This window comes from Mixophyes fleayi, chromosome 1, assembly GCF_038048845.1.
Source record: "Mixophyes fleayi isolate aMixFle1 chromosome 1, aMixFle1.hap1, whole genome shotgun sequence".
NCBI classification, from domain to species: domain Eukaryota; kingdom Metazoa; phylum Chordata; class Amphibia; order Anura; family Limnodynastidae; genus Mixophyes; species Mixophyes fleayi.
The window spans coordinates 308369968-308514146 of NC_134402.1; the positions used below are offsets into that span (position 1 = coordinate 308369968).

The window sequence follows — 144179 nt, forward strand, 5'->3', positions numbered from 1 at the left end:
CAGAAACACTGGCATGTCCTACTTTCCGATAAAGATCTGGAATGCGAGCTGGACAAACATATCTCATTTAGCTGGAGAAGGTCAAGGAGTTTGAAGGACATTCTAGTCCACAGCCACCTACAAAAAAACAAATTTACCCATAGCAGACCAAAGGGCTTTTTTAAGTGCGGCACCTGTAATTTCTGTCAGTACGCCATCCCTACTAAGTCCTATATGGACAAACTTAATAAAATCTGGCATATTGATGAATTCCTCAATTGCAACTCGGTAGGTATTATTTACTGCCTCTCTTGTCCCTGTCCCAAGCTGTATATTGGGATGACTACTCGAACCCTCAAAAAAAGAGTGTCCGAACATGTCTATAATATAAAAAATGGGATTAGAGATCAGGGGAATTTCAAAACTATTACTACAGTGGCCAAGCACTTTATGACCCATCATGACTGTAATCCAAAATATTTAAAGGTGTTTGCAATGGAAATGGTCTCCCTGGGAATTCGGGGAGGAGATATCCAAAAGGAACTCCTGAAAAAAGAAACCAAAAAGATCTTTTTGATGGGAACTATGGTACCGAATGGTCTTAATGACTATAATAGCTATAAGTCATTCTTATGACTCTCCTTATAATTATACCTCCTTATTTTATTACAATTGTATCTATTTTTTTCCCCTCTCTGATACCCAACCTGTTTAATTAACATATATATATATATTATATTATAAACATCATATAAGTTAGGCTATTGGATTCACAAGAATATACTGTACAATTTGTATTAGTACAGAACCAATGTCTATATAAACAATTCTCTATTTATTCATTCTGAATGGGAATTAGTTCTCATTTACTTTTTTCTCCCATATACCTCTCAGCAATAGTTTAAATAGTGTATTAAATTTATGTCAGCAGCGGAGTTTACATCTGCATGACAATTCCACTATTAATGTTCTTAAATTGCTCTTTCCGTACGGACATAGACTATACAACATGTAGTTTATGCATGATTGGTCAGAATAGATGTCAATCATGACTTATCCTGACATTGAATATCCTATTGGCCATGTTGCTCACGTGATGTGACACACCTACTTGGAAACACTATATAAGAGCTGTCAATCGTCTCCCCGCTGACAGCCTTGAAAAAGCAGCCCAGCGAAACGCGCGTTGGCGTTTCAGGGCTCCATTACTGCGCTCCTGTCTTTTGATCTCCTATCCTCCTGATCGCTCCCCAGTTTATACAGGCAGGGACTCTTCACTTACTCCCGCGATCAGCAAGAATAGGTTCCACTCGCTACCTGTCATTTATTGTTACCAGCGACTTTCTATTGTGGGACCATTACTAATTTTAGTGGATTATCTTTAGTCGCCAATTGCATGTTGGTTTTATATTACTTAGATCAGCATTGCCTTATCAATTTTGATTAGCGCTATATCCATTCAGGCAATATAGTGTTCTATTATATCGCTATACAGGAGCTGCACAATACTAATCTATGGGCATATATTAGCATGCTTATTAGATAGTCATAGCTTATTACAGCTCACTGCTATCTATATCAGTGCAAACAGTTTCGGAGTCCTTGCAATACAGATTGCATTTTATATTTTGTATCACTGTGTGTTATATGTTTGATTTTATTTCGCTTACAAGTTCTACCCCTTTTTAATGCATACCAATAAAATTCAATATTTTTTATTTTCTAATTGGAGTGCCCCATCCACACAGCTTTCTTCTTTTTGTTCATAACCTGCAGTATTTTTATTATATAAGCCTTATTGTTTTGAGTTTGGAGCAAAATACCTTTTGGGGGAGGAAATAGATGCTAATCCCTTCAGATCTCCCCTCTGGAATGGTGTATGGAGATAGAGGACCTGACTCATCAAGGCACGTATCTACCGATTTTGAGCATATTGTACACAAAATCACTTTGCTTAGCCCCAGAACCGGCAGATATGGCCGAAGAGAAACAGAGAGATATGGCTGTGTACTCAAACAACGTCCGTGCGAAAGTGAGCGTAAGGGGCACTTCCCACAGCATATGAATTTGCGAGTGAACTGGGTGGGGAAGGGGCACGATGCCATATTCGGTGCAGACTAGGGGCGTGCCAAACTCGAGCGCACGCAACCACAGCTCTATGGCCGTGAAAGTAACTAGTCTTTCTGCCAAATCACTTCCACCAGTTCTGGCGCTGGTCTAAGCCCCGATCAGTAATGATAACAGTCTCATATGCATGCTGGAAGAGTTTGCAATCACGAAAAATGTACAATGTCATTTTATGTTCAGTAGACATTAACAACATTCTAAAATTACATTTCAAGGGGGGAATATTTTCTATCATTAATGACTTTTTTAATATACCATGTGACATTAATTCAATGTTTGCGCTCTTTTTAGAATTTTTAATCCACATGTTTCCACATGTTTCAGTTTCGGTACATTCTTTCTGTCGTTTTTTTTGTTGGGGTGTATATTTACCCAAGGATTGCAACATTTGCAATATTTTTTTATTCTCAGTTATTTTTAAAAAGATTTTTTTCTCCTCAAACAGATCTATAATGTAGCAATTTTATTTGCATACATTATAAATTACAGACACATTGTTGGTCAACTACATGAAGGATCTGTCATCTGCAAATCACTATGTAATTCAAATAAAATAGATGATGAAAAATCATACCCTAAGAACACACCTGAAAAGTCAACTCAAGCATCCCTATTTATAACAAGCAGTGCTTAGCGTACCCTAATGCAAGTAAGACGATTTTATGTGAAGTGGGCGGCTTGCAACCGAATTCAATCAGCCACGTATCTTGAGATTCATTCCTTGTTGAATTCAGGGGTACACAACTCACACAGACGCACGTAGAAGACGTGACACAAGTTGCGCTTAGAATATGTGCCCAGAGTGCGCAACTAAGAGAGAGGGAGACATCTGGGATATAATGCGCTAAAAAGAGGGACACGTTAAATACCAGTATTATGCTTCAGTCCCCATTAGATATAAAGTGACTCTTTTATAGGTTTTCCATTATAATTTTTGTGCTTTCATCATATACTATACCAGTGGTTCCCAAACTGTGCGCCTAGGCTCCCTGGGGTGCCTTGGAGATCTTACAGGGGTGCTTCGGCCAGGTCCAATGGTAAGCAAGGCGGGGGACTACTTGGTAATTATTTTGGCTTAGGTTTGCCTTGAAAAAAAAAATTGAAGACCCTAAGGGTGCCTTGAAATGAAAAAGTTTGGAATCCACTGTACTATACAATATACAGCTTCATTTGCAGATACTTAGGGGTACATTTACTAAACTGGTGGTTTGGAAAAGTGGAGACGTATAGCAACCAATCAGAATCTGGTTATCATTTATTTAGTGCATTCTACAAACGACAGCTAGAATCTGATTGGTTGCTATAGGCAAAATCTCCACTTTTTCAAACCCACAGTTTAGTAAATATACCCCTTAATCTCTGTGTTTGTATCCACTGTGAATTAAATACTGTTACTGCAGTGTTTTCATAATAAAAGATCTTTCAATTATTAATCACTCTACCACTGAGCTTTCTCTGGAGTATAGACCAGACTACAGGGGTGAAGCTTGTACAATTAATAATAATGCACTGCAATGCTTCATGCATAAGTGTAACCATACACATCAAGCAGAATGAATGGCCTTAGTTTTGTATGTGATTATTACGTTTCTCACCTAGATGGATCAGAGAAGGACAAGCTCAGCAATGGGATGATTCACTTAGACATCAACCTTCCTAGTATTCCTGCTTTTCCTGGAAGTCCTATTGTTTCATTGATAAAAGACAATTACAGCAAGATAAGATTAAGATCCAATGTTGTTTGGGCAAAGAGGGGATTTGCCCCAATACCCTTGTGTCCTAAGCTGTCAATTTATCGGCATATCTGGTCTTGGTCTAAGCACAAAATTATAAGATATGTATCCAATATGCCCACCAGAATTGGACAGGTCCAGAATCTTAGCACTCAAGGCAACCAGCTAATGCGGGCTTTATTATGTGCAGCAGCGGATGAGAGCACACACTCAGGGCTGCCTTAACAACATTAGAGGCCCCTGGGCAAAGCAGTGCACTGGGGCTACACCTACACAACCACTCACCCACTGATGTACAATTAGTATGTGTACGTTGTTTTCTTAAGGGTAAGATATGTATTTGCAACAGCAATATCGCATGTACAAATAACAGCTGATACTGATGTTATTAGTCCACCTAAACGTTTTAATAAAGAGTGTTTGAAGGTTATAAATAAATCTCCCGGAATAACATGCTAAAAAGTTGGCAAGCCTATGGGGCCCCTATGCTCATGGGGCCCTCGGGCAACTGCCCAGCATGCCCATGCATTAAGATAGCCCTGCTTAGAGGCCCATGTGCCTCTTCACATGCCATCAGATCTGACATGCCCCTTACTTGCCCACACAGAGGAAGGAGGAAGAGCACACTATACTCTTTCCTCCTTCCCTGATTATATTGTCTGTGACACTGTGAGCTCCCTGCATTGTTCAGAAGAGGTCACAAGACATGGCTGCTCTCGGTCTTTGGAGCAGCTTAATGTTTTCCAATCTGCCCCTGCCGGTGCCTGGGCGACTATACTTTGTTGATGCCAGGGGCTACATTTCAAAGCTCAAAGAGCCACATGTGGCTCTAGATCCACAGGTTGGCCCCCACCTCACCAGTGCATACTTACCAACTATGTAGAGCTTCTATCTGGGAGCTATAAAGGCTTAAAGCTGAACAGGATACAGTTCCAGTATGCAAGTAAATGGTTTGATGGGAGTACTCACAAACACACAAAGACATCCACACTTTCACAGTTAAACAATAATTAGCTAAATATATATTTTTAAGCTGCAGTCATTGCAGTACTAGAGCTCCTCTGGGTGTAACCTGTGTTACATAACAGATGTATAGGTTACAGAAGATATAGGTGTTATAGACAGACTGTAACAAACAACTGAACAGTCCCCTGTGAGATACAGCCACATTTGAAGTAATTCTCCACAGATTATCTGTAATTTATGCTAGGTACTATAGATGTCCACCTTGAAACTGGGCAATGGCCCAGATGTCTTCAAATGAGCAAAGGTGTGGTGCAAGAGTAATAGATGTATAGAGTACCTATCTGCCCCTAAGATAGTGTAGATCTACAGAACACAGGTACCAGTTGCCAATCTCCGCACACACGACGGCCCAGCCATGAGGTTCCCTCTCACAGCTTAGGTGATACGAATGAAATGGTACCTAACAACGTGCACAAACTGTATCATGTACAGCTGCATATAGCAGTTACTGAACCATGTAGTTCCACAGCTGGCTGACTGATGGATGATAGTCAGTTTGCATTTTACTCTTTCCCATCTGTGTCTTTAATTAAATATCCTAGATTTTCACTGAATGTCCCCTTTTTATTCTTTGGTGCAAGGATAACACTTAATACTGTAGTCCGAGGTCAGTCTTCATGTCGGCCACTATTATCTTGCTTGAATGAAATGTTGTGACTGCGTTCTCACGTATATGGTTTAAATGAAGCAGTCCCTCTTTATATTTCTTATGGCTGCACACATCTGACAGGAAAGTAATGTCTTTAGTCAGTTTTGGTGCTTCACTGCACTCAATTCCTTGCAGAGTCTGTGTGACTGCTTTGGTACTCACACAGCCCCTCTTTTTCTGAGGTTTTCTTCTCATTCACACCTTCTATGAAGTATTCTTCCACGCTCCCCCTCTCCAATAGCAGGCATTCCTTTTTTTTCTAAGGTAAACCCCTCTCCCCTCTCTCTCTGACAGTTGGCAAGGCTGCCCTTGGTCTCCTCCCCCCTTCACTCTAAGAATGCCATGTACTTCAGATGGCACCACTAGTTCCTACTTAAAATCAATGCAGCGCCAGGGTTATATTTAAATTTCAACAGAGCTGCAGTTTAACTCAGTCATTCGTATGTGAACATTGTTTAATCTTGTAATTTTTCTAGGCGACATCTGAAGATTCACCTTCCACCTCAAACAGCAGTTGCAGACAGAAAATGGATGGTCATATATTCAAACCTGGTAAGGAAAACATCCAAGGAATTGTAGGAAAGAAAACAATTTGTTTGAAGCCATATAATAATCACTGGGTGTCATTGGTGCAGGCAGCGGATTCTGTATTCCCCCAAGTTCAGAGACAGAAGAGGATTTTGAGATAGCCTACACCTCACAAACAGTGCTGCTGGAGACCAGTACTTCCTCATCAAGTAGTGAGTAAAGAATATTTCTGGGATCTCACCTCTGATCTACGTCACAATGCCTTCACTTCTTTACACTGGGATGGGATGCGGAATACTAATCGTTCCATGAGGGGTCGACTAGGGAATCCCCTTGTATTTGACCACAAAATCTCTGCCAATAATTTGGCTCATATACCGGAATATTGAAATACATTGGAGATTTTTTATTACAGGGTGACGGGATGGTAATTGGGTATGATCAAACGGTTTAAATCAGTAATGGATAAGGTGAGGTAAATTCAGCATGAACAACACAATGACAGGAACAATGAAAATTGTCACTCATTTCTATTTTTGGCGTCACTCATGGTCATCGCACACACTCTGACTAACAAAAGACAATACAGTTATTGCTTATTATAAATTTGTGATATGCTAGCATATGCCCCTCTCTCTCTCTCTCTCTCTCCCTCTATATATATATATATATATATATATATATATCACTATTTATATCAAAGTCTATCGTTGGTGCACTAGATGGTGACCCGGGTCACCTATATGATGTATATTATGGTTGAGTTGCTTTCTGATTCTATATGCTGTCTAGCAGCTACATGAAATGACAAATGCCTCCCTAGAATGCCTCTTTGCGGATAGGGGGCAAAATGAGGATAGAGAGTGTCACGAATGCCCAGCCTGTCTCAGATACTGCAATATGAACAGCTGGGCGAGACTAGAGTCACCTTAGTCACTTACCAATGAATACACCTTTTCAGCCACCACAAAGGATTTACTATGGCGTCCTTACATTCACCAAAACCACTTATTAATGTTTCACACTTAAATCACATACACATGTACCTGTAGCATGAGCCTTACTTGGCTTTGTAAGTTCACAAAGAATCACGGAGTATATGCTAGATTCAATTTATTTTAATCCGAAAAATATTTCCAAGGCTTAATTACAAAACAGCTAATAACAAGACATACAAGATAAGCTGCACAAATAAGTTTCAGAAAAATAATAGGAAATAAAACCAGAATCACTAACTTACTAGTTAAGAAATGGCAAATGAGGAGTACACAATGAGAAGATAGCACATTTCTGACCTAGACATAGGTCCCCTCAAAGAAAATGAACACTGTAATGTCTACAGCAGAATATTTTAAACCCTTCTCACATGGCTCTTCACCTTAGGAATTACATTTTCAGTTACGTCAGATTGATTCCCAAAATGACACAGCGCTTTCAAAGTAAATTATCTGACACTAAGATATATGCTGGCACCTCAGAGGATCTCTCACATCTGCTCTGCTTGAGTGGCTAGATGGTTTACTACTTTGGGGCTTTAAACTACTCCAATATGCTTATCTATCCTGGGGCCTGGCTAATTTCAAAAGACTCTTGAACAAGTAACTTAGGTCAGTCAGCAAAGCATACTTTGAGAGGTTACATAAAAAATTCACATTGTCATACATGAATTCAACAGAAAATAACAATCAGTCATTGGATATACTACATAATCGTTACAGAGAGTGTATTACTTTATAAATGTGAGATAGGATCCCTCCAGATCGGTGGTCATCGTTCTAATGATTACCACAATTCCAACACCAAGGAGACCTACAAATAAAATCTGAATTTAGCAAAGACAGATTTCAATATAAACAGACTTACCTAAAACCGACGCTGCAGATCTCCGATTGGACCACCATTGTGACAGCAACTTATTCCGAATGGACAGCTCTTAGGCAGTACAGTTTGACGTCATTGCGACCTCTATGAATGTTAATTTAAAGAGGCAATGTTGGGACCCCGCAGGATAAGTGTTTAAAGATTTAGCCCGACTTTGCCGCTTTAAATTAACAGTCATACAGGTTGCGAGTCAGTACTTTATTTTCAATTAGCTAATAAGACTGCTCTTGCCACTCTAATCATGTAAAATCACAAGCCTCAACTAGAGTTAAACTTATTTATTTCCCATTATTGCATGTTTTTCTAGTGGTCCTTTTTTTCAAGAACTCAAGTCTATTTTAAGACCATTACAGTATTGCACCAGAATTTTGTTAAAAGGAGAGGGGAAATACTCCATCAGTGGGTTTCAAACCTGTCTTGCTATTTCCAGCACTTATTTTACAAATCCCCTCTCAAGGCCACAGTTATTACATGTATTACTTATTGTTAAACCTGTGACAATTTGTGCTGGAGCTATGAGGATGGGCTGTAAAACCACTGATCTACCATAATCGCATTCAGTTTATACTCATTCCCTCCTCCAGCTGACATTGCTGTTGAATATAGCTCTGAAGAGCAGTGTGTGGGCTGTGGGGCCTGTTCGGAGACCACCTCAAATTCCAGCACTGAATGGGAAAGTAGCAATAGTGATTCTCAGTCGATTGAAAGAAAGAGAGACTACGCGAAGAGCTCTTCCATAAAGATACTACCACATCACCACCAGGTATGGGTTACTTTCCAGAAACAACTATCCATTTGATTTTTTCTGGTATATTATTAAACCTTATTTGTCATGAAGAAAAATATGGAAGAGGCTCCATCAAGACATGCCATGCCCTGGATCATAGAAGGGTCCCTCCACTGGAGCCACCATTACCTCTACGCCATTGCTTAAAGATTTAAGTCCTCCAACTGACTATTAGATATTAAAACATTGTTAACTAAATAATTCAGTAATTAAATATGTGGGATACAGAGGTCATCTGGACTTAATTAATATGTGGTCACTATGGAAGTCTATGGAAGATAATTTTATGAAGTTTGTGGGTATTTTTTGTTGGAAGATACCCACAGGTGGAATTCTCCTCTAATACCGGCAACTCATGAAATACACATGCTGTATGTATGCAATGCTATACCGGCATGTGTTTGGCATCTGAAGTAACAGCCCTGCAGCATGTGTATTTAATATGTGGTCATTATTAAATGTCTTTTCTGGCAAACTCACTGAATATAGACTATTCAACACTGAGTAATTACACTCATTTTGCTAGGACCTGTCTACATCAGCAGAACCATCCACTCACATCATTGTAGTGGTTAAAATACACCTAGAAATATGCTGAAAGTTACAAAAGGCATCAAATTGCAAGTGCAGGCCACCAGCCCCACCATTAGCTCACACTAAACAGGGAATACCTCCATTACTGTTCCTTCTCCACCCTTCTCAATCTCATCTAAATACGGTGCATGTGACCCTGGCACTGGAACAGTAATGGTGGGCTTCTCTGTCATTCTTACTTTTCCTCTCTCCTTGCTCCTTTCTATTCTCTTTGTGTCTTCTTTCTCTCTCACCTCTGCACCGATAGACCTAAGTGTCCACACCGTCGTCAGTGATTCCAACCGGTAAGTAGTGCCCTGACAGCCAAAACTTGTAGTTAGAGGTGGGTTGGATACTGATCTCCTCCAATCCAGTAGTAATTATGGAGGTTGCATCATGAGCTAGAGATAGTCAGTTAGATTTGAGAATTGATTTAAAACACAGCCATCCTAGATGCCCCACTCTCTGGACGACTGAAAATTTTATTTTACTAGAGCTTGTATCTGCAGGCAGACAATTTTTCTCTTTCTGTATTTGATATGGGATTTGATATGGGACAATTTGCTTTGCTATACAATATTTCTATAGTCTCTGCAAGGAGTGCTGCTCTCAGCAGTTGATTAAGGTCTCTCCAACTAGGGTTGTAGAACCCAAATATAGCTTCCATTTCCTCCACCCACTGCTCTAGTTCTTCAAGCCCTTTAAGTATGTATATAAGTTCCGTTGCTGACCATGGCACATAACCTGTTTGAGGCCGTTTGCCTCAAACTTGGGGAAATGTTTTAATTTCTCCAATGTTATTAAATATTTTCCATACTGGTGAGAAGTTGATATTTTGAGGGAACGAGAAAGCCTCTAGGGTCTGGTCTGTACATCTCCTCTGGTGGGGAGGTGAACAAAGGTAGATTTCGGTACCAATGCAGAGAATTTAAGAAATCTGATGTTGTTGTGTGGTAGATAAGGTATATACAATTGTGGATGAAACATGTACTTGTAAATGTTGTGTTAAAATGTGTGCAACACTGGATGATGAGTCTTATCCTCCTCTCCAACCTCTACATAATAGGATAGAGGAGTGGTGGAAGTAAGTCCATGTAGCCCTCATTAGACGGACTATGTGTTTTATCCTTTAATATTAAATATATATAGGGGTTATAAATCATGTATGACATACAGTTTGTAGAGATTGTGGGAGTGTAATGGCATGTTTTTCTTCATGTTTTTTATGGTTGTAGTGTTAGTGGCTTCCTTAAGCCACTCTGCATGTTATAATTGTTCACTATTCAATCCAAAGCCATGTGCTCCATAAAGACTTTCACATTTCTCTTAATTAAAGGTATCTTCTCTATGATGGGTGTCTTTATAGTGTTACTTATTATCAAGAATTCTACAACAATCAGCAGTTTTTGGCAGCAAGTGAAGTTCCCCAAATAATTATAAAGTGCACCTACATACAGTGAGAATGCAACCTCTAAGCACCAGTGCTTGTAATTATTTGTTCGTAAATTGTCTTAGTGATGTCACAGTCTCCTCATGTATGAATGGACTACAATAGAGAATGGCTACCTACAATGTGTAGATGTCAGCTGCACTTTATGGTGATTAATCTCAAACTCCCACACTTTATATTATATATAAAGAGGTGAGCACAACTTTAAGTTTACTGAAAACCCCCTTGGATAACATGCATGCTTTTTTGTAATACACATTATTTAAACCATTATGCAATTTACTGAGTTACTCCTCATGATATATGAGACAATTGGTCGGAACTGATTAAAAGAGATTGAATTTGACCTTGCAGGGTGTGTGTGTGTGTGTGTGTGTGTGTGTGTATAATATAATACACACACACACACACACACACACACACACACACACACACACATACATATACTTGTAGAGACATTGACCTGTTTACACACCAACACTGTGGGGTCCTCAACTGTAGTGGAGACACAAAATGAAGCCTCCACAAACCTGATTAAGCTAGTCAGTGCAGTAAAACTTGCTAATATACCTAGGATCAAAAATCTGGCATGTCCAACCGAGTCACTTTTTTTAGACAAAAAGTGTGTGGATCCCCCACTGGCTGTCAATGGAACTGCAGGTTCATTCACACATTTCATTATGCATCCTCTCCCATGTCATAGAAATTCTGGTGTCTACAGTGCACCGGAAGAAAAGCAGCTTTCCCTTCTTTTTACACATAACGGAATCAGAGACTATCACAGCCTTCTCCTGCCGAAACGTAAGGTAGGAACAATATGGTATGACACAACCCTGCGGTCAAAATATGAATATTCTCAATGGTGTTGGTGGTGGCTCCTATTATAGCCTGAAGGGCAGTAGAGACCCTTCAGAGGATAGTGGTTCAGCGACAGCAGTGTGATGTACCATTGTCAGGAAGCAGAAAAAGAACAGAGACTTCTTCTAGACATGATTCTCTACCTGACGGCAGCCTTGATTTAAACACAGGCCATAAAATCTGATGCAGTGTCCATTCAGACACTTTCCTAAAAAAACTCCAGACCAATCTGTGTGTGTCGGCATATTCAAGACTTCCTCTCTGGTCTTGAAGGATGGTCATGGCTTGCAAACTATTTCAAGCATTGTTGAAGGCTGAGTTATCATGAAGGGCTGCACGGTTATAGTGGAAAATGCACCCAACGTCATAAGATCTGAGACAAGATGGAAACGAGCTGATCTCATTGGCTGCCTTATAAACTCTGAAGGGGTCGAAACAGAACATGCATCAATTCTTTCCAAGATGCTGTCAACCACCATTTATTGCAGAGAAATTTTCTCCAGGAAGATGTTGCCCTAGTGTTTCCAAGCATGAGAAACTCAGCCAGCACTTCAGAAGGATTGAAATCTGAAGAAAACATGGAAGGAATGTTCCAATCCTGCTAACACCACTAATGCAAAGTGCAATAGAACTTCTTGCAAAGAAGCATGAGTAATGTGGAGTGGCCTCTGAAAAGGTCTACCTTGACAAGAGCAGCTGCTTTGTCACATTTCAAAGGCTCTGACTGCATTTGCATCTTTGCTCAGGAATGCTTTTTTGACAGATTTAACAGCTCCCTGCAATGCATTTAAACTTGAACTTCGGGGAAAGAATAAAACCATTACCCAATTAGTTACTTCCTAAAGTGATTTCAAATCAAAATGGGAATTTCTAAAATCACAGCTTATAAATGTTTAGAAAATGCCCTAATTTAGAAAAATATGTAGAAAACCATAATTATCAAACTATTTGTTGATGCTGACACTGAAGACATTTCTACATATGAATCCATCACTTTTAGAGGAAGAAATATTAAAGCTGCAATGTGATATTCCTATGAAAGCAAGAGTTTCTGATTAAAAAAAATCTGGAATTTAGTCCATGAAGAACATTACCCAGGCTTGAGATCAATAGCTCTTTGTTTGACAGATTTTTTTTAGATCAATCCACCTTTGTGTTCGTCCAGATGAAAATGTTTTAATCGAGATACAAAGCCTTCTCACCGATGAACATTTAAAATATGGCCTTCACTTGTTGCTCAAGTAATTTTGAACTGTCTTTCAGTAAGTTAGCTATTGCAATGTCAAAGCAACACAATAGGAAGGCACGTGAAAAACACCTTTATAGTTATGATAAAATGTAGTTTTTATGTTATTTTACATTTCAATGTGTAGTTGACCTAATAAACATTACATTATGTAATTATTTCCGGTCTTTGGAATAGAACGCTGAATCCATATGTCTGGCCACTACTGACTTAAACCTATACTTTCTCCATACGATTTGCATACGTTTTTTTAGGATATCCCAAGTCTTAAGGCACCAGATAGGACATGGTGAATTAGGGTTAGACATAAATCATACTAAACAAGTCACAAAAATACTAGAGAAGAGTCTGCTAAATGCCTAAGGACCATGAAGCTTTGTTTGCGCAATACACTAATATAAACTGTCAGTGTGCACAGAAAGACTTGTAATCTTGAAAATGTAGAACCCTCTTGCAAAAAGGCTAAAGGACTAGGCTAAGTAAGCCAACTGAACATGAACCTGCTTATACAATAATTAAAAAGACAACATGAACAAAAACCTCCTCATTTCCAAGACAGCACAGGCCATCCACAGGAAAGCATAATTAGAAAACAAACAATATAGGGATGGGTGGGGGTGGAAAGGACCCATTTACTCAGTTGAAACTGCCCAATTGGAGTACAGATCAGGCCAGGATTGCACAGGAAGCAGTTTGGTTAGGCCATACTTGCCAACTCTCCCGGAATGTCCGGGAGACTCCCGTGACAAAAATGATGCTGCCGTGGGGGCGGGGCCAAAATGACACAATTCCCTGTGCCCCGCCCCCTGACCGGGATCTCCGGAATTTGTCTTCTCAAAGGTTGGCAAGTATGGGTTAGGCTTCCATACATTTACAGTTTAGACAAGCAAACACCTCATATATTACACTCACACTGCTGAAAGGTATAATCCAATATATTCGTTCTACACAGGGCAGAAAATAAAAACTTTTCAATATCCTAGTTCCCGGTCCTGTGCTCCTAGTGGTGGGACAAAATCCTTTAGAATGAGGTTCTGGCTTTAACACGAGTTTTGTCCTCCCTGTAGCACTGGTGATTCAAGCATTTACAATGACACCAGAGCTGTCGAATTTCTTTTTAAGATGCATCACTAAACAGAAGTTCATTCTATGGTGTCAGGAATTTGTACATTTTCAATTGAGGATATATTTGGACTTTTATGAAACCGTTACAAACCAAAAAGTATGAGGGAACTGTAGGTTTAGAATTGGATAGAAGGAAAATTAACATATGCAAATTCAAGAAATGTTTGGCACAAGTGACTGTTGCTTTATATGTAATGTTATTCTCCAAATACAGCAGACTAGAGGCACAATCATTTCCCCCCCCAAATTATTTAACAGTGGTAATAAAATACCTAGATTGACTGGTTGTCTTACAGGGGGTAGTAATAAAACATGTTTGTCTTGTTCATTCAGGGAACTGTGGAAAACATCAGCTTCACTTACAAGTATATAAACAGCAGCAAAGAAGTGATACAGGCTGCACATAACCTCAGGTGGGGAGACATATTGTGGCTTCTAAATTCATTGGTCCTACAAGGTACTATTATACACTAAGAAAAAAAAGCAGCTTACCACTAATAAGATGTTGTACATCCATGATCTGAAATGTTTTGTATAATAGATATTTGTAAATGTAAGTGTTCCATAATGTGGTCACTAGATGGATTTTTGTATGCATGTAGATGTCCTATATTACACCAATCTATGGCAGTATCCACTTACTTCCAAAGTTTGTTTTTATTCATAAAATATTCACAGAACAAAGAAATTTAAGGTACACCTTAAACTTGGAAAAGAAGGAGAAGGGATAGGCACCTGATAGTGTAGTATGGTTAAAACACATTAATTCCACCAAGTTAAAGTTATATATGTGTACCAGATGGATATAGGTGTAGGCACCTATCAGCAGATCAATCTTGCAGGTCCAGTCTGATGCACTCATGGATATATGTTGTCATCTCATGGAAAAGAAGGAAACCGCACAATAGTGTAGTATAGTATAACCAATGTGGATCCCACCACCACACAGCACACTTCACTTGGGTTTATGTGTACCAAACATATAATAAAACAGGCTTATCTGTATTTTTCAAAACTTGCTGGATCATCATTGGTGTCCCCCTGGCACTTGCAAACAGAGCAAAAGAGGCCACATATAGTGTAGTATATTCTTAAAAACTACACTTTAATAACACAATAAGATTGCACTCACATTATAGCACATAAAATAAGCTTATCTGCATGTAAGGTGATACACCATAGGTGTTCCTTTCCAACAGTGATATCACAATAAAAAGGGGTCCCACAATCTGTCCAAAAACCAGGATACAGATGGTAAACAGTCCGCATAGAGTTCTCAACGCGTTTCTCTTTTAAACAAGACTTTTTCAGGAGATATGTAAGTATATAATCAGAGATCATTCTTATAGTGTGCAGCGCCATCTTGCGCATGCACACTCGAAATCTGACACTTATTGCGCATGCATCGGATCGCAGGAGATACGAGGGTGTTTGTCATCATATATCCTTGCATCTCTCAGCATACATGCATAACTTGCGTATAATCGTGTGAGTTCACATTACAATAAAAACTCACATAGCTTCCACACAACCGAAAATCCTCTAGCTGCCATTTTACTTATTGGCAAACACTGTATAGATAAACAGATATGGACAAGTCAATAGAACTTAAAAACATATTAATCGTGCGGCTTTGCTAAACCATATAACATGCTTGCAACTAATATTTTAACACAAATATACACATATACAAATACATATATTCAATAGACACAATTATAAATATAAAATATCTAAAAGTACATACATATCAAATAAAATATTACCATTCATAAAAAAGGGGAATTATATACATCGTCTAAAATATACCATTCATAAAAAAGAGATTGTCATGCATAAAATAGAAATTGTCAATCATAAAATAAAATAAAAAATCTTTTATAAAAAAGGGGCAATTTCATAGCCTTCATTCAGCCCCCATGGGACTAAAGTGCCAAGTTCAAAAATCCAATACATCTCCCTTTGTGCCAACTTTTTTTTGGAGATCTCCACCCCTTGTGCCTAAAGTGAAGTTTTCAATTGCCTTGAACGTAATCTGTTTGGAGTCCGAGTTATGCTTCCGAAACAATGTTTAGATACTGTATAACTTTCCACCTTGTGTTTAATATTCCTGATGTGTTCCTGAATTCGGAGTTTTAACACTCACTTAGTTTTACCCACATACTTCAGGCCACATACACATACCAGTAGATATACCACTGAGGTAGTTGTACAGTTCAAGAAACCCTTAGGGCTAGATTTACTAAGCTGCGGGTTTGAAAAAGTGGGGATGTTGCCTATGGCAACCAATCAGATGCTAGCTGTCATTTTGTAGAAGGTACTAAATAAATGAAAGCTAGAATCTGATAGGTTGCTATAGGCAACATCCCCACTTTTTCAAACCCGCAGCTTAGTAAATCTAGCCCTTAGTCTCAAATTTTTTACTCCCATCATGATTGTAGATGGTCTTCCTAGCTGGGTTCGCATATTGGCACATATTACGGTGGCCACATCTAACAAAACCTTAAACATCCAAGAAAGTAGTACTAGTTTCTCTCATCACTCAGCAGGCTAGGAGCTAAGGTATCCTTGAGATTACAATTTTTCTGAAAAAGCACAACAGGTTTTTCAGGTAGAATACTTGTCAGAATAGGGTCTATCTTTAGGATGTCCCAATGCTTAGATATAACTGCTCTAATCTTATTATCTTCACAGTTGAACTGGGTGATAAAGACAGTTTCTTCTCTTTTACTTTCTTTAATAGAATATTTAACTAAATCCTCTCTATCTGTATTTCCTATTTTTTCAATGGCACCTTCAATTAATCTATTGGGATTAATCTCTGTCCCTAAATCTATTCGAGTATAGTGTCAGCTGTTCCTGACAGTGTTCATTCTCACTACAATTGTATTTAATGCGAGAAAACTGTCAGACTGGAATATTATTTTTCCATTTCTTCATTTGGCTACTTGTAAAGTACAAATAATTATTAGCATCTATCGTTTTGACATTGTTCCTTGTAGATACTACATCTCCTGTACCAATCAATACCAAATCAAGATATTCAACTTGTTGATAACTAGATGTTGCTGTGAATTTTAGACTAAACTCATTATTATCTATATACAGCAGAAATTGTTGCCATGAGTTAGCATCACCCCTCCATACCATCAATATTTCATCTATATATCTCTTATATATGAAGATATTCTCTGAAAACTTATTCTGATCCAATACATATTTTTGTTCCCAGTGTCCCATTAACAACTTTGCAAAACTGGGTGTGAATATAGTACCCATAGCAATAGTAACCCACAAATAATCAGATGTCCATTAAATAAATGTAGCGCCCTAGTCGTATCTTTTAAATAAGAAGTCAAACCTACCACATACTTCCTAAGAAATACATCCACATATTTGGAGAGATGTGAGGTGAGGGACTCAATCCCAACTATAATTGGTCTACCGGGGGGGTTAGTAAGATTTTTATGTATTTTAGGTAAAAAATAGAAAATTAGAATGGTAGGATTAATTACCATTAGGTACTGATATTCATCTTTTGAAATAATATTCCTATACAGACCTCTCAACAGCATTTCCCTCAACAAAGAAACATATTCATTCGTTGGATCCCCACGTAGTACAATATAGGAGGATTTATCACCTAAAAGTCTTTTGCCTTCTTGGACATGGTCTGCTCTATTGAGGAGTGTGACTGGATCACTTATAAATAACTTATTTGTGGCTGGGTCATGTAGAAATGTATTTCAATCAGAGGTGCAGGCACCAATGTATAATTAGAAATGCACTTATCATGTTATATTGGGATGTGTTTTGTATTGAAGTGTCATTGTTTGGGTTTGTAACTTCGCTAGAGGAAATGCATTATTTCTTAAGGTATATATCTGATACAATAAGCCTTGGTTGATGAAGGCTTTTGTGTATTTTGGCAGAGAAATGACTTGTTTGCGATTGTGTAATGTTCTTTGGGAACTCTCAAGTGGAAGAAATGTGTATTCTACAACTATCTGAAGAAAGTAACCATGTTAATCCCATGTTAATTAGACCTTTTGATGTGTGAGGGTTCAGCACCTGAAGGCACAGGAAGGTTTAATTAGACTACTGTTAGATTTCCTGTGCCCAAAATAAGATGCAGGAAATCACAGCAAGTTTTAGGATATCACAGATAAGTGTAAATATTGTTAGCTTTGCATTGCATGTAAATCCATGTTTTGGTAAACAAATTGCATCCTGATACTAAAAATAGCTCAGACCTCAGTGGGCTGGCTTACCCTGTGAGGTTGTGTTCAAATCTGTATAAAAAGCACCGTCTTGTATTGAAAATTGTTCAAGTTCCATCTGACCTGCTCCCCGGTACCTTTTAACCAGGGTGAGCAAATAAACACCACCTGCTTCAAAAACCTGCTTGGAAACTTCTCTATCCCTGTGACCTACAGATTAGACCCAAAATCTAATCTGTTCCCAACTGTTTCTGAGGTTTGGACCCAGAATCCAGTACCACTGCTGTCCGCTACCCAGCAGCTCTGGCCAGAGTGATAGGTCAGTGGGGGAATCCATCCACAGCAACCCTGATCCATAGGAAGAGGTCAGGAGTATCAGCCCAGGTACACTCGCAGCGTCAGTTATTCAGAAGAAACACTGTTCTGGATTCCGGTAAAGGAGTCCAGTGGTGTCAGCATTTGTAAACCCCCCCTACTGCAGTGACAGGGCGCATTTGGGATATAGAAAAGGAACGGTAGCAAAGTAAGCCCAGCCGGTTCCCAGCAACAACAGACAGGGTGGCATATACGGTCAATCCTGTCACAAGCAGCATTACACTGCCATCTTTTTCCGCCTGTTTTATAACTACATTTTTATTGTCTCGAAGGTTAAGAGCCTGTGCTTCTAGGTTTGTTAAATTCTAATTAGAATGAGTTCTATAATCCTGTTGACAAAGATCCTGAGTGACTAATTCTTGGAAAATGTCAAGATAACTACTTTTTGATTCAAGAGGGTAAAATTTCGAGAGTAGTTTTAAACCAGATTTCAAACTATTTTTATAAATAGATATTACAGCTTGATCTCTCCTAGCAAAATGCTGTTTCAAAGTGAGTTTACTCATTTTTCAATATCAATATAAACTTGAAATTTGTTCGGTTCTGTTGCATTTGCAAATGACAAACCTTTACTAAGTACAGACACTTCTGGTTTAGATAGAACATGACTTGGTTGAATATACCATTGCTTCTTAGTAGATTGTTATTCACAGGTGTCTCCTCTTGTAGGACCTTAGCGCTCCCACGTGTGGGTCTCGATTTCTACAAGACAACGTTGTAGAGGGGAAGCTACTCTTATCTTCTCTCTGATAGTGTGTTTTCAGTGTAGTAATTTTTTGCAGGGTACGAGGCCTGGGGATAAGAAAAAATCCTCACTGTCGCTACAATTCCTTCTAGTGTCGAAAACCTGTTTTTGATCATAGGTTCAAAACATACTTGACTTTCTCGTATGGAATTAAGTGACTTAAATTGTCTTTTTGGTAGTTTCCCATGAGCTACTAGGCAGAGTAGTCCTCTTGGGGTATAATTTGGTCGGTATTTCTTATTAGTGGTGGATCGTGACCATATTTTAACCTTTTTATGTTCATAGTCCCTTTTATCACGATTATATTTCCTTTCCTTAACCTTTAAGTGAGGAGAGAAACCAAACCTGTACTACTTTCTTGGATATTCAAGGTTTCGTTAGATGTAGTCACCGTACTATGTGCCAATATGCGAATCCAGCTAGGAAGACCTTCTACAATCATGATGGGAGTAAGACATTTTAGATGAAGGATTTAATGAACTGTACAACTACCTCAGTGATATATCTACTGGTATGTGTCCTGAAATATGTGGGTAAAACTAAGCGAGTTTTAAAACTCTGTATTCAGGAATATAAAAACACAAGGTGGAGAGTTAAACGTAATCTGTTTGGGTTCCGAGTTATGATTCTGAAAAAAATGTTTAGATACTGTATATGGCAATTAAACACGTCACTTTAGGCCAGAGGGGTGGAGAGCACCAAAAAAAGTGAACTTGGCACTTTAGCACCAAGGGGACTGAATGAAGGCTATGAAACTGCCCCTTTTTTTTTTTTAGAAAAGAAATTAAAATTTTATGTATGACAATCTTTTTTTTCACGAATGGTATATTTTAGACAATGTATATAATTCCCCTTTTTTATGAATGGTAATATTTTATTTGACTTGTATGTACTTTTACATATTTTATGCATGTGTATATTTGTTAGAAGATGCTTGCAACTAATATTATGTTTTAGCAAAGCTGCCCGATTAATATATTTAAGTTCTATTGACTTGCCCATATCTGTTTATCTATACAGTGTTTGCCAATTAAGCAAAATGGCGGCTAGATTTCCAGTTGTGTGGAACCTATGTGAGTTTTTATTGTAATGTGAACTCACACGATTATACGCGAGTTGTGCATGTACGCCGAGATGCAATGATATATGATGACAAACACCCTCGCATCGTCTGTGATCCGACGCATGCGCATTAAGTGTCAGATTTGAGTGTGCATGCACAAGATGGCGCTGCACACTATAAGAACAATCTCTGATTATATACTTGCATATCTCAAGCCTTGTTTAAAAGACAAAACGCGTTGAGAACTCTATGTCCAAAATCCTGGATACAGATGGTAAACAGATTGCAGATTGGTGGACCGCTTTTTATGGTGATATCGCTGTTGGAAAGGAATACCTCTGGTGTATCACCTTACATGCACATGTGTCAGGGGGCACCAATGATGATACCGACATTTCCGAACTTACCACCCGGCTTTTGGGAGTGAGGCGGCCACCCGTACATGTGGAGTGTATTTTCTGCATAGTAATCCTGATGGACTTTTAACTGGATAATTAAGTAAGCGCCAATATGTGTCCGTTTTGATTAATTGTACACCTTAAACTACTTACTTGTAATGGGATATATTTTACCTATTAAAAAAGGTCACTTATTTCACAAGACCCCCCCCTCAAACAAAAACCAGGTACAGCATATCTACTATAAGCCCTAATGAACCACGGGGGAGAGAGAGGTGATAGTGTAACATGAACTACAGGCGCATGTCCCTATATTTATCATACACATTAACATTTATTGGTCAGGATGCAGTTTCTGCCAATTAGCAGGTGTTCTTTCCCCACATAAACATGATCACACTTTACTAGGCATGAGACCTGACAGTTTTCATTCAACATTGCAATTGATTAATACATTCCCTGTCATTTTGTTGAGCAGTTTATGTCTTTGCCCCCTCTCACAGGTACCCAGCTGAAACCCATGAGTGGGCAGTTGAATATCTCCTCACACCATGCCCAGCAAAGCGGAAGAGAGAATGACTGGACCTCTTCATTGTAAGCTCCTGCATTACTTGGCAGCACCAGTTGGGCATGACAGACAAAGGGGGTTGCTCTAACTGTAAAGCACTATGACATATGCTGGCAGATTATAAATAAAACAATATACTAAATTTTTGGGGTGCAATTGTTATTTTTTTCGAGTACTTGCAGAGAATATGCAACATCCAGTGGGAAGAAAGGAATAGCATTTATTGCATATTTACATTTTTTAAATCATGTTTTCTAGGCAAGTGTTTACAGTACAAAAACTCAATGCTTAAGCACAGTATTTCTCAGCAAATCCAAACTGCTGCTATTTTAAATGTACTCAATGTATTGAAGCATTACTTTCCCCCAAATTCATCATCCACACATTTCCCAAATTAGCTTTTTCCATACAAAATAAAAATATACATTGAAAAGTCCTGTATCTAGCAGCTCAGACATGGAAATGACTACATAATAGTTGCATATAAAATGAAAAGAATTGCCCTTTGTATTTTTTTACCCACATATGAATTTCCAGATGCAGGACTTTTCCTGTAATATTTTGGTTGCATTTCTGGCAAACAGGTGAATATGTTTTTACTTAAAAAAACAAAACCAAAACAAAAAAATCCCTGCACCTTCCAGCCCCACAAATTAACATAAAAAAATCTTAAACCATACTTTGTGTCATGTGCAATATAAAACAGTGCAAATTAATGTTTAGTTTCCCTACATTTTACTGACACCCAAGACCTGCACAACCTATTTTTCATTACTTTATAGAGTGAACAACATTTTGCAATCAGTTACTCCTTATAATATATATTCAGATGTTATATTTGATATAGTCCAGATTGTATTAAAAACTAACTGGTCTATATAAAGCACATGAACTTTCATTTTGGTTGTAACATACAAGCTCACTTATATAATTCAATAGTGTTTTAGCAGAGATGTGGATTAGTGAATGAATAGGCCATTCAGTACATCAGTCACTCCAGTAATGCTTCTTGTATGATGGAGAAATAATTCATCACTTCATAGAAACTAAATTTTCATTAACATGTTAACTTATTCCCAATCCAACAATACAATTGTGATCAGTTTTTCTTGGTATATTGGTACATAATATGGATCATATTTGCATTTAAAAGCAAGAATGTATATTGTTGGAAATACATCCCAGGATATTGTTTTTCTTTCAGGCTTTAGACTTTTTAGCAAACCAATAGTAGAACGTACATCTCTACTTTATTGGGCATGTCTTGGTAAGTTCAGTTGTCATCTCACATGATCTGTATAGCATACAAACGGTAGGTCTAGTTGTGCAGCAATGTATATAAACCAACTACTTTACAGGGTATACAGAGTCCCAGTCAGTCAAGACATCAAAGATATAAAACTAATGCAGAATTTTATTTTCCAATAATACACTTCATTTATAATAAAAAATAAAACACCAAGTAAATAAAAAAAAAAAAAAAAATTATATATATATATATATTATATATATAATCTTTTTCCCCCCTGTTGGGTAGATGCAACTTCTGGTGAAAAAAAAAAAGTAACCATTTTTCTGCCATTTTGACAGGTGAAAGGTTAATGGAGGGAGGGGACTCATTGCACAAACTATTCAGGAGCGTCCAATGATGAGCAGGCCACTATCTGAATTATAATCCAGAAAACTGTGGCGTTAAAATTAAAGAATTCAGAAAACGGAAGAGGAATGAAGAAAACATATTTAAAGTCCAAAAGGATGGGATCTTGACAACAGGGAGAGAGCGTCATTAATCCTTTAGAAGGAAGTGAGAACTCCTTGCCTGAGTTTATTTTATTTTAAACAATTTACTTGTGAAAGGGCCTGATGAGCATTGCTTCTCTAATCACTTGCAGAGTTATGAACCTTTATCACCTCCTGTGTTGGAAAGGGGCATAGCAGCTAAGTGGCCAGTCAGGGAAAGGTCAACGCCGTCCTCCCCTATCTCTCACTGGTGTACTCCTGCTGCGGCTCCTACTGTGTCTTTTGGGGTCCCTACGTTCTCTCTCACGCGGGTGTTCTCTGCTGTGCTCTCTCCTTTTCTCTCTCTCAGCTTCACGCGTTCGGTCTCTGTTTCTTTCAACCTCCTTTTCCCTTTCCTTAGCTCTCTCTTTTCTTTCTTCCTCCTCTTGCTCTTCCTGCTCCTTGCGCCGTTTCTCTCGTTCTTTTGCTCGCTCCTCCCTGTCTGCGACCTTTTTTACAATCTGCAGGAGGATCACATTGTAATCTTTGCTTAATATTTATGAACGCATTTGCCATTACTCCCCACCTAAGGTTCACCAGAAAGGCGCTTTTCATACCTGGTCATCTGTAAGGGGCAGCCAGTATATACAAGGTGCAGCTTTGGTTTTGTGGAACAAATCATCCAGGAGTTTAGCTGGAGGTTCCTCCTGTACTTTCTCTGTAATTGGCAGATGAAACAACATTAAGGAAAAGGCTAGATGAAGGCACGGAAGACCAGTACATACAAGGATGTGTGAGAAGATGAGGAGGGAAAAATGATATAGACATACAATCAATGAGGTTTAGGAAACGAGTCAAGATACAGGAATAGCCAGAGTAAGGAAAACATCTACAGCAGGGAGACCGAAGAACATAAATACCTTTCTTTTCATTCTTTTTTTCTTTGGACTTTGCATGCTCTTTACGCCGCCTATCCCTGGACCGTGACCTGGGTCCCTCACGAATTTTATCTCTATCCCATTCTCGTTCAGACCTAGTGCGTTCCCTTCTCTCCATTTCACGTTCCCTCTCTGCCCACTGTTCTCGTACGCCTCGTTCATGTTCCCTGTGTTCACTGCGTAAAGGAGCGATGTGTGGGTGAGAATGTGGGTGGGGAGGCTCCTCTGGCTTAGGTTCCGGTGGACGTTCTGCAAGAAGACCTCTGTGGAAGTCAAGCTAAAAAGAGAAGGAAAAAAGTTCAATGCAATTACCCATACAACGTGGAGAAAACAGCAACAAATGGAAAAGGGACAGGCAAGATCTAAAGGGTTTACCTCATCTTGCTCTGCAAAGTCTGCAGATAGGAATTTTGGGTTGGACTGAGGCCATTTCACTCCATGCAGAGAATTCCGGGTAGAAACAGCTTCTTCTAATGTAGAATACTATGTGTAGCAAGAGAAAGAAAATTAGAAGGGGAAAACCCCCCACAAAAAAGGTAATAAGTTGAGACACTGAGGAACATATACCAACAAATGCTAAAATTAAATTTTGGAAAATGAGACCATACAAATTAAAGACAGCCCATAAATTAACTACAGTGAATTATTGCAAAATAGTAATTTTCTGAAAAGCAAAATTAAAGAGTAAAATTTCTTTAATAACTATACTGAAAATCACTGCAAGCCTCTAAGGCTCCAGTCTTAATTGCCAAAGTGTTTGCAATTACATGCTTATTGATGGAGATAGGTTAGTTAGAAAAAATAAGTGTTTGGAGAGGGATGAAATAAGGAAAAAAGAAAGGGAGGGGAGTAATAGAAGGGTATTTTACTAGTTACAGTTGAATCTCTTTCTCAGAGGCTGTAGTGAGTCACAAATGGTGGTAGGGTAGAAGGAACAGAGTAGAATAGACAGTGAAAACCTGGATGGATTGGTCTGGGCCTCACTACAGTCTTGGAGAAAGGGATTTAACATTAAAAACAAGATAGGATGTCCAAGGTCACCATGATGGGAAGATAACATTTGTAACAGTAAACAGCAGCATGGAGAAACCTAACCAAAGATCCTCAGAACATTCAATTTGTAAAACTTGGAAACAATCTATTCAGCGTCTTACACTATTTGCCCATATGGCACTGGTACCTACCACAAAACAGGCCTGCCAGAGTCCTGTACTGATTTGGTACCTTCTAAAATAGAGGGGGTACCATATCCCTTGCTAAAGTCCTCAACAAATACAAATAATAATAATCCATGCAACAGAAGTCATGGGCATGTAGAACCCAAATATAAAATAACATACCAAATGAATGAAGAACTACTTTTGAGAAGGTGAGCACACAAGCACAGCATAACCAAGTCCTGGTTGATGGAAAAAGGTGTTCCAATATGGACCACTTTTTGTAAAAGCACTAAGATATTGAAGCAGCATCAGATGGTGCTAAATATACAAGACAGGAAAAACCTAGACCAACAGAGCCAGACCGTTTTTCCAGCCTCCTCTGTAGCAAAAGAAGCAAACACGAGCCATGAGAACTCTCAGATCAGGTAAGACTTCCGAACCCTATTAATAGACATGTGGAAAAGATCCCATAGCATGGTTTGAATAAAACATTGTTTGAGAAACAGGATCAGCAAGGTTCTGCCACTGGAGAGGATTCCCACAATTCCACACTTCCCTAGGAAAAAAAAAGTGTAAGGGGACACCTAAATGCCAGTAGGTAAAAAAGTGTTTTCTGGATCAGTCAATAACCCCAAACTAACTCCCTGTCAGGGAGAAAAGCTAAGCAACAGGATCACTTTCTAAAAAGTGAGTGCACCGATTGGTCTCTGACTTTGAAGTCTAGAATGTCCAGCACTGACAGACCTGCTTTAATGTGACAGTTACAGGGATGGAATGCTGAATTTCCCAGAGCTTCTACCATTAGCCAGTGTCTGCTATGTGTGCAAGGTCAGATTGGTCCTCTATCTTTCGATCAAGCGGAGTATCCAGGAAGCACCTCTATAGACCCATCGCACGTATGATACGCTCCATGGCGGTCGATGAACACACTGCAATGAGTGCAGTCTCCATTCTGACCTCCCTACCTTAACAACCCCCTTCCCACCTTAAGACAAAGAAAAAGGAAAATCAGTGTATGTAAGGGCAGCAGAGGAGGTGCATAGGGTTAAAAGGGAGGAGTGGAAGTTTTTTTCCCCAGTGCACTGCCTTCCAGGAGAAAAGATAAAACACCATGTTCCATAAAAAATTCATAGTATCTGTTTTTATTCCATAGTCGTTATTGTTTTATGTTGAATCATAAAAGTGAAATAAAAACAAAAATTCCTGCTAAACACTGCAAGTGCCCACATTTCTTAAGACATTGTGTAGGATCAGCAATGGGCAACCTCATACACTTCAGGGTCCACACGGTGCGGCCTCTAACCCTCAAAATGAATTTAAATCAAAGAAAGAGACCTATCTGTAGTAGGATATCAGCCGGCAATTTAAACAAGTGTTACAAGCTATAACAAACAAACGTGGCGACAAAGCCAGAAGGAGCTGGTGGCCGCAAATGAAAGCTTGGAGGGCCGCCTGTTGCCCACTACTAGTGCAGATACACAGACTGTTTCCCAGGACATTTAGCTAGGAAATAACTAATTTCAGTCAAACCATAATCCACAGCTAAACTTGTTACTTTTGATGTACTGAAATACTTACAGCATACCTATGTATATCTGCCCAAACAGTAGGACGCAGGAGATTTTCTTCTCTTTTGAATGTTTAGTAAATAATTTAATAAATTCAAATAAGTAATCGGTATCTATCTAAATACCTCCACTGGCTGACCACTTTTGTTGCAAAAAACAGCAAAGAGATAAGGCTGAAAGTGCTAGTCGTGTAGTTGTATGGGGTTCAAACCCTAAATCCCTGTGATAGACCTATATCAACTTAATATAAAAGCAACTATCCATTACAACCATTACATAGGTTAGAAGGGATAAAAGATGGGGGGGGGGGGGGGAGGTGGATGAAGGGAATTATTTATCAAAAAGCACAAAAATCATTTAGTCAGATAAATTTCAACTCAAGAAAGACTGGTTTCTAAAATTGTCACGTCACAATTCACCTGTTACTTTCACCAAACAAACAAAACAAAAAAAGTTATAGGAGTAGAAGAGATTGTAAATAAGCCAAGAATAAACAGTAATCTTACCGTGACATAACAATGGGATTTAATCTTATCTATCCAAAAGTTTTCTTCCACTATAGTACCAGTGCGTGACAGTAACTCCTTCAGCTGTCCCAAGGTGAAAGGTCGGACCTGTGGCAGAAAAACATCTAAAACTTGAGACTAATAACTCAACAAAATGGAAAATAAAATCAAGTCAATGGTTCAAACACAGCACCAAATATACACCATCTACAGTATTGAAGTGAGATTTACAGAGCTCCCTTCTGGCCATTTCATATATAAAACAAAACAAACAAAAAACGCATCTTCACAACAAAAGTTACAGCTAAAATGTTACATGTAATCTTGGTATGTGATATGCTGTATATAGAACACTTTTCCATGCACATAACTATTTCAGTCTGCAGTTGGTATCAAACAGAAAAGATCTATAAACTCACCAGGTTGCAGATGTGTACTATACAGCTGGGTTTTCTTCGAGGGGGGGAGGGTTGCTGAGATGCAGTGCGCACTGGGTCATCAATTGTAATGGAAACACCAGTCTTTTGTTGACTAACTGATCGCCTCAATAGTGTATCCCCTAACGTAACTGCCGGAGAGAAAGGTGAAGTGTTAGAAATGCAATAAGCCAAACGGATGACAATACCATATAGCCTTCTATACACTTCTAGTTACTTACCTCTGACCTCCGCTTGTGCTGGGCTTTCTGATAAAGGCTTTTTTACTTCTTGCTCACTTGGAGGTGGTGCCTCTGTCTCCACAGAAGCAAGATCTGTGGGAGCAGTAGTTTCTTCAGACTGCTTATCGTCTTCCTCCTCCTCCTCATCTTCCTCCTCCTCTTGCCCATTTTCTTGAACCTCAGCAGGCACTACCTGTAATGCAGGAATAGCACAATATGAAGCTCATGGGTCTGATGGAACCTTAGAGGCAGAATGTAACACGATTTTCCGAGATTTGCACAAACCATAAATACCTGTGTGACTGTTCTGCATATTTTCAGCCCTTTATCATGGGAGTTGTCCTCTCCATTACGTTCACCATCATCTTCAGAAATATGTGCGTCTTCAGCATGAAGATCCACCACTGCCTCCTGCTTGATTTCTTTGATCTCGGGGATCAGACTCTGAGGGAAGGATTGTAAGTTATTATTCCATACAAACAGATCTACATCTATCACAGGTGTTAATCGTAAAATCCTGTGCAATAAGACATGGAGAATAGGCGTGACTAAACACCATTACTATGATCAATACATTGAGGGTAGTATATAATAGCGATGCACATAATAGATACAAAATTACACAGATTCTGACAAACACAAAAGTAAGAGGACTATGAGACAGCTGCAAATTGATATATTGAAGATTTGATCCTAAGCAATCCATGTCCTTTCCAGATTAAAAACAAAATGTTTTAGGTTTGCATTATGAGCAGACAAACCAATATAAAATCATACCTTCAAGGACTCTGTAGAGATACTAATTGAGGGTTTTTTCTGAGTGGTTGCAGTGCTGGACCCCCAGCGCCTGCGTCGTGCGGGATGAGCTCCCTCGTTGTCACTGTTTGTGGTAGAAGCTGGGACAGGCTGACTGGAACATTTTGTAGCCGCTTGCAGGAAAGACAATATGAACATTACAAACCCCAATAATTAATTAGATCAATGGTTTTGAACACTGTAGTTGTGCTCTTTACCTCAAGAGTGGTTTCCAGATTTTCTTGGTGCAACTGCTTAAAATGACCTGTAAAGTATGCATTACAGAAGACCACTGGGAACGGTTTACAAACCACTTTAACCTTTACCTTCTGTGGCTCAAATCGATGCACCATTATTTCAGTGTTTTACATTATAAAACTCAAAGCAGATGAAAACAAATGCTTAAATATAACATCTCCGACATATGTCCAGAACAGAGCGCATTATCTTCCCCTCCTGCCAGAGTTACCACCTCCCCTCAAATCTCCCTTACTTTCAATAACACCACAATTTCCTCAGTCTCTCAAGCCTCCTACCTTGGTGTCACACTTGACTCCACCCTCTGCTTTATTCCTCACATGCAGATTCTCTCCCAGTCCTGTCAACTCCACCTTAAAAACATTGCCAGAATATGCCCTTTTCTTACTCAACATGCTTTCAGAACTCTTATCCATTCTCTCATCTCCTGTCTTGACTATTACAACCCCCTGCTATCTGGCATTCCTGACACCCATATAGTCACACTTCAATCCATCCTAAATGCTGCAAGACTGATCTTCCTGTCTCACCGCTCCACATCTGCTGCACCACTCTGCAAATTCCCTACACTGGCTCCATGTGTGCTCCAGAATCAAATTCAAAATTACTCACCCTTACCTACAAAGCCTTTAACAACACTACCCCTGCATACATCTCAAATCAAAATACTCTCCATCCAGCCCTCATATCTACCTCTGACCTGAGCTTTGTCTCGTCTCTGGTAACCACCTCTCACTGCCGCCTACAAGAATTCTCCCGTGCTGCTCCACACTTATGGAATTCCCTACCACTCAAGACTTTTCCACAGGCTTCAAATCTTTAGATGCTCTTTGAAAACCCATGTCTTTTTAGAGGTGACCTTAACCCCGATAACACTATTCAAAATAATGCACAGTGTCAACTGCCCCAATCTCCACTTTGCCACATTTGATTCTCTTATTTCAGCTGTGCCCTCTTCCACATAGAATGTAAGCTCTCTAATGAGCATGGTCCATCATACACTTTGTTTTCACATCTGCAATTAGTTTGTCTTTGCATATCCCTGTTTTATGCATGTACTGTTTTCAATACTGTACGGAGCACTGTGGCGGCTTACAAATCTACGGTAATAATTATATGTCTTCGTTAGATGAGAAATTTGCTATTGTTTGTGGCTTAGAAGTCATATATATGCCTTGCACACAGGACATCGCAAGAATCCCCGTTTCCATAATTCTATTAGAATTCCATACAGAGAACAGCAGCAACCACCTGCAAACCAGTGATACCAGAAATGAAAACTTTTAACGCTAAACTTCATGCGAGGGGAATCTATGCGTGCGAGTGATAAATTGCTTCCAAATACAGATTTACCAGTTAGTCTTACCATACTACCCCTTACTGACTAGGGCTTGCCAAAATGATCTCTCTCCAAGTGGGAGACACGACTATTTACTGACCACAGAGAAGATTCTATGCCAAGATATATTTTTTATTGCAAAAGAATGATATGTAAATAGTGGATTAAGTCTTTCATACTGTGCTGCTATTGGGGCAGTTTACTTTTAGATCCAAGTAGCAACTTGTATGTGGGACTGACTCATGGAAACCTTGCGACACCTATTACAGCGTATTAAAATGATGAAGGTTTAGTGTCACATAGATAAATAAAAAAACATGCCTCTATGTGGAAAGGCAGATAAAGGTGTTGAAAAAGCTAATGGCTCTTCTAAACAGACTTACAAGAAATCTATAGTCAGAAACCCTATTAAGAGCAAGACACATAATTTATCCCACCCAAAGACTGGTAGTAAAGCAGATGACCCGTACTTACATATAACAGAGATCTTCCTCTTGAAAGTTCTTGGTGGTGTTGTACTCTAAGGAAGAGGACAAAGGGTAGAGACAAAGGAAGAAAGGGATGGAGGCAATACGGCACCCCAGGGAGAAAGAGAACTTGTTAGACAATTACAAATTAATAATAATTGAGAATAAATTATAAGCAAAAAGGGTGAGGGGGGGAAAAAAAAGCAGAAAAAGTAAACAAAACCTGCAGGTATAACAAGACAAAACCCTCCACGCTTCTGGTGAAAAACAGCAGTTTACAGAGCACAAGTGGGATGGCGTTAAGTCAGCTGCTATGTTATTTAGGTAGGACAATAAATTTAGACTTAATAGTTTCCTGCCCAACTTAGGTGACCCTGTGAAAGTGAAAATCATTCATTGAACCATTCAACTGCAGAAGAAAAAAAAAAACCCCCACCACTTTAAAAAAAAAAATAAAAAAAAAAATCACATTGTGGGATATCATGTCAAAATACTGCAGGGGCTAAGACATGAGTGATTTTTTCCTGTATTTATTATGTAAAAAGTTGTGCAATTTCAATACAATATGTATACAAATAAGTTCAATGCATGGATCAAGTGAAAAACTAGTTCTCATTCAAGTGATGAAGACTTTATCCAATTTAAATGGTGAAAAAAATTATTCTTACAATTATTTTGGTTAAAGGCACCTCAGAAAATGTAAAACTAAAGTATTGATAAGCCCAGCAGATAGTCTTACGAGCTGACAGTTAAAGGGGATTTTCCACCCTTAGATGGTTCGAATTTATTGACTCGTGTGCTCTGCTGCTGCTTTTACTGAATACAATGTTCCTTCTTTCTAGCTTCCTACTTTTTGGCCGGCTATTTATTATTAAGGATCAAGCAAACAATAGAAGCATAACAATTATTTTATTCTTTTCTTCTGTCAAATAAATTTGTAAAACCGCATGATGCCAAGACCAGAGGTAGTTTACTCCTCTATGTCCAAGTCATTTTCATGGTTCTGCATTACATTGGTTTCATCTGGAATTTGGATTTCTCTATCTTGCACAGGTTATATTTTTTAAGAGATATATAGGGGATGTAAAATACCAGGGGGAAAAAAAACAAATCCCACACACAAAAAAAAATGCTTTCAAAGTGTTTCAAAGATACTTTTAAATGCATTTGTCCAATAGGGTATTTGGAGCTGGACATTTAGGATTTAGAGAAACTTACAGAATCTTTAAGTACGTACAAATGTAGTAATTACTACAGAGCTGTCAGTATGGATTTCATAGCAAACGCCTTGAATGGAATAGCCAATTCAGCTATCCCAAGCTGGGACCGAGGCTTGACAACCTTGTTAGGTAAATACCTAACAGTGAGATTTCCAGTTACAATGCGGAAGTACATCCATGCTGTTGCACTGTACAGCGTTCACATTTCAATAGTCCGTAAAGAATGAGGGGTCAGATAAGTTATGACAATTATGTGTTAACATGAAAGTATTATGGGTTTACCCCCACAATCCACATAAAAGCACAACAACCAAACATTAAAAGGGCCACTAAACCAAAAACAGTAGTCTTTATATAAATGAGCCGCTAACTTTTTTTTTTTTTTTTAAATATATACACAACAGATCCACGAACAATGATTGTGGAGAAGATAATTTCATACAGGATTCCTCCCAGTAATTTTACTAAATAAGCTGCAGTCACCTCTTCCAGAAACTGCCTGATCATTTTCACTCGCTCTTATTGTGTTGTGCAAATATTTACACTGATTCAATTGTCACAATGCCCTGTATGTACTGCTTACTTTGTACAGTGTTAATTAAAATTGATATAGTAAATAACAATTCACAGCAAATGTACATAGCACAAGAGATTTAATAAGGTACATATCTGTGGTAAAACCATAGCAGCCAACTATATATTAGCTTCCATCGCTTTGCTTGCACTAGACAGTGCAGATTTGCATTTCTGAGAATTATTATTAACCAACACACAGAGGCAGATTCAATTCAGCACGCGACGCCGCTGAACATCGCCTTGATGTTACGATGCACATATTGCCGGCTATTACAGTAAGAAATCTACGCTCATTTTTATCAGCACCTCTATGGGACATGAGGGAAAATGAGTAAAACATTTGTTTAAAGTCAGATGCGATGTGTCCTCACGCTGATTCAATATGCCAGTGTCAAAAAAAATAAAAAATCTAATCAAATGGCAAGACATGGAAAATTTTACATATTTGTGCAGTTTTTAGCAGCTCTTTGATAGAAGGCAACTTATATTTAGGTTTAGTCATCCTTAGCAAAAAAACAGATATCATGTTTTGTGGTTTTTTTTTTTAACCTGCCTAGACTCACATTAAAATTAAACCCTATAATTCCATCTTACACAATACCAATATCTATTGTAACATTTACGGTGGCCAATTTCAGTCTATCTTTGGAAACACTTTGTTTTTACCCGATACTTCAGTGACCAGGTTGTGGACTTGTATTCACTTTTGGTTATCAAACATGGTTGTCACATCAGGGAGAAAGAAAGACTGAAATAACTAGTCTGTCCAGGAGAAATATCCATAGAAGTTTTTGCAAGCACTCACTTAGTGCTGCCAAGTCACCAGCCCTGATCATATTTTAAAACCATGATTCTTGTGTACACATGCTGGCCCCACACATGGTAGTTTGTTTGACCAATACAGCCCATAATTCAGATCTGCAGAGGTGACCAAAGATTAACAAAGAATGGGTGACAGAAGCAGCTAGCCAGAGGACCCTATTATAATGTGTGTATCTCCAAACACTTTTGCAGTTGCACTACACTGACAAGCAGTTATCTCTTTCCAATTCTGTCTTCCAAATGGATGGCGAAAAATTGATAGTCAGATGTCCAGGTATCTGGCTAAATCTTAACTTATCATCTTAGGGATTGTCACATGGGTATTTTAAACATTAGTGGTTTTCCCAGATAGAAAATCACAAGTGTTCATAAGTGCTCAAATGCTTACATGACAGGTTCAATTTGGCACAAGGTGACGCGATGCTTCTCCGAAACAGTTCACAGAGACACATGGTGTCAGTTTTTATAAAAATTTCCTCTCATTTTTCGTCACATCCCATAGAAGAGCACAAAATTATTATTTTTTTAAAAAAAAGAGCAGAGATTCCTTACCAGAATAGCCGGCAATATGCACATCTGAACATCGAGCCAATGTTTACTGGTACCTCACACCAACTGAATTTGCCCCATTGAGGTGAAAATGGAAGGCTCCTCCACTTCTCGTGGTAGGAATTAAGCTCTGCATATTACACGCAGCATCTTCAGAGCTTAATTGACTGTGCAACAGGAGAAAAGCATTCACCCTTCACTTCAATCTGTCGCTATTAAAGTGATTGAACATTATGAACAATAGCTGTTTACTTGTTAAAAGAAAACAAGAGCGTTCAAATTGATCACCATCTTGAACTTTCAAAACAATGTAAATTCAAGAACTATATTTTTCATTGTGCCACCTAAAGGTAAGTTAAGAATATGACTGGTGCACCAATGTATGAAATAAGATACGATTAACCCATCCCTTCAAATGCCCTGTAGAATGCTGCTTTTCATTTAGCAAATCAACCAAAACCAAGAGGTCTTAAGAAATGTAATTTGGTCTAATATAAAATAAAAAAAGAAATAAAAGGAAAAAGGGAGGAAAAACAAAACAAAAACTGAAGACTAAGGAGAGAAATTGAAATAGATAAAAAGAAACCAACGATTAATCAGAGGAGTGATGAACTGTCCTGGTACCCCGTGTGTCTCTCCCACGTGGCTCAGGAGTGGCCAGCCGGTGCCCCTCCGCTTATTTTGCAATTGGTTTGTCGTGTGTTTTTGGAGGGTGAGATGGGAAGTGGTGAGCGGTGAGGAGGGTGGGTGAGAGTGGGGCCTAACCCCATTAAATCCACGGCAAAGATGCCTTTAAGAGTCTGTTTTGTTAAAAGTTCAAAAGGAGCTGGGATTTGCCAAGACCCTTCATCAGTCAAGAGTCCCCCCTTACAGATTTAGTGTTGCTGACAGATGCAATGCATGAGCTGTGTGACTTTAGACACAAACCTCAGGTCTGCTGGATATCAGGGTCACAAATATTAATTCCAGTCATGAATAGCACTGATGATTCCACATGGCTTCAACAGTTCCAAAGTTCAGAGTAAATTTAGTTTGCTTTAAAATGTCAAGTTTGTGGAAATAACTTGGAGACCTCAGCCAAAGTTGCTCTTCTATAAAACGAGACACTTCTGTGAATGTAAACTGTCTGTAATGATACTGTAAAAGTCTTTAATGTCCAGTTGGGGGGACCTCTTGCATTTAGAAACAGCGTAAGAATAGGATTTTGCAGTAATACAACAATATCTTCTGATCTTGTAGGCTGTAAGCGGGCCATACAGATATAACACATCAGCTTTGATTTAGTCGATTTGAAACATGAGTCCATTAAACACCTTATGAGTAGTGATCTTTGATGTTAGCAATGCAGATGTTTCTTTTGGAACAAAAACAGTAAAAGCAATCATGGTGCAATTTCTCATTTCATGATCTGGAGGTGATGCAGAGAAGTCCTGTTTTTGATGAACAGCCAGCAGGGCTCATGAAAATGAATACTTCATAAGAATAGTTTTTATGCCTCAAAGGAGTGTTATTCACTTTCATTTGACAAAGTTCCACTTTGGGATTCATGTTGGCTGGGGAACTGTTGAGATGAATAGGAGGCTCACCCAGCCCTCCTTTCTTTATGCTCAAAGCAGCGTCTGTTCGGCACCCTCTGGGCTGCCTGGGTAAAGCTGGGCTCTGACTGGGTGTTGCTGTGCCTGGAAGTCCAGCAGGGTTTTGGTGGAAGCGCTGGGGCGATGGGAGAGGTGTCTTTACGGAGGAAGGAACGGCACACACACTTATACAGGCTTCGCTGGTGGACAAGGGAGGTGGGAGAGAGCAGGGAGCACCTTAAAACACTATCTCCCCCCTCCCATTGAAAACCCCAAACTTTGGGACCACTCTTCACAGATACCCATCAACCCACCCCTTCCTGAAGAGAATCATTTAACGTTAATCTGCTCACAAGAAGCTGAATTCATCACAGGGCCTTGATTGGCACAATTTAGGGCCATGTTTACATGTTTGATGTGTATGTTCCCAGTTCCCAAAATGTTGGTGACTAATAACTCTTCCCCTACAGCAACCGTATATCATGTCTTGGACCTCACACCCCATATCCATGTATACTTAGTTTTATATGGGCACATTTCTAAGGAAGACAAATGTATATAACCATTTCTGTGGCAGTTGTAAAAGTTAAATAATAAAAACAGCTGCACTATGGAGATGCATGGGGTGGGAGATCCCATACATGTGCTCCCCTCCCGCGTTATCCATTGTTGGGCCCCTGGAGATCAGACTGTGGTGGAGATCATCGCTTACCTCTTTCTTCTCATCCACCTCACAGCTCTCTTCCTGGGGTTGGGGTGGTGTAGTCTCTTGGACCTCACCCTCTGTTTGACTTTCAACTGCTTCCATTACAGTGTCCTCTCTCTCCGGTGCACTGCAACATATACAGGACTGTTAATTACATGGCAGTTTTAAGTCATTATAAGCACATTTAAATACTCCATAACTCTGCAAGTTTATAATAATATATATATATATATATATATATATATATATATATATATAGAACACAAGAAATATGATTTGCAATTGTATATAAACATTCATTCTGGGTCATTATGAATCTGACTAGAGAATCATACACTAAAAAAAAAAATCCACTAAAAACACAGGAAAAGGAAGACACCACAGGACAAATTTCATTAAAGCCTGACAAGAAACACCAAAATAACTTTGTCTGCAGATAAAACATAGCCAATTGCTGTATATTACAACCTGGAATAGTGTTGTTGCCAACTTCAAAGTATTAGTTTACAGGAAAGGCCAGACATTAAGCCTTTTCATCAATATAGGATTCTCTATAGTGTATAGGTCCCAAATTCAGGGTGATCTCAACCTAATAACAGGTGATACGCTCAATCAGCTCATTTTCAGATGGGTGCCTGTTTCCCATTTCCACACATTAGACGGTAACTGTCCCTCTCCCACCACAGCACACGCAGCACGGTAGTCCATTACCATTAGTAAACTTCACCCACTCTGTCAGCACGTATACGGCGTGCCTACACGTATCCTCATCCCTCCCATTTACTGAGGAGCACCGATAATACCATTACCAGGGCTCCCTGTACATCCAGCCGTCCTGACACACACACATACTGCGGCAACGGCACATCCAGCCCCCCTCCTGCTCGTCACATGGCTAACAAAGGACATCTCTCCCCCATCCTCCACAGACACAGGGAGGCTACGGGCCCGCACGGAATCCCCTTACCAGTCTTTGTTTTCTGATAACATTTCCCTGGCAGCCGGCTGAAAGGAAAGGGGGAGGGGAAGGGAGGTGGGCGGAAAGGAGGCTCTGGAGGTCGAATAGAGTGGGGTGACGAGGGTGGGAACCCGGGGATTGGGGAGAAGAGAGAAGGAAAGAAGGAAGCCGATATGATGTGATCGCAGCAGCGGGGCTTTGGCCTGGTCTCCTCTCTGAAATGCAAATGGTTGCTCAGTGTCCGGCAGGGGAGCCACACTCAAACATGCTCTGCAGCCATCTTGATGATTACCCAGCAGCCCCGCGTACAGGGAGGAGTGATGGGCGGAGGAGGAAGGCTCCCAGGGGCAGGAGATGGGGTGGGGGGAGGAAGAGGCGCTCAGGTTACCGCACATTCACATGTTAATCACACATATCTGCCACTCTCCTATGACAGAATTATATTATTATCTTCTTTAATCACATACATGAACTGTAATGGCTACATAAAGTCTTAAGTAATTTTATTATCTATTGCTCTCAGCACAACGTTTGCACCATTCAGCATTACTTTTTTTTTTTTCCTTACCATTCCCAGTAGCAATTTTGGTTGGTCAAATTCACCAACCCCCTACCATATGCAAGTTTAAAGGCATAGCTACACTTAATAAAAAAAATAAAAATCTTATTTCTGTAGATTTGATTGGAAATGGGGGAAAATGGTATATAAGTGACCCTCTATTGTTATGCTTGGTGGGCCATGTTTACTACAAAAGCCCCCTTCATTGTGGTTCAATTGCTCAGCCAATCCCGTGCAATGTGGCCTACATGCATGTACTAATTGTTTACGTGACCCAGTTATGTAGAGCAGCCCAATTGCAAATTGTGGGTACCATTAGGGTATGTATATGCAAGCCGTTGTACATACATCACTGGTAAATGTTATTCATTATGAGCTTAATTTAGAGTTGGAGCAAAACCCCCAAAACCAAAAAGCCCAGCACTATTGCTCCAGGACAAATTATGTTGCAATATAAAGGGTGCAAATGTATTTTATTTTTTGCATACAGGGAAACCACTTGCTGCTTTTGCATGTGGTGCACAACTACTGGACAGCTTTGTTTTTACACTGCAATATAGATTTGGGCTAGGACATGTCCTCTCCTAACGCTAAGGAGCATATTCAATTAGCTTTTTGGTCCATGGCTGCATGTGTAAAGTGACAATGCGGTATCGCAACATTGTAGATCTCCTTTCTCAACCCTATGGGGAACGCACGGAAATCCGCAATGTTGCGGTATCGGAATTTGTGCAGCCGCGCGTAATCTCTGACCTGAAAGCTAACTTAATGTGCCCCTAAAGCAATAGACACATTTTAAATTTCCCTCCCCTACAGTGGTTTTGAAAATGTACAAATTTGTTTTTTTTAAATTTGTCTCGCTTTGTTCCCAACTCTAAATGAAGCCCTTTGTGTTGACAGTTTTGCTTCTTAAATCATGTGATGTGACTTTGTTTCCATGGCAATTGTATGACATCACAAACTGAAAATAATAGCAGTTTGAATCCAAACAGTAAGAAAAAATTAACAAAACAATTTTAGTTTCAACACATGAAGCCCGGAGAATAACAGATAGTGAGAATTGTATCTTGTATAAAGAAAAAGAAAAAAATATACTGTGCAGTTTTCTAATAATTAAACAGTGACATTTCCATCTAAAGCTGGGTACACACTACACTGTTTTCATCCAATAATCGGCTCAAACAGCCAACATACGACCGCTCGTTTAAAAGTCGGGTCAGTGTGTGCAGTGACACGATGGTCGAAAGTCTGCCCAAATGGACGATTGTCGCCTCATTTGGTTGGTCGTACAGTTTAATATTTTTGGTCCAATCTCATTTCCGCTGTGTAGTGTGTATAAACTTCCGACCGATCCACAACAGTGAGTACGAAATTACAGTCATTGCTCACGACAACATGGCTGTAAAAAGTCGCTAAAGGGACGTCCGCTCTTCCCTTTATCGTCCTAAACAAGGCTAGTGTATATGTATGCAGTCCATGGACCGAATGATCGGATCATCGATCGCATGTAAAAATCGCTCTGCATAAAAAGTTGGTCGAAATTTCTGTAGTGTGTACCCAGCTTAACTACATCTACCCAATATTGCAAAACATATTTTATCCAGGACTGCTCACTTTTAAAAGAAAAATGCACACATTTAGCCCACCCATTTGCTGGCAAGCAAAAGCTGATCAATACCATGTCACCATCTCAGAATTGTTGTTTTTCACCCCCCACCCTTCCCAAAAAATAGAATGTTTATTTTATTTATCACCCTATAATAAAATAAATAGCTCAAATTATATACATGCAATTTCTGGAGTCCTTAATTAGTCTACTGCAAAGGAACTGAAAGCAGAAGCAAGCCTTGGAGAAAATGCTGGGTAGGAGTGAAATACCAGAAATCATCTTAGGGGGAAGTACTGTCAAAAGTGAGGGGACATCAAAGAGGTCCCGAGTTGAGCATGTGTACCTCCCTGTATACCTCCAAAGGCATGAGTGCATTATTGGTGGTCCATAAGTGTGTAAACACCCCTTTAATTTTTTTAAAAAAAATTAGAGTTGACTTCAACATGGCCATCATACTAGCCCCATACCCTAAAAAGTTTTCCACCACACTCAGATCATATATGTAGACACTGGCTTAATATTTCCATTTTAAAAGGGGTTTTCCACACATGGACCACCCTGTATTTAAGAGTCTTGTACAGATTAGGATGTGGACCTAGTACAGCACAGAGTACAGCTTACGATTTTAGTTCCATCAGCCATCCTTCCTTTGCCCCCTGTGATTCTTTTAGGGTAGATTTATTAACATTTCTAAAAGGACAAGTGAAGGTATTGCCCATTGCAAACAATCAGATTCTAGTTATCATTTATCTCGTAATTAGATTAAATCATAGCTAGAATTTGATTGTTAGCTATGGGCGATATCTATACTTTTAATTTTTTATGTTTTAGTAAATTACTGTTTGGGAGTAAAACCTTTTTTTTTTTTTTTTAAAAAAAAATAATCAATTCAATTAAATGGAGTAGATGTTAGGAATATATCTGAGAATCAAAGCTCTTTATACATGCCCCAAAGAAAAGTCCATTTGAACGTACACTTAGGGGTAGATTTACTAAACTGCGGGGTTGAAAGAGTGGAGATGTTGCCTATAGCAACCGATCAGATTCTAGCTGTCATTTTGTAGAATGCATTAAATAAATGAAAGCTTGAATCTGATTGGTTGCTATAGGCAACATCTCCACTTTTTCAAACCCGCAGTTTAGTAAATATACCCCTTAGGAAGCTGTAAAGTCCTAGCTAGGGTCAATTGAAGCAAGGGCATAGCAGGGACAAGTTTAGCAGGACTATGCAAATACTACATCGTGGACATATGTGGCTGTGTTTCAGGAAGCACGCCCCTAGGATAATAAATAGAATTTAGAGCCTGAGGTGTACTGCCAGCAAGTGACTGTTTCAGAGACCACTGCAATAGATTTCAAACATTTTCTGTGAATCTGTGAGCTGGTGTTTCTGCTATTACACTGTCTTTAAGAACAGGAGCTCAGTCATGGTCCATAGACATAGCTTACAGACCAGGTTGTAAATTATAAATAGGGCAGCTCTAGACCTGTAGTGGTCTGGTCAGCACTAATAGCCATTGGTAAGAGCCTTGTGTAGAGCCACAATACAGTAAAAAAAAAAATACATTAACTGTATTCTTGTAATTCTATGGTGTGGTTAAGTTATCATAGTTATTACTGCAATAAGGTATTTCATTATATACAAACCTTCATATGCAATATAAAGTGCACGCTCTCAAATTTGTGTTTTTACAAATCAAAACATAATTAACAATCATCTAATCCACCAAGTCCTAAACTTTGTTCAATCTAATCTCATGTGACAAATAACTCACACCAGATTTGAATGCATCATTATTTATTGAACAAAAAAGAAGCTGTGTGTGAAGAAGGTAAACCCTTACTGTTTCCCTATCAATACAGAAAGTGACTTGAGATAAGTGATTGTCACTGTTTGATCATCAGGAGTTGCTGCCACCTCTCTATAAAAGCAGAACCTTTGGCAGTTTTGTCTGGAACATTATTTATTACCTTTCAGATTTTTCTTAACACCATGTCAAGGAGAAAGGACATCTGCAGTGCTCTCAGATGCAATTGTTGTTGCACATTAGTCTTGACATTTCCAAACAATTTGAAGTTCACTATTCTACAGTGAAAGGTTATTTAAAAAAAAAAATATGGAGAATACTGAAGACAGTTGCCAAACTACCCAGGAGTTGGCACTAGTAAAACTGTATGGCTGAAAAGAAAATATATGTTTTGCAATGGCCACGTCATATACTGTATGATGTAAGAAACAAACTTATGCAGTCAACGTTACTCCAAGTTACAGATGCTAAATGTGGTTTTTATATCCACTGAAACTCTGTACGAAAGAGTTCTTGTTAGCTCACTTTTTGCTGAATAAATAATGACAAAGTAAAATCAGTTTGGTCTTATTTGTCACTTGAAATTAGATTTATCTCATTTTAGGACTTGGACTACATTGTTAATTATGTCTTGATATAAAAGAACACTTGAAAGAGGGAATATATAAGCCTGCCTTGTCAAGAGGTTGAAGAGCATTGTTGGACTGTGGCAGACATTAGGGAAATTACCTCAGTTCTGCTGAGGCAAACATTTTTTTCATACAAGCAGCATGTTGTCCCTTAATCAATATGCTCTCAGCAGGAGTGAGTATAGCCAATGCAGACTGAAAGATGTCAAGGGGATCTGATGGTTCAGTGAAGCATTAGAACATAGGTAATTGATATTTTGCATTTATGTTTAAGTATTAAAACTTCACTAAAACAGCAAAGGTGGCATTTTAGAAGGGTGCCCCATATTCTTGTCAGGTTTTCAGTATTGTCCTGAGTGGGGTCAACTGTGTAAAGGAAGTGGACAAAACTTTTCATGTGCAAGTATGCACTTTTTCAGGAATATGTTTGCACTAAACATAACATGTGTACACCAAGAAGTTTGCTCATAAAAGTTGCACTATTTTCTTCTACATTTGGTTACATGCATTGAAGCACCAGTGTGAGCTACATCATCCACCTGAACTATCCAATCATAATACAAACTACGTAACTATGGTAATTAATGCACACCTGTGGCCGAATGGAGGTAGCCATTTTGTGGCTTGAACCAATATTCATGAAATACTTCAAGAATGTCATTAGTTTCTTAATTATTGAGTAGGGTGCATGCTTATGAATAGTGATAAAGAACTATTTGTATGTGCATCAAGGGGGACATCTGACAAAAATTGCCATTTCATATACAGAATATTTTGGGTCCTAACCGCTCCGTACATGATCGAGATGCCCACTTTCCTACAAGACAGCATGCAAGCCCTAATCCAAATACCATCTATATATACCCCCATATGTATAATAGGTCACAATATACAGAGAATGTTTCAAATCCTTGTAAATAAAGCAGATTTAATATAAAAAGATGTGACCCTTTGGTTTGTGCTTTGTGACCCCCAAATGCTAGAACATTGCTCCTAAATGTTTTGCATGCTAACAAAAACACTAGCATATTAGCTTTTAAAAGAAAAAAAAAAAAAAAAAAAGAAAAAGAAATGCAAGTTCATGTATCTTAAAGCATTATCGCAACTCTGTGGAACATGGGGCAAGCTGTTAGCTGAAAAACACTTTCTGCAGACGGGCTTTTAACTGAAGGGTTTGTTGATGTTTTTGAGTGTATAGAACAAAATTAAAATAGTGCAACTATTATGAGCAAACTTCTTGGTTTACACATGTTATGTTTAGTGCAAACAGATTCCTGAAAAAGTGCGTACTTGCACATGAAAAGTTTTGTCCATTTCCTTTACACAGTTGACACCGATCAGGACAATACTCAAAACCTAACAAGAATATGGGGCACCCTTCTAAAATGCCACCTTTGCAGTCATACAAAAAGTGTAGTTTAATTTAATTGTTCCACTTTATCTTCAACTACTTAAAAAAGTAGCACAAGAGCTATGCTAGTGAGTTCAAACATGTATGTTGTGTGGGTGAAAGGGGGGTGGTAAAGACAAAGGACAGCATACTTCTGGCTCCCTGAAGATACAGAACCTTCACCTATACCCCGTTCAGACTGCCTCAAAAACCCGAGTTATTGCCAGGGGAAGCCCCAATGACCGGGGTCGAGGCTGAGTGTTAACGGGTGCCCTGCTAATTCCCGGGTCGGATGACCTGGGAATTAGACCCGGGTCTTTTGGGGGGTTATTTCCGGGTCCGAGCTGGGTAGCCTCCAGTCTGAATGGTGAGACCTGGGTTTTTCAACCCGGGTCTCAACGAAACCCATTGAAAACATAAAAACAAAACAAAAAAAACAACTTACATCAAAAGAGGAGCCAATCAAAGCTCCTCTTTTGATGTTCAGTGTGAACCCGGTCTACCCAGTAATTTGCTGGGGTGGAAGGTTCTGTCTGCAATATCCTGGGTTCATATACCTAGGATATTGCTGAGGGGGCAATGTGAAAGAGGTATATGTTAGATACATTCTGCATTCAGGTTTTGTTACGCACCTTTAATAAAGCAAAAAATAAAATAAAAAATAAAAAGTACACACAAGTGTACAATATATATTATGTATTTTTATGTTGTATTTAGAGTTCAATGAAACAGTTTATATTTTAATACGATTATGTGCTGTCATGTTGTGGCACTATTTTAAAACCGAGCAGTGCAACAGTGGCCAAATTAGAGCCTCATAACAGAATATTTTCATAACACAATACTTCCAAACACAGCAGCTCAGCCACTGGGCTGCTACTGTTTTACTGAACTCTGCAGACCTCTTATGTGCATTTAAGAATTTTGGATATAACGCTGCTGTGGGTCATGTCCTAAACGACTGCTCGGTTAACCTATGGTTCAGTAGGCAGTTACAACTTTATTGGCTATTCTACCGAGACAAGTATTCAATGTTGCTCCCTCCAGTCTTGTGATTGACCAATATGGACTAAACTTGTTACTGTTGACATCTCCAATAGCCACCACAAGCACTATGTGTGTGCTGTCTTTTCCCAGCCGAGCCAACTGAATTAGTGCAGCTCTCTGGGATTCGGCCAGCTAACTGCTGGAAAGGAGGGACGTCCAAACACATGATAATTTAAAAAGTGCAAAATACATACAATGGAACATCTCAGCTCTATGAGATGTTTTAGGTTATAAAGCATGTAAAAATCTGTATTCACCTTTCCCTTAAATACCTGCAACAACCCCCTAGTCTCAATTGTCACTTACCGTACACCGATTGCTCTGTCTTCAGCAACCCATTTATAGATATTTTTTTAAGCAGACTTCGTGCATGAACAGTGATTTTATAGAGCGGTTTGAGAATAGGCCAACTACCCACATCTGGTCTTATCTTTTCCAATTTCCCAATTTTAGCTATAAAGAATTAAAAATAAATTTTGAAGCTGAAAACTTACCAATACCATAGGGTCTCACAATAACATGCCCCCCATATTTGCTTTAGTAGCACTGACCTAGTTGAACTGTGGATAGCGTATATACAAATTTGATGGTAGCTGCTATATTTCAATTTATAGGGAGAGTATGATGCACGTGCAATTTCTAGGGAGAGTATGATGTATGTACACAGTGTAATTACAACATTCAAATCAGGTTTGCCTGGAGTAAAATAAACTTCATTTTTACTTAGCTGTGCAATGTGCACAAATATGGCCTAACCAACAGCATTGGGTCCTCTCCCTGAGCCAACAGAATGGGGAAGAGTAGGCGCAAACAATGCTGTGTTCTATTTTTAACACATACAATGACGATTTCCCAGAACCTCCTTCTGTCCAATTATTATCTGTTTTAGAAATTAACACACAGCTGTTTATTTTTCATATCCCCAGAACTGCTGATGTCCACAGAAGGTCCGATGCAGTGCCAACAGGTGAGAGTACTGTCAAGTTGTAGGGGAGCCCAGATTTCTGCTAGCTGGGGGAACAAGGCTGGTGACATATTCTTTAACAGGTAACACAGTTGCTTCGAAATGGCCACAAGGCAAAATTAAGTGCCAACATGGGCAGCCATTTGAGTGTATGCAATGCAGTAAGATTTCACATCACATGCGTGGTGCAATTTAAAAAAAAACAATTTGATACTGCATCACTAGTAATTATCCATTGAATTAATCATTTCCTTCACTGTTCATTTGGGCCCAAAACAACCAGCAACACATTATCAACATATGGTCAGAATAGATTAGATGTTGCTTAAGACTATTCTGCCACTGTCCATGATTGTGCCAGTATGTGCATTCACTGGCAGGCTGCAGTGACCAGAACCATTCAGATCCGGTCATCCAGTGCTCAGGCTGAATGATCAGATCTGCCAGTGTGCAATGAGCTGTACATTTAAAGGGTAAGTAGAAGGTAGATTTAATCTATGTAAACTTAACTTTTCATGGTATTGACCAGGTTTTCAGTGCCATAGACTTCATAGCTTGCTAATGTTTACTCAGATCATACCTATAACTTTTGTGTTCCTTGGCTTGTCCAGTAAATATTTTAACTGGTAATGTTATTTACAACTCTCCAACTGCAAAGAAAGCTCACCGGATAGTGACTATCTGTTATTTACTGAGCAATACCTTTGCAACCCACTTTTGGGTAATAGAATTGAAATGTCACACAAAGATGCCACTCAGACAGCAGCTTCTAGCATTGCTGTGTGTGTAGAATTTGACATTAGTACATTCTTTAGCAGAATATGTAGCTGTATTGTGGTGCTGGTAGATTGTTGTAATCTGTGGCTGCATTGTGTGGTGTGATTGTTCTTGAGAGTAGATTTGTGTTATAAAAATGAACTCTCTTATGGTAGAGGAGTTTGAATTTGCTAAATGAAGATTGTCCCATCTTCAAAATCTTTCAGTAGAAACAGAAATAACTGTTTCAGTGTCTGAATAGCAACGCCATGAATAAATCTATTAGCATCTTGTATGTGAGTCTATACTATTTTCCCATATATTTATGAGCATTATAATCATATTGCGTACTGTGTGCAATGAATTATCCAACACCTAAACTAAGTAGTGTGGCATTATTAAGTTATGTGTATGAACTTTTATCAGGTAGCAAAAGTCTTACTTATATTTAACGTGTGACACGTGTCTGCACCATGTTGTGAATACAAACAGATCCTTTATGCTTCTCATCACCTTTCTGCCACTTACACATTGTTGTCTCCTGGGCTCTGCTCCTCTTCCACCTCCTCTTCCCCGGGGACCGGACTTTTTGGGTCCTGAACCTCGGCCTGTGGCTCTAATCTTATTCTCTTACTCTGTTCCTGACAGCAGAGAAGAAAATGGGAAAAGTGGTAGGGGTGAGGATAAAGTATTAGAATGGACACAAATGGCAATAAGTACAAGTGAGAAGATTGAGAGGGAGAATTGAGACATAGGATGAGAAGAGAGGAGGGGGAAGAAATAAAAAATATATACAGGTCATTATTTTGTACATACACCAACTTATACAAATCTTTCTATAACTATGTGGGTATGTATTATGTAAGAATAAACATTCATAACAATTACAGACAAGAAAAAACAGAATGTGACAATACAGCTCACTCACTTGCTCTTCTGTGTCATCAGATGTTTTACACGGCCTTCGCCGTTCTTCACAGTCTAAAATGGAAGCACTTTGCTGTGGTATTAGTATATCTTGCTGTAGATGCACTAACTGTGGTGGTGGTGGTGGTGGTGGTGGAGGAGGTGGAGAGGTACTTGGCAGGGGCTGTGATACTCCCAGGTGTGATGGTATGACTTCAGCAGGCAAGATTTCTGGGTATGCCTTCTGGGGAGAACCCATAATACACAATGTATCCTTGAGGATAAAAGAAGTAAGCAGAAATATTCAGAAGCATCACCACTATCATTAAGTTAAGTACCTCACCTATTCTTACTAAATAGAATGAGATTATACAAATGTAGTTTTAGTGTGGCCTCAGCACTCTTTAGTACATTTAAAGCAGTCCTAAGAAAACTTTACTTGCCATACTTGAGAATGACTGTACAGTTTAGGCAACTCAACAAGCACAGTTACTTCTTGTGCTGACTGCTTTACCTCTAGTGAACTCTAGCAGCTGTATGGGGATAAATGGGAAATCTTATAGGACTATAGAAGTGCCATTATTTCAGATTACTAGAAGTGATATAATGATTCACATAGAAGTCAGTAATCACGCAGTATCTATAATAGAAATACCAAAATCAACTTTTTGGAATCATGGCCTGATAGCAGGGATGGTCTCAAGTAATTGGTGGCACAGTATGATGACATTTGAGTTTCCTCTCCTAACACAAATGTCATCATAAAATGGAATTCAACCACCTCCCCCCTCCCCCAAACAAATTGCATACATTATCTTGCCTACAATTAGTAAAGCAGGATAAACTGGAAAAGAATTGGCCATATGGTGTTCAGCCAAAGTGTCCATATCACTTTCTGGACCACATGGGGCTTGTTAGTGGAGTCAGAAGATGACCACACGTACAGACGGATAGCATTTAACTTCCAACTGGATGTATGAGCATGCTCGATAATCTTAATGATTAAATCCTAAATATTATTAGTCATAGTTTTCATTTTGATGTGAGGCACAGCTATACAGGGCAATTGACAAAGACATGTACATTTAAGTCTTAATATTTAGATTGAACAAATACAAAGTCTGAATAAACAATAGGTAGTACATTTGAATAGAAAACTTATAAAAGAAAAGGTCCCAGTTTCAAATTTTGCATGATCCCTCACCTTATCACTGTGACAAGATGAAGACCTTGACCTTGAAGACTGTGACATATGATCCCGTCTTTCTGGTGAAGAGGATTTAGAATGTGAGCTATGTCTGGAGTGGGATGACTTTTCTGTAGAAGAGCGCGATGAACGAGAAGAGGAAGACGATGAGGAGGAGGAAGAAGAGGATGAGGAGGAAGAAGAGGAGGAGGAAGAAGAAGAGGTCCTCCTTCGTCGGGAGTCAACCACAGCCACCTTTTCTATGTCTTCGGCCACTACAGGTAGCTCCACTTCTCTTACACAGTCTTTATCTTCACTAGGCAGCAATCTATCTGTACTATGATGTACAGGAGACAACTCAATTGGAAATGATGCATCAGGATGCTCTTTAACTTGTTCATCTTCCATTTGTGATTCTATCTTCTCTGGTGTATCCATAATTTCCTGGCTTTGGGAGTTGCTATTCCCAGGTGGCACAATCTGGCCTGTTGCAATGGTTATGTCCATAAGGCATTCTGACTCGGGAAGAGTTTTCTCTGCCGATAAAGCAAGTATATCTGAAGTCTGTACTTCTCCTTTAATGGTTTGTGAAGTTGCAATAGCAGTATTTATTGTTTCATGTTCAGGAGAACATGTTTGCAAAACAGACTTATTAGCTGCCTCTTCTTGTGATGGGTAGTCTGATGCGGATGTAAATTTTATTATTCTGGTTTCTTCCACATTAAGTTTAAGAGGATGTACAGAGATATTTTCTTCTGGTTTCTCTTCCTTAACAGTGTCTTCATAATCCCCAGAAGCTTCTTCTTTCTCCTTTAATTCATAAACTTCCTGTGGGACAAATGGAACATTCTCTTCTGTCATCTCCACACTAGTAGACTGCTGAGCATCTGTGGATATCTCTGAAGCTGGTACATAATTTTCCTCTGGACCAACAGTAAGGTCTTTACATTCTCTTGACGTTGGTTCCAAATCTTCAAGGACAATCGCTTCATCAATTTTTGTTATAACATCAGCTTCAGCTGTATCTATTACTACAGGTTCTTCCTCTGTACTTTCTTGCATAGCAACAGGTGCTGGGGATACTGTATGGTTTTCTATGTCCAAGTTAGTAGGAAAATCTTTTGTAACTGCTGTAACCTCATTCATTTCTTGGTCAACAGGGTTGCCTTCCTCTGGTGTCTCAAATTCAAGGTCGCTCTGATTTTTGACAGTTGTCTCATGAGTTAGCTGATCACCAGAAATACTATCCTTTTGAGCCTCTAGTTCAGAAGCAGTATTGGACAATTCTGTCGTGCTTGATGAAAATATTGAAACTGCAGGAACAATTGAAGGAGTTTCAGCCTCTGTCATTGCACCAGTATCTTCCTGTATTGTTACTGCTGTCAACTCTACAGATGTCAATATGCTAGAAGTTTCCTGTAAATTAACAATAGCCTGTGAAATTTCATGTACCGCCTGAGGATTTTCTTCTTCATTATTTGATGATACAGACAAAGGCGCTAAAGGAGTAGCTTCTGGTTTGTCAGATATTTCTGTCAAAATTGAATGAGACTCATCTTTTAATGCGGATGACGTAAATTCTTCAACTATACATGTTACCTCAGATGGCTTCGGTGATTCCTCCACTGGAGCGCATGGAGACATTTCTGGGGATATTTCAGAAACCACAGCTTCTGGTGGTACAAATTTGGCAGATTCCTGTACTTCCATTATATTTTCAGATACATTCAAAATTTCTTCAGCAATTCTTGGGGCTACATCTACTTGCATCAATTCTGCCATTTCCTTTATCATGGGCATTTCTTCCTTAAGAGGACTCCGTTTAACTAAAACATGTTCCTCCACTTCTGCTGGGCCAGAACAACACACATTTTCTCTCAGAGAATCATTAGGGACAATTTCAATGCTTGTGGCTGACTCTCCTTCGGTTATCTCTAAAACAGATACACAGGGATCATCTAACTTTGTTTTTTCAATAGGCTCTTCTTCTAGTCTTACCGCGGTTACATTTTTGGTATCCTTCACTTTAACTGGATCAGATAGTTCTGCCTCTGTTTGTTCAACAGGTTTTAGGTCTTGGTTTTTCAATTCAGATATTACCAACACACTTTTCTCCAAATTAAGTGGCTCATTGAACACCTCTGGTGCTTGTGATGTATTAGGAATATCCACATTTTCTGAAGTTTTTATAATTTCTGATTGGTCCTGGTGTGAAGTGGATTTTCTAACCCTAAGCTTTCTTGTATTAGTTAAGCTTGGAACACTAACTGGGGAAACCACTTCTGGTTTCTCAGATTCATTTGGACCACTAACACACACTGTTGAACTCACATCTGATTTCTCTGTATCTACCTTCTCTGAGACAGACATAGACTTAACATTTGATCTTCCCACTTCAGGACAGCTTGACAAGGACAGGCTACTTTCTTTAATGTTGGCATGAGGTTCTGGGTCTTGCTTCTGTAATATGGACATAGCTTTAACACCCCTAGAGGAGGACTTTTCCACTATATGCAGACTCTGTTCACCCACAGATATTTTTCCTTCTGATTTTGTGCGAATTGGTGGCTTCATTAGAAATAGTGATGACCTCACTTTGACATCTTTTGTGGTAGGGCGTTCAGTGACAATCACGGATGCACTCTCAGTCTCTTCTTGCATTTGTGAATCTTGTAGTTTGGTCTTTGTTTTTTCAGTTTCTTGGGGATGGTGAGGAGTTTGTTGGATCACACAAGGTGATACTGGAGGCTGGTGTGATGCTGGATCTGAAGCACTCTCAGTCCGCTCTCGAGTCCCACGCCCCCATTTCTGAGGAGATTTGTGACTCTTAGAGCTCTCTTTGTTGAGCAGTCTTATGGAACTTGCTTTCTCAGTCACTGGAGACACCTGCTTTTCAGAAACCTGGTGGTGGATGCCTTCCAGAGACAGCATCGGTGGAACACGCTCTTCTGATATCTCCTCTGCCTCAAGAGATGATATTTTGGAGACAGTTTCTGATAACTCAGGTGGAGAAGGTGAGCGCTTGACTTTCGGTGACTTTTTGTGCTGTTGAGCAGCAATGGTCCTTGAGGACCTCCTTCTTTTTGGCGTTTCTCCCTCATCTTTCTCAGTTGTCAATTCCTTTTCTTCTTCCATTTCTTCCTCCTCTTCCTCACCCGCCTCTTCTGCTTCTTCCCTCGTAGCAGGTGCATCTCCTTTAGATTTACGCACACGGGTGGATGCCCTACGTGTCTCCTGCTCCTGCACTGGTTGTGTAATTACAGCTGGCTTTGAGGGTTTGACCTACAAAAGGAAAGCATATAAAATTGAGCCTGCAACAATATAAATTACTTCATATGTGATGTAGATGTATATCAGTTACCTGTTTGACCCGAGATGACCTTCTCTCCCTCTTTCTCGGAAGCTCTTCTTCAGAATCATCTGGATCTTCCAAAACTGAATGACTTTTTTCTGTTACAAAAAAAGATGCAATCTTTAATTATCCAAATCCACAAAAAAGATGTTTTTATTAACATAATTTTAAAAGCAGTACTGCTTGGTACATAATTATGAGGACAATATAGCACTGCCTTAATCATCTAATCTATCCTTCCAAAGCAGGCAGGCTTGTACTAAGCAAATTGCTGACCAGGGTTACTGTGAGCTTTAACAGAACTATTAAAGTCTGTAGCTGAAATTGGGGGGAAATTATGATTTTAATTAAAAACTATGATAAACCGGTATGTAATCACACGAAATGCAAGACATTTTCCAGAAAAAAAACATACAAAACATTTACCAGAGTCTTTCCTCACATTGCCCCTTGGCATTTCCCAAATTGTTACTTGCTTTTCACAGTAACTCTACAAATGAGGCTATGTCTATGCGCATGACATTATCACCAAAACAACAATTTTTTTCGTTTCATTCAGATTCAGAAATTTCTAGATAAATGTTAACAGGACAATCTTACATTACCTACATCAAAAGAGAAATTTCAACCCCTACAGGCCCACATGCGTTTCAGCCCATGAATCCCAGACTATTTTGAGGTTAAATGGTATTTCCAATTGGTAGTAGATTGGGATAAATATATTTTTACACAGTTTGACCTCACAAATATATTGCCACATTTAGGGGGGTATTCAATTGTTCGGCTTGACGGACGAAAAACTTGCGCTCAAACTATTACCGTTAATACGGTAAAATTGCGCTTAAAAACCGTTCATACGGTAATTTACTCGCTGAATTTCAGCTCGCAGCTCAAGGAGCTGCGAGCTGAAATTCAGCAAGTAATTACCGTATTAACGGTAATAGTTTTAGAGCGCGAGTTTTTCGGCCGTCAAGCCAAACAATTGAATACCCCCCTTATTCTTTAAATTGTAAACTATTTACTTTCTTACAGATTACACTTACATTTATAAATGGTGTGTGTGTTTTGCTTTTACTTTACTTTTTATCAGTTTTTGTTTTTTAGCATAACTAAATGATGAAACTTTTTTATTTTTCACTTTTTAAGGAATCTGCCAGGGGCAGTGCCATCTAATGTTATGTTAAAGAATGTTATCATCTGCTTTAATAAAAGGGGCAGATTAATCTAACGGCTGGGGAAATACAAGTTATAGTTTTCAGCCATTACAAGGAAAGCAGCTGTCAGCTTTTATCTCCCTAGTGCAAACTAGACAAATGAAAGCAAATGTGTAAATTTTTACTATGGATTTAGTGCAGGGCAATGTTAATAAATAACCCTTTGTGACTTTTTAAATGGCAGTAGTGCCTAAAAGAATTATGGGATTTTTTAATTAGAGCAGCAGCTCAAAACAATATGTCATTTTAAAAGTAAGCAGATAGTAAACACAGCGAGGACATTTATGAATGTGAAAGAAAAGAAGGGTAAAACATGTATTAATTGGTGAATTACATAACCATGACAACTGGATTGTCAAACAACTACAGTTATTGCATAAAGTTTATAGATGCTCCTTGATGTGCGCGTCACTATACATGGGAGTAGGGAATGAATACATACTTGAAGTGCGTTTTCCCATTTCTATTTCTGGCATCTTTAAAACAGAACAGACAATGTCAGGGTTCAGATTTTCATCCTCTGACTCTGTTGAAGATTCTGTGAAGCAAAGACACTATATCCAGATATGCCAAACAGGTGTACAGTTCCTATCTGAATTAACAACTATGCTTACAGTTAGGAATTTAATCAGTTCGAAGACCTAGGTTACGCAAAATCTTGGGAGTTGATACAATCACACTCACAACTGCAGCAATAAAAGGTAAACTAAATTCAGTAACATTAATGCAGGTTTATTAGAGTGGAATGGTCACTATATATAACAACATTTTGTAATGTATTATATGAACATTACCTGTGTATCAAACTATTGATTTGTCCCTAAAATGCCTACAATTGTTAGTTAACATATGAGGACTACCAGCAAAGAATAAAAAGAACAAATTAATCTGACCCAATATTTATTTAAACTAAACCCCATGCCATTTTAGTTTTGGCTACAATTAAAAACAAGTTGGATGTACTTTTTTCATGTAGAGCAGTAATAGTATGGCCCTCGAACATTCAAAAGAGCCACACAGAGACGCAAACTAAGCAAGCTGTTGGGAGGAGGGAACTGGGGCCCACAGCTCACTAGTTCCCTGTGCAGCGGGCGACCCCCATTATCTCCATGGGCCCCGATGCACCACACCTGCTGTACCATTGGTAACTCCGACACAGGTCACACATTACCCTTAATCTCAGAAAGAAGTTAAAACACTACATTTAATCAAAGAGACACCTATCTGTAATAACATATCAGCAGACAGTTTAAACAAGTGCTACAAGTTATAACAAACAAATCTGACAATGAAGAGGAATGAGCTGGGGACCGCAGGTGAAAGCTCAGAGGGCCACCTGTTGCCCATCACAGATGTAGAGTCTGATTTGAAATCACAATCTTTCTTCCTGAAACAGTGTGACCGGAGCTTCACATGACTACTCAGTGCTGTTATATCATATGTATGGACTAGCTACTAGCTGGACTTCAAGCCTGCGGGCATATGGAAATCCAGAGCTGGCTGAACAGAATGCATACCACCCTCTTGCTGTTAACCCTGTAATTGGCTACAAGTTGTTTCAGTGTAAAAAATGAAGAAAGAATAGAATAGGCAAACTGACCAAATACAGCATATTTACAATACGTTGTTTTATTTTTAAAACATTTTATCTTATTAAACTACAAGTGTGGTTTTATATGGGGACGACAGGCTCTACACCAGATAAGTACATTATCATGTATCATTAATGCTGAATAAAACATGCAATGGCTTAACAATTATGAAAAGAAAAAAAATAAACAGTTATCTGGAAAGGGATCATTTAATAGCTAACTTAAAGCAAAAATATTGCAAACTATCAGTACTTTCTATCAGTGGGAACATATTTTAAAGGGCTGCAAAACTTAAGGAAAAAAAAAAGTAGATCCAATATAAAAATAAACCACAGATTAGTAGCATTTATTTTTAATTCCTTTTATTTATTTTAGGTGGACACTCCTCAAACACCACCGATCTACTTTTATACTGTGCAGCATATGTCACATGAAAAGCGGTTGTAACATATAGGACCACTACACCCAAAAATGTGTAATTTTCATATACAGTATAAGCAATGGAATAATAAAATTCAATGTTCTGTGATAACCCGATATCCCACTGCAGCGCAGTTAAAAAGTAAAATATTACCTTCCTGCTACACTAGAGACAGTTGAACAATTGGGAACCCCTTTGAGTTGGGACTGGATACAGGTCAAAAAGACTGATTTGCTGCAACATCACTGGCCCCTCCCATGTGTATGAATTAACCAATCCACACTTTTGCCAAACACGTTTGTGTAGCTGTCAGTCACTGTCTGCCTGCTATGTTAGAGAAGCACATCCCTCATAAAACAGCAACCTGCTGCAGAAGAGTGAGAAAAACCATAGCAAAGATAGTTCTGTATAAACACTCCAGGGGTAAATACATCAATCTGCAGTATTGTAAAATCACAGATTTTTGTCAGGATTTCAAACAGCAATTTAACTACAGGCATGTGGGGTTGGTAAATATATGCCGGGGTTTGCCTTTAATTAAATTGCCGTTTTAAATCCCGCCAGCAAGAATCACCAATTTTACAACACTGTAGGTTAATACATTTACCACTAGGTATTTAATGTATATCATTCACCTCAGTAATACACCAACTTTTATATATATATCCTTTCAAATAGAGGCTTTATATCCACTTTAACATGCCTCAATCTATTCATAAAGGCGACAATTGAAGACAATATGGCTAGAAGCATTTTAGAACTTTGTTCTCATGTGTGATAACATATTGAAACTGCTCTCAAAATTTTGGAAGCATAGTGGTCAATGATGCGATGTCCATAAAATCAGCAGTGCTGCCATCATTCTCTTGCACTCTTCTCTGAACGGTGTTAAGCATTGCTGTTCATATGAACAGCACCCGCATTTTGGCACAGAGATAAATAATTGTTGTTTCTGCAAAATTCAAAACGGGGAGTATGGAGTGTTTTAAAATGCTTTTAGCATGCTCATCTTAATGTGCCGTCCAGGTATGAGAACTGCAATTTCACATTCCGGCATGGCCCTTTCAGAATCTTAGCAAATTATACCTTCAGTTTCTTGTGCCTCTCGTGCTTCTCTTTGTAGTCTTTGCCGCAGCAGCTCCTGCTGTTTCTCAAGGTACTGCTTTATAAAGCTGTTTTGTCCCATTTCCTCTCCCATCTGCAGAGCAAAATTATAAAAATATGAATTAATGCTTAGGACACTTGAAGAAGAACATTTGTATACAGAAGAAAGCATGTGAAGTGGATGCTCTGAGGGCCATTTGTGACTCCTTACTTTTTTATTTAAACACATTGGCCTTTCCTTTGACTTTCAGAGCCCATATCAAGGCACAAGGACTTCTTAACACTTTCTGATATGTTGGGTATTAACTACTATACTAACCCTCTTTCAAATGAGGGTGCCCCTGACTCTCTAGGTGCCATGATGCATGCATCATGGCACCTAGAGAGTCAGGGGCACTGCAATACACCTCCCCATCCTCGGTTTCATAATGGTTTCTGTAGAGTCTTTCCTCTTTAAAATTATAGTGCCCCTGATTTTTTGGAAGTCAGGGTGGGGGAGATCTGTGTCCTTCTCTCCCATTGTGGACTTCTTATTATAGTTCGGTGATCACCAGATAACAACTATTAATGACACTATTAAGACAATATCATTAAGCCCCTTCCCTCCCCACCTCTGTCAACCACCACCAACAAATCACGTTGAGAAGCAAACAAGGAACATTTCAACTATCATTTTCTAGTCCCATTCATCCTTTGCACTGAAGGGAATAAAAGCCACAAAAATAAAAGCTTATAAAAAGGCAAACGATATTATGATGAAAGATAGACACATGGAATAAAGAAATACACAATGGAACAGAAAGTAATACCTACAATCACATAGACATACAGGTTTGTACTGAATATTTTGGTAGAATAATCCTTTAAACACTGTCTATATACAAGTAAGTCATACATATACCTACAAGAAATTTGCTGTGCATAAAAAGAGAATATTCCCTGGAAATCACAGCTTATCTAAAAATATAGTATAAGCCCCTGAGGCCTTTATTTACTTATATACATATTTTATAATTATGAAAGTTGCATGTAGTGGTATATAATATATACCACTACATGCAACTTTCATAATATATATACTGTATCTTATTATCCAAGTGTCACTTCACGTGTCCACAAACACACTACTGCACTTAGCAACTTGTATAGATGCTGCCTCGCATTTACAGCCGCAATGAACCCAGACTATCACCATCACTTTAAAAATGTTGTCTGTAATGAATAGCTGAAGTGATAGCCAATTAGATGCATCTTAAGTATGCAGCTTTTCCCAAAGTCTGTTGTAAAATGGGAATTTAAAGCTTATCATTCCATACATGTTAATGATATTACAAAAAGCTTTTCAGGAGTACATGGACATGCTCCAGCTAGTAAATGGGGATTTAACGCTCTCACTAAAACTCAAAAACATTTGTTAACTTGCATAGAAGATGGCTCCTCTCAAAGCCTTTATGCAGACATTTGAAAATGTGAATACAAAATAAACTATGCAGGCATAACATTTATGTAACATTGTTTATATACGGTTTGTTCAAGTATCTGTTTAATGTGTAGCCAACAAGTTTACTTTAAGATATTTCATAGGTATGTAACGTTATTAACTTCTTCACTACAAGCTACTATCCTGTTATCACTCATTTTCTACTCCCTGTGACATTCTTTTATAGCAGTGGTCAGGGAACAGGGGTAAATTACCCCAAATGGGGTAAAAATTTAATTCCTGGGGGTAATGCTGCTGATTCACATGCTATCCGTTGGATTGTTGACCCCTTTAAATGTGAAATTGCTGTTGTACCAGAAGAGCCTCAAGGGTTGGCAGAGGTACTTCTTGAGCTTCGATGCAATAATGAAGCACGTATTGCATTTAAAAACAAAGCAGATCTGTCATATTTTTGGATGTCTACAGCTGCAAAGGCATTCAAAATAGCAAATGAGGAGGCAGTCAAAAAGTTACTGCCTTTTGCTACAACCTACCTTTGAGAACAAGGATTTTCCACTCTAACGAACATGAAAACAAAGCAGAGAAATCGATTGGACGCTGAAGACTGTATCCAAATTGCTCCGACATCAAAATGCCCCAAAATTGATGCTCTCGTATCAAAAATGAAGCAACATCATTTCTCCAAAACCTGAAGTTTTGAAGTTAAAGCTTTCAAAGAAATTTTGAATAGATTAAATAAAATTTTGAATTCCAATAATTAATAATATATGATTTCCTTCCTTTCAAATCAAGGGGGTAACGTCGGCGTATCTAAATATATTTGGGGGGTAAAAGGTAAAAAAGTTCCCCGACTCTTGTTTTATAGGGTAAGAATTACAAAATGCTACTATTAAATATATCATACAGTGTTCACATAGCTCTGTACAATATGAGAAAAATAAGATTTTGTACTTTAGTTGAATCCTTTTCTCCCCCTCCATTGAAGGACACTGTGTTATTAAGTATAGTATAGGAGCGAGGGATCTCCTAATTTCAACATTTTAGCTGGTGAATGCAGCAAAGCATCGAACACCAGATTTAGATCCCATGGAGCCAAGAAAAACGTAAGGTTGATGAATATGTAGATCCCCCTGTAAGAATATCTTATCAACTAGCAATGACCCCAGTCTTCTCTGAAAAAAATACAGAAAAAGCGAAAACCTGAACCTTCAAAGAACTACTGTTAATTTGGCATCCAGTCTATCCTGTAAAAACATAAGGAGCCTGAGTGTTTGAGAAGAAGAGGAAGCCCCCTTCGTCTCACACCAGGCAATATAAAGCCTCCACACTCAAAGCCAGCTGCTGTAAACAGAGGTACTAAAACGGGCCCTGACTTAACAAGTTTGGCCTGAGAGAGAGAGACACCATGACTGACGAGCCGACATGGTGAGAATCTTCGCGGTTAATTTGGAGCCACCAGGATGACCCGAACCCCCTTTCTAGTCACCCTCATCAGGATCCTCTGAAGCAGTGTCACCGGGGGAAATATGTAGATTAGATGGAAATGCTGCAGCAAAATGTTCTGTGATGACTAGAGCGCAGAACACTGCTAGCAATGCTAACACATTTGTTGGATCTGTGATTCCTGCGGAGTCCAAAGATCCTGAAGCTGAACCTGATGGGTGACAGCTGTTCTGACCACCTCTCTACCACCTTATTAACCCATTCAGAGGCAAAAATGGGTTGCAGAGAGGCCACTGCAGCCACAAACAATAGATCTAAGCATGCTCTTAACATTACGGTCAGCGCCATTTTTAATGTTCGCAGCAATGGGAATCGGAATTGTGTCTGACTTGGACAACCTTGCTACAGACGCATCCACCTTGGGAGGAACTTCCCACCCAATCGTTTCCTCCACCGGAAGAAGGTAATAGTTCTGCAGCTTACAGGACACCTGGAACTTACAGTCTGGTGTGGTCCAAGCCTCCCACAGCAAATCCTTTAGCTGTCAAGAAGAAGGAAAAAAAGAGACACTCTTCTTTGCTTTCCTATTAAATAACAAGGTTTCTGCATGATCTGAAACCTCTGAGCATTGGATGTCCAATCGCACTGCCTGAATCAGATCATCCACGCCTTGTCGGCTATAAGGATCCTCTTAAAAGTATGAAGTATCCTCATCCGAACCGTCAACTACCTGGTCCCTGACTTGTGAGAACCCGTTAGAATCTGACCCAAACTCACGATGGGGAACCAAACCTCTACGTTTAATGAGAGGCAGGAGGCGCAGCAGAATCCAACATTCTTTCTAAGGAAGAGGAAACTCTGACCAACCCCTGCACAAAAGTTGCCAGACTTCTTACCCAAAGCGGCACCTCCTGGGATGTTACACAGGCCTCTGGCTGGGCGCAAATCTGCCAGAAACTACCCCTGAACCTGAAGGAATCCAAGAAGGACTTCTCATGAGAATGGGTCAGCTGAGCAACCTCAGCAATAACACTGGCTAAGAATTTAGCCCAGGATGTTCTGCTACATCGGTACCCGAGCCTTCAGGCACACTCAGCACTGGAACCTCAGGCTGGCAGGCTGCGCACCTGACTGTCCCAGAGGCATTATTTAACATGGCATGTACAACAAGTAAAATCTTTACAGAAGTCATTTTTACAGCTTTATCTCTGGAAGAACTCTATTATTAGACATTGCCAGACCACCCCTTCCACCAAATTAATGCCGAGCAGGACCTTACTGTCATAGTAACCCCTACCTGACCTGGCCCTAGGCCAACTAATGAACTGTCATATCAGTCACCATTTTTTTAATTTATTTTTTAAAGCCATGAAAAACACATTTTAAAAACGAATACAATTCCTAGCTTGGAGCTACACCGTGGCGTTGACCTAAATTCTGCTTCCCAGCCTAAGCTGTGCAACAATGAGTGCCTGCAGGCAACAGTGATGCATAGTGGAGGTTACTTGCAAGTTTGGGGCTGCATTTCAGCAAATGGGGCTGGGGACTTGGTCAGAATTAATGGTGTCATCAATGCTGAGAAATACAAGCATGTAATTATCCATCATGCAATACCAACAAGAAGGCGTCCGATTGGCTCAAAGTTTATTCTGCAGCAGCACAGGGACCCCAAACATACAGCCAAGGTAATCAAGAACCATCTTCAGCGTAACGAGGAGCAGGGAGTCCTGGAAGTGATGATATGACTCCCACAGAGCCCTGATCTCAACATTCTCGAGTCTGTCTGGGATTACATGAAGAGACAGAAGGATTTGGGCAAGCCTACATACACAGATCTGTGGTTAGTTCTCAAAGATGTTTGGAACAACTTTCCTGCCGAGTACCTTTAAAATCTGTGTGCAAGTGTACCTAGAAAAATTGATGCATTGATGCTGTTTTGAAGGCAAAGGGCGGTCACACCAAATATTTATTTTATTTAGACTTCTCTTCTGTCAATTCACTTTGCTCATTGATAAAAATAAACTATTAAAACACTGCTTTTTTTGACAGCATTCTTGTTTTGCAGCATTTTTTTCCACACCTGCCTAAAACGTTTGCACAGTACTGTGTGTATATATAATAGATATATACATACTCACACATACATACACTTACACAGGTGCGACATCTTTGAAAAAGTTAGCTCATTGCTAACGAAACTCGTTAGGGTCAGGATCCCCCTACATCTGGATCGTTATTTGAAGGAGAATACATCTCCATTAGCTCCAAGGAGACCATTCCGTGTTTATTTGAAGATTCGGGACTAGTACACTGACTCAGTGTGTACGCCGAACTGCCTTAATATATGAGGCAGTTTTACAACGGGACATCACTCCTCGGCACACTGGAACTCCGGCACCTGAGTATACTTATCCTGATATCTGCTGATATACACCACCTATATCCATCAGCGGTGGTTTGTCATCTGTCCCCTCGAGACATTGATTTCAAGTGATGAGATGTTAACACTTCCGTGCTTTTACAAGAATTTTGATCGATCATCGTGGTACTATTTAAGAGCCACATTAAGGAAAATCTATACATCACGTTCCGGATTACGCTAGATCCTATTACGGATCGGTGTTCATGCACCCTCGCGCTGCAGCTGCACTTGATAACTGGGTGAGATCTCTCCTGCTACTACCTGTTGATCACAAGGACTTGGTCCATATACATTGTTTTTATGATATTGTGTACTGGCCAGACACTTTTTATTACTTATTATTACCATCTCATTAGATAGGTGTTTATTGTAATATCATATCGGGTATTAACCCGTTATACCATTTGTATGATACACATGTGAGCTCGGCTATTGAATATATTTTATATAATAAATAAATATTTTTATATCCTCTTTGGACGCACCCTGTTTATTATTGTGGTTCTATATACATTTTTGGAGATTGGCAATCTCATACAGGGCATGCGACAAGAAGATATGTGAAGTTATGTATGATACATTTTATATAATACATTGAGGTGACATATACGGTTGTAGCATAGTAAGCCAATCTGTCTTTTAGTCACAAATAATGAGCTGCATGTTGTGGCCAATAATTGAATACATAAATAGGAAAACTAGAAGTTCACCAGTCTAATAATCATTTGGAACCAACAATATCTAAAGACTTTACTGTTCACTTTTGATTAAAGCTTACACACACACATAATGAAATTAAATGAAATTAATTGAATCATGAGTCATACGTCAGGTACCCGTACAAAGCCTCAGTTTTACTAGGTCTATAAAAAAACAGAAGAGAAAACCTTTTGTCAGACTACTGATGTCATTAGATTAAACAAAAAAATAAGTACATTATCTCTTGGCACCAGAAACATCAACTTTCCAGGAATAGTTAGGAAAGTGGTTCTAGGGAAAAAAGGAAATGCATGGGCCACAGTTGGAGAACTACTGTGGGAGTTGGGTCTTTGAGTCCCCGAGTCTCCAAATCAATTATTAGATAGTGCCTCTGGACCAATATGCTATTTGGAAAGATTGCCAGTGCACTTAGTGACACAAATAGAAACAAACTGAAATTTGCCAACCATCATTTTGACAGAAACCACTTGTTAGGGTCAAAGGAGACCATTTAAGGGTTGGTAAATGACTTCAAGATCCCCATCAATGTTTGTTCCCATACACATTCAAAACGATAGGAACATGTTTTGTGTTTTTATCAGTACCATAGTAGTAGTACCAAGTACAAGAAACAGGGGATCTTGTATTCGGACAGCCACATGTAGTCTTCCCATTTTTTGCTCAGTGTTGTTTTTTTTTATACTGCTTTTTTGTTCGTTTTTATCAAGGCTGCGGATAATTCTGAATGAAGGGACAAGTTAGTTACTATTAGCTAAGTTACCAAACCTGATAGAAGACAAAAAGATGAAAACATACAATACCATAAAGGTATACAGACCTGTGAGTTGGGTTGGAACCCAGTATGGGGAGTAGAATGTTTCTGGAGGTTTTCCAACATCAGAGCCTGAGAAATTAATTTGAAAGAGCATTAGAGCATAGTACAATATGCATGCCACATGCCAATCCAGCATACTAGAAATGCTTTATGTAACCAACTTCAGTTACTGAGATTATCCTTAGCTTTAGATAACAATCACACAAAGATTATATATATATATATATATATATATATATATATATATATATATATATATATATATATATATATATATATATATATAGATTTTTTTTTTTTTTTTTTTTTTAAATAAATCAACTTTAAATTATTTATTGGTATAGTCAAACATCATTGCACAACACGTTGCTGACTATGTAACCAAGCAGGTTGGGTACCTCACACTGATGATGGAAACACAGATACCCTGACATGGTCAACCCGAAGGTGTAATTACCGACAGAGTGGTAATAGTGACAGCTTGAAAAAGAGACATCAAACTATTCAGACGAATGAAGATCCCAGCAGCCTACAATGACGTCACTTTGAAGGTCCCCACTATGATTCAAACTGCTAATTTAAGGAGGTGCAGGCTGCACAATGTTCTAGCCTTTGTAAAGAACACTGTACAGCCGACGCCTCCTTAAATGAGCAGCTTAACAGCACAAATCATAGTGTAATATGCACTAGTAGTACAACATCCAATACAATAAAATTGTGAATTCCATTAACTTTACATATCAACACAGTGTCCTTTCCAAGTGATGTGTAAATTTTTCTTCTTGGAAAAGACATAAAATTTCCTCCTTTTCTTCCAGTGTTACATTTAGAAAAACAAACAAAAAGATCATCGTGCAAACTATAAACCTAAAATACTGCAAAACTTTATCTTGTTTCAAATGTGGTCTAATTATATTATGGATTCATATATGTTCTTATCCTAAAGATGTGATATCAATCTCCTTCTTTCTTCTGTTCTAGAGGTTAAATCTTATAGGAGTCATTCACTTGTAAGTAAACTAAAAAAAAAAACAAAAAAAACTCTTGTATTTTCTTTCAATTCTCACTCCACTGATTAAATATATCATTCAAAGGAAGGAGGAGAACCTCACTGCAGATGTAATTTAATTATATAATGGACTCATATGTTCCTATCCAATAAATATATCAGTCTCCTACTGGGGGGTTAAGTTAAACCTTGTAGGAGTCATTAATTTGTAAACATAAACGGAGAGCACTCATATTTATTTTCAATCCACATGTTAAATATTGTTCAGAAGAATAATGCAATTCTCATAAAAACAGGTTGTCTTTATTTTCCCCAATAATAAATATATATATATATATATATATATATATCTAATATATATCTAATATATATAAGCCTAGTCTATAATATAAAAGCCTAGTGGCGTGTGTTAGTCTGTGTGTGTGTGAAAAAAACCCCCAAGCTGCAGCGCCACCTGCTGGGCGGAGTTATACACTGACCTACTAAATTCTTAGTGTATGTGGGAAAAAAAAACTCAGAAAGGGCTGAAATTTGGTATACTAAGATGTTTTTAATTTGTTAATTTAATTTGTTAATTGTTAAAAGTGTTTATAAAGATTTTAAAAAATATATATATATATTTCTTAAAGGAGAAGTGACAGTTGGGAGTGGTTGGTGGTTGCCGGGGGTGACAGTTGGGAGTGGTTGGTGGTTGCCGGGGGTGACAGTGGGGAGTGGTTGGTGGTTGCCGGGGGTGACAGTGGGGAGTGGTTGGTGGTTGCCGAGGTTGACAGAGCGAGAGGAGTGTGATACTCAGGACCGCTGAAAGAGATCCCTGTGTCTGGATAGACATCTGGATAGTAGTGGCGATGGAAATGAAGGATGAGGTGATGGAGAAGAATGATGAGGTGGTGACATGTGGACAAAACCACGTTAAAAAAGGGCGCTTACGTCGGGAAGTAACGCTCTTCCCCTGAGGAGGCCTGGGCTATGGCCCAAATGCATGACAAGAACCTTTTTAACACCTTAAGTAGCTTGATTTGACTAGAATGCATGAGTATCATGCACGGGTTAACTTGTATATATAAAAAAAATATTCCAGTATCCAAATCTTAACTTTTCTCCAATCACTATGAGGGTGGACTCTTACCCGGTTTAGCACATTACAGAATAGGGGACCTAATACCTCTGGAAACTGCTCCTAAAGCCCTACAGGACTGTGAGGTTAAGTGGCCGACACCTGCTAATGCCATCCCGCAGTGATCGCACTCCTGACATGCAGGTAATATTTGTTTTATTGGATGTAAACCTAAAAGGTGTATAAGTGCTGCAATTGGGGATAGCGCAGGTGAATCTAAAACATTTTTGTTACATATTGAACTGCATCAAGGTCAGGCTTATCTATGTTGTAGGAAGTTGAGTGTGGAGCGCAGAAAAATATACATGGGTATGGTCAATGACTACAAGGTTCAAAAGGGGAAAAGTTGATACAAAAGTTAACATCTGTGCTATTTGTATGAGCATGCCTTTTGGAAACTTTGACAATTCAACTAAATAGAAAAACATTAACATATTAAAAAAAATACAAAGAATAGTTGAGCGTATTGTGTTTGAAAACAGCCATACAAATGCACTACACTGTAATTATTAGGGATGTGCACCGGCCACTTTTGGTGTCTCGTGTTTTGGGTTCGGATTTGTTTCGCAAAACACCTGTCGAAAGGTTTTGGTTCGGATTTAAGGTTTTGGATTCGGATTTATTTTGAAAAAAGCATAAAAAGTTCCAAAATCAAGTTTTTGGGCTTATTTTCACTCCTACGCTATTATTAACCTCAATAACAATCATTTCCACTAATTTCCAGTCTATTCTGAACACCCTCACAATATTGTTTTTAGTCCAAAACGTTTCACCGAGGTAGCTTTCTGGACTGCATAGTGGAGTGGTCCCGGTACCCAATTTGGTACCGGGGCCACAATATATCACCCTCAACTGGTCTCAATTCCACCAAAAAAGTATCTGGACTGCGTAGTGGAGTGGTCCCCACAATATAATAAAAAATCCCTCAACTGGTCTGAATTCCACCAAACAAGTATCTGGACTGCGTAGTGGAGTGGCCCCGGTACCCAATTTGGTACCGGGGCCACAATATAATAATAAAACCCTCAACTGGTCTGAATTCCAGTGCACAGATGGCGGACACCGGATGGATGTCTAAAACCAACATAGCAGTTAAGGGCGCAGTTCCTCTTTTTTGTGACTGCACAAACAATTAACGTAGTAATAGAAATGACAGTTTTGTTTTTTTTTAAATAGAGAAAGAAAGAAGGTAGTATTAGAAATGGCAGTTATTCGAATCCCCAGGAGAGTCTAAGTGGGGTGAGCCAGAGAGAGATTATTTCCCTCAGTTTCTCTAACAGGTTGTCAGTGTTGTGCCTCTTCTTAAAACCTGTGATACATAACTACACACACTCGGCAAAGCTTTTACAAATTATCTGCGGCACAGGAGAGTACCACTGGACTGTACTTTAATAGCAGTATCTATTATTTTTGGGTACAGCAACAGTGAATGATCGTAGTTAGACTTTTAAACAGCAGTACAAGCTAGGGGGCATATTCAATTAGCTTTTTGATTCGCGGTAACGCACGTTGCCGCGAAAAGTGCGCGTTCTTGCGGGTATTACGGTACCGCATTAACGCGGATTTTCGTTCGCAACCCTATGGGCTGCGAACGAAAATCCACGTTATTGCGGTACCGTGTATTACGTTTCGCGGCTGTTCCGGCGCGTTACCGCGAATCCAAAAGCTAATTGAATATGCCCCTAGATTTTTTAAAATTTTGTAATATTTTTTCCAATTATTTTTGGAAAAATTTTTATTATTTTTTTTTTTAAATTAATTTTTTATAATGTTTTTTATAAATTTAAATTTGTTTTTTTAGAACTTTTGGATAACTTGGAAATAACAATGCCCTTAGCAGAACAGACCACAGGACACAGGAAATACAGAAAGAAAGAAGGTAGCAATAGAAATGGCAGTTCCTCTTTTTTGGAACTGCACAAACAGTGATGAAAATGAAGGTGTAGCTGGTGGCATGTCACGGTCCTCTTCAGAGAACAATCTCCTGACCAGCAGGTCTTTGCACCGCTGTAGACTTGTGTCCGCCGGAAACAGAGACACAACATACGCTTTAAACCGAGGATCGAGAACGGTGGCCAGAATGTATTCCTCTGACTTTAAAAGACTGACCACCCTCGGATCCTGGCAAAGCGTACGAAGGGCTTCATCCACAAGAGCTACATGCTTGGTGGAATCGCAATGGTGTACCAGCTCCTCCCTCACTTTCTCCAGCTGCTTCTGCAAAAGCCTGATCAGGGGAATCACCTGACTCAAGCTGGCAGTGTCGGAACTGACTTCTCGTGTGGCAAGTTCAAATGGCTGCAGAACCTTGCACAACACGGAAATCATTCTCCAGTGCGCTTGACTCAGGCGTATCCCCACTTTTTTTCCTATGTCGTAGGTGGCTGTGTAGGCTTGAATGGCCTTTTGATGCTCCTCCATTCTCTGCAGCATATAGAGGGTGGAGTTCTAGCACGTCACCACCTCTAGTTAATTTAGATTGCAAGGCTTGTAAATACTTTGAAGATAAAAAAAAGCAGGCTGCACAGACTGTGGAGCTAGAAAGTGAAATTAAATGGACCACGTTACTTTGGTGGCTATCTATGCCCCCCCCCCCCCCCGCCCTACACTTGTAGTTGAATATAAAAAAAAAAGCAGCCTGCATAGACTGTAGAACTAGAAATTCAAATATACAAAGAAATGGACAAAGACAGTTTGGTATCTGTCTGCATCAGATCCCCTCTCCACTAGGAGTAAAATAGAAAACTATTCAGCCGTTATATAATCTAGAATATAAATAGAAATTGAGAAAGGCAATTTGGTATCTGTCTGCATCATAATCATCAACATCCTCCTCAGCGCCAGCTACATCAATATCCTCCTCCCGGTGTACAACATTCACACCTTCATTAGCCAAATCTGTAACTGGACTGTGGGTGATCCTTCCAGCATATGCAGAGGGCGTGCTGCAAATGGTGGAAGGAGCCACCTCTTCCCGTACAGTGATGGGAAGGTCAGGCTTCGCAACCACCAACACCCTTGGACTCGCCTTGGGGATTTGTGATAATTTCTCTTTAGAAGGCAGGGTTGTTTGCTGTGTTGTTGCTGACAGCATAACTCTCTTAAATTTTTTGTAGGGGGGGAGGGCTTAGTTCCTTGGGTGAAGCTGAACCACTAGTCATGAACACGGGCCAGGGCCTAATCCGTTCCTTGCCACTGCGTGTCGTAAATGGCATATTGGCAACTTTACGTTTCTCCTTAGATGATTTTAAGTTTCTCTTTTTGCTACTTTTACTGAACTTGGGCTTTTTGGATTTTACATGCCCTGTACTAGGAGATTGGGCATCGGGGCTTGCCAGACAACGTTGATGGCATTTCATCGTCTATGTCATGACTAGTGGCAGCAGCTTCAGCATTAGGAGGAAGTGGGTCTTGATCTTTCCCTACTTTATCCTCCAAATTTTTGTTCTGCATTATATGTAGCACAAGAGAGTGTACCCTAAAGCCACACATACTCGGCAAAGCCTTTAAAAATTATATGCGGCACAGGAGAGTACCACTGGACTGGAGTTATACAGCAGTACCACTGGACTTATACTGCAGAATCAGTGAAATTTGTAATATGGCAGTAACAACAATGGACTTATACTGCAGAATGAGTGAACTTTGTAATATTGCAGTACCACTGGACTTATACTGCAAAATCAGTGAACTTTGTAATATTGCAGTACCAACTTATACTGCAGGATTGTTTTGGGATATTTTTTTTTTTATTTTTTTTATAATTACTTTTTTTGTAATTTTTTTTATAACTTTTTTTGAAATTTTTTATAATTTGGGAATAATGGGGAAATAACAATGCCCTTAGAAGGACAGAGCACAGGACACAGCACCACTGGACTGAGCAGAACACAGAGCACAGCACAGAACTGAACAGCACGAGATATAGCAGGACAGAGGACCACCTAACACACCCTCCCTCTACCCTGATCAATGCCCGAGTGAAGATGGCGGCGACTAGCGGGGAATTTATAGGATCAGAGTATCGCGAGAACAGACAGCGGGATTATGACTCAGAGCCTCGGTTTCAGTTTTGCAATTGGCGGGAATACCCGGATCTGTCTCGGATCCGGCTCAGATCGGCAACGTTCGGGTGGGCTCGGATTTCAGAAATCCGAGTGCGCTCATCTCTAGTAATTATGGATTTGTTCACACCTTCACATGAATAAATATGTTCTATTTATGATGTGTCTGTCTTCCTGTTATTATATGCTCAAAATCTATTAATACTGGATGAAATGCGGATAGTTGTGATTAAGTCCTCACAGTCAACCCGAAGACATCCGTTAGCACTTGAGGATCATTCGTGACCCTCTTGATAAAGATTACTCTTCCTGTTTAATATCAAAGTACTAGCATGATACATTTCCAGTATGCCCGTATTGTGAGAGATGCCTTATATCAAACATTATTATTGACATTTATTTATAATGTATGCGCCAGCATACTACATAGTGCTTTGCAATTTTGGAAGAACACAGTAATAAAACACTGGGTACCAACAGGCATACAAAGCGGTAAGAGGGCCCTACTCATATGCTTACAATGTATAGGGAAATAGGGCTTTAATATATGAGGTTAAGTGACACTTACTGCATATTGATACCATTAACTTGCAGTTTAGATTGCATTAATATGGTGTAGGTGTAATGGTCCCTTTAATATCCTGTAAAAGCTTCTCTGTAATGTTCACCATGCCCTTTCCCCACCTTTAGTGACCATGGGACACATGTGTAAGGCTATAAAGCTATCATATTGCCCATCACTGGGGATAGAATGTGTTAAATGCTGTATGTTTGTAGCTACTTCACATAACAGTAATCCTGTATTTGTGGTGAAACATCAAGGTTACTGTGTAGGAGTACTTGAGTAGCAGCCTATTAAACATTTGAGATCATCATCTAAGGAATGCCTCAGCGTACTGTCCCAAGCTATAGATGTCTACAGGCTGCATAATAACCATTAAGTTACTTACAAGTCTGCACTGGGAAATATGGTACTAACACATGAAAAAGAATGCACTTTTTAGACATGTTTTAGTAATATGTGAAAACTCTGTCGCAGCAATGAATCATATTCTGATAATTGTAGAAGCCCAAGTGATTTTGTAGTTGTGATAAAAGCCCTTAGCTTTATGAAACCCGCGCCTAATGCTCCTGAATTGTGTTTCATGCATTCGAGAAAAAACAAACAAAATGCTATTCTGTAATAAAATATATAGAGCCCATTTAAGTCTTAATAGTTATATTGTGCAAGTGTGCTAAATAAAGTACGTTTCTCCATACTTCTTAAATCGCATACGGCCCATTTGTCTAACCAGAAAAGTACTGTACACAAGTCTAAAGCTGGCATTTTTTTCAAGCAAGTTTACAAATATTCTCTATATTACCAGGCATTGGGCTAGCTTTGAAACTAAACCTGGTCAATATCAACTGGCCAATCATGTGTGGCCAGCTTAAAAAAATCACCAATATAAAAGTATGTTTTTGCAGTAAATGTCTCATGCAATGTGAATGTGGCAGATAAGTGTGGATCTATGGGTAGAATCTTGTATTAAGATATTTAGACATCATGCAATCAAGTCTAAAATATAAATGAGAACATAAAAAGCACAATGATAAAGTATATATCGATATTAGATATACAGGGCCTGAGTCATTAAGGAGAGCAAAGCATATAAAAGGAGAAACTCTGCACTTGGGCAAAACCATGTTGAAATGGAGGGGAAGGTCAATTTAAAATGTGGCTACAAATTTGTAGTTGGGATAGGGCATGTTCTAGACCAGTGGTGGGCAAAATCAGTCCTCAAGGGCTACCAACAGTTCATGTTTTTAGGATTTCTTTAATCATGCACAGCTGAGTTAATCTATTTGGCTGGGTCAGTAATTATCCGAGCTGTTTCTACAGACAGAGATCCTAAAAACATGAACTGTTGGTAGCCCTTGAGGACTGAGTTTGCCCACCACTTTCCGAGACCAACTTTAAATTTCAGTGCAAAAATAAAGCTATCAAGCATTTGTGTACTACATGAAAAAACAGCCAGTTTTTAACTTATGTGCAAAATAATAAACTAATTTGCACCCCTTGCATTGTAGCATGGTTTGTCCCGGAGTACATTTACTCCTTTTTTATGCTTTGCTCTCCTTAATGACTCAGGCCCACAGTGTGTATATTTTTTTCCCATTTGGCTGCCAACAATGTTACCTTGAGTATAGATAGGTCTCTCCAACTCAACAATAAAAAATGAAATAGTCAACTCTTCATTTTAACAACTTGGGTGTATTAATGTTATTTCATATACAAGAGCATTTCATGTATACATTTCAGTAATGTTTCTATTACCACTTATGACAAGTGAAATGTTCATTGAATGCGAATGGCAGTAGTGTAGACACAATGCAGAGCAGATATGAGTACCACTTACAGAACTTATCAACATTTCTCTCCAATCTTCTTTTAAACCTTTTGAATTAACGGCTATTAGTGATTGGCTGCATGTTTATGTTGTGATGCTACGAATATTCCACAGGTGATCACATCATAATAAAAACACCTACAAAAGGCTAAATTCCCTTAAAATATGACAACTAAACAATTAAATGACAGACAGTTAAATGACCGACAGTCAGGGCAGCATGGTGGCTAAGTGGTTAGCACTTCTGCCTCACAGCGCTGGGGTCATGAGTTCAATTCCCGACCATGGCCTTATCTGTGTGGAGTTTGTATGTTCTCCCCATGTTTGTGTGGGTTTCCTCCGGGTGCTCCGCTTTCCTCCCACACTCCAAAAACATACTAGTAGATTAATTGGCTGCTATCAAAATTGACCCTAGTCTGTGTCTGTGTGTCTGTGTGTGTATGTTAGGGAATTTTGACTGTAAGCTCCAGTGGGGCAGGGACCGATGTGAATGAGTTCTCTGTACAGCGCTGCGGAATCAGTGGCGCTATATAAATATATGGTGATGATGATGAGTTATTAGATGTAAATGCATCAACATGGAATAAAACTTCAAAACAGTAAACATTTCTTAAAATGCTATGCTGGTATTTATTCATATAGCTAACAAATAGGTGACAAGAAGTCAATGTGGTTTCAATGTGTTTTTTCTATATTTTTCTAATGAAAATAAATGTGTGTCCTTTAATCTAGCTCATCAAAATCAATGCTTCAAGAATCAAGTTCTCTCAACTGTTCATTTTTCCTGTGTTACATATTTTCTTCTTGAAAATGTAACATGCTGGTCTTCTCAGTAATGCAACAGTATTCAGTTTTAAGGCAAGGAAACAAACCAAACATTTTTTGGCCTCAAAACAGAAACCCTTGGCTGTCACTGACAATAAAGTCCACCACTTTTAATTAACGTTTAGAAACATCCATATCGGGATGCAAACCATAGGCCAAAAGGGGTCAACCATTCTGTTCTGCACAACGATTTGCTTTGACTCCTTACTCAGAGCAAACAAATGTAATGTAAAGAAAGGAGAGAAGACCTTTGAGGAATTGCAGTCTCATAGTTAACACACATAATCTGTTATATGTATATAATAGCAGTGTTCTCTCCAGCACCTATTTCCTGGGTGATCCATCCGGCTGTTTTTATTTGCCACCCGGCTCTTGGAACACAACAGAGTCCTATTATATTATTATTATCATTTATTTGTTAGGCGCCACAAGGTATCCGCAGCGCCGCACAAAGTACTAACAGTAGACTATACAGGGTGAAACCATATAGAGCAATGAACAAAAAGTACCAATACTTCAGAAACTCCGGCTAGTCATATGCAGTAAAGACAGAGCGGAAGAACAGGTATAGAGACAGGAGAGGAGGGGGCCCTGCTCATACGAGCTTACATCCTAAGGGAGTGTAAACAGACCAGACACAAGAGGAGCCAGTTGAGGCAAGAGGAGAGAAGGGAGGACGAGCAAAGGGAGGAGATGGGGGTTAAGTAGATGGTTGGTAGGCTTTGAGGAAGAGGTGAATTTTGAGTGCACGTTTGAAGGAGCGCAGAGTAGGAGAGAGACGGATGGAACGAGGGAGCTCGTTCCAGAGAAGGGGGGCTGCACGGGAAAAGTCTTGGATTCTGGAGTGGGAAGAGGCCGCATTGAATATAGAGCGGAGGGGGGAGAGACGGGAGTGGGGGAGGAGGTTACAATAATCAAGGCGGGAGATGAGTGCGTGGATGATAGTTTTGGTGGCATCCTGAGAGCGAAAAGAAAGGATGCGGGCGATGCTGCGTAGTTGGAAGCGACAGGCTTGGGCAAGGGAATGAATGTGGGGGGCAAAAGAGAGAGAGGAGTCAAGGGTGACACCCAGGCAGCGAAGTTGGGTGACAGAGGAGATGGTGGTGTTGTTGACGATAATAGAGAGGTCATCGTGGGATGGGAGTCTGGGCGGAGGAAAGACAATAAGTTCAGTTTTAGTGATATTGATTTTGAGAAAGCGCTCGGACATCCAGGAGGAGATGGCGGAGAGGCAGTCGGATACCCCAGCGAGGAGGGTAGAGGAAAGATCAGGGCTAGATTTACTAAACGGCGGGTTTGAAAAAGTGGAGATGTTGCCTATGGCAACCAATCAGATTCTAGCTTTCATTTATTTAGTGCATTCTACAAAATGACAGCTAGAATCTGATTGGTTGCCATAGGCAACATCTCCACTTTTTCAAACCCGCAGTTTAGTAAATAGACCCCAGAGTTGAATGTCGTCAGCATAAAGGTGATACTGAAGACCGCAGGAGGAGATGAGAGCAACAAAGGAGGAAGTGTAGAGCGAAAAGAGTAGAGGGCCAAGAACAGAGCCCTGCGGGACTCCTACGGCGAGAGGGTAGGGGGAGGAGGAAGAACCAGATGTGGATACAGAGAAGGAGCGATTAGCGAGGTATGAGGCGAACCAGGCATGGACAGAACCAGAGAGGCCGAGAGAGAGAAGAGTTTGCAGCAGGAGGGGGTGGTCCACGGTGTCAAAGGCTGCAGGGGGGTCAAGGAGGATGAGTACGGAGAAGTGAACCATGGATTTGGCTGATAGGAGATCATTAGTAACCTTGGCCAGGGCAGTTTCGGTAGAATGGAGGGGGCGGTAGCCAGATTGGAGAGGGTCAAGGAGGGAATTGTCCGCGAGGTGCCTGGTTAGGCGGCTGCAGACAATCCGCTCAAGTAATTTGGAGGCATAGGGGAGAAGAGAGATAGGGCGATAATTAGCAAGAGAGGTGGGGTCAAGATTGGGTTTATTGAGGATAGGAGAGATAAGAGCGTGTTTAAAAGAGGAGGGTACTACACCAGAGGAGAGTGATAGGTTGAAAAGGTGTGCTAGGTAAGAGCAGGCCGTTGGAGAGAGAGAGCGAAGGATGTGGGGGGGGATGGGATCGAGAGGGTGGAGAGGAAAGAATAAGGGAGCGAACTTCCTCACAGGTTGCAGGGCTGAAGGAGCACCAGAGTTGATTGATGGTGGGAGGTGAAGCGATGAGGGTGGCGGGAGAAGGGTTAGGAGGAGATGTTCAGTCTGATGGCCTCAATTTTGGAAGAGAAGAAAGTGGCGAAGTCAGAAGCGGAGAGGGAAGGCGGGACAGAGGGGGAGGGGAGGGAGCTGAACGTGGCAAAGAGGCGGCGGGGATTGGAGGACTGAGAAGAAATGAGGGACTTAAAGAAGGATTGTTTAGCTAGGGAGAGGGCTGAGGAAAAAGAAAAGAGTATGAATTTAAAGTGGAGGAAGTCAGCCAGGGAGCGAGATTTCCTCCAGAGGCGTTCAGCAGTGCGAGAGCATCTTTGGAGGAAGCGGGTGAGTTTTGAGTGCCAGGGTTGGGGAATAATGCGGCGTCGGCGGATAGAAGAGGCCGGGGCAACAGCGTCCAGGGCAGTGGTGAGGGAGTGATTATAGAGAGAGGAGGCCTTGTCGGGACAGGCCAGGGAGGGAAGGGGTGAAAGGAGTTTCGAGAGAGGAGGAAAAGGAGGTGGGGTCAATAGCATCCAGGTTACGTCTAGTGAGGGTGGCTTGGCTTTGGGCGAGGCAGGAGCAGGGGAGGAGGACAGAGTGAGGTAGAGCAGGTGGTGGTTAGATAGAGGGACGGGAGAGTTGGAGAAGTCAGAGAGATCACAGAGATGAGAGAAGACAAGGTCAAGGGAGTGACCAAGACAGTGGGTGGGGGAAGAGGTCCACTGAGTAAGGCCTAGGGAGGAGGAAAGGGCGAGAAGTTTAATGGTGGCGGGGTCAGAACAGTTGTCAATAGGGATATTAAAGTCGCCAAGTATGATGGAGTGAAGGTCAGAGGAAAGGTAGTGGGAGAGCCAGGCAGCGAAGTTGTCAAAGAAAAGTTGTCAAGGAAAAATTATAATAGAATAAACCATAGTTTCTCCTATTAGAACAGGCACTATCATCATCATCATTTATATAGCACCTCTAATTCTGCAGCGCTGTACAGAGAACTCGCTCACATCAGTCCCTACCCCATTGGGGCTTACATTCTAAATTCCATAACACACACACACAGACTAGGGTCAATTTGTTAGCAAACAGTGTGTGTTAGAACACTGACCACCAGTGTGACCAGTCCTGGCAGGTGTGGGCAACAGCCTCCAATTTTTTTTAATATTATTGCAAATTATTACACTGTCCCCACCCGGCTGCTTCTTAATGCCACCCGGCTGGCAAAATTTTCTGGGGAGAACACTGAACAGTATGGTGTATGAACAGTGCAAGAGAAACACTCATTTTTACAAACTTGGATCTCAAAATATAAACTTATATTTAAGCCTCAATTTTCATGTTCCTTCTCCATTGATGAGTAAAGAGACAGTTACTAATCCTGGGTGGAAATGCTGCCATAATGTAGCAGGCATTGAAGCAGTGTAAATGACCCTTAAGGATTCAAATATATTATTGTCTGCTATGGCATAGTGTGGATTTGCACCTTTGAGCAATGCAAGTAAATAACCACCACTCTGTTCCCAGTGGGGAAATTTCAGTGAGCTCCAATCTTGAAGCGGCTATGTGTCTTTATACCAAACCAATATCACAATTGCAGCATGAGTTATCCCTGAACATAAGGTCAAGATTTTCTAGTTGTTTTGTCTATTACAAAGGCAATTTTGTAATTATTCCTCTTTCTGAGCTTACAGTTGTCAACACCACCTTTGCTTTTAAACCACAAAAATTGTGGACCTGCAATGTTTTCTTACTTTGGCACAATTGCTCCCAATTGCCTACCCAGAGCATTTCAAGGTCCATGCACACATCCCTGTTACTAGAACTGCCACTCTAAAAGGGGATGCATCTACATTTGATGACTTGTGATTACACCAGAAGGCAAATATGATGAAATGCTGTAAACCTCACTTCATAATCCAACCTATCACCACTTTAGGACCATCCCATTCGTTAATTTAAACTTTGACATATTTCTTAGAAAATGCTTATGTTTTTAAAGAGACAGGAGCGCAAGAGGCATTAGGATTGTCTTCATTACATTTTGCACTTTTATGTGTGTGAAGCTTTTAATTACATTGCTTGAATGTCATCTAAAAATGCACTTTTCCCCAAAAGTGCAACTAGAAGACACAATATGTCCCATTATAAGTAGAGGCTGAGGCTTACAGCACCTCTGTGTGGGAGGGAAAAAATACTGTGCATGTGTCAGTAAAACTGGGACCGCCTACCTAAAATGTGCCTTCATCAGCTCATTTACATAATACTGACTCGCAAAACAAAATCTTGTTGCTCCACTTGTGTGGAAAACTAGGCATATTTTTGCACATAATCCATGCTTAGCAAGGCACACTTCAACCCGTTCTACTCTTCACAAATCCTGCACCCCGCAGATATCACCTCTATGGTCACATCCATGTGTGTTTCTGTAAAAAAAAGCATACCTATACAAAAGTAGGCGCACCCCCTTGCAAAACAGCGATTGCTCTGCGGACATGCACTTTCGCACAGCCATAATGTCTAGTTTGCGCTAAACAGAAAAGCTAAGCCAACTGGCTGGCACGGTTTCAGTGCAGATCTGCAACTTTCCACAATTTATTTTTTAAAAAAATAAAAAATAATCATATGACTGTTTTATCTGTAGAACTATAAGGATTAGTGATTTTCTATGTATTAAAATTTTGTGGCGTCAACCAAAATGCATTGCTGCAGAACTCGGCGATGCATATTTAAGCACTGCTGAAATGTACCATGGCGGGGCTACTCTGGGAAAGTTAAACCAGAGCCATTCATCCTGTCCTTTAAACTACCAACGGTTTTTAAAACTTGAAGCTTTCTCCTTTAAAGTCACTAACAAGATATTTTTATTTTTCAGTTGTATTTGTCGAATGAAAACATTTAAAGGCAAATGTGTAGGACCTACAGAGGTGTAACAAAGACTACTTGCAGACATCTTTATTCACTAGAATGCATGGTCAAGAGGCTAAACATGTGACAAAAGAACAGGCATAAAGATGGCACAATTCCCTAAATTTTCTCAGACTGCATTAAGAATAGCATAAATTAGTGTCTAGCATATGTTTTTCCCTTTTCTAGGTACCATTAACCCATGTCAAGACCAGAATATCTGGGGAACAATTATGAAAACTGTCCTACAGCTATCATGTAAAAAAAGGCATTGTTGACCATAGCAACCAGATATTTGCTTTCATTTCCTGTACTACACTGATATAATCTGATTCGATTGCTATGGACAACACCACATTTTATACAGTTAACTGTAATTGCTACTCAACTTTTATTTTTACAATCTATATACTTTCAACTAAACAGAGTATTAAAGTACTACTACTTTTATGACTGGGGGAAACAATCAGTAGTAGTAGTTAGGCTAAGCACACAGAAATTTTCTCCCAATGTGTTTTCTATAACGATTTTACCAATGGCTTGGGGGGGGGAACAAAAAAAAAAAACAAGCCCTGATCAGCATCCCGATTCATGTGTAGACACTATACATGTTTTACAAGACTTACTTCAGATCTGTGTGCTTCTTCTGTCATAACTATTGGCTGAAAAGATCATGACTCTGTAAACTCTATGGAGATCCTGATTGTGAGTGCATACACACTGCAGAATTGGAACAACATTGTTCAATCGCTGAACGAGATTTTTAGTACAGTTTAACAATATTATGTGCTTTGGAGCAATAATGGTTCCTCGTTGCAGGGTACACACTACTGTGTTATCAGGAAAATCAGTTGTTTATCAGTAATTGGCCGAATAATATTCTGAAATCACTTTAGTGTATACCCAACCTAAGTTACCAACCCCTGCCCTTCATGCAGCAACACATACTGCTAATTTCAGCTGTTTGGGGCACTTCTGGCTTCACTGCATCGCTATCCTTTTCAAGAGTCAAACGCAACAATATTGGATTAAGTGATTACGGTACCAAAAACTATCATAGCCAATTAGAAATTACCATGGGGGTAGAGTAGTAAGTCATGGTGCTAGAGGACTTTTCTACAGTCCTAGCTAAAGCTGCCAAAAAGGGTAACACTTTGGCTGAATTAAAACAAAATACCAACAATTGAACAGTGTGTGGCCTGAGATGCAATCAAAATAAATTCCTATTAAAGCAGATTCAATACAGTATGATGGTAAGCTAGGCTCAATGATAAACCCAACTGCTGTGTGTGGAACCATTATTTAACCAGTAAAGCAGAAATGAGCAGGAGGACCTGTTCTGCACTGCAATTCATTAATATCATCATTTATTTATATAGCGCCAGCAAATTCCATAGCGCTCCACAATTTAGAACGCATAAAACAATACAGAGTAATATAGAGAGGTAAGAAGGCCTTGCTCGCAAGCTTACAATCTATGTGATTTAACTGTTCACTGCAAATCAGAAACAATCGAATCAATCAAATTTAATTCTGTACAATTGACAAAATTGTTGACTGATCTGGTCATCAGAGTGTAGGTCCTGAACAGCCAGACAGGTAAGTAACAGTGTCACTGACCACAAATGAGGACACAACACAAAACACATATTTTACACTTTAAGGGGCATATTCAATTGACGGTGGGATCGCTGAAAATCCCGCGCTCCAAAAATATTACCGTTAATACGGTAATCTTGTGCGTAAAAACCGTTAATATGGTAATTTACTCGCTGGATTTCAGCTCGCAGCTCAGGGAGCTGCGAGCTGAAATCCAGCGAGATATTACCGTATTACCGTAATATTTTTGGAGCGCGGGATTTTCCGCGATCCCGCCGTCAATTGAATATGCCCCTAAAGGTCATCTATACCTGTAGTCAAAAAACACAAATACAGTGTGCTGCAAGTAAGTTCTATAACCCCAAGCACATTACAAACTTTCATAAATATTTACCTCACAGAACTCATGTTGATCATAACACAGGAAACCTTCAAAGCTTTCTTTCATCAGGACCTACCTGTCACTCTGCCCTTGGTGAGAATTTACAAAACTAATGTATTAAAAGGAAACACCAGCGTGAGTGTTGTAAAATGTGATCTTATTTAGAAGGACTAGTCAAATATTTTAGTAATTTCACACTGGAGTTAAGCTGGGTACACACTACAGGTTTTTCACCCAACTATCAGGCCAAATCACACGATAAACGACTGTTAGGACTGATATCGCATTAGTGTGTATGGTCCGACGATCATGTTATCGCACCAAAGCACATTGTATTGTTTGATTTGATATTATAAACTGACTAAAAAGTAATTTCAACAATGGAACAATGCTGAGCAAATTCTAAAGTGTGTATGCACCTACGACGAGTCACAATCTTTACAGCAGATGGTTATAGCAGATGAAGAGAACAGATCTAAAGGTAAATAGTGTAGGTGTGCACACATGAATCAGTATGCTCATTGGGACTTAAAATCATTGGTAAAATCGTTAAGATATCTCATTGTGACAAATTTGCAGCAGTGTGTTCCCAGCTTTATTGTTATTTATCCTGGCCCAATACATTAACTTACAAACAAAGTCTGTGCAAAAAAATTCAAAAAGTGACGTAGCATCTAAAAAAAGGGTAACAAATTCACCAAATGAACCAATTTGTTTAATTCTGCATGTAGCTTTATATTGTGTTTGTCCAATGAATTGTTAATGATTTAAATTCACCATGTGTAGCATTAATCAAGAACTGAAACTTAACTTTTGGGTTTGCCTTTGTCCCTTTCTTTTCGAAAAACCAAGGCTTAATAAACTTTCTTTTGTACATATTTATGGACGTCAGAAAACATAGACTTATTTAGAAGTGAATAGTACTTTAGAGTCTGCCCACACCTTCAGGTTGTATACAGCATTTGTTTTTCAAATTTTTACACAGGGTACACATCTATGCAACGATCGTGCAGATCACAAAATTCACAACCGTTTCGTCAGATACTGCAAGATGACGCTATCGTAGCAAAACACAACACATCTGTTGATTTGATTTTACAAACTTCCTAAAAGTCACAATGATGGAATGGCATCTTTTCAGCAAATGATTATGAGAAGGTAAATTGTGTAGGTGCGCACGCTTGAATCAGCATGCTCATCAGGACTTTCAATCATTGGTCAAATCGTTAGAGACATTGCATCTGAGGTAAGTATAGGTGTGCAACTAGCTTTAGTTATACTTCACTCCTGGTCAACCAGGGCTAATTAAAAATCACCAACAAATAGGGGCATATTTAATTGTTGGCGGTACAGCCAAAAGTAACGCACCCCGCGCACTATTACAGTAATAGTGCATGTAAATATCGTTATTACGGTACTTTTCATGCTGGATTTCAGCTCGCAGCTCCCTGAAATCCGGCTTACTATTACTGTAATAACGGTAATAGTTTTTCCGCTGCGGAAACCGCCAACAATTGAATATGCCCCATAGACTCTATTGGATAGCATTTTTTTTTATATATTTACAAAACCCTTGACCCTATATAAGTTGAATGCAATTAATGTGGACCTTATCTACTTGTAATTATACTTGGATATTTTGTACTTCTATTTACACATAAAGGTTTTTATTAGGTTTACTTAGTATTGGTGTGACTTGTATACTGACTGGCATGGCAGGATATGTGGCTCCTTACAAATAAGCAATGATGTTTATTTTTTCCCCAAACAGTTGTTACGTGACCAAGAGCAATGGGTAAACCAAAAAAAAAAAATAAGATCGACACTGCTAATTTACATACATGCTTATTTCGGTTTCTGGCTTATTGCTATAAAAGGTGCCAAATATTACTGGCGTTTCAGAACCAAGCAAAATGTTATTAACTGTCCTATATCAATACTAGGATTATGGATTAAAGGTAGTATAGTAGAAAGCATAGTAGTCATTTAGTAATGATCATCTGCAATATACTACCCGAGCTCCAGTAAACTGCTAAAAATTAATATAGCAAAATAATTTTATCAATTGGGTAAAAGGACCACGGTAACAAGGTGACTGTATATTCGGATTTAAAACAAACATTTATGTACCAGATTTTCTCTCAAGCAGACCCATAGAGATAAAGTGCACACTATTGCCATATGGAATACTAGACAAGCCTGCCATAGTTTACACACGAGTGTACATGTATTTATGGGTCTCGATGAACTAGTCATCAGTCACTTCTGCCAACGACGCCCTGCAAATATTTAAATCCGAGAACATGACAAGAGCTGGTGTGCACGGTGTGCAGGGCAGCCACGATGCAGCCGTGTTGCACTAACTAGCTCACATCACGTTCAGTTTGTGTTTATAGATTTGTGTTTGGGGAGGCCACGGTCCCGTGTGTGCGCGGGTACGCAGTTAAAGGGCGGCGCTTCCCACACCGGGGACGCGCGCCCGTAATCTACGCTAAATGGGAAAGGGCGGGAAGACGGCCTCCCCCAGACCAAACACGCATGCGCCGCAATCAACCTGTTCCCAATGCGCGTGTGCGCTACAAACAGTTTGCACTCTGCGCAGGCGCGCTACGCTCCGCCAAAGGAAGAGGAGGGGGCGACGGGAGCGCGCAAGAAGATTGTTGTGGGGAGTGCGCGTTTCCGCGCATTATACCGCGGTAGGTAGCAGAAACCCATAGACTTACCCCTTTAAGCCGCTTCATAAGTGTGCTCTTCTGACCACTCTTAGGTAATCCCCGCTCTTCAAGTGCCGCTCTTAAGTCGGTGACCCGAAGGCTGTCCAGCGGCCTCCCGTCCAGCGTTACATCCTCTAGCTCTGCCATTTTCTGCGCCCCAATTAAGCACTAACCCGGTAAGAGAGCGGAGCACCGGCTGCGGGGCGCTATACGACCGAGTTCGGCCGATCCCGCTGTGTGACGTCAGCCTCGGGCACTTCCGCCTCCGAGCTCGGGTACAGTCGGAGAATCTCTTCCCCCTCCTTCCTGTTACGTCAGCTTCGCTCAGCTACGAGGCTCCGCCCACGGCTGACGGCAGTTTAGTAGTAAGTCGTGTCGTTCCGATTATTTCAAAGAACAACAGCCACACCTAGTGGACATTAAGGGTATTGTTAGTGTTATTGAATGCTGCCAGCTATAAACCCGTACTATCTAGAACAGAGTTTCGTTAGTGTTTGAAGAACTACAAGAAGCATCTTCAATCTCAAAATTATTTTATTTAGTACAATAAATTATTTTGTCATTCATTAAGTAGTGTTAGTTTAAAAGCCACTGTAAATATCTGCAAAAAAATGTCATCCATGTGCCCATTAACAGTAGCATAGAAATACAGAGCTACCTCTTTGATATACTTGTATTTACGAGCTTTTTTAACACTTGTAGAACACAGGTCTAATATTGGAACACATTGTTCCCACTTGCGATTGAGTTGTCATGGTTTTTAGAATGCTCCATTTAATGACCTCCTGAATTCTAGTGATAAGCCAAGCTAACAACTGCATGTCAAACACCGTCTCACTGGCGTTTGAACTTGTGTTTTGAATGCAAATCAAATGCCAATGGGCATAGGGCCTAAAGCACATATTGTGACCTTGGGATATAAGTCGTGTCACGTGTGGCACATAATTGTAAAATGCTTTATAATGTGGATGTCATAATAGTCCAAATTGTTAGCTTAAGAGTTAGTTTTTTAAGCAACTTTGCTTGACGCTGAACTCTCTAATCTAAATTTTTAGATGTGAAAACCTTTCGAGTAATGTGAAAGTATTGTTTTAGACAAACTTACACCATGTTTTAGAAGGCAAAATATTATGGTTAAATCTGTTTTTTAAAGTATAATTATAGCATTGCAAATCATACTTTGTGTATATAAGGAAATCAATGCACATATCTGCATTTGAAGCAACAATCCCATGTATCATTTTTTTTCTTTGAAAGAAAGTTAAGTAACTTTTAAGAATGCAGTACACAGCTTACACATTTTAAGCTGCCTTCCTACAAATCATGATCTCCTTTTTAAAATCTCTCTAGGGGATAGACAGGTATATATGCCAGTCACATACAGACATACTCTCAGCATGCCATGTGAAGGCAGAGGGGAAATAAGGTGCGGAATGATTTTACAGAGCTCAGAGGGGCATGGCAAAGTCTCTCTGCTCACTACATCATGTGACTGTGGTTACCAAGGTAATCACATGACACTCTGGAAACTCAGCAGAATTATAAATCATTAATAGCAACCGGAAGAAATAAACCAAGGAAACATGGTAATTACAGAGATTCTTATACTCTGGCACAGTGATTTGTTTTAAAAAGACACACCTAATATTTCATGGGTTTGCTGCTTTAACGTATAGGAAAATTAAACCTTAAAAAATCTGTTGTAGTTGATAAGGTGAATACCTCACCTCAGGCAGCAGTGGGATTAGTTATTTATATTAATTTCTATATGCACCAGCATATTCCATAGCGCTTTACAACTGCCAACCAACACAATTATAAAAACAATAGTGGATAATACAGACAGAGGTAAGAGAGCACGCAAACTTACAATCTATAGGACAGGAGTTTGGTACATGAGTCTAAGTGGTGCATATTGCATATAGGTTCAGCCAGTTTGCAAAGGTAAAAAGTGCTTAGTGGGCTATCAACCGGGAATGGGAGCAGGTAATGTGTGGATGAGATGCACAGATCTTCTGCAGAACGGATGTGTCCGCTTGGGAGATAATTTGATACAAGTGAAGAAATGTAAATTGGTCTAGTTTCGTTGATGGCCTTGTATGTTAGTCAAATGGGGGAATTCAATTCCCCCCCAGAGTATCGCTGCGCTATACCTATTACTGTTATTACGGTAGATTTAACCCGGCTTTCTGCTCGCAAATCACAGAGCTGCGAGCAAAGTGCACAAGTTTCTTGAGAAGCTTGGAGGGGCATGGAAGCTGAGAGATTTTGTTTTTTCAGTATAGGAATAATCCCTGTGCTTGAACAATCACTGAAAGATACCAGTAGAGAAAGAGAGATTACAAATTTTAGTTAATGTTGGGATGAGCATAGGAGGCAGGGATCTACTGATTTGTGAGGGTATAGGATCAAGAAGACAGGTAGTAGGGTGGGAAGATAAGAAGAAAGTAGATACTTCCTCTTCATTTGTGGTATCAAATGAAGAGAGATTGTCAGAGGTTGCTGGGGAGGAATTGAGCTAGTTGTTCATCGAGGAAGAATTTACCTTTTCAAGTCTGATTGTATCAATCTTGACCTTCAAGTAAGAAGCAAAATCATTGACACTGATAGTAGTCAGAGGGTTTGGGGTGGGAGTGTTGAGAAGAGATTTAAATGTGTTAAAATTACATTATTGGTTAGAAGCCTGAGCAGAGATGGGAGATTGCTAAACAAACAATGCCCAGAGCATTTTGACAATGGTAGATAACGGTATACCTAGAAATACGATATTTACACCAATGACGTTCTGGTTTACGAAAAAGTTTCTGAAGATGTGTTACTTTAGTGTGCAACGGCTAGCAATAAAAGTCGACACAAAGTATGAAGAGTATCTGGGGCCAATTGAAGGGCTTTCTTTAGGATTTGGTGAAAATGTAGTACTGCCATGAGAGGAGAAGTAGAAATGGGGGGAAAGACGGTGTTTGAGAGAGGTGGACAACTGTTGAAAATTAATAGAGATATGATTTCTGTGAGTAGGGGTAGACTTGGTAGAGCGGTTTGACAGCAGAGTGCTTGAAGCTGATAAAATAATGCTCCAAGTGGAGAAAAAGAGTGTTATGGAAATCAGAAACTGAGCATAGTCTAGAGAAGACAAGATGCAGGCAGTGGCCTTCCTGATGTGCACAGTAGTAAGTTCACTGGGAGAGGCTGAGGGAGCAAGTTAGAGAGAGTAGTTTGGAAAGACAAGTAGAATGCGTGTCGATGAGGATGTTAAAATCACCCGTGATGCTGGGGATGTCAGAGGATAAGAAATGGGGGACCTAAGCAGAGACCTGTTCAACACGTTGTTGGTGTAGTCCAGTGGGCGATAGTTCAAAGCAAAACGCATAGAGAATGGGTTAAAAATCCGACTAGCATGATGGAACGTTTGGTAGAACTATGAATGGGGAAAGAAGTAGTCAATCCCCACTTCCTTGTCTCCCTCCAGGGCTGGAGGAGTGGGTGAAATGAAAGGGCCGTAGGTGAGGCAGTGTCTGATTATGTAAGCCCTGTTTCTGTTATTGCCAGACCGTTTGAGGTTGTTTGATTGTTTGAGAGAAATAGATTGTGTATGGAGTTAAGATTGTTACAAACAACGTGCATTCCATAAGGTATATTTAAAGGACTTTGAAAGAGATGGAGACAGGTAATAAGTTTGAAGTTTGCTGGTTTTCTGTAGTGTTCTAAATAGGATTTACGTGTATAGGATTAATGCAGGTGGTGGTGAGCAGTAATCTGGCATTCATTGACCTGTCGCCATGCACCTCTGGCATTTCTGTAAAGTGCCAATAACAGGCAGGGGAAGAGCTATAAGTCATCCGGTAAACTGGTTAATATACTGATGTACACTGCAAGACCTCGCTGAAATAAGTGTCTAGGTTTTTTCTTTAAACAAGCATCAATTATGCAGACAAGACAACCACGGAGGATCACCTCAGATGTACCCTTTGAAGGAATGTCCCAGCTGAAGTTGTAAATTACTCCATGGGCATTTTAGAAATGTATTATTATTGGCAACAGTACTGTCCATGGTATTGAAACAAATTATGATTTAAAGTGTATGATTACCAATACAATGACGTATGTACATGCAGATTAACTATGGCATTAAAGATTTATCTTTAGTTAAGGTTTTTATGTCTTGTAGGCCAAATATTAAATGTTATCTAATATATAAATGCTTAGTGGCGTCTGTGTGTGGGAAAAAAAACAAACAAGTTGCAGCGCCACCTGCTGGGCAGAGTTATACACTGACCTACTAAATTCTTAGTGTGTGTGGGGGAAAAAATTCAAAAAGGGCTGAAATTTGGTAGGGCTCAAACTCATTTTCGTGAGGTAATTTTACCTCATGAACACACATGTGTAGAGGCGTGTGTGTGTGTGTGTGTGTGTGTGTGTGTGTGTGTGTGTGGAAAAAACTATTTTCTCAGAAAGGGCTCATCCAATTGACCTGAAATTTGGTATACTGACATTATTTGACCAAAAAATTAGAATAGTGAAGTCAGTTAACTTCCATCATCCCCCCTTCCCCCCGTGGGAGGGGTAGTAAAGGCTAAATTTACGAGTTGAGGGGTCAAACTCCTTTTCGTGAGGTAATGGATTTGGGCAATAAAGGACATATTAAAATTTCCTACTATCTGTATGTATAGATTTAGTGTAGTCATTATAGTGTTCATTAGGAAAACTATTAAGCAGCCAATGAATGTGATGGACGTGATGATCAAGTGGCATGTGATCAGCAGTTGGAGATGGCTGCACTTTAGATCAGCTCTGTGCGTAACCTCCCACATAATAATTTTCCTCACCAATATAAAACCGCTAAAGATTAGTGAAGGCAGTGCTGAGAAGTGTCATCACACTAAGGATAGGGTTGTTTAGAACAGTGCTTCTTAAACCTGGTCCTCAGCACTCCTAACAGTGCATGTTTTCCAGATTACAAGTGAAATAATTAGTACCACCTGTGGATCTGTTACAATGTGTCAGTCAGTACTGAATACACCTGTGCTCCAACAAGAAGATATGGAAAATATGCACTGTTAAGGATCCCGAGGACTGGGTTTGAGAAGCACTGGTTTAGGAAATCTACGGAAAATAATGTGCATTCAGCTGCTGGACCCAGTGGGTGCAACTGTCGTTGTTGTCATCTCTGTTCCTCCTATGGTCAACTCAACAGCTGTCTTGGCAGTGAGTATGATACTAAAGAAAAGCATGCACACAGCTACTCCAAGCTGAAAGATTATAACAAGAGTGCCTGTGTAGCAGGAAAGCAACATCCTTTTCTACAACCAGAAGGAGGTTTAGTTAAGATAAATGGTGAGCAGTTATTGTGGACAAAAGCTGACTGCTTAAGATTTTTTACAGTGACTTTCATGTTTTGCGCCCTCGCCTACCACACTCTCTCTACTTGTACCCTCTGTGCTGCACCACAGGTGCACTTTCCCCACCAGCAGCTACAATTGTTATTCCACTACTTTATGTTTCAAGTGTTTCCCACACCTCTTAGATTGCAAGCTCATTTGAGTAGGGTGATCTTTAACTTCTGGTTCATGTCATTGAGGTAATTTTTGTCATAATCCCCTCATTGTACAGCACTGCGTAATATGTCAGAACTTTATACATAAAAGTTAACGATAATGAAGTTGTTCACAGTAACGGAAATTAAATTAGCAAAAAAGGTGCTCGTTTACACATTCATTTAAAATGTGAGGTATCCCTCCTTTTGTTTTTCACCAAATGTGTATATACTATGTATATGAGTATGTTACAGATTCTCCAAAAATGATACACTGCAACATTAAAACCACCTGCCTAATATTGTGTAGGTCTCCTTGTGCCGCCAAACCAGCTCTAACCTGTCGAGGCATGGACTTCACAAGACCTCTGAAGGTGTCCTGTGGTATCTGGCACTAGGACGTTAGTAGCAGATCCTTTAAGTCCTGTAGTTCCTTGCGAGGACCATATAAATATTAATTTGAGAGAAAAAGTGCAAAAAAAGGATTGTCTGACCCTTAACTACACACTCATTTTTTCAACCACAACAAGATAGTAAATAAACTGTTGGTTTTTTTTTATTAATACTATCAACATTAAAAGAAATATTATGGCCATCGCCTGATGTATAGCGCTATACAAACAAGAAAGAAATACAGGTCCTATGTCGAATATATGCAATATTAACTACAACCCATTTGCTAGTCTAATAGCTCCCCATCTATTCTTCCTCTCCCTACTGCCTTAGTTTTTCACCATGTCTCATTGTTCCCATCCAATACCCAGCCTCACCCCCTGCCATCATCTTCAACCCAGATCAAGCCCACCCCCTTTTTCTGATTTCTCCAACTTTCCCTACCACTCTAACCACCATCTTGTCTCCTTCACTCTTTCCTTACCTCCTGCCCATGCCCAGATTTGATCCTGCTATTTTTCTTCTTCGCTTCTTGAAACTCTCTTCTCCCCTCTATCCAGTGAGTCCGCCCCAACTAGACGGCCTCACTTTACAACCACACCCTCACCACCACTTTTGACTCCCCCCTGCCTCTTCTGTCTACTTTCACCGCATAAAACAGCAACCTAGGCATTTCAAATTTATCAGATTCCTTCAAAAATGCACATGTAGTGCCGAACACCACTGGATGAAATCTTGTTCCTTGGCAGACTTCTATCATTTCAAGTTCATCCTCTCATTCTACTGTTCTGCCCTCTCTCTCATTAAAAAATCATTCAAATCTCTCATCTTTTCAGTCTTCCAATCCCTGCTACCTAATTACTACTTTCATCACACTCCTTTGCCCCCCCTCCCATCCCATCTTCCCTTATTACCATTGACTTTGCCTCCTTTTTCACTTCCAAAATTGATGCTATCAGTCACGATATCTCCTCCTGCCATCACTCTTTTGCCACACTTACTACTGCACCATCCTCTCCCTCCAGCCACCACCTTTTGTGCTCCTTTGGCCGCATTATGGGTGATTAAGTCCATTTTTTTTTATTATCCTTTCCACTCTCAACCTGCCCCCTGGATCCCATTACCTCCTCTCCCCCACTGCCTGCTCTCACATTGCTCTCCTCTTCAATCTGTCCATCTCCACTGGAATCTTCCCCTCATCCTTTTTAAACATGCTCTTGTTTCATTCACCCTTAAAAAATCTAATCTTGGCCCCACCTCACTCTCTAACTACTGCCTCATTTCTCTTCTCGAAAATACTTGAGCAGCTTGTCTACAACTGTCTCAGCAGCTACCTCTCTGACAACTCCCTCCTTGATCCTCTCCAATCTGGCTTCTGCTCACTCCACTTCTAAGAAACTGCCTTGACCAAAGACACCAATGGTCTTCTCTTGGCCAAATCCAGGGGCCATTTCTCTTGACATCCTCCTGGACTTCTCTGCGGCCATTGACACTGGATCACCCTCTCCTACTCCACATCCTTTACAACATTGGCCTTTCTGATACCGTCCTTTCGTGGTTCACCTTCTACCTCTCCAACCACTCCTTCTCTGGTCCCCACCCACATCCATCCTTTCTTACCATAGGAGTCCCACATGGTTCTGTCCTTGGCCCTGTGTTTTTTTGGGTGACCTCATCAGTTCCTTTGGCCTCCATTACCACCTCTATGCTGACAACACTCAACTCTACCTCTCATCTCATGATCGCTCCCTTTCCCAATTGCCTCTCTGCCATGTCCTCCCGGATGTCCTTGTGCTTTCTCAAACTTAACATGGCCAAAACTGAACTCATGGTCTTCCCTCCATCAAGAGTCTCCTCCCCTCCCGACCTCTCACTGTTGTCAACACCATTATCTCCTCTGTTCCCCCAACTCCGCTGCCTGGTTGTCGTTCTTAACTTCTCCCTCTCCTTAGCCCCTCACATTCAATCTCTTGCCCAATCCTGTCGCTTTCAGCTCCGCAACATCACCCGTATCAGACTTATCCTCTACCAGGATGCAACCAAAACTCTTATCCATTCACTGATCATTTCTCTTCTCGACTATTGTAACCATCTAATTACTAACCTCCCTTGCTCACATCTCTCTCCTCTATGATTTATACTTAATGCTGCAGCTAGACTTATCTTCCTCTCTCACTCCTACACACCTGCCTCCCCTCTCTGCCAAGACTTACACTGGCTCCCCTTCCTCTACAGAATCCTCTTCAAACTACTCACCCTCACATACAAGGCCCTCATCAACTCCACTGCTCTTTACAGGCTTCAATGTTGAGGGATGTGATGGGTAAGATTGCACCCAGTGTCTGATATGGAGATAAAAATCTTGAGCTGGAATGTCATACTTCGCTTGTAACTGGGAAAAGGGAAGAAGTGAGCTGCTTCCCGAAAGATCCTGCATTCATCCAGCTCCCTGTCTATGACAAAGGTCAAGACGGATGTCTGGCATGAGTTGTTAAATGGCCAGGGTAGATAGATTAGAGGAGGGAAGAGGAGAGTCTGGGGGTGAGCATCATCTTATCCCAAACAATAAGAGAGTTTTTGATACTACGTAGGATAGTTACGGAGACCAATCTACCGGGTCTATACAACCACAGGAGGTCGACCAAGGGGAATGGAGAGGAGTCCCTGAGTTGATCTAGTAGGACAGCATGTTGATAAGCCTTCTAATTTTGGCAAGGCCAGACCACCTCTCAACTTAAAACAGAACATTCGCTCTCTGAATAGTCTAGGACGTTTATTACGCCAAATAAAACCAAATGCAATAGTATCAAATTTATTGAGGAGAAACCCGAAGACAAGGTAGGGGATGTAACAGAACAAATACATGATCTTTAGAAGCAACTCTTCCCAACCAAGAGACCTCATAATTTTCACAAGATTTAGTAAGCGTATAAAACTGTCTAAATACTCAATGACTGATATAGGATTTGGGGGAATGCGTATGCCTAGGTATGTTGTAGATGTGGGGCACCATTGGAATTTGTATAGTGATTTAATGGACAGGAGCGAGTCCTGCAGGAGGACCACCCCCAATGCCTCCGATTTGGAGGTATTTCGTTTATAGTAAAAGGCCTCTGAAAAGTCCTGCAGGATTCGGGATAATGTAGGCAAGGAGGATTCGGGTTCCGTAATAAACAGGAACATCCGCGAAGAGGTATATTTTGTGGTGACTGGCCCCCACACAGTTTTGCCTGACTGCATCATCCAGTCTAATCTTTATAGCCAAGGGTTCCATTACCAACGCAAAAATTAGTGGGGAGAGGGGACAACCCTGTCTGGTGCCGTTGGTGATTTGAAAGGAAGAGGAGCCTATTGCTGGAGACCCTGGCCGAAGGTACAGGTACAGGCTGGAGATGGCTTGGAGAAAAAAAATCCATCCAAATTTGGTTAGAACTGCAGACCTATATTCCCATTTGATCCTATCAAATGCCTTTTCGGCATTGCGTAATAGCAGTAAAAAAGGACAGAACTGGTGTATGTGTCTCAATGTTTAGGACCATCCTTGTATTATCTGGTGCCTGTCTGCCAGGCACAAAATCCACCTGAACCAGATGAATCCGTTATGGGAGAATGGCGTTTAGCCGATTTTGTGTATCTGCTGGCTGAATTAAATAATGTAGTGAGGACACGGGTTAGCTTGGGCTGAAAGGAGGAGTAAAAATGTGCATGAAGCTGCTGGGGCCTTGCTACATTTCACGGATTTTATTGCACCTCTGACTTCATCCTTCATCCAGTCCGAGCACAGGGCCGAGGCCTTCTCAGAAGACAGGGATGGGAGCGAGAGTTCCTGTTAAGACTCATTAGATAGCTGGGTCAGAGATGTGTCCGCCTTCAGATTGTAGAGACACCTATAATAGGAAGCACACTGATTAGCTATGCTGAGCAGGTTAGAGACGGGTACCTTGTGCAGTGCACAGAACTTTGACTTGGTTGATAGCGTTCTTTCCACGAGATTTACGGGCCAACAGTTTGCTCTATTATCCAGTGTGTAGAACCGCTTCTTGATGCTAGCCATGGTGTTGATCTATAAAAGAGAAACCTCATAAAATTTTGCTGCACAAGACAGTTAGCTCAGCTTTGATCTTGGGATCCAAAGGGGTACGTTTATGTTGGGCTTTACCTCTGATTGCGTTTTCCAAATGGTAGCTGCAGCCTGAATTGCTACCCCCCTCATAATTGCCTTTAGGGCACACCATTGGGTAAAAACCGAGGTATCCTCGGGTTTGTTAAACTCTTAGTAAAAATCAAAACGGAAGAAAGGGAAAGACGGGGAAATATAGGAGGGTGCATAAGGACAGAAAAAACTGAAATAGCACCCTAAATGAAGGAAAGGAAGTGGCAGAAAAGTAGTATATGTGGGGGCATGTGCCCGGGCCATGGGCACTCTAATCGAAAATAACCTAGAACAAGATATATAAACAAGACTGAAATAAGCCCACCTAACGTATAGCAATTCTATAGCATACATATAGGTATGAGACCTAAAGGTATCACAACTGAGTAAGGCAGGGAATATCAATAGCATAACAGTTTAAATCTTAACATCAATAAGAAAAGAGCAATAAGTAAAACCTTAGGTCAATTTAAAGAATGTGGCACCTCTGTAGGGAAGGAGACAACAGTGTCTAGGAGGAAGAATAAGAATTTCCCCTACAGAAGTACATAGGGATACAAACTATCTGAAAGGATACAGAGTTCAAGCCAATATCGGCAAGAATCGAGACAGGTTAACACGCTTCACCGCATTTGATGTTAGCAGTGAGAGGCTTACATGGTGCTTGCAGACCATTCTTTGGTGACACGACTAGGTTTGGGAGTGGAAGTCTGGTCAAGTAGCTCAATGTCCCAATCTTTCAACAGCAATATTGTTCACATGAGGTATGACCACAAAAGCTCCATTTCTGTGGACCAGTAGTTTAGTCGGGAAGCCACATCTGTACTGGATATTGGCAGATCTTAAGGCTGCTGTGACTTGGTGAAACAACCGGTGTTTGGCCAAAGTAGTGGCAGAAATGTCTGGGCATAATTGGAGATCCCCAATTTCTGCTTGGGTATGGGCAGAGGGCAAGGAGGCTTGTAGTATCTGTTCCTTAATCCTGTAGAAGTGCACCCATAGGAGGGTATGCCTGGGTGCAGAGTCCGGAGCATTACGAGATTTGGGCAAACTGAATACGGTCTGAGTGGGTCGGTATCCGAAGCCGATGGTAGTAGCCTACGGAACAGGTCAGTAGCATATTCATAAAGATCAGAGTTAGTGACAATAACCACTTCCTTTAAAATGACTTTAATGAAGATGAAAATAAAGTTACACATGCTATTTAAAAGGGGAGAAAACTGCAAAAATGTGACCAAAAGAATCTACTGAAGACCATTTGTGCAGTAGAGTCTCATTTATTTCTCAGCCAAAATCTTCTGTTTACCAAAGCTAATTAATATGATTCATGTACCTTTTAAATAACAGGTCAATTCTAGAGTTTCTCATTAGAGACCAGGGGGTAAATGTATGAACGTGCGGGTTCTTCAACACCCGCGTGTTCGGCGATTAAATTTCAAGCGGCGCTGCATTGTAAAGGGAGACTTCCCTTTACAATGCAGCGCCGCTTGAAATTTAATCGCCGAACACGCTGAACACGCGGGTGTTGAAGAACCCGCACGTTCATACATTTACCCCCAGGTTTTATTAGCTTCAAGTTGACAATTTTCAATTCTACATCAAATGAGTTCATGCATTTTGGAATAGCCTATAATCTGAGCCTTCTCACGTTTTAGGAACTAATACTACTAAATGTTTTACAGTAATATGAGCTATGTTTGCCATTTTAGCCTCGTGATAATTCACCTTAAATTCATACCTCTTAACTTTTAGGAGAACTGTGCGTGTTGCAGTAATTGTAAAAATAAAGCACAACTGGAGAGTGTGATGCTGGTTTTCATACATGTACCCCCACAGATTCAAAGTGTAAGAATTACAGTTTCTTGTATTAGAAATTAATACTAATTATTCTAATTTCCGTTGCATATGTGGTATTTTTTTAAAAAATAAATAAAAATTATTCTGGTATACATTTAAAAGCTCAATTTTTGCACAATAGGGGACAATGGGAAACATTTATCATCCTAAGGATGTATGTAATACTTGAAGACTGAAAAACAATGATCAAAAAATGCACTTTACAAAGAACTGAAGACCTACTTGCATAGAATTTGATTTTATTACCATTATTGGGAATAGCTATAGTTCATGGCTTGGACAAGATAAACTGAAATGTCAGTCATGGAATCCAGAGGAAGAGTGTCAAAAGATGCCCAATTGTTATTAATTGGCCTTTAAATTATAGATTACTTAAATACTGTTAACATGCAACACCTTTTGTACAACTTTTATGTTACATATTGTCTTTAAATAAGTTCAAGTTTCAATATATTGTCAGTGTAATATCCTTTATTTATAGAGCACCAATATATTACTTTGTACATTGAGGGGATCATGATAGAAATAAATAACATACAATGACCTAAAACAAGGTAAAGGTGGCCCTGCCCAAATGCACTTACAGTGTGTGTGTGTGTGTGTGTGTGTGTGTGTCTGTGTCTACTGAAGGCAGAAGCATCATAAACCACCAATATTAAAGCCGCCCTTGGTAGATGAAAAATAAACCAGTTGCTGTAGACATGTCAAAAAAAGCACCATGTCCTCTACCATCTACCTCAACTGAACCTGCTTCCTCTTATGTTTCTGGCTTTGCTCTTGTGCTGCATGGGAGTTGCTGTGTGCTCAGCCCTGTGCTCACTAAGCCAAGGCCCTTGAAGTTAAAATTAAAGAATGCTGTATATGTCCATTTGCAATGTATTGTAGAATGATTATTTTTAAATTATATGTGCTTGCTTGAACATATGCTAGTCAGTAAAGGGAAGACCTTGTGGATGGTTTTCACCTTTGAGTTAGAGACCCCAAATGTATAACTTCCATAGATATAAGGGATGCAACTGTTGTGGAGATATGACATGACAAAGCAGCAATATGGTATCACAGCATAATAAGCAAAAGAGCTTTAATTATTGCAGCACAGACAACGTTGCCTTTTTCTCTTCGTACTACGTATTATGCTGCTCTGTTATGTTGTATACTGGTCCGTAAAACCATTGTGGACGTAAAGTGGTTTCTATATTACATTGTGTACTGAGGCTTACACTTTGTGGTCATGTTGTCTTAATTTGTATGAATTGCCCCATTATATTCCAAATTATTTACCTTTACTTTGTGTTTTCCTCAAGACAAATGTATGTTCATAATAATAATAATAATAATAATAAACTCCCATTTGCCTGATTCCAAAGGACCAATGCTCCTAATTTCCCAGTCTTATGCTTCCATGACAATCATAATATATATTACTGCATTGCTATGTGTCAGATATAACTTCATTATAAGTGTGTGCCTTTATTTTCCAGGTAATGACAGAGGAGGCTATCCCTATCTCATATGTCCCTTCACAGGAAATGCACTGCCTTCTTCATTGGTTTTCTGAATGGACAGAGTCACAGCGCAAATGGTTTCTTCAGGATATGCTGTGCAAGGCAGTGCCTGGAAAACTGTGCTTACTCCTTGAGGGAATGGGCTCACTGAACCTTTCTGCTCCACCACCCAGCATCTTTCAGTGCCAAATGAAACTGTGGGATCAGTGGTTCCAGGGCTGGGATGAGGATGAAAGGAATGAATTTTTGCGACGATTAGAGCAGCAGGACCAAGATTTTGTGGCACTGTTTTACAAGGAGGTGGCTGGAACTGCAGGCAAGGACTGATGGTCAACATCATGAATGGTTGCTGAGGATGTGAAAATTCAAAAGTGGGAGTGACTCATGGAAGAGCTGATTGAGTTGATGGGAGAAGTTGGGGGGCATGTGAAAGATGTGCTGGATCTAAATCAGAATCATTTTGCAGGCATCATTGATCTCGGAAAACTGTTAAACTCCACTGTTGGCGCTGCTTAGAATTTATAAACGTGTATTACTGCTAGAATATGTTGATATAAAAGTAACCAAAGACAGTTATTTTAGGCCTAACAGAAGTAGCCCATCTGATGAAGCAATTATTGAATGTGGGAAATTGATCATAAACTTATTACCCTGACATCTTTTGGTTCCTTTACTCTATAATAGTAAAAATTGTAGCGGCAAGAGTTTGGATTTGTCTTTAGCAATGTAAAGGTGATTAAATTTATTCTCGTATATTCAGTTGACTTGTCTTCTTACACGTTCAGACTCCGACCACATCATGCTTCTGTTCTGTATTTATAACTTGTGAATGATAAACGTCCCTTACTTGTAGAATCCGTGCCCTGTGCTTGCACCAGCTGACTGTGAGTATCAGCAATACGAAAAATATGCCGCAGAAACAGCCCCCGATTAGTCCAACTTTTCGCAGTATGGGGTTATGGGAGACAGGAGAACAGAGCCTGCAGAGGTGGAAAGAGATTTAGTATTGAGATTTATATTGAATTGTGCAGAAACTACAGTTACTATAACTGTTTCTTACCTAATGGTGACAGTGGAAAACTGAAGAGAGTCATATGTGATCGGATAATCGATGAGGGTCATCAAAGTCAAATATGGTGAACTTCCAGGAGTATGGAGAGGGCAATTATTGGATCCCCCTGCCATAAGAGTAAATGATAAGTCCTTGTCTGGCTCTGTAGACGCATGCAAGAAGCATCTGCACAAAAAGAGAATCGTTTTAATGATTGTAATATTGGACATCTCAACATGTCTTATTTGCCTACATTTTCATAAGTATATGTATACTATTTTACTAGGTTACTCATAGTGTATTGTATAGTTATTCTATTTGTTTTCCCTAGTATAATGTCTAATAAACAAATATTTCTTATTATGATTAGTATACCTGCTCCTGCATTTTTGTCTTCTACTACTTTTTGTTGTCTAGAGAGGGTAATGGGGAACCCCACTAAACATTTTGGTGACCTATGATTTGGTCTCAAACCATAGACTTGAGAATCCCTTACTTAAACTGTGAGGTCTAATGGGAAGCGATATTTGCCTGCATTGTGGGAATGTAATATACAAATATTACTCTGGGGTGCTGCTATTAAAGAAATATTGGTGAGAGTGGTCAAGTAACATACACTGCTAAATAAAATAGATTACGTGGTCAGTGACCTGCTTCAGGGACATTTAATAAATCTTAACTATAAGCAATCCTACCAGATTGCCAAACAAACCTTCATTTGTACTTTAAATTGATCTTAAATCAGGTCTGATCAAAACCCAGGAGACAAGTAGCCAATAAACAGGAAAGTACAACTGGGTCCTGATTTATATATGATTTTATTTACCACTTCATGTCTGAATGCAAAGTAAAGAATTAGTAGGCAATACATTTATCAATGTAGATATTGAGAAAGCAATCAGTAGCTATATATGAATATTGTGCTTTTCATGTGGGTGCAATTTGTATTTATGATAAGAGGTTCCTTTAATCTTAATGATTTTTCATTTCAGCTCTACCTAATTTCTGGCTTCTGTTTGCCTTTATCTGTTCTGTTTCACCTTTGCACTCCAGCATGTTGAGCAATAACTCCGACAATCTCGTCCATTAAAAGCATTTTCTTTTCTTTGTTCCATTTGAAACCATGCATCATTTTCACCTTCACTATGATTCCTGGTACTGTTGCAGAAGGAAATATGGTGGAAATGGACGCTGTGATTGAAGCAGACGTTGGGAGAGAAGGCTGACCAAATCCCAAACAGAGTCGACCATTCGGACACATTAGAACACCTTCAAAACCTTTCACCTGCATAGTACGACCATAAACAATTAATCAAAGGATCTTTATGTTTTGGAACTCTGCTCATCATCATCATCAGTTATGTATAGCGCCACTGATTCCGCAGCGCTGTACAGAGAACTCATTCACATCAGTCCCTGTCCCATTGGAGCTTACAGTCTAAATTCCCTAACACACACACACACACACACACACACACACACACACACTAGGGTCATTTTTAATTGCAGCCAATTAACCTACTAGTATGTGTTTGGAGTGTGGGAGGAAACCCATGCAAACACAGGGAGAACATACAAACTCCACACAGATAAGGGCATGGTCAGGAATTGAACTGATGACCCCAGCGCTGTGAGGCAGAAGTGCTAACCATTTAGCCACCGTGCTGCCCACCCAGTTAATGAAGAACAAAAAAAAAAAAAAAAGCATATATAATGACTACATTAAACATGAGTTCAGGCTAGGCACACTGCAAAAATGTCAGTCTTGCATCAAAGTCAACAAAAATAATAAATCTAATCATGTGTAACCTAAAATAAAGCAATAAAGTAAAATGATTGAAAGATTTTCAAAGAATAGCTGCTGTAAACGGCTTTCTAATCCTAAAAATCAGTCCTAGAACATACTGGATTAAAAAGAAACATAGTACCTCTATCGAAAGACTCTAAAACCTCATAATCTCTAAACAGATGTGGATCAATTAGAATAGATAAGTTACAAATAATAAGTATTATCAATTATTAAAAATAATCATACACACAAACACAGTGTAAACATAAAAACAATGTATCTGCATAAAAGCAGTTGCATATAAATAAGCAGACCTGAAACAATACCAATAACGGCTATAATCCTTCAATCAAATGACTTCCTAACTTAGACACTGTGGGCATAATTCATGTTCGGACAATGTTCAGTTGAGTAGCGTATCTTTCTGGAAATAGCTCTTCTCATGCTCAGAAACAGACCTAGTGCCAATGAACGCAATTGTATGCAATCCATGTCCATGTCCGAACACAAATGACACAATACTGTCTATGACGTTAGAAGAGGAAAGGGACGGACTAACATAGGCCATATACAGTAATGATGTGCCAAGACAAATGCAGACGAGTCAAGTCCTGGGTTACTCGTAAGTACGCTTGGTTTTAGCTGTATCAATTGCACTTTCTACATGCCAGGTGTAAGTACCAACTGATAGTGATGACTGTCACAGCATAGTCTTTTAAAAACTACATGTATGCGTGCCACTAGCTAGCACGGAGCATGTATGCAAGTAAGAGACTATAAAACCACATTGTATGGACAGTATGCATTAAAAGCATCTTTATGTAATGTTAAATAAATATATATATATATATATATATATATATATATATATCTACCATCATCACAATTTATTTATATAGCGTCACTAATTATATATATATATATATATATATATATATATATATATATATATATATATATATATATATAAATCCATTTTTCTATTAATGATTATACTATTAAGAGTTGCTCATTTATTTTCTAACTTTTTCTGCTTTCTGATATTACCTTATATTGCATATACGCTTGTGCGTATACTGTAGTCTGTTCTCTGTATTTACGTATGGCAAGTACTGTGTAGGCAAAGTGCACTTACACCCAGATTTGAGATACTCTTGGATGAGTTTGAAACTACACTCAAATCCCATGCTTTGTTTTTAAAATTTACGTGTAAGTTTTGTTCAGACTTAAATCCGGTCCATAAGATTGATTTTAATTAACTGCAGTGTGCTCTTACATGCACTTCCTCTTAATTTTAGGCTGGACATTGCGTGAAGCTCCAACAGCATTTCGCTATTAATTGAATTCCCCCTTATACTAAATTTGCCACATAACTGAATGTAAGTCTCCTAAATAGACTTCTGGAACTAGAAGTCCCACACAGATGGGTAATGGTGGTATTTCTCCAATTAGAAACACTACCCAAAAGGTACCACACTTTCAGAGCCGCTAAGCAGTCCAACCTCCTACTGCTTTATTTACACCCCTTTCAATAAAATAAACTTGTATTTGTCTCCTGAAATGCTGATTGGTTTAGCCTAATTTTGTCTTCAATTACCTATGTGTTTTAAATGTATCAATGTTGTGTGTACAAAGCTTTGTTTTTTTTATACATTGCTTTGAGTGCGCCTTCAAAACACTCTTCTCTACCACAGTGCAACATGGAGGCAGACAATAGGCCCCATTAAAATGTAGGATGAAACTTGAAGAACATCAGCTTCTTCACACAGCAAGGAATGCCTAATTTTATAATTTTTCTCTAATAAAAAGATCTTGGGGTAAATTTATAATGTTGCCAGTTTGCGGCGGTTTCAAAAGTGGACATGTTGCCTCTAGCAACCAATCATATTCTAGTTATTTATTTAATACATTCTACAAAATGACAGCTAGAATCTGTGGTTGCTATAGGCAACGGCTCCACGTTTCAAACAGTAACGGCCAGCTTGATCAATTTACCTCTTTGATTCTGCACTGCTCTGTATAACAAGGTACACTGGTGCTCTTACTCCATACATTGCTAGGAACACTTTCAACCACCCAGCTTTTTTCCTCTGCTCCTCCTCAAACACTGCCATTTTTTCCGCCAGAAAACCAAGCACACTTGTACAAATTGAGCCTCTTGTTAAATACAAATCCACTTTTGCACTGTGCAGTGGCTTTTTTCCACTTTATAAATTTCTCTTATGACTACATACGATGTCACTTTAGCGCCGTGGAGTGGCGGGTGGCTTTAACATACATTTGCAAATGTGTGCAACTGAGACCTTTGCATTTTTATCTACAGTAGAAATGGCAGATCTGTTGCTGGCTATAGCAATGTGCTGGGAGATCTCTCTGTATCTTTGTTCCTTTCAGGATAACCCCACCCTTTCAAGCACCTGCTATAGCCTATAAATTGATTGAGCAACTTCCACTTCTTTATTTAGCATTTTAATTATGTTAGTTTAATTATATTTTAAATATGAGTTGCCACAAAAAATGTAATTGTTGACAGTATACAGAAGTACAGTACAGACCACTTTGAAAGTGGTAATCTTGGCTACTCACAGCAAGCTTACACTGAGATTGCGGATGCAGCTGTAAGAAATGATGTACTCTACACAAGTGATGTTAATATATATGTATAAACTCCTTATAAGAAATAACTCACCCCTTACTGTAAATTATTACAGAGTCAAATCTGATTTCTGTATCCTGTATAAAAGCTCTGATTACACTCTTATGCTTTTTACATGGTCACACAACTCCGCAGTGGTTTCTAATATTGCTATAATTTACACTATGGAGTGATTTATCCCATGTATCTTTCAATTACCTTAATCAACTCCCCGGCTGGACAGTCTATCCATTCAGATCCTTGAACTTTGACTTGGAAACTGTTTGGAGCTAGGCAACGGTGTAGATAACAACGACCTTTGACACTTTCATGCTTTAATTCCTATGGCATATACAATAAGAAATTATGTATTTTTATATGCATATCAAATATATTACTGAGTAGGTAGTTTGGTTAAAAAGTTCTGTCCAATAAGAAGAACTACCTGTGACTAGTTCATAGACACGCATCACACCATAGTACCTTTACATTTTCCATTATACAGTTGTTTGTTTTTTTTATAATTCATTGTGTTTGTTTTCGTCTTCCATGGCAACAGATACTTTAGAGTTAATCCCCCCCCCCCTTCCCCAGCTAAATTGGAACAGAAAAAAACACGTATGGAAGGTATAAAGGCCAATCCCCCTTCCTCCATGTGTCTTCTTTTCTGTCCTTCTAATTTACTGAAGGTAGTTATTTTTTATATTTACTATAGGGCATTAACTGCAGAATTGACTTCTGCAATACCAAGAGGAGGTAGAGGCTCCTTGCTGACGCTCCCTGGTACTGTACAGCAGCACTAGCCAAGATTTAGGCAAGGGACCAGGCTGTCAAAGAAAATGCTTTTTTCGAGAGAAGCATCTTCCACCTGGGGACCATGAGGAAACAAAGCCACTAGGGCCTATACCTTAAAATTGGAGAAAGTCAGGGTATACCCATGTTTGGCACACGTATGTATACTTCCCCAAGGCATGTTGACTCAGCGGCGGTACATGCCTCAATAGATCAGGCTTTTTTTTCCTTTAAATTCACTCTTTTTTGAGACCAAGGGGTTCTTCATCAACATGGAAGAAAAAAAGGTCCCACTTGCACAATTCAGTGTATGCTCCAAGGAGTCTTTTTGCTTAGTTAATTATTTAACAGCTAGGTAGGGTTTTCATTGTTTCTGGCTTTCTTCTTTCAGCGCAAAATCTCCCATACCACAGCGATCCATAAGGAAAAAGGTAATTTCTGAGCTTATAGACTAGTCTGCAAAGAAACAGAGTTCTGGGGGTAAATTTATCAAGTTGCGGATTTGAAAAAGTGGACATGTTGCCTATAGCAACTAATCAGATTCTAGCTGTCATGTTGTAGAATCTGATTGGTTGCTATAGGCAATATCTCCACTTTTCCAAATCTGCAGCTTGATAAATTTACCCCTGGTTTGTGCAGCCTGTGAAACACATCTTTCAGGTGCATCGTCTGGGAAAGTGTGTGCAGTTGTGAGGAACAGCAGCCAGCAGACAAATTTAATCAAGTGGACTACTTTATAACTAAAGACAATCTTTGCCAGATGCAGTCTACAAGATAAGCCTGGACATGTTAAAGCAGTTAGGGTCTGACATATCTGACAGCTCGGCAGCATAGTTGGGAGAAATCTAGAGGAGGGCAATTTCAGTTTGGACCTGGTAGACAACCTTATTAAGTCCATCTATCAAGCAATGTAGATTAAAGTAGTAGCCAAAAAACAGATGTTAATATTTTTCTGGAAGCAAGGAGAAAATACTACTTCCATGCTGCAAGGCAGTTAAAGCAACACCTCCACATATGCATATATTGCACAAAAATATGGCTGCCAGTTACACAGGCTAACAGATCTCAGCATGTCATGTAAAGTCAGAGGGGAGAGAAGGAAAGGGCATTTCAAATGCAAATCTGCTCCATGTCTGGCTACATCATGTGTCATGTGACTGTGGTTGTCATGGTAGTCCATGACACTGTGAAGAATTCTAAATTATTAACAGCAATTTTTCATTGAATTGCTGATTTAAGGACATTATTATCAGTGAATGGGTGCACCCAGATAAGTTACAATCCAATGAGACCAGGTTTAGCCTTATTATTCTTTTTTTCCCTGAGTAAATCAAGTTCCAGGGTATACCTCTTGAGGATGATGCATCTGTTGCCAGAGTCGCAAAACAAAGGACAATTTCCCTGGTGGATGTTGATTGTGCAAAAGAGAGTATGGACAGGAAGATTGAAAGTGTCTCTAAGAAGCATTCATGTCGCCACAGGTGTAGCACTGTTACAGTCAGAAGTCCCAAACCTGGAAGAAGTCATGGTAGACAATTTCATGTGGGGACCTCAAGGCAGGGGGTTTGGCTGTAGAGAGGCAAGGAATTCCTGGGGCTTTCCAGATTTAACAACAAGAGTTCGTTCTTGTGTAGGTACAGTGGTAGGAGATAGGATCACCAGATTGTCAGAGGAATGACTCTTAATGACAATTGTCACACAGGGTCTTGACAACAGTTACGAGAGTGTATGCATTGGAATTCGTGAGATCCAATGCATACATCAGGTTCAAAGATCGATACCTACAAAGACACCATGGTAAAGAACTGCCATGTTGACCAGTCTGCAGGTATTGGTGCAACAGGAAGTCATTATTATTATTATTATTATTATTGTGTATCAAGGAAACACAGGTTCTTCAGGATCGTAGAAAAACATGAAGGGGGGGTATCCTATAGTTTGGGATTTACAGCAATATATAAAGGGGAAACCCACGATGGCATATTTACAGTTTAGTGTAATGAAGGTGGGGGATTTTCCCCATAGAAGCTGACCTCAAGGATGTATATCTTTATTTACCCGTCAGACCAACACATCAGAAATGTCTTGGGTTCCTAATCTTCAGTCAACATTTCAAATTCAGGAGCTTTCTTTTTAAGGTTGTCAGCAACATTAATGAAGTGCCTGATTGTAGTAATTGCAAAATTAAGAGAACTCTACTATAGCCTTATCTCAATGATATTTTGATAAAGCAGTATCCTAAGCAACAGCGCGGGTCTTGGTTGGATTTTCAGCAAGGACAAGTGTCACTTACAACAATCCCAGAGATGGAAATATCTAGGGGTTTGGTTAGGCACACAACAAAAGAGAGCATTTTTATCCCTAGAAAGAACATATAAACTAATTCAAAAAGTTCTAAGTTTGCAAACAAGTCCTTGGGCCACAGGTTAAGAGTCCTAGGCCTCATGGCTGCAGCCATAGAGACTGTTACTTGGGCAAGTTTTTTATATGAGGCACCCACAAAACTTCTTTCTCACAGTTTGGAACAGATATGTCGAAGTATGTGTTCAAGAGAAGCAAGATGAAATCTGCAACAATGTCAAAAAAAGAAAGCTAGACCATAGGAAAATCATCACAAATGGATTATCTGTACTACAAATGCCAGCAAGACAGAATGCATACCATGATTATCTTGACAGCCCAAGAATTATGGGAACGTTAGCCATACGGTCATCAAATGTCACCCAGGAAAACGAGATTTAGAAGAAATTATTTTTGAGAATACTGTAAACAAGTTAAGAAGTCCATAAATAGAGTTCATGGTAACAGCAGAGAATTTTAAGGTAGGAATATTTGTCTCATGACAGGGTGTACAACAAGATTGAAGCAGTATCTCTCTCAACAAGATGGGAGTTGTAGCTGGAGTATAAGTTTCCCCAAACCCTATGATTTTCATGGTCATAAGAAAGGACCATTTGAAGGTAATTCTGATTCTACCATTTCGGCCATGGAGTCCATGGCTCACAGAAGTGATCCAGTTGGCAGTAGCACAGCCATGGTATCTGTCTATATGCCTTAATCTTGTACATCAAGGACAAATATAGTATTCACATCCAGAATCCTTGAAACTGACTGTATGGCTATGGAACAGACATGGCTGAGACAACAAGGTTTCTCAACAAACCCGATATCAGCTTTATTAAAATCCAGGTCCACATCTAAGGTGTACTATTGAATCATGAAAACGTTCAGCAACTGTTTTAATTTAAGGAAGACAACAGCTGGTAATTCCTCCATTAGTCACATCCTGGAGTTTCTGCAAGACACATTTGATAAGGGCCTGCCAATGGACAGACTTGAAAGTACAGATGAATTTGATTCAAACAGATGGCAAAAACAATAAGACAGGTATTTGGACATTTTCTGGCACCATTGGATCTGAACATATTTCTGAATACATTTCAGGATAAAGTGGTGCTTAGGACAAATTCTACTTTTTTGCCCAAGGTGGTATAAGAATTTCATTTAAATTAGGAAAACGCCCCCCCCTTTCCTGTGCCCAAAGCCCATATGTTTGAAGGAAGAAAAATGTCACTGTATGTCAATGGAATTACCATTTATATATGTACGCTGTTGACATGTGACCTTCAGCTGTCTCTGGACCTGCTTCCTTTGCTGACGCTACATGAAACACTTGGAAGTTTAAGTACACCTTAAACTATTGAGTGGTAGCATGTGATATTGTACCTTTGTGAGGTTTGAGAAGAAGCATCGGCTCTGTGGATGGTAAATTTCCTCTGGTCCTTGGATGTCCTGCTTCAACCAGCACTCGCCCTGCAATAAATCGCATCATTTTCTTGCCAGGTGGAAACGGTACTTTGTCACAACAAATGTACGCTTTTAAAACTTACCCCATGAAGGAGTGGCTTGTAAATATGGCATCCATCCAGGAATGTATCGGTTGAGCAGTTACCTTTGTCCAAGTGCAGATGGTGACAGCCAATCTGACTGTTGAGAGAGAAGATTTGAGAACTTCATTCAATAACTTGTACCGAGCTGATGAGTCATGCAACTATTGGCAACACTCACCTCTCATCTCTGCAGAAGAAACCAGATAATGTTTCTTGACATGTAAAAGGAAGACCAAAGGAAACACCAGCTCCTGAAATCAATGTGTGTGTTAGCATACATGTCATGTAATAATTTCTACAGCGTTTATTTAGCAGGAGATAAAGTTAAACCCCTGTGTTCTGTGTGTTCTAGAGGTATTTGGCCCTAAGTATTGAGATGATAATAAACCTTTACCCGACCCTAATTTTATTGTGCTCTCACCTTTTCCCCATATAAACTGATCATTCATGGTTGTATTAACCCTGTACCAGCCCATATCTTGAAAGGCAGCCAGTGTCATTGGGTCAATGTATGTTAGGTGTGGAGGACTCAGTGAGGCTGTCAGGATCGATCCTTGCATGATTCGTGATTCCCAATGGGAAGAGGATGGAGTTTCCTGTGGGAATCGAGAACAACATTTACACAGGCAACGCAATAGCAACGGAGCATCTTGGGTCACTTTCACAATTTATTTGGGTGAAAAATTTATAATAGTGTTGTTGCAATACCATTCTTATATGAAAAAGTCTATCAAATAATTTCACATATTGTTCAGCCCCGCACCAAAAAATGTGCTTTAGATTTGTAAAAGTATTTATCTGTTCCCACCACAGCACAGCTATTCCATTGCATGTCAATAGATGTATTAAGGACCCATGTATGCTCCTTACTGTATAGCAGAGTATGGGATTTTATGGGGGATAGCTTAATCTGGGTCATTATCTGACGGTGGACATCTACTTCAACTATTGCATGATAATATTAAAATGACCAGTACACAAAAATTGTTTCAACCTTATCCCCCATTTTACACCTTTGGTATCCTTTCACTTGGCAAAACCATGGACCTACATATACTAAAATATAATTTCACAATCCACACTATACATAATGGAGTCTACGTATTATGGCAAATATGGATAAAATTGTGGCGCCTATCCATTCTTTCCTTCATATTTGTACACTTGTCCACCAGTTGTGTGGCAGGAGAAGAAGTCAGGGCGGAATGAGGATACGCGATGGTAATGAGATCAATCATTACGTGCAACTCTATTCCCTCTTCCCTGTGCTAAAACCATCTATCCCTGGTGCTCTACTCCAAAAATGGAGCTCCTGGACTTTATGTACTGTTACCGTATTGTCCAGGGGAATTAGCTCTATTAGTAGCCTGTTAGTGGTGCAATGTTTAGGTGCCAAATAAGGATCTCCAGCCAGCAAACTTTTCAACATGCTTTAACAATCTATTAATTGAAAATATCAAATGCCTAGTCTCATTTAGGGTACTGCCTCACTTATTCAACCCTCTTGAACACATGTGCAGATAATCTTCTTAATAGCCTCTCTCAGGACTCTGCTGTCTCTCATTCTCTCTCCAGGGGGTATATTTACTAAAATGCAGGTTTGAAAAGGTGGAGATGTTGCCTATAGCAACCAATCAGATTCTAGTTATCATTTATTTAGTACATTCTACAAAATGACAGCTAGAATGTGATTGGTTGCTATAGGCAACATCTTCACTTTTTCAAACCCGTAGTTTAGTAAATATACCCCCAGGACTCTTGTCTCTCAGCCTCTACTGGACCCCTGCTCAGCTCATCCCCTGAGCTGTTTGTCTGCCACCTGCAGGTCTGTACTGGGGCCTCTCACACCACACCTTTTCAATTCTGTGAGGGAGCTTTCCCAGGCCTGAATGGGTGGCCAATCAGCATCAACTAGCTTGTTATTACCAAAGTACATTAGCATATACAGCCTAATATGTCCTCTTTCAATTACTTTACTGTAGATGAGTTGTAGGTAAAAAAAGAATGTCTATTTTAGTTTTTTCACTAGTGTTGCTTAGCCCCAAATCTAAATATGTAAATACATTTCTTATAGGATGAACCTGATCATACAACATCTACTTGCCCCGTTACCTGATTCTCCAGGGGAGCCCCAACATTGCCTCCACCTAGGTGCTCCCCCATTTTCTGCATTACATTTGGAGTGTAAATACGGAGTTGACCACTTTCATCTGTATTTGTCACACGGGAACGAGAAGAGCACTCATGTCCTGTGGAAACGTACATAAAAAAGCTGCTTTAAAGGTGAGAGAAAACAGGATCTGATCAACAAATCCTAATGGTGACAAGGGGCATATAGGATTAGGTTATACGCAGCGCTGTATAGAGAATATGTAATCATACACATCAGTCCCTGCCCCAGTGGAGCTTACAGTCTATTTCCTACTACACACGCATACACAAACTAGGGAGCATTTTGACAGAGGCCAGTTAACCTTCTAGAACTGTGTGAGGAAACCTACACTGGGAGAACATAAACACTCCACACAGATAGGGCACTGGTCGGAATCAAACTCCTGACCCCAGTGCTGTGCGGCAGCATTGGTAACCACTAAGTCACCAAGCTACTGCAGCAGTGACAGTTGCAGAGTTCAGATAAAACGCTTTGTTTTAATTGGTTTAGTACTGTAGTCCGCCATCTATGTGGATTCTTAGTAGTAGCCAAAACACTGTTTTGCTATTTTTTTACACTGATTACATCTTATAAAAGTAGGACACACTGGGACTTATTCAATAATGTAATGCAAACAGCAGTAATGTTCTAAAACCAGTAGCAACAGATGTGACTTAAGACAATGGACACTTGATTTGATGCTATGAGTTACAGCACATTTTATTAAAAAGCCCTGTTTTTTATAGAAGACAATTTGTTATGGACAAGCTAATGTAACCCCAAGAGATATGACATTGGAAAATTAGTATTACCTGACTCATGGAAACTACAATCTATCCAATGCTCAAAAAGTCTGCTTGAGAATCCAAGGGCGTGAAGCATCTCATGTAGAGATACCTGCAATAAGTTTGGATGGAAAATATTGATCTATGTGATTATGATATGAGTGACAGATGGAAATAAATTGCAAAGTGTAAACAGAAATCATTTTCACCAGCTTATCAAAATTCTGTCATGTTATAGATTGCTATTAAGTAAATGAAAAGATAGTAGTGATCATTAATATGAAAGTGTGTCTTGTATATCTCTAGATTACACAATATCATACCTGTACAATGTGACTATGCTGGTACACTCCTTCTCTCAGGCGCTTTGGACAGAACACAATGACCCCAGCAATAGGACGACCTGATTGGTCCAGCTGACAGTATGATGCATAGGCAATGACTAAGGGCTTAGAAGATGTGACACAATGAGCTGTGAGAGTAGATATAGCATTGGATAGAGACTAAGGGCTAGATTTACTAAGCTGCGGGTTTGAAAAAGTGGGGATTTTGCCTATAGCAACCAATCAGATTCTAGCTGTCATTTTGTAGAAGGTACTAAATAAATGAAAGCTAGAATCTGATTGGTTGCTATAGGCAACATCCCCACTTTTTTAAACCCGCAGCTTAGTAAATCTAGCCCTAAGTATTATTTCTGATTTTGGCACACAGTTTATGAATGTACAGTCAGAACAGCAAAATAGATTATGGTGAGTTCAAAGTTGACTAATACCTTGCACATAGGTACAAAAAAGCTATAGATAAGAATTAACGTACTATGTCACTAGAAACATGTTCAGGAACTGAAAGATATACAGAATAAAATTTTACATTTATCAAATGGAGGTTCCCCAAATTTGAACAAGCAGATAAACAAAGAACAAAACAAAATTTCAAAGTAAAACCAAAACCAGTTGCACATTAATGTGTAACAATAGATACATCAAATTCCTGTGGAAAAGAGACCAATTTAGAAAATTAAAGCGAAGGTAATGCAGTAAGCACAGTTACACTCTAGGGGGCGACATACAAGGTACTTCATTACAGTTATTCTCAAGGATTGTTTTATTCATTTCCCACAATGTATTTAAGTAGGAAGGTAAATATCATAGATGCCTATTTATAAAAACCCACTAAGGAAAATAGAAAATCTAGAATATATGATTATTTACATGCTAGTTACTTTATTCTTAAAGTTGTGTGATACATACTAGGATAATGTGCAATGCAAGTGTCTACATTCTAAACAGTCAAATATAGTAATGAAAGAAGTTTCAGAACTAAAACTATTCTGTTCATCACAGGTGTTCCCTTCATTACCATGTGCTAGAGCAATTACATTTTGCATTGAAAGTGTTGGTGTCTGTATTGTTTGTATGACACTTAGCCTATCTGTGTTACACTCTTTTTACTTATTAATTAAATCCATTGATGTTAAAATGCACCTTTAGCAAATGGTGATCTGCACATCAATAGAGGGAAATCATGAAACCAGAATATGACTGTGCTAGAGAGCCACTGAAACAGCTTGATATAAGTAACTGTTGAGCAGATGAATAAATAAAAACAAATGTATTTCTCACTATGATAAAAAAAAAAATCAAATCAATTTCTAAATGAGTATAATATACCTTAACAAATAACTAATAATAAAGTATAAACTCAATGGGCCTGATTTATTAAGAAAGTAAAGCAGAAAAATAAAAGTAACTTTGTCCCTTGGCAAAACCATGTTGCATTGGAGGGAGAGGTAAATTTAAAACGTGGGGAGTGATTTATAGCTGGGGTAGGACATGTCCTAGATTAACGTTAAATTTAAGTGTACACATAAAGCTATCAAGTATTTGTGTGCTACATAAATAAACAGACAGTATTTAACTTATGTGCAAAGTAATAAACTAATTTGCACGCCTTGCATTGTAACATGGTTTTGTCCAGGAGAAAATGTACAAATTTTTTGCCTAAATTTCCTTAATGAATCAGGCCCAATGTATCATATGGATTCTTCATATTTATTACATATACGTTTAGAATCAATAGACACATATAAAAAAGTGATTAATGGATGATTAATCGAACAATTTCATGGGGTATAATGATGGGTATAAAATATGAACTGATTTAAGGCTTATATGTAATAAATATGACATTTTCAAGGCAAAAGTGCGTGAAATTATTAAAGTGAATTTATCCTTTCATTTTATTTATTCCTTAAGGTACATTACTATCCATTTAGAAATTAATTTGTTTCTCTTTTATCCAAGTAAAAAGTACATGCATCTGTATACTTGTTCTTATTGATTCTGAATTTGTTGTATAGCAAGCCAGTGACCCGCTACTGCGGTCATATCGCTTATGGTTTAACACAATATACAAGCCTGTAAACATTTTAATTTAAACAGATATATACCACATAACTATAGCACTTATTTTAGTCATTAAATATTAGAACCCTTTTAAGTTGGACTTGTTATGTTTTTTAATTGATCCTAATTCTTGTTAGTGGCCCCTCACCTGTAATGCACATTTCTCTGTCTGTGCTACCCTCACATACAACAGGAAGTCTGTATCAGGAACCCCGCTTCCTTCTGGAGTCACAAGAGTTGGCTCTGTCCCATTCATTGGCCAAACTTCATATCCATGTAGATGAGACTCTGGGATCTATAGGGATAAGTATGTCAAAGTAGAATGGTGATGTCACTAGTGACCCATGAGTTATCAATATTTCAGCTACAGTCCTCATACCACAACATCTAGGCAACGTTCTCCGTAGTAAGACATGTCTCGAGATCCACACCTGAGAACAAGAGGCTACAGGTTCAGAAACAGATATAACACAGCTGAAAGGACATGCTTGTGGACAGCTCGTCACCTATAAATGTGCCTGTAATGAGATAACCTGAGGCAGGAGCCTTAGAAAGGTTTGGGGGGGCTGCAAAATATTGTGCAATTAAAAAATAAAAAATTTTCTTGATACATAAGTATAGCTTAGTTGTTTATACCTTATTGGCAGATGTAAAATGACACCATGTGTATTTTATAGTAATATAAAGTGGTCGTTGTGGAAATTTAGAAATGGCAGAATGGAAAATGTAATAGGAATGTAAGTGAATGTAATTTGATAGCTTTACAATGAAGACAGTAGGAGAAGCGGCGGTATGGCATACCACCGTATACCAGCCCACTTCCACCAATGCAGTGGCGGATCCAGGGGGGGGGTGGGGGGCACACTGTGCAGGTCCGTTCGGCAGTGACAGTGTGCTGCCCGGCTGCTCTGATTATGTTTTAAACACAATCAGAGCAGCCGGGCAGCACACTGCCACTGCCAAGCAGATCTGCACATGCTAAGCAGCCGCCGGCTGCCTTAGAAATCAGAAAGGGGGTGGGGCCTAAATCCCCCCCCTAAAATTGCCCCGGGTAGGTCCGCCCCTGCACCAATGGTAATATGTATAGGTGATACGAGAGGTGCCATTTCAGTGGATTTAAAATCTCACCTTTTGTAGTTGGGAAGTGAGGGATCTCCCCATACAGAGCGACAGAATTTATTCATATCACGATTCAGAAGTAATGGTCCCTCAGATCTACGCACTGTATGAAACAAAGTGTCCAAGATTAGGCCCTATACGCTCATCTGTCCCCTTAATGAATGGGCTGGACATTGTGATTCCAGGAGAAATCAAACTGGGGTCTGAAACATTAAGCTTAGTTAAACTTACAGTTAAAAATGAAACCCAATCACTTATAATAAATTTTCTAAATTAACTTAACATCATTATAGCCAGGTATCCACTGATGTTGCATTAACATTTCTTTAACGCTAGTAAAAATGCGAGGGAAATCACATGTCAAACATTGGACATGCGTTTGTTACTAGTGTCTTAACTAGTGTTTGTAGCTCACTGTAGGCTTCCACAATGCATATACTCACAGTTGGTGCATGTGGATAGAACAAAATGTGTTCTGAAAATCAGAACACAAACGAAACACTACCACAACACTAGCAAACACTACAAACAGCGAGTGGATATGGTGCCACTAGAAACAATGATTTATCGAGTTATACCCATTTGCGTGCATTTATTTGCATTGTAAAGCATGGTGGCACAATGGCTAGCATTGCTGTCTCACATTGTTGGGGTCATGAGTTCTAACCAGGGTGTGTTGTATGTGTTTACGTGGATGTCCTCCGGTTTCCTCCCATAGTCCTAAAACATATCGGTAGGTTATTTGGCTTCTGACAAAATGGACCATATTGTGTATGGGAGGGAATTAGATTGTAAGATCCAATGGGGCAGAGACTCGTGTGAATGACTATTTCTTCTCTGCACAGCACAGCATAATATTATTGCTGCTCTATCAATTGATAATAAATCATAATAATTGCTAGTAAGATACATGTAGTTAATGGGGCCTAACAGCCATTTGTAAATTGTACTGGAGACAGTGATAATTTTGGTACAGGGAGGTTGTGTTACCTGGTTGCAATAAGTGAATATTTTCAAAAAATTACAATTGTAGATTTGTCTACAATGTTAAATGTAATACAAGCTGCTGAATGTCCTAGCATTAGCGTTGAGTTTTATTTACACCTAGATAATAATGTAAAACACAGTGCTGCATGAAGTTATAAGCATTTGTGATTACAAAGCAATATTTTCTGGCACAAAGGTTATGAGTACCCTGCTCAGAAAAGTCTCCTCTTCTAATGTGTCTTGTACACCCACATTGGACACTGCAGTCTTCTGATGAATGAATTGTGCTTTATCTCATTCTGAACACATTTCTATTGATATTTCAGTCTTCAGTATGGCGCTCACCTGATAACATGTTGGCGATGGTCTTGGTTACATCTCTTATGGCTGACTGTAGTTGTGTGTTCTGTGCTGGAGAAAGGAGGGCACTCTCTCCTGGGAGATACCACGGGGTCACCCTGAGTGGCAGTTGAGGAACCCATGATGTGGCACGAGAAGATATTCTAGTAGTATGGGGAAATAAAGTTGGAGGAGACACCACTGGAGTGTCTTTTTGTACAGCGTCATGGAGACAGACTGAAGAACATAGTTGCACAATTAAAGACAAACAAAGGGCATAGACCACAATGCTTGACATGGAGAGACAAAATGCCAGCTTGGATGGCAAGATGGTTAAGAAGAACTAAAGACAGAAAAATATACACTCTAATTATGCTGTATGCTGAGAATCAAAACATATCTTCTAGATATATTTATTCAATATGGGACAAATACTTGCTCACCATCCACTCATCCAAGTACACTAGAATAATGAAGGAAACCTCTCAATTGTCCTTTCTGCCTGACTGTCTGCTCTGTCCTGTATCATCTGTAAGCTTTGGATGAACTCTGCCAGACAGAAAGTTGTGGAACTGGTTTCTGTAGCTCAGGAAGTTAATGATCAAAAGAGACAGAGGGGCAGAGAGCGTGAAAGAGAGGAGGGTGCTAGTGAGAAATCATGAAAGAGAGACAGAGCATGAAACTGGGAGACAGAGTTGAGGGTGAAGTTTCTAGAAAAATATGGGCTAGAAATATATACAGTATACTCATCTGTTATAATAATAGTGTATTATTGGTATGTACTGGTACGATCAATCTGTGAATGTGTGATTATATAATGTGCTGACTATATAATCTGTATTTGTTATTAGAAATCACCAAATCTTGGATTCTGTTTGGATCTGAGATAAATCCTGAAGATTTTAGTAAGATTTCACAATCCTTCAAATTCAGCCAATGATATTCTGATTTCATGCAGTTTTACTGTTCAGGTTCTCATTTCCACAAGTTAAAATTTACAGATTTGTATGACCTTCCATTTAACATATAAATTATGGTTTTGGTTTTATTTGAACTGAAGCCTAAAATCTAGATACAGTGCATTCTTAGTTATTAAGAGGTCTCCTATACACCATACATTATATGCCTAAACAACAATCAGATCATGAAACAAAACTACATTACTTTTTAGTATACCTTCAGAAACACAATATTCATGTATCCAAACTATGCATATCTCTGTGTTTACACAGCTCTGTATAATCTCAGGAAGAGGGCAATGGCTGTTTCTTCTTGTTTATTCATGTGTAACAAGCATACAGATTGACAGCAGAAACTAATGAATTGGTCAAGCTAATCTACCCATCTATTTCATTTAAAGGACTCTCACCATCAACGCATTTTTTATTGTGTCGCTGAAAACAAAATCTAATTTAAATATACAATTTATTTAATCTGCAAAAAGTGGTTTGGTTAAATGTAATATTTTGTTTCAATGTTCCTTCTCTTTAGTATTTTTCTGCTTATGTAGAGTTTTTTAATAACGGACTATCCTCTGTGATTTGCAAGATTAACTCGCAAGACACAATGGAACCGACGTCTTATCCTGCGCCTGATTGACGTATATTGCCAGCTGGAGCACACTGACCTCCCTCTGTCAAGGCAGCCATGAGGAGGTTTTCCCTTCCAGCCACCTAGTTTTTAGATTAGGTGAGTGGCGAGGGATAGGCAAGTAGAGGTTATATGGGTATGCTGCAATTGTATGTTTATACCCTGTTCATTGATTTTATATATATATTAGAGATGGGCGGGCTTGGTTTCCTTGAAACCGAACCCACCCGAACTTTGGGGTTCTGAGTACCGAGCCATGTCGGCTCGGTACTCTCGCAACTATTCGGATTCCAAAATGAGTCAAAACGTCATTGTGACGTCGTCAGATCTCGGATCTCGCGAGTTTTGGAATCAATAAATACCCACCTCCATGGCGATCTAGCGCCTTTTGAGAGAGGGACAGAGAAGGGTTAGGTCACAGTATAGAGCAAGCAAAGTAGAAATAGGAGGGTGGGTATTTTTCTGAATTTGCACTACAAAGTGTTTGGGGTCTCATATACCCCCTTATAAAAAAAAAAAGCTGTATTTTCTGAGTGCTGAAATCCTAATATAGCAATGTGTTTTTCTAAATTTGCACTACAAAGTGTTTGGGGTCTCATATACCCCCTTATAAAAAAAAAGCTGTATTTTCTGAGTGCTGAAATCCTAATATAGCAATGTGTTTTTCTAAATTTGCACTACAAAGTGGTTGAGGTCTCATATACACCCTTATAAAAGAGCTGATTTTTCTGAGTGCTGAAATCCTAATGTAGCCCTGTATTTGGAAAACCATGTGGAAACTTGCTTTGCAATACCTAAGCTGCCCACCCTCCAGTGGGTACTCAGAAAGAGTTTTCAGCACAGCCGGGAACCTTGTCAGTGATCGATGCAGGAGATTACTTCCTAAAAATGTGGAAAAGATGATGTTCATGTAACACCCCCTTGTGTATTAAGCGTTGTGAGGGTATATATATATATTGAACCACGCAGATGCTTCTCACCTTGGTACTTGGTTTTCAGTGCCTCCACCCGAATCTCTGCTTTCTCTTCTGGGGGGTGTTCAAAAGATACACCAGGGGGAGATTCGGGAAACCCCCTGCCCAGTATTAACACTCTGTGACAAAATGTGTGCTGCAAAAGCCAGCCAGGCACATTTATTTAAATGGAAATCCTAAATGCAGCTTTGTAATTTTATAGAAAAATATACTTTGGTATAATTTGAAATAATAGTGCAAACAATACAATACAGTAATAAAACAAGTGTGGATGAAAGTGGCGCACCACTTCTTACTATGCACACCAAGTTAACACAAAAACTCGCAATAAATCAATAACAGCATACAATATAATATAATATATAACAATATAACCATTAACTGTCACAGCTTTATACACATGAAAAAATATATCAGATATCTTACTTGCTCCTGATACTGTGAATATCTTGCAGGGTGAATTTATATATTTTCCCTTATAGCCCTACAATGTACTGCCAAACACACACAGCAGTATTCAAACACACCACACAAATAGAGCAGTGCACTGCAAGTTGGGGCCCTTCTGTATGTATGCAGCATGGCATGGAAACATCATGTGTCCAGTTTGCAGATTTTGGAGATCTTTAAATCACTTGCAGTGAGGTACAGCAGTCACAGTATGCAGACCCTCCTCTAGCAACAACTGTAAAATCCTTTCTAATTTGTATCCTGGGACTTGTAGTTCCACAAGTGCTGATTAGACACACACTTGGTGCATATTTACCTGCCCACCCATCTATCCCTAACTCTTCAGCCCTTGTGGCCAGATATAGTCCAAACCCCACTTGAACAACAACAGATAGATAAAAATAACCAGTAACTTATCTGCACCAGTGTGTCACAGGTCTGAACTTGATTATCTCCAAAATGGCTGACTTGTAAAATGTCCTTCTTCAGAGATGCATGCAAACCTCCTCCTACAGCTTCAAACTGTGGCTTCCAGCAGGTTCTGTTCAGAACTGCACCGAGCTTTGATATCTCTGCAGACTGCTCTCTCTGCTCAGATCACTCATCCAGTGCCCTTCTGCCTAGGGTCACCTATCTGAACTGGTCACACAGCTCAGTCTCTCCCAGGATGCTCCTCTCTCCCTCTCTCTCTCCGCCCTCTGGTTTCTCAGTCCTCTTAGGCTCCGCCCCCTCTTCATAACAGCTTTCTGGGAGATGTAGTTCCTTCTCCTTGACTGGTAAATAGCTATATGCATCTCTATTTTTTTACTGATGCAATTGTGATTATTAGCCCCTGGGTGCTCAAGTCCAACTGCAGCATCCCCAGGGGTTACACACTCCCCCTGTGGGGCAAGTCCACAATGAACAAATGATGAGGCTTGTCCCACATCCTGCAAATTTAAAGGGGTTAAGACATCCTGTCTAAATACACTTTCACATCCATACACAACAGGCCCTGGCATAACAGATATGGGAGTCAGATATGGCCACTGATAGACCCAGCTAGGATGAATCACCTTAGGAATCTCAGTCATATGACCTAGACTATCATAAGTCAACATCATTGGGGCTCTAGGGGTCCTTTTAGGCCGACCCTGGACTGGTGGGTTCCCTTCCTCTCCCCCCAACACCCTGTTGGGGCGTTCAGTGCATCCTCCATCTGGATCAACGACGTCCCCATCCATGTCAACTTCCTGGTTAGAGCCTTCCTCTACTGAACACTGAGAATCCAACCGTCCAGCTACTCTTGGGTTGACACTTTCATCTGAAATGACAGGCATAGTTCTCCTTTCTTCTACTTGTGGAGGTCTTACAGCGGCCCCCTCGGTAGACCTAGTGAGCCTTCTGATATCTTGTCTCCAATCTATTTCTCCCAATTTACCTGGAGCATCATACCCCCAATCATCTCCATCATCTTCTTCTGTGGTCGGTTCTCTGATTCGCCGTGATCTTCTGGGTGTGGACACTTTTGGCTCATCTGTTTCAGGCTCCTCCCAAAACCGGACACCATCTCTGATGGGAAGCAAATGTTGTCGATGGTATGTCTTTATAGGGCCTGTTAGCCCCTCGGGCCTAATTCGATAGGCTGGGATGTCTGGCAATTTTGCAACCACAACATGAGGATCCTTTCGCCAACGATTGGCTAACTTGTGTTTCCCCGGGAGGCCCAAGTGTCTAAGTAAAACCCTGTCACCTGGCTCCAGAATATGCTCCTTGACCTGTAGATCATAACGACCCTTGTTTCGTTGTCCAGCTTTTGATGCAGCTGCTTCCGCTAGTCTGTAGGCCTCCTTTAGTTCTTGTTTCAGCTGCTCCACATATTTCAAATGGGGCTTTTCTTGGGGATCAGCAGTGTCCATTCCAAAACAGATATCGATTGGTAATCTAGCCTCCCTTCCAAACATTAAGAGATATGGGGAGTACCCCGTGGACTCGTTTTTCGTGCAATTGTAGGCGTGGACCAAATGGCTGATGTGCCTACTCCAATGTGCCTTTTTTTTAGTGTCCAAAGTGCCCATCATGCTGAGAAGGGTCCGATTAAATCTCTCCGGCTGCGGATCTCCTTGGGGATGGAAAGGAGTAGTCCTGGACTTCTTTATCCCGCAGACCTCGCACAGTTCTTTTATTAGCTTGCTCTCAAAATCCCGACCCTGATCTGAATGAATGCGGGCAGGCAGTCCATAGTGGACAAAGAACTTTTCCCATAGGATTTTTGCCACGGTCACAGCTCTCTGGTCTTTTGTCTGGTAGGCTTGAGCATAACGGGTGTAATGATCTGTCACCACTAGAATGTTACACTTGTTGCTTTCATCCGGTTCCACTGATAGAAAGTCAATACAGACTAACTCTAAAGGCCCATTGCTGGATATATTCTTTAAGGGGGCAGCCTTTTCTGGGAGGGATTTTCGAAGTATGCATGTCCCACAAGATTTACAATAACTCTCAATGTCTATCTCCATTTTCGGCCAGTAGAATCTATCTGAAATTAAACTCATGGTCTTCTCTATTCCCAGGTGGCCGTGTTTATCATGCAACGCACGGAGAACCATGGGACGGTGCTTCTTTGGCAATACTAGCTGTTTCCTCTCTCTGCCATCTTTGCGGCTGGTTTCTCTATACAGTAGCCCCTGCTTCACCACCAATGACTCTCTCTGTCTGCTTAGCAAAATAGCTTCCTCCGTTTTCAAACTACTCGGGTGGATTCTTTGTCTGTGTTTAACAGACCACCTAACTGCTGCTATAGAGGAGTCATTCTGCTGATCTTCTTTGACTTGGCTTGAACTCAACTTCTGAAGATCACTGAGCTCCATTTGACTCAGCCAGCAATATTGTCTTGGTAGTGCATCTGTCGTTGCCCCTAGAGCTGTTAAGCATTCTTTGACTGGAGGCACGACCACACGTCCCTCGTGACACATCCCCTTCACCTCTGGAGCTGGCAACTCTATCCATTCTTCTTCCTGAGATTCCACAAACCTTCCCGGTAATCTTGACAAAGCATCGGCATCTACATTTCTTCTCCCAGGCCTGTACTTTATTGTGAAATTGTAAATGGCCAGCGCGGCCAACCATCTGTGCCCAGTTGCATCTAGCTTTGCTGTGGTCTGCACATATGTGAGGGGATTGTTGTCTGTATGCACTTCGAATGGTACTCCATACAAGTAGTCGTGAAGTTTGTCAACAACTGCCCACTTAAGGGCCAGGAACTCCAACTTATGCACCGGGTAGTTCCGTTCACTGGGTGAGAGACCTCGACTGATGTAATAGACTGGTCTTAACCTTCCTTCTTGCACTTGGTATAGCACTCCCCCAAGTCCCTCAAAGGAGGCATCTACATGCAGAATGTATGGTAACTCTGGATCGGCATATGCCAGAACAGGCGCTTGAATCAGGCAGGTTTTCAATCCTTCAAAAGCTTGTTCGCAAGCCTCACTCCACCTTTCCCCGAACGCATCATTTACCCAGAACAATGGTTTCTCTTTCCGATGGGAACCTCTTGGAGCAGGATAACCTCGAGTTAGATCTGTAAGAGGCTTGACAAGTTTACTGTAGTTTGGGACAAACCTTCTGTAATAGCCACAGAACCCCAAAAAAAACCTTAATTCCTTCAGTATTGTTGGTCGAGGCCATTCTTTCACCGCTTCTATCTTCGCTGAATCTGTAGAAATTCCTTCCCGATCCACAACATATCCCACATACTTGACCTGGGTTTTACAGAAGCTACACTTGTCAAGGGACAACTTCAACCCTTTCTTTATTAAGCGATCCAATACCTTGAGGAGTCTTTCGTTGTGCTCATTCAATGTTTGGCCAAATACTATCAAATCATCCAAGTATACCAGCACTTCCCTGAAATTCATGTCACCCACAACATCATCCATGCATCGTTGGAAAGTGGCTGGAGCCCCTGATAATCCTTGTGGCAATCTTTTGAACTGAAAGAATCCAACCGGGCAGATGAAGGCGGTTTTCTCAGCATCCTTCTGACTCATCAATATCTGATAGTACCCGCTGCGTAGATCTAGCACAGAAAACCACTTGCTTCCCTGAAGACAATCAAGGGCTTCGTCTATCCTAGGGACAGTGTACTGATCAGGAATCGTGCGCTTGTTTAATGTCCGGTAGTCCACGCACATCCGTATTTTTCCCGTCCTCTTTCTAGCCACCACAATAGGAGAAGCATAGGGACTCTCAGATCTCTCAATCACATCATTCTCTAGCATCTCCCTTAAATGTTCCCGAATATCATCCAAATCAGCAGGGGCTAGGCGTCTTGACCGTTCTCGGAAAGGTCTGTCGTCCGTTAGCCTTATGTGGTGCTCCACTCCTGTCGCTAGACCTAAATCCCAGTCCCCCGAAGAGAAGGCAGCCTCTCTTTGTAGCATTTGCATAACTAGCCAGTGTCGGTCTTCTTGACTAGCATCACTACCATTAAAGCATTGATCAAAACTTCCTATTTGTAATGTGGTTTCTTTCTGAGATTTTTTTTCCTCTTTCTTCTTATAAGCAGCAAGGCACATAGGATGAATCTTAAGTGTTTTACTATAACTTGCTCCTCCCACCTCTTGGCACCAGTTGGCCAGTATCTCGAACAAATGGGAGTTAGTTCCAATAATCACTGAGACATCTCGAGGTTCTCCTTCGGCCTCAGGACAGACAAGTGCAAGCACGTTCACCTCTTCTTCTATTCCAGCTACTTCCCGTGGGAACTTCAAAGGTACAGTGATGTACCCAAGGTAGGGATAATTCTTGTCACTCAGACCCCAGATGGTCAGTCCACACAATGGCTTTATGGGCAAGTCAGATAGATTATCTCGGTACCACTTCTCGAACACAATGGACACCTGTGAACCACTATCTAGCAAGGCCATACAAGGTCTCCCATTTAGACATGCCGGCACGTGAGGAGAGGGTCCCAGCAATCCTTTGGGCAAAAGACCCCATTCCAGGTGAGAGTTCCCCACAGTGTTAATGTCAGCTTTCTTTAGAGGGCCAGTGTGGGGGTTCCTGGTCCTCCCTTTCAGTTTTCCGAAAGCTTCCTATCCCGGTGGGATGGTGAGGGTGACCACCTTCCTCCCTTCCTCTGAGGACATTGTCTAGCGAGATGCCCAACTTCTCCACAAGTGAAACAATTGTTCTGTTTCCGAGTAGTGTTAGCTTCGAGAACTTGCCGGGGGTGGATGTTCGGGTGCAGTTGCTCGGTAGTGTGGTATTTCAGCATCTGTGCTTGAATCTGCTTCTGGATCTCCAACAACTGAGCAATCTGCTCACCTTGTTTCTCCACAATCTTCATTAACTCAGTGCTGGGAAGGTCAGCCTCGGGCTTTGACTGTACGACCTTGACTTTCTTGGTCACCCTCTCTCGGGATTTAACTATAGCTTCCTCTTGTTTAACATCTTGTATCAACTGAAGAAAAGTAGGTGATGGTTGTCCCAGTTGAGCATTTCTTATCTTCATCGCTACTGGGTCATGGGACAGAGCACCCCGTAACAACTGTTGCATACGCCTGTCGTCTACTTCTGCTAGGGGTATTCCTTTCTTTGACACAATAAGGTGGATCAGCTTGTCCAGCCGATAGATATAATTGGACAATGTCTCCCCTGACTCCTGATAGGTGTGGCGTAGCTGATAGAGCAGATCTGTTGCATCCTCTGCCATTCCATATTCCTGATCTAGAGTCGCTAAGTAGTGTCGTGCAGTGGCTTGGGGGTCACTTCTCCGTACAGCTTGGATTAGTTCTCCAGCGGGACCTCGCAGACTTTCAACGATCCGCTGTCTCTTATAGGGTTCGGAGCAATGCCATTCCTCCAGGTATTGGGAAGCCATCTCTTTCCATGCCTCGTAAGTTTCTTCCCCAGTAGGGACTGGTTTTATTCCTGAGAAGAGCCGGAGCCTTCTGTAGCCCCCTTCATGCTGTGACTTTCCTAACTGGTCTACCAGTTTCTGTACAGCAGTGAGGAACAGTTCTCTTTGATCCTCATCAGTTTTCCTAGTACTGGAGGGTGACTGAGAATTCTCTTCCCTGGCCTGAGGGAATACTTGTCGGTTAATATCTCCATCTGGAAGTTCAGCATTAAGAGGTGCTGCGACTAGCTGTTTTGGCTTTAACGGTATCACAATATGCCATTGTTGTTTTTGTGGCCCAGAAACGAGGGAGGGAAGAAAATCTTTATCCAATTCTGCTTGCGTCTCACAGAGGATCAGACTGGTCTTATGCTGATCTCTACCTTTCCATCCAAGGATTTTAGGATGTTCTACCCCATAAATCCTGTGGAGCACATGCAGGACTTCCTCATCTGTCACTCCCTGAGAGTCACCATAGATCCCTAAACATCGAGTTGGGGCCACAGTCTGTTGTTCACACCACAGAAACACTTCTTCTCTTATACTATCCATGACGTCTGTGCTGATGGGTTTCACTGAGTGTGTCTTCAGTATCTCAGCAGTGCCTCCACTGTAACACCCCCTTGTGTATTAAGCGTTGTGAGGGTATATATATATATTGAACCACGCAGATGCTTCTCACCTTGGTACTTGGTTTTCAGTGCCTCCACCCGAATCTCTGCTTTCTCTTCTGGGGGGTGTTCAAAAGATACACCAGGGGGAGATTCGGGAAACCCCCTGCCCAGTATTAACACTCTGTGACAAAATGTGTGCTGCAAAAGCCAGCCAGGCACATTTATTTAAATGGAAATCCTAAATGCAGCTTTGTAATTTTATAGAAAAATATACTTTGGTATAATTTGAAATAATAGTGCAAACAATACAATACAGTAATAAAACAAGTGTGGATGAAAGTGGCGCACCACTTCTTACTATGCACACCAAGTTAACACAAAAACTCGCAATAAATCAATAACAGCATACAATATAATATAATATATAACAATATAACCATTAACTGTCACAGCTTTATACACATGAAAAAATATATCAGATATCTTACTTGCTCCTGATACTGTGAATATCTTGCAGGGTGAATTTATATATTTTCCCTTATAGCCCTACAATGTACTGCCAAACACACACAGCAGTATTCAAACACACCACACAAATAGAGCAGTGCACTGCAAGTTGGGGCCCTTCCAGCGTCGGACTGGGCCGCCGGTGGACCGGGAAATCCACCGGTAGGCCCTGATGGCAGATAGCTCCGCCCTCCTCCGTGGTGGGGCGGGGCTAAAAAAATGATTCTTGTGTCGGTGGGGGCCGGGAGCCAGGTGCCGCGCGGCGGGGTCAGCGTGGCAGTGGGTGGCTGGCCCCTCCTCAGGGACCAGTCACTTTCGCTAAACAGGAAACAGGAAGTAGCGTGCGTTCCACCGTGGAACGCACGTTACTTCCTGTTTTGCTTTTGATCGCACAGCAAGCATGTGAGATGCAGCAATAAGGTAAGTGTGAATGAAAGATGGCCCTGCTATTTGTGTGAGAGACAGGGGAGGGGGGCCTGCTATTTGTGTGAGAGACAGGGGAGGGGGGCCTGCTATTTGTGTGAGAGACAGGGGAGGGGGGTGCCCTGCTATTTGTGTGAGAGACAGGGGAGGGGGGCCTGCTATACTGTGTGAGAGACAGGGGAGGGGGGCCCTGCTATACTGTGTGAGTGACAGGGGAGGGGGGGCCTGCTATACTGTGTGAATGAAATGGGAGGGGGGGGGCCACAATATGGTGTGAATGAAAGGAGTGTGGGCTGCTATAATGAGGGAATGTTTTTTTTAATATAATGTGTGATATGAGGGAAAGGAGTGGGGTTGCCTTAATAGTACATGGGTAGGAGATAGGCTATTAATTTAATGGTGGAGTTTAGGTGGGGGCTAATTATTTAATGGGAGCTATTTTATTTGTGGGGTGATGGTGGGGCAATTTAATTTATTTTGGTGGGCTATTTAATTTAAGAGTGGGGCCTATTAAATTAAGATGGGGTGACAGACCTTTAATTTAATCCTGGGGTGGTTTAGGTGCTATTGATTGAATGTGGGGCTGAGTTTGAGGAGCACGAGGTCTATTTATTAAATGTGAATATGAATTATTTAATGGCAGTGCCTGTTGTGGGAAATAGGTATATGTATTATATGTAAATGATATTCATTTATTGCTGGGGCTGTTTGGAGGGAGGGAAATAGGTTTATTTATTAAGTGAGAATACTCTATCTTTAATGTTGGGGCTGGAGGAAGGCCTAAGTATTAATTGTGGGTGCTATAGATTTTACGCCAGGGCTGGTTGGAATTTTCTAAATGTACCCATTTTTTTTTCAAAATAGGGCACCCAACATTCCGGGATCCAGACAAGTCGCAACTTAAGAAACCAGCAGCCACAGGTGGTGACAAGAACAGGTAGGACAGTCTGTCAAATGTTCTGATTCTAGTGGGACAATCCAGATTTTTGGTGACTGTTCTACCCAATCTAAGGGGGAGGTCAAGACTGTGTACTCTTTATATACACACTGCATTCTTTATATACTACACTATGATGCTAGCTGTCCTTCATGGGCTGACCACTCCCCCCTCTAGTGTCAGGCCACGCCTCTATGATGCTGGCCACACCCCCTCTGGTGGGCCCCTAGCTTTGCAGTCCCCCGGTGGGCCCTTCATGCCCCAGTCCGACACTGGGCCCTTCTGTATGTATGCAGCATGGCATGGAAACATCATGTGTCCAGTTTGCAGATTTTGGAGATCTTTAAATCACTTGCAGTGAGGTACAGCAGTCACAGTATGCAGACCCTCCTCTAGCAACAACTGTAAAATCCTTTCTAATTTGTATCCTGGGACTTGTAGTTCCACAAGTGCTGATTAGACACACACTTGGTGCATATTTACCTGCCCACCCATCTATCCCTAACTCTTCAGCCCTTGTGGCCAGATATAGTCCAAACCCCACTTGAACAACAACAGATAGATAAAAATAACCAGTAACTTATCTGCACCAGTGTGTCACAGGTCTGAACTTGATTATCTCCAAAATGGCTGACTTGTAAAATGTCCTTCTTCAGAGATGCATGCAAACCTCCTCCTACAGCTTCAAACTGTGGCTTCCAGCAGGTTCTGTTCAGAACTGCACCGAGCTTTGATATCTCTGCAGACTGCTCTCTCTGCTCAGATCACTCATCCAGTGCCCTTCTGCCTAGGGTCACCTATCTGAACTGGTCACACAGCTCAGTCTCTCCCAGGATGCTCCTCTCTCCCTCTCTCTCTCCGCCCTCTGGTTTCTCAGTCCTCTTAGGCTCCGCCCCCTCTTCATAACAGCTTTCTGGGAGATGTAGTTCCTTCTCCTTGACTGGTAAATAGCTATATGCATCTCTTTTCTTACTGATGCAATTGTGATTATTAGCCCCTGGGTGCTCAAGTCCAACTGCAGCATCCCCAGGGGTTACATTCATAAAAATGAACTACATCTTCCACGAGGAAGGCTTTTACCTGCAACTACATCCAAGTACTGACACTTCTCTAAAGGCTGATTCCAGCGGAGATGAATTAATTGACTGTGGTGATGGTGTACACACTGATGAGGGTGAGGATGATGCTGAAGATGATGACAACAACATCTTGACAGTGTAGAATTCATTTCACAGCACTGTTGGTCTAACATGCCTTTAGGGCATTGATAGTTGGTTTGGTGGGGGCCCAAACAAACCAAGCACTTCAGCCACAAAAGTGGCAGCCCTTGTCGCTGAAGTGCTTGGTTTGTCAAAGTGTGCATGTCCTTTGTAAGATCCAACATATGGGTGGGTGGGAGGGCCCAAGGACAATTCCATCTTGCACCATTAATCTTTCCTGGCACTGATGTGTGTTTCTGCCATTACTCTAACAAGCCCATTGTTAGCTTGTTTGGGGAGGGCCTAGCAGTGATTAGACTGTATTTTTCTGAATTTGCACTAATAAGTGTAGGGTCTAATATACACCCAAAGACGAGTGCTGCATTGCTAAGAGTCAATGATGAAGAGGAAGACAAGAAGGCTTGTCTGTAGAATTTGCAGGCAAATTCAACAGTGTTATATTGCATAAACAGACACATGGGGGGAGAAGAAGAGGGAGACAGAAAATTAATCATCTTTCTCTTACTCAGGACTGTCAATGGTGTTATAGTCTCTTAGTAGGCTTGGGATCAGCCTGCAACAATCCTGTATGGTCATCTTCTCCCTTTTCAAGATGAGGCGATTCCTGGCAAATAGCGTCCTTAAAGCAGCTCATTAGGCTCCAGGTCTCCTGGATTGCCCCAATGATGTGGGTCCCAGGAAATAATCCATAAAATACTGAATGGTATGAAAAAGCAAGTTCTGGGCACATTGTCCTTATGTTCATGTTCCAAGGCATCCAACAGTGCCTGTGCAGTGGGGCAGTCCCAAAAAATACGCTGTGCTGTTTCCCTACTGGTGATGCAGAAGGGGGAGTGGACTAATCGGCACAGGTTCCGAGAGTGCATTATTGTCCTGAGAGGCAGACATCCCTGGATAGCCATCCATGCAATGACTTTGTGTCTAGTAGTCAGCCTCTTAGAGGCCACATTCTCCCACACGTGTTTTGTTGTGTTTGTAATCAACACTTTACATAAAAGGTACCTAACTAGTGTTAGGAACCCCTCCAGCCGGTACAACACAACCCGGGGTCTACTCTGCCTATCAGGTGTTCACTGGAGCCCCTGATGGTGGGGACAGGCTGGGCTGCAGACTGACAGAGGGTCGTGAAGTGTGTAATGGCTGGGGAGAACCCAGGCAAGCAGAGTGGAGTCCAAGCAGAGGTCAAGGGCCGGCAGCAGATAGCAGATCCGATAAACAAGCCGAGGTCAGGGGTCACGAGCAGACAGGGAGGTCGGTATTCAAGCCAGAGGTCAAGGTCACGAGAAACACAGGCAGGGTCCAAATCCAGGCAAGGGGTCATACACAGGTAATCAGTAAAATTTCCAACAGACAGGAACAAGGCACAGAGCAGGTCAGCAGACCGGCAAACAGAAGCTATAACCGGCAATGAGGCAGCAGACCTCATTGCCTTAAATACCCAGATGGACCAATCAGAGCTTGCCCCTAGATAGAGCACATTTGCAGGCTAATTGCCTGCTACACTATCCACCAAACAGGGCTAAGCCCTGGCATCCACATTTGCAGGCTAATGCCTGCTAATTCAGCCACAGGCTGAATCCGTTTGTTTGCCCCCTATGCGCGTGCGCGCCCGGAAGTGACGTCCCGGTCGTCATGGTAACGACCGGGACGCCGGGAGGCATAGGAAGCGAGACGCGGTGGCTGTGAGTACCGCCGCGGCTCGTGACAACTAGATTATAATTTTGTGGGAATTGTGGCTGATTCGAAGCTCACTGATGAACTGGCTTTTTGCTGTGAATTTCAATGGCTCTTTTTAGTGCGTTGTCTGGCACCCTGGATTGGTGTGTTTCTGATAAAAGCACGCATCCCGGGGGGGGGGGTCAGCGCTCGTTGCCATGTATTAGCTGTAAAATTACCTCACTTATCCAAGAAACAGGTGGAGTGATCGTTGCCATGTATTAGCTGTAGAATTACCTCACTTATCCAAGAAACAGGTGGAGCGATCGTTGCCATGTATTAACTGTAGAATTACCTCACTTATCCAAGAAACAGGTGGAGAGATCAAATGAACCATAACTGGTTTCATGATCCAAGGACAATTCCATCTTGCACCATTTTTCTTTTCTGCCACTGCTGTGTGCCACTGTGTCTTAGATGTGCTAGGAACTGCCGTGTGTTTGAGTCATTGCTCTGTCGCTTACCATCCAGCCAGATTGCTGCAGTATTTGGCTGAAAGTTTATGAAAAGAATATTGTGACCCATGAGATGGTAAAAATTGAATGGAAATCACTGGAATTTAGTGTTAGTGAGGTTAATAATATCTGGGTGGTTATTGATCGCTTTTCCAAGATGGCACACTTTATTCCTCTAAATGGATTGCCTACGGCCGGTCGTCTTGCAGATATTTTTATCAAGGAGATATTCAGGTTACATGGCTGCCCTAAGGAGTTCATTTCGGACCGTGGAGTCCAATTCACATCCCGGTTGTGGAGAACCTTTTGCGGTAAATTGAATACAGAATTAAAATTCTCCTCGGGGTATCATCCCCAAACCAATGGACAGACGGAGCGAATCAATCAGGACCTTGAAACTTTTCTTCGATGTTTTACTTCTGACAACCAAAATAAGTGGTCTCAATTCCTTCCCTGGGCGGAATTCTCCCACAACCAACATGTTCATGAATCCACAGGATTCTCCCCATTCTTCATTGTGTATGGAAATCATCCTGGCTTTCCGGATCCCTTCCCAGTATCCTCCTCGTCAGTTCCAGCTGTTGATACCCTCTATTGGGAATTTGCTCTTATCTGGGCCAAGACTAAAACGGCACTACTCAAGGCCACACAGCATCACAAGATCTTTGCAGACCGTCATCGTAGGGCCACTCCCCTCCTGAAAGTAGGGGACCAGGTATGGCTTTCCACCAGGGACTTGAGACTGAAAATTCCCTCTATGAAGATGGCTCCACGATTACCGGTCCTTACACCATCCTGCAAGTCATCAACTCTGTGTGCGTTAAGCTGAAACTACCTCCTTCTCTGAAATGTCATAATACCTTTCATATATCATTACTACGTCCACTGGTACTCAACAAATTCTTCCGGGCTCCCTGCAGACCTCCACCAGTACAAACCTCTATTGGAACCGAATTTGAGATCAATCGCATACTAGCCTCTCGCATTCTTCATGGCAAGAAACAATTTCTAGTCAACTGGAAAGTATATGGTCCAGAGGAGAGATCTTGGGTGGACGAGCAAGACCTTCACGCCCCTAGGATTCTTAAGAAATTTCTTCTAACAGGAGGAGGAGAAAGAATAGGAAGGTATACTGTCAGGCGCAGTCCCGCCGTCTCCTCGGGACGGCCGCCTGTGTCAGTTCCCGGTGCGTCTGGTTGCCAGGCAACCAGAAGCGGAATTTCCGGCCGGCTGGGGTGGCCTTCTGCGCATGTGCGTCCCGTTGCTAGGCAACGGGACGCTGCTCTCTAGTCTCGCCCACCGCTTCCTATTGGTTCCTCCATGTATAAAGGGCACTTCCTGAGCACTCACCTGTGCCAGAGTATTAGGTCTTCCTGCCTCCAGCGTTTGTGTGTTACCAGTTTCTGCATTGTTCCTGATTTTCCTTGTGCTGCCTGTGACCTTTTGACCCGGACCGTTTGACCACCTCTATTTGGATTCTGCCTTTGTACTGCGCTACCTGAAAGTTACCGACCCAGCTTGCCTCACCATTCTTCTGGATATCCCTTTGTACCTCTGCTACCAGAACGTTACCGACCCGGCCTGTCTGACACCTCCTTGTATCTCGCTGTTGACTCTTGGAAGGACCGCGACCTGCGTCCATACTTCCTTGCGGGGGTTCCTGGTGAATACCAGGGGTATGTTAGATTCCGCACCTTCCTCTGAGTTGTGCTAACAATAGCAGGTACGTTATATAGTTGTGACAGTGTGGTTGCCAGCAGGACTAAAGGTCAGGTGACAGGTTAAAGGGCACAATAACCATGGCAGGTGGATTGGAGATCGGACATGGTATTTGGGCAAGGTATAAGTGACCTTTTAGGGGCTTTGATTTCCCTGGAATGCTCTTCCCCTTAAGTTGGTTTTATTGTTAAAGATTTAATGATGTGACCATATTCTCTCCACAGCAGGCTTATGTATCATTATTGGAGTCTACTGTGATCTCCAATTGGGATAGAGGAGCAGAAAGCTTCTATGTCTAAGTCCATGCGTTGCAAGTATAAAGATTTTTGCAACATGTATGTATGCAAATGCGATAACTGTACAATATGTAAAGCTATAATAAAGGGGAACTCAACCTAACTTAAAATGTTAAGATTAAATATTAGACCTCTGATACTTTATATGGATATGGCTGAGTATCACTACTATAAAAAGGTCTGCAAGCCTCAAATAAAAAGTGTTACACCAAAAGGAAAAAATGCAGTAGTGAAACTACAACCATAAAAACACAAGAGTGTACCACGGATCAATTATTAATCTACGGTATTTATTACTGTTTAAAAAATCATATGTAATGCATATAAACATATAAATATATATATATATATATATATATATATATATATATATATATAAAACTTATAAATGAATGGTATATATTTATCTCAAAAACCTCATAAGGTATTTGTAACATATCAAATAACATCATAAAGCACCCAACAATAGAGATTGAATATCAATATGCTGGAATATAATGGTGTGCATGCCTATTAAACAAAAAGTGTCCGTTTATAGTTGCTGCTGATCCAATTATTTGGACTATTATTTTAGATGATTGTCCGATTCAGTTCCACAAACTCAGTCATATAAACCATCAACAGGGTAAATAAATCCAGTTTTGCACCAACTAGCATCCACCAATTGCAATAAATAGCAATGTTGATAATACCATAGTCTATACTGATATAACGTTGTAAAGGTGTAACAATCAGTGTTGGTTTACCAAATGTCTGGGTAATCATCCGTATAGAAGTCCTCTGTGAGGTTGTAGAGCCGCACTGACCACCTAATACATACTGGATGGTACTATACACAGTTAGCTCCTTCCCACATAAAGATCAATTGCTCGGGTATTGCTCCGTTATGGAGCAATACCCGAGCAATTGATCATTATATTCCAGCATATTGATATTCATTATTGAGTGCTTTTTGATGTTATCTGATATGTTACGATATCTTATGAGGTTTTTAGATAAATATATACTATTCATTTATAAGTTTTATATATATATATATATATATATATATATATATATATATATATATATATATATATTTTTTTTTTTTTATTTATATGTTTATATGCATTACATGTGAATTTTTAAACAGTAATAAACAGATTACTAAGATCCGTGGTATACTTTTGTGTTTTTGTGGTTGTAGTTTCACTACTGCATTTTTTTCTTTTGGTGTAACCTAAAAGGTTCCCTATAACCCCTTTCCCAACCAGTGGCATTGAGAAGGGGATGGGGGTAGCCAGTAGGAACAAAGTACTTGAGCCCAGGCTTGCCCTGAGGAGCAGGCAGAGGCGGTTTAGGGTCCAAAGCAGTAGGGGAGTAAATTCTTCAGCCTCAACCACCCTAGGGATGTGCAGAGCCTACACCCTAGGAAAGATGGAGCCCACACAAGCTATTTGGCCCATTAGTTATCCACAAATCGAGGACCGGTGTCTGAGCAGAAAAATAGCATAGAGATTGCTGTTTACACTTTAACAAACAACAATTTAAAAAATGTTTTGGTGGAGTTTCCTTTTAAAATACATAAATGTTATTTTGATGATAGCAATGATCTCTATGTGAAATAATAACAATGGATGTATTCACTATTTTATTTTTTATTTAGTTAATCAGAATGTAACATCTGAATATTAAGGTGTAGCATGTTATTCATATTGATAACAATTATTTGGTATGTTTATCACTTTGTATATTGTCTTTAGCCCTGGACTGACAACACCACAGAGTGTGTGGGGCTGTGTGTGAGTCACTATACATAGCACTGTGTGTCATACTTTATTCGCTGCAGAAGTTTCTCCCTCACGTGTACGTGTGTATGGGGGAGGACCCCTGTCTGATGAATCGCTTTCCAGAACAACCCACCCACATTAGACCCAAAGCCACAGCGTGTGACACAATACTGTCTAAGTTGTGTTGTTTTCCTGATGCTCCTGGTAACAAGTGTGTGTTGTTGCTGCAATGCCAGCAAACCATGCACAGCATGAAGAAATAGACAGTAATTGAACTAGACTCGTTCAGTACTTATACTGTCTCTTGTGAAATTCTCTAGCTGTAAAACATTCACATACCCAGGCTTACTACTTGTTCTCATTTAAACCACATTCAACATAAAAATCCACATACCTACTGAACTGTCTTTAATCTGTCAACTCCCCTTGTTAGTTTTATTACACAGATCTTTATGGTAGAATTATGTGTTTTAGAGCTTTGAGGTGTTTGTTTTACAACCTACATCAATGCCCATTAAACATATGGGGAGAGATTCTGATTTTATAGGGGAAATACATTTAATAAAACATGTATCACTCTAAAAATCTACATGAATGTTGATATTGTTAAAAGCAAACAAAATACTAGTGTGGAATTCATCATCATCATCATCATCAACAACATTTATTTATATAGCGCCAGCAAATTCCGTAGCGCTTTACAATTGGGAACAAACATTAATAAGACAATACTGGGTAATACATACAGACAGAGAGGTAAGAGAACCCTGCTCGAAAGCTTACAATCTATAGAAATTGTCTATAGGAATTGTCTCTCTTACTTTACAGTCATCATTGTTTTGAACTCAACTCTCCCTGACAGCATCTCCTTGAAACACCTTCAAGTCCCCCTTTCCTTTGGGAAATCATTTTGAGAAATAAAATATACACAACAAATTTAATAATCAAATTATCAGAGTCAATTACTGATGATGTCTGTGTCGATATTCATTTACGATGTAGACAATAGTCGAAACATTACAGACATGTCAATGGGAGGTTTTATTGTCATCCACAAATGTGAGTGCAAGTGCAAATACATGTCAAGTGCAAAGTGTTTGTATGCATTTGGTACTGGAGTTTTTACTAGCATTTTTTAGATCATTAGTGGTCTCTTATCATCATCATCAGCTATTTATATAGCGACACTAATTCAGCAGTGCGTTTATGTGATACTTGCCACCTTTTGCAAATCATTTTCCGGGAGGTCCAGGGGAAGATGGGAGTGTGAGGCTGGGGCTCGGATAATTGCTTGATTGGCCCTGCCCCCTAACCTGTCATCGCCATTTTCGCGAATCTCGTTATTAAGCCCCGCCCCTCATTTTAATTTACCGAACAGCCGGGATCCGGGAGATTGTCCTGCTCTCCCGACTCCCAGAAATTCAGGAGTCTCCCGGACATTCTGGGAAAGTAGGCAACTATGGTTTATGTGTGGTAAATGAAAGTGAATAGAACAAGATGCCATCGGAAAGGACAAACACAACACACCTGAACACAAATAAAAATGCCAGTGGGTATGGGTTTATTGCAAGTTATGGATTTTATTGTCATACCCATTAACATGCATTTTGCTTATGCTTGGGTGTGGGCATAAGTGCCCAGAGGGTACATGCACATGCAGGTGTTAGAACAATGTCTCTAGACATGGGGACTATATGGCAGATCTTCAGTGCTGCCACTATTAATTGGCTCCACACTGCTTTGGCAGCGACCCCCTTGATTGGGGTAACCCCTTTTTTATGATCTCTTACATTAAATTAGTTTATATAAAAATATATATTTATATACTCTATATAGACAAAAGTATTTGGCCACACCTGTTAATTATTGAATTGAGATGGTTCAATCAGACCCGTTGCCAGAGGTGTATAAAATCAAGTCTTCATTTGCAAACATTTGTGATACAAAATGGGTCGTTCTGAAGAGCTCAGTGACTTCAAGCGTAGTACTGTGATAAGATGCAACCTTTGCAATAAGACTGTTCAGGAAATTTCATCCCTGCTGGATATTCCACAGTCAACTGTAAGTAATATTATTAGAAAGTGGAAGTATTTAGGAACAACAGCAACTCAGCCACGAAGCGGAAGAGCACGTAAAATCACAGAGTGGGGTCAACAACTGCTAAGGATCATGGTGCGTAAAATTCGCCACTGCTCTGCTGATTTCATAGCTGAAGAGTTCCAAATTTCCACTGGCATTACTTTAAGCACAAAAACTGTGCACGGGAGCTTAATGGAATGGGTTCCCATGGCGAGCAGCTGCAAGCAAACCTCACATCACCAAAACCAATGCCAGGCATCGGATTAAGTGGTATAAAGCACACCGACACTGGACTGTGGAGCAGTGGAAATGTGTTCTGTGGAGTGACCAATCACGCATCTCTGTTTGGCAGTCAGATGGGCAAGTCTGGGTTTTGCGAATGCCAGGAGAATATTATCTGGTTTACTGCATTATGCCAACTATGAAGTTTGGTGGAGGAGGGATAATGGTATGGGGCTGTTTTTCAGGGTGTGGGCTAGGCCCCTTATCTCCAGTGAAGGGCAATCTTAATGCTTCAGCACACCAAGTCATTTTGGACAATGCTATGCTCCCAACTTTATGGCAACAGTTTGGGAAAGGTCCTTTTCTATTTCTATATAACTGTGACCCAGTGCACAAAGCAAGGACTACAAAGAAATGGTTTGATGAGTTTGGTGTTGAAGAACTTGATTGGTCCACACAGAGCCCTGACCTCAACCCCATCGAACACCTTTGGGATGGACTGGAACAAAGATTGTTAGCCAGGCTTTCTCATCCAACATCAGTGCCTGACTTCATAAGTGCTCTACAGAATGAATTGGCACAAATTTCAACTGAAACACTCCAACCTCTTGTGGAAAGCCTTCCAAGAAGAGAGGAAGCTGTTATCGCTGCAAAAGGAGGACCAACTCCATTTTAAAGTATATGTATTTAAATACAATATCATTACAGTCCCTGTTGGTCCCTATCATGTCAACATGGACTAGAATCTCTAAAGAATATTTTTTTAGCACCTTGATGAATCTATGCCATGAAAATTTTACGCTGTTCTGGGGGCAAAAGGGGGTCCTACCCAGTACTAGAAAGGTGTACCTAATAAAGTGAGTACATATTTGTGTAGCAGAACATGATATAAAAAAAGTTAGGTAATGTCTCAGTTTCTCACTTAATACTGACATATATTCTCAGGCAGTCACCATCATCAGATATTTATACAACGCTGTACAGAGAACTCACATCAGTCCCTGCCCAATTGGAGCTTACAGTCTAAATTCCCTAACATACACACACAGACAGACTAGGGTTAATTTGATAGCGGCCAATTAACCTACTAGTATGTTTTGAAGTGTGGGAGGAAACCGGAGCACCCGGAGGAAACCCACATAAACACGGGGAGAAAATACAAACTCCACATAGCTAAGGCCATGGTTTGCAATCAAACTCATGACCCCAGCGCTGTGAGGCAGAAGTACTAACCACTAAGCCACCGTGACTATCCTTCTCATATCCCAAATCACCAACAGGTTGAGAAAAGGAGCAGTCACATTAGCAGCAATAAATGTTACAGCTACTATTTTTTTTGCTTCTTAACTGTTTACACATTATTTCTGTTAAAATAAATCTTAAAGCCCCCCCTCCCCACACACACGCACACACACACCACCACCACCACTGTGTTGCTTTGCTGACATCAGTGATTTCAACAGAACATCATGAATATCTATGCACAATGCTAAGCTTTAGTATTTGGCGATACCGCTGCCTCGACTGAGTATTAGAGTGCTAAATTTGAGGTATTTGTTCTGGGTACTTACTATGGAGTAGGTAAACTGATTAAGCTGTAGAAGCCTTGTAATATTTACACCCAATGACTTTCTTAAATATGAATTAATTACTGTGTTACCATGCTATTACCAATAGCATGGTAACACAGTGGTTAAGATTGCTGCCTCATAGTGCCCTATTTGTGCGGAGTTTGCACGTTCTCCCCATGTTTTCGTGGATTTCCTCCGGCAGCTCTGGTTTCCTCCAAGAACACACTTATAGGTTATTTGGCTTCTGACAAAATGGACCGTAGTGTGTGTGTGATAGGGAGTATAGATTGTAAGTTCCAATGGGGCTGGGGCTGATATCAATGGCTACATGTCCTCTGTACAACGCTGTGTAATATAATTTGTTCTATATAAACAGGTCTTTGAATTGCATAAATAAGGAAAATAAACAGAACATTGGTCATTGACAAACACACAACTGCTGATTGGACATATTCTTAATGCAGCAAAATGTGTTGCAGCAGCTACCTGGAAGCAAAGTGAACTCCCCACTATCACCGAAGTAATTATTAGAATATGGCAGGTATATCGTATTGAATATATAACATGCATAATACATGATTGTCATATTAAAATTTCAATATATTTGGGCCCCCATGGCTTAACTATTGTGAGACCCCTGTTTAAATTTTTCCTCTGTACGATCTCTGGCATTCTTGCTTATTTCTTTTTACTTGGCAGGGAGGAACTATGGGTACGTGAGTTGTTAGAATCGATCCAGACCCTGTGCCATACTAACATTCCCTCCCTAACCTTTCCCATCCACTCGTATCTTTCAATGTTTTTGTGGATAATGAAAGATGTTTAACATTTATTAAGAATTTGGAAATTATTTACCCTTGTACATGCACTTGTAATGTATCGCAATCTTGTTAAGAAGGAATCCTAGAATTTAATATGTAGTTGAACTGTAAAGTTCTTCCCCATCCCATCTCCCCCTCCCTCAGATAAAGAGAGAAAGAAAGGGCATTGGTTCATAGGTACTTTTTAAGATCAGAAAAGACATGTAATACTCCTTCGGGAGACGCGTGTCATTGGGTTAAGATAGCTAGTGATGAAGAGGGACTACAATCTAGTTACATTGAGAGCTGTTCTGTTCAGTGTATACATGCATTTATTATTCTCCAAAAACATACTGGTAGGTTAATTGGCTGCTAACAAAATTGACCCTAGTCTGTGTGTGTGTGTGTGTGTGTGTGTGTGTGTGTGTGTGTGTGTGTGTGTGTGTGTGTGTTAGGGAATTTAGACTGTAAGCCCCAATGGGGCAGGGGCTGATGTGAGTGAGTTCTCTGTACAGCGCTGCGGAATTAGTAGCGCTATATAAATAAATGGTTATGATTATGATTCTCAACTGTACCCATGTACCTGTTATTTGTTCTTATCATATATGCCAATTATGCCAGGCACTATAGAGTCTGTGGCACCATATCAATAAACAAAAATGACAATGGTGATGATAGGGGTCTCCCTGTTAGTCCTTACAATGTATATTAAAATTTACTGATGACATGAGTTTATCTGAGTCCTTCCATCTAGTATTAATGTATACTATGTTCTATGCACAATTGAATTTGGCATAACATCTAATCTAAACCATCTATTTCATTATGGAACATGCTGATAAACAAATAATTAGCTCTGCACAAAATAACATATATACATATATATTCATCCAAGTTTATCAATATTTGGGATGACTGGATATAAAGTTCACATACAGGGCCTGATTCATTTTTGGACTTAACCTGCTGTCACGGTTCCAACGAGGGACAACTGGATCCTGGTGGTTCACTAGAATTTACGTGACTTCAGCTAGGGGCGCAGAGTCTAACAAGCGAAATGAGTGGAACGAAGTGTGCCATTTTTGAAAAACGGTCTACTATGACCCAGATGGTATTAAATCTTTTGGCTATGGGTAAGTCGGTGATGAAATCCATGCTAATATGGGTCCAGGGTTTGGTAGGTAGTGGAAGCGGGTGCAGTAACCCTGATGGGGCTTGGCGAGGAGTCTTGTTCTGAGCACAAATAAAACAGGCGGCCACGAAATCTTTGATCTCGGAGTGAAATTTGGGCCACCAATACGGTCGAGAAATCAATTCCGCGGATTTACGGGAACCAAGATGTCCAGCAAATCGTGAAGCATGGAACCAACATAGGAGACTCTTCCGAAGACGAGGTGGAACAAAAGTTTTCCCTTGGGGAGGAGTAGGAGTGACTGAGAGCAAATTAAGGCACTTGGAATCCAAGATGGGACGTTCTGTGAGAGCATCGGAAGTTAAACTCCCGGGGAACGCCTGTTATAAAGCATCTGCTTTCTTGTTTTTATGACCAGGTTTGAAGGTAATCCGAAGATCAAAATGAGTAAAGAAAAGAGACCAGCAGGCTTGACGCAGATTCAGGCATTGGGCAGTTTGAAGGTAGAGTAAATTTTTGTGATCCGTGAAGATCGTAACTAGATGGCGAGCCCCTTCCAAGAGATGACGCCACTCACTTAAGGCTAACTTCATGGCCAAGAGTTCTTTGTCCCCGATGGCGTAGTTACTCTCTGCAGGCAGGAACTTGCGGGAGAAGAACGCACGAGGATGGAACTTCCCTTGGATGGTCCTTTGGGAGAGAACTGCCCCCACTCCAGTGGAGGAAGCATCTACCTCTAAGAAAAAAGGAAGGGAAACATCAGGTTGTTGGAGAATCGGTGCCGTGGAGAAGGCACTTTTTAGAAATTGGAAGGCCTCTACCGCTTCTGGGGGCCAATTATGTGGGTTAGCGCCTTTCCGAGTAAGAGCCACCAGGGGAGCCACAATAGAAGAGTAACCGGCTATAAAGCGCCTATAATAATTGGCGAAGCCCAGAAAACGTTGAATAGATTTAAGAGTGGTCGGCTGGGGCCAGTCGATAATACAACGAACCTTCCCAGGATCCATTTGTAGGTTTGCTCCGAAAACTATGTAACCTAGGAAAGGTAACTTGGAGGCCTCGTAAACACACTTCTCCAATTTGCAAAACAGATGGTTGGAGCGTAGTCTATAGAGAACCTCAGCCACATGCATATGGTGTGAAAGGAGGATTCCTGGAGAAGATGAGAATGTCGTCCAGATATACTACTACATATGAATATAACAGATCACGGAAGATTTCATTAATGAAGCTTTGAAAAACGGCAGGGGCGTTACAAAGGCCGAACGGCATCACTAGATATTCATAATGACTGTCCCGAGTATTGAAAGCCGTTTTCCACTCGTCGCCAGAACGGATCCTAATAAGGTTGTATGCTCCACGTAGGTCCAATTTCGTGAGGACCTTAGCACCCTTAATGCGATCGAACAGCTCTGTGATCAATGGGATAGGGTAACGGTTTTTGATAGTGATGGAATTCAACCCTCTGTAGTCAATGCAGGGACGGAGGGCTCCATCTTTTTTTTTTTACGAAGAAAAATCCTGCAGGTGAAGATGAGGGTCTAATGAATCCCAGTTGCAGATTTTCTTTAATATGGAGCGTAGTAGCCTCAGTTTCTGGTAGTGAAAGGGGGTAGACCCTACCACGTGGAGGAATTTTCCCGGGAAGGAGATCGATGGGGCAATCCCAGGGTCGGTGGGGTGGTAGACGCTCAGAGGAGGCTTTAGAGAAAACGTCTGAAAATGAAGAATACTGGGGAGGTAAGTTGACTGAAACGCGTTCCAGAGGAATCTGAGTAGAGCAGATAGGTTTAACAGACGTCAAGCACTTGTAGGAGCATGCAGGACCCCATGCAATTATTTGTGAAGAAGGCCAATCCAGGTGGGGTGAGTGAAGATGTAGCCAAGGTAGTCCGAGGATGATGGGGCTGATTGTCAGTGGCAGAACAAGGAAGGAAATTTTTTCCCAGGGGAGTGCCCCAACTTGCATGGAGATGGGTCTGGTCCGTTTATGAATGCTGCCATTAGGGAGTCGGGAACCATCAATGCCGGTAGTAACCACAGGCTTCTTCAGTGGAACAGTAGGTAAGGCGAGCTGGGTAACTAGAGATTGTGAAATAAAATTCCCGGCTGCTCCTGAGTCCAACAATGCCATGGATGGAGTGGATCCTGAAGGCAAACTTAAAGTGACGGGAAAGGAACATGTAGGGTCTGGGAAAGAAGTTGGAGAGGAAGCAAAAGTCCCTAGCCTGACCTCTCCAGAGCAGGCTAAGGTCTGTCGTTTCCCGAACGCCGGGTACAGGAGACGGCTAGAATCTCCACAATATAAACATAACTTATTCTTCATCCTTCTGTCCCTTTCTTCAGGAGTTAGCCGGGAGCGTCCCAGCTGCATTGGCTCAGCCGCAGGAGTGGGCAATGAAAATCGGGGACCTGGACGAAAGATAGGGCGTCTGGGGAAATCCTTCTTGGAGGTTCTCTCCCGGAAGCGAAGATCCATCCGGTTACAGAGGGAAATTAGAGCCTCCAAGGTGGGTGGTAACTCTTGAGAGGAAAGGACGTCTTTGACTTTATCTGATAGCCCTTGCCAAAAGGCCACAATTAGAGCCTCCTCATTCCATTGGAGTTCGGAGGATAGGGTCCGGAACTCAATAACATATTGCGCCACCGAGCGGGAACCCTGGTGTAGTCTCAGGACACTACAAGCCGCGGAGGTCACCCGTCCTGGTTTATCGAAAATCCTCCGGAATGCTGAGGTAAAGGCTGAAACATCATTGAGGAGGCCGTCATTATGCTCCCAGAGAGGAGAGGCCCCATGCCAGGGCTTGACCAGTTAGGAGGGAGACCATATATGCCACTTTTGACCTGGAAGTGGGGAAATTCTGTGGTAAGAGCTCAAACTGAATGCAGCACTGATTCAAGAATCTGCGGCAAGATTTTGGGTCTCCATCGAATTTGGCAGGGGTAGGTAAACGCAAAGAGGAAGCAGCGGCCTGAGGAATCTCGGCGGCCTGTAGTGCATCCAGGCGGGTTGTCAGCGTTTGTATACACTGTAGTAATTGCATCTGAATGGCATCTTGACGCTCCACCCTTCCAACCAAGTGTTGAAGCATGTCCTTGGCGGAAGGTTCTCTGTCAGGATCAGACATGGCTGGTTCTTAATGTCACGGTTCCCACGAGGGACAACTGGATCCTGGTGGTTCACTGGAATTGACATGACTTCAACTAGGGGCGCGGAGTCTAACAAGCGAAAGGTGTTCACCAGTGATTCCCGCAAGGGAATATGGACTTTGCGGCTTCCACTTGCAGGTCGCGTCCCCCTAGGAAGTTCCCAGCGCACCACAAGAGAGAAAGAGAGCGTAGACAGATGTAGGTAGTATGCATTGCTACTGGCAACTGGCGAGAAGATGAGCCAAGGGAAGTTGCTAGGAGCGGGTCTACCGAATAGCCTGCCATGTTGCCACTGGAGATGGTAGCGATAATGATGCGAAATAAGCTCCAGGAGTGAATAGCGTAATATACTGTGGCGTAGGAGCCCGGAGGTGCAGGAACTCGGAAAGGCTGGGTAGGAATCCCCGGAATCTTGAGACGACACAGGAGCTGTATTCAGTACGGGTGTCAGAGACTGACTGAAAGAACCAGCACAGATTTCAGGTCAGGAAGGCATTAAATAGTGTAGTTCAAATTAGGCAGCCAATAGAGGGCAGTAGAAGCAGAGAAAAGGGTTAGGACGTTCTGCGCATGCGCAGAACAGTGAATGCCGATCCAGGAAGCAGAGAGACAGCGCTGGAGGAGAGCTGCAGCGTGGAACCAGGTAACTGAGGCAGGGAATAGATATCAGGCGGGAGGAGCAGCGGAGACAAAGGTTACACGCGCCGGCTCCCGCGCCGGACAGCGGGAGTGCGGCGTGTGACAGCTGCATACAACTTGTAGGTGGCAGTGAGGAGTTTAAAGAGGATTCTGTAGGGGAAAAGGAGCCAGTGTAGGGCAAGGCAGAGAGGGGAGGCAGAGGAACAGCAGTGTGAAAGAAAGATAAGTCTTGCAGCCGCATTAAGGATAGAGCGAAGAGGGGTGAGAGGGCAGTGAGGAGAAGGTTGCAGTAATCAAGACGGGAAATGATGAGAGTGTGGACGATAGTTTTAGCGGCATCCTGAGAGAGAAAGGGCCAGATGTTTGCAATATTCCATAGTTGGAAGCAACAGGATTGGGCAAGAGATTGAATGTGGGGGGCAAAAGAGAGGGAGGAGTCGAGGGTGACTCCCAGGCAGCGGAGTTGGGGAAGAGCAGAGATGGTGGTGTTATTAATGGTAATGTCTCAAACTCCCATTGACCCATAGATTGTAAGCTTGCAAGCAGGGCCTTCTCACCTCTTTGTCTGTTTTACCCAGTTTGTTTATTAGTTTACTGTGTTTGTCCCCAATTGTAAAGTGCTACATAATATGTTGGCGCTACATAAATAAATGATGATGATGATGATGATGGATATAATGATGGGAAGGTTAAGATTTAGAAGGAGGGAAAACAATAAGTTCAGTTTTAGCAATGTTGATTTTGAGAAAACGTGAAGACATCCAGGAGGAGATGGTGGAAATGCAGTTGGAAACACAAGAGAGGAGGGAGGAGGAAAGGACTGGAGAATAGATGTAGAGTTGAATGTCATTGGCGTAAAGGTAGTACTGGAGACCAACGTTATAGATGAGATCGCCCAGGGAGGTATTGAGAGTGAGAAAAGTAGAGTGCCGAGAACAGAGCCCTGAGGGACTCCAACGGGAAGGGCAGAAAGGGCTGAGGATGAGTCAGGAGTGGAAACAGAGAAGGAGCAGTTGGCATGGTATGAGGTGAACAAAGTGAGGACAGTACCAGAGAGGCCGAGAGAAAGAAGGGACTGCATAAGAAGGGTGTGGTCCACAGTGTCAAAGCCTGCAGAGAGGTCCAAGAGAATGAGCAGGGAGACGTGCCCCTGGATTTGGCCGAGAAGAGGTCATTAGAGACTTTGGCCAGGGTGGTTTCAGTGGAGTGGAGGGGGCAGAATCCAGATTGGAGGGGGTCGAGGCGGGAGTTCACAAAGAGGTGACTGGAGAGGCAGTTGAAGACAATCCGCTCAAGAAGTTTGGAGGCAAAGGGGAGAAGTGATATGGGGCGGTAGTTAGCTAGAGAGGTGGGGTCAAGGTTGGGTTTCTTTAGAATGGGGGAGATAAGGGTGTGTTTGAAAGAGGAGGGAACAATGCCAGTGGAGAGTGACAGACTGAAAAGGTGTGCAAGGTGAGACCTTTCACAATTTATCTTGTGTGATTTTCCAAAGATATGTGTTTTATCTATATATAAGCCATCTAAAATCACTGCTACATCTATTTACCTGCACTCCATGGGCCTGAATCATCAAGGCACATATCTACCGATTTTGAGCATGTCGTACGCAAAATCACTCGTATACCCAGAACCGGCAGAAACGTTTGTGAACGTAGTCCTGTTCCATGCGTTTGCGAGCGCAAAGGACACTTACCACAGCCTAGAATTTCAGGGAATGAACTGTGCGGGAAAGGGGCATTTTGCCGAAGTCAATGTACAATAGGGCCGTGCCAAATTCGACCAGATCCAACCACATACGAATCAAGCCCTATGCACGTCAAAGTTACTTGTTTTTTTGCCGTATCTCTTGCTCCAGCTAAAAGTCTAGTCTAAGTCCCGATCAATAATGTGACAGTCTCGTATGCATACTGTAACATGAAATCACAGTTGCAATCATAAAAATTAATTTTCATGTTCTGTTGACATTAACAACATTCTAATAAATGTATTTCATGTATTTTTAACTGTTTTTTCTTTAATGCCTTTATTATTACCATTTTTGTTATTTTCCTGTGCTTTCAGTTGCAAATTTATAATCCACATAGGTAATGGACGTATACTGAAGCGTCTTGTGTAGCAGAGCACAGCAGACCTACACCCGAATTTAACAGCGCATGTATCCTGAGATCTGTACCTTGATGAATTCTTGGGTACACAAAGCCTAAATAGGTGCGTATAATACTGAACGTAAGTTGTGCTCAGAATACGTGCCTTGATGTATCAGGCCCTGTGTTTGATCACAAAGTTCCAATTAGAACTGCATTACAAGTTACAACCCAAGGCTTATGTGACAGATGATGAAGCATTCACACTGCTTGAACAGCGGTTTATCCATGCTTCCCCCTGGCTGTATATTGTAAGAATCATAGATTACAAGCATAAACCATGAATGTATTGTGTTTGTGTTGTGATGCCAGAATCATTAGGAAGAGAGCTGAAGAGAAAATAATCACTGCTGATCAGGGATACCTGCTACCCACCACAGCTATACAGGCCTTATGTAGAGTGTGACACAATTTATGCTTATAAAGTAAGAATACGATATTGAGTCCCGAAGTTACTTATGATAAGTGTGTCCCAGAATAGCAGGTAAAAGTGTACATTTTCGTTAGATATACTTAAATCATATCCTACATTATTCTATGCAATGGCCTGTAAGGCCGTTACATAAATAAGTAGTAATACTACTACTACAAGCAATCACATTCCCAAACACTTTATGGCAGCATGGGCATCTCTAGTGCACCACGGAAAAAATGGTAAACTACTTATATTTTTTACGACTTAACCCACTCCCACTGATCACCTTAGGAAACCAAGACTCATGCTGAGCGGTGTAGGGCTGGGTTGGCACTATACTATGAGGACCCCACTCTGCGGGTTTCCCTGCTATAGTGCCTTCAGCCCTGGCTG

At 40.5% G+C, this 144179-nt stretch overlaps 3 protein-coding genes across 6 annotated transcripts; 1 reads left to right on the forward strand and 2 right to left on the reverse strand.

Moving 5' to 3' along the window:
• Positions 1 to 22564: 22564 nt before the first annotated feature.
• ACIN1 (apoptotic chromatin condensation inducer 1) lies at positions 22565 to 81848 on the reverse strand. Of its 2 annotated transcripts, XM_075211394.1 has the most exons (19): positions 81711 to 81848; positions 62525 to 62590; positions 55664 to 55775; positions 53007 to 53102; positions 51360 to 51448; positions 48017 to 51280; positions 46835 to 47086; positions 46435 to 46547; positions 36193 to 36313; positions 30747 to 30792; positions 28658 to 28809; positions 28175 to 28324; positions 27881 to 28073; positions 27642 to 27790; positions 27223 to 27330; positions 24364 to 24471; positions 23971 to 24265; positions 23668 to 23768; positions 22565 to 23571 (listed from the first exon to the last, which is right to left on the reverse strand). In XM_075211394.1, the coding sequence occupies exons 1-19, from the start codon at positions 81846 to 81848 to the stop codon at positions 23293 to 23295; spliced, it is 5832 nt and encodes a 1943-aa protein (XP_075067495.1). In that variant the 3' UTR covers positions 22565 to 23292. The 2 variants fall into 2 exon arrangements, with proteins under 2 accessions (XP_075067495.1, XP_075067500.1); XM_075211399.1 differs by lacking the exons at positions 46435 to 46547; positions 46835 to 47086; positions 48017 to 51280; ... (3 more) ...; positions 62525 to 62590; positions 81711 to 81848 and adding an exon at positions 37154 to 37436.
• C1H14orf119 (chromosome 1 C14orf119 homolog) lies at positions 81580 to 95894 on the forward strand. 3 transcript variants are annotated; one of them, XM_075211434.1, is made up of 2 exons: positions 81580 to 81683; positions 95116 to 95894. In XM_075211434.1, the coding sequence occupies exon 2, from the start codon at positions 95119 to 95121 to the stop codon at positions 95464 to 95466; it is 348 nt and encodes a 115-aa protein (XP_075067535.1). In that variant the 5' UTR covers positions 81580 to 81683; positions 95116 to 95118; the 3' UTR covers positions 95467 to 95894. The 3 variants fall into 3 exon arrangements, with proteins under 3 accessions (XP_075067535.1, XP_075067528.1, XP_075067540.1); XM_075211427.1 differs by lacking the exon at positions 81580 to 81683 and adding an exon at positions 81949 to 82066; XM_075211439.1 differs by lacking the exon at positions 81580 to 81683 and adding an exon at positions 92147 to 92886.
• A 17-nt stretch (positions 95895 to 95911) lies between these two features.
• Positions 95912 to 113640, reverse strand: CIROP (ciliated left-right organizer metallopeptidase). Its single transcript, XM_075211403.1, has 15 exons — positions 113090 to 113640; positions 111767 to 111860; positions 111018 to 111069; positions 110787 to 110933; positions 108557 to 108682; positions 108261 to 108345; positions 107409 to 107545; positions 105718 to 105892; positions 105475 to 105547; positions 105297 to 105393; positions 105133 to 105219; positions 100834 to 100956; positions 97231 to 97475; positions 96200 to 96376; positions 95912 to 96119 (listed from the first exon to the last, which is right to left on the reverse strand). The coding sequence occupies exons 1-15, from the start codon at positions 113379 to 113381 to the stop codon at positions 95921 to 95923; spliced, it is 2109 nt and encodes a 702-aa protein (XP_075067504.1). The 5' UTR covers positions 113382 to 113640; the 3' UTR covers positions 95912 to 95920.
• Positions 113641 to 144179: the final 30539 nt, after the last annotated feature.

What these genes read in the sequence shown, in the direction of transcription:
- ACIN1 (XM_075211394.1), bottom strand. Translation starts at nt 81,848, where the DNA reads ATGGCAGAGCTAGAGGATGTAACGCTGGACGGGAGGCCGCTGGACAGC. An exon ending in CATCTTGTCACAGTGATAAG is followed by an intron (nt 47,087 to 48,016) that starts GTGAGGGATCAT and finishes TTTATCCTCAAG; the next exon opens with GATACATTGTGTATTATGGG. An exon ending in TCTCTACAGAGTCCTTGAAG is followed by an intron (nt 28,325 to 28,657) that starts GTATGATTTTAT and finishes TCCTTCCCTCAG; the next exon opens with AGTCTGATCCCCGAGATCAA.
- C1H14orf119 (XM_075211434.1), top strand. Translation starts at nt 95,119, where the DNA reads ATGACAGAGGAGGCTATCCCTATCTCATATGTCCCTTCACAGGAAATG.
- CIROP (XM_075211403.1), bottom strand. Translation starts at nt 113,381, where the DNA reads ATGTCAAGCATTGTGGTCTATGCCCTTTGTTTGTCTTTAATTGTGCAA. An exon ending in GGGCTCCCCTGGAGAATCAG is followed by an intron (nt 105,893 to 107,408) that starts GTAACGGGGCAA and finishes CGATTCCCACAG; the next exon opens with GAAACTCCATCCTCTTCCCA. An exon ending in TCTTCTCAAACCTCACAAAG is followed by an intron (nt 100,957 to 105,132) that starts GTACAATATCAC and finishes TATATGCCATAG; the next exon opens with GAATTAAAGCATGAAAGTGT.